General features: G+C 44.3%; 1 protein-coding gene across 2 annotated transcripts; it reads right to left on the reverse strand.

Annotated features, from left to right (window-relative positions):
- Positions 1–21,558: 21,558 nt before the first annotated feature.
- On the reverse strand, positions 21,559–120,116 carry TBX15 (T-box transcription factor 15). 2 transcript variants are annotated; one of them, XM_080648080.1, is made up of 8 exons: positions 119,825–120,116; positions 68,185–68,398; positions 63,542–63,643; positions 61,704–61,875; positions 60,461–60,628; positions 52,254–52,318; positions 34,465–34,562; positions 21,559–23,937 (listed from the first exon to the last, which is right to left on the reverse strand). In XM_080648080.1, the coding sequence occupies exons 1-8, from the start codon at positions 120,027–120,029 to the stop codon at positions 23,153–23,155; spliced, it is 1,809 nt and encodes a 602-aa protein (XP_080504206.1). In that variant the 5' UTR covers positions 120,030–120,116; the 3' UTR covers positions 21,559–23,152. The 2 variants fall into 2 exon arrangements, with proteins under 2 accessions (XP_080504206.1, XP_080504207.1); XM_080648081.1 differs by lacking the exon at positions 119,825–120,116 and adding an exon at positions 79,116–79,334.
- Positions 120,117–129,297: the final 9,181 nt, after the last annotated feature.

The following is a 129,297-nucleotide window of genomic DNA, read 5'->3' on the forward strand; positions in this document are numbered from 1 at the left end:
TAAGGATCAGCTGTGTCTATGCTGGGAGAAGTTCGGTGCTGGAGACAGCCCTATAGGATTAGACTTGCCAAATTGCAATAGCCTCTGTGCTCAGCTTGGATGGGGTGGAGCCTCAGTCTTGGCTTCCTGTCAGCCCCGCCCTTGCGCGCACGTGCGCTTTCAGTCCTCTGCCTTCCCCAGCTCGAGTCTCCGCCTGAGAGTCCAGACTCCCCCCACAAGAGCATGGGTCCCCAGGGGCTCGCCTGGAACCGGGGTTCACTGCAGTCAGAACTGGGGCACAGTGCCGTCAGGAGCCTCTGACTCCCCTCCACCAGGGAAAGCCCGCGGCAACCTCCGCAGCCCTTGTGCGCACAGGCGCGGGCGCACTTTCAGTCCTCCGCCTTCCCCGGCTCCCGAGTCTCCGCCCGAGAGTCCAGACTCCCCCCACAAGAGCGTGGGTCCCCAGGGGCTCGCCTGGAACTGGGGTTCACTGCAGTCAGAACTGGGGCTCAGTGCAGTCAGAATCCTCTGACTCCCCTCCACTAGGGAAAGCCTGTGGCAACCCCCGCAGCCTTTGTGCGTACAGGCGCGCGCGCGTGTGCACTTTCAGTCCTCCGCCTTCCCCGGCTCCCGAGTCTCCGCCCGAGAGTCCAGACTCCCCCCACAAGAGCGTGGGTCCCCAGGGGCTCGCCTGGAACCGGGGTTCACTGCAGTCAGAACTGGGGCTCAGTGAAGTCAGGATCCTCTGACTCCCTTCCACTAGGGAAAGCCTATGGCAACCTCCGCAGCTTTTGTGCGCACTGGCCCGCATGCGCCTTCAGACTTCTGCCTTTCCCAGCTCGAGTCTCCGCCCGAGAGTCCAGACTCCCCCCGTAAGAGCGTGGGTCCCCAGGGGTTCGCCCGGAACTGGGGTTCAGTGCAGTCAGAACTGGGGTTCAGTGCGGTCGGAGGCTTCCTTCCCCCTTCCGCCAGAGGAAGTCAGCCAGGCTCTCAGCCGCCCTTCCTCTCTGCACGCACAAAGCCCCTTTGCTGTACCTCCAATTCTCTGTGAGCTTTTCTCCTTCCTTCTAGTTGTAGAATTTTCACTCAGCCTGCTTTCCTGTGGTTCTGGATGGTGTCCGTTCTGTCTTTTAGTTGTAGTTTTGAAATTGTTGTGCGAGGCAGCAGTTTAGGTGTTTACCTATGCCGCCATCTTGGTTTTTTTTTTTTCCTTTTCTACAGTCTTAATTTAATTACCCCTATATTGACAATTCTCCTGTTAGCAGGGCTGGCTTCATTGGTCCCACACTTGGCTTAATTAGTTCTCTGCTGTGCATCTGAAATTCTCAATAAATTTTTCTGATCCTCAGCTTCCTCTTCTGCAATATAGTAGTACTGCCTGCCACAGTAGAGTTGATGTGATAATTACGTAAAGTAATATATGTGGCAATGTCTGGCACATGGTAGACACTGAATAGGTGTTTCTCCTCTTTTGGCTCTTCTCTCTTTCCCCTAACTTGCCTAATTTGCAAGATATAAGGATGAAAACTGAGAGTTTTAAATGATCTGCCATGTGTGTTATTCTGGGTCCTCTGAAAAGCAGAACTCAAACTCAGATTAAATGCGCAAAGATTTTATTAAGGGAAATGCCTGTGTGGGTGAAAGGGAGGGAGCCAGAAAAAAAAGATGGACGAGCCATCAGACCAAGTGGTCCTCGGATCAGGAGCAAGTCTGACTCTGAGTGAAAGGGAGAGTGAGAGAAAATGGGATGGGAGTGTCCTAGAGTCCTGTGCTCTCTAAGGAAGAAGCACAGGCGAGCCCTCCAGCCAGTTAGTCAGCTGTCAACTGAGTCCCACCTTTCCCAGGAATGGTCTTATAGTCATGCTCAGTTAGTAGCTAGAGCAGCCCATGGGAAGCACTGCCTAGAGGTGCAAACTAGGCTGTGGATCTCAGGGCAAAGCATGTAAGCCCTGGCCAATTATTCTCTTTGTATTTGGAAAGCTCTGAGATTCATTTTCATGAACACCACATCGAACTTCACTTTGCATTGGTTCCAAAGCCAGATCCTCTCTTGACTCGTACCTGCAAGGAATTCAGTTAGTCCAACATCTTCCTGGAATGTGAAGGAAGTTGTTCTTGAGCCATTGTTTTGTCAAAGAGCATTCAGCTTTCTGTTGGAATTGGCAGTTCTGCCTGGCCCTGGCCCTGGCCCTGAGGGTCTGTCTATTAAAGATGCCTTTATCCTGTTTCTCAAGGAAGTAAATCATTGCCATAGAATGCTTCTCTCACTGCTGAACTCAGGTCTGGGGTTTGGAGCCTCAGAGAGGAGACTCATTCAGTCATGAAGATATGACTCCATACATTACGGTCATTCTGGGGGAATTGTTCCAAGTTTAAGTATCTTTTGGCTGTAATGGTACATGAAATTTTTTTCTTTATTGATTAAGGTATTACATATGTGTCCTTACCCCCCTATTGCCCCCCCAACTTCCCCCACTCATGCCCTCACCCCACCCCCTCACCCCGGTGTCTGTGTCCATTGGTTAGGCTTATATGCATGCATACAAGTCATTTAGTTGATCTCTCCCCCTTACCCCCACCCTCCCCTATCTTCCCTCTGAGATTTGACAGTCTGATCAATGCTTCTCTGTCTCTGGATCGGTTTTTGTTCATCAGTTTATGTTGTTCATTATATTCCATAAATGAGTGAGATCATGTGATATTTATCTTTCTCTGCCTGGTTTATTTCGCTTAGCATAATGCTCTCCAGTTCTATCCATGCTGTTACAAATGGTAAGAATTCCTTCTTTTTTACCACAGTGTAGTATTCCATTGTGTAGATGTGCCATAGTTTTTTAATCCACTCATCTGCTAATGGACACTTAGGCTGTTTCCAAATCTTAGCTATGGTGAATTGTGCTGCTATGAACATAGGGGTGCATATATCCTTTCTGATTGGTGTTTCTAGTTTCTTGGGATATATTCATAGAAGTGGGATCACTGGGTCAAATGGGAGTTCCATTTTTAGTTTTTTGAGGAAACTCCATACTGTTCTCCACAGTGGCTGCACCAGTCTGCATTCCCACCAGCAGTGCTGCACAAGGGTTCCTTTTTCTCCCCATCTTCGCCAACACTTGTCATTTGTTGATTTGTCAATGATAGCCATTCTGACAGGTGTGAGTTGGTACCGCATTGTCATTTTGATTTGCATCTCTCAGCTGATTAGTGACTTTGAGCATGTTTTCATATGTCTCTTGGCCTTCCTTATGTCCTCTTTCGAAAAGTACCTGTTTAGATCCTTTGCCCATTTTTTGATTGGGTTGTTTATCTTCCTTTTGTTAAGTTGTATGAGTTCCCTGTAAATGTTGGAGATTAAACCCTTATCAGTGATAACATTGGCAAATACGTTCTCCCATGCAATGGGCTTTCTTGTTGTTTTGTACATGAAATATTTTTTGAAGAAATGGAGGGAAGGCCGAGGATCCAAGATGGCGGCATAGGTAAACACCTAAACTGCTGCCTCGCACAACAATTTCAAAACTACAACTAAAAGACAAAACATCTATCACCCAGAACCACGGGAAAGCTGGCTGAGTGGAAGTTCTACAACTAGAAGGAAAGAGCAAACAGCATTGAGGGGTGCACAAGTGCTGAAAAGCTGAGGTACGGAGACGCGCAAATCGGGCTGGTGACGGGTGACTGGGAGCGCTGCTGTTTTCAACCCGAAGGGAGATAAGCTCCCGATTACTCCGAACTCCAGTTCCTGGGGAGATGCGGGGGACCCAAGCTCCTACGGGGAGAAGCTGGACTGTCTGCCGTGGGGTCGGAAAGTGAGGGAGGCTTGCTTGCAGGGCTGCGCGCAGGAATAATTGTTTATTGTGCTGGGGCGCTGGGCGCAGGACACGGGGACACGGTCGGAGAGACTCAGAGCCGGCTTACTGGCAGCCATCGCTGTTTGCCACGACCTAGCCTAGTCACGCCCTGAGATCCCGCCCTGCACAATCTACGAACCCACCCAAGCTCCAAGCAGCGGCTTTAGCATATGAAGGACCTGCCTTATCGCAGCTTAACCTAGCAAACTTGCAGCCCAGGTCAGACAGTTCCAAAACCTCCAAACCCCAAGCAAAGAGGAGAAAACTGTAGTTCTCGCTGTAGCGCCTGCTGGGTAGCCTCAGACAGTAGCTGACCTGCACCCCATTGGAGATCCAGAAGCCAGTGTACCTAGTGGTCAGTGTGAGACACCAGATTTCAACTCCTCACATCCATAAGTGACACATTCAAGAGGCAGACTCAGTGAGCACCAAAGCCCCACTGAAACAAGTCCTGCACCATAAGCGTGTCCCAACGCAGCAGTTCTTCCATTATAGACACAGCGGGTCCTCACAGCCAATTGGCCTGGAGGTCAATTCCTCCCAGTGTACCAACAGCAATCAAGGCTTAACCACACCAAGACTTTGCACTCAGCCCACAAAGGGGTGTACCAGGAGCGTCCACCTCAGGTGATTGGGGAGGCTGAGCTACTGGCCCTATAGGTCACCTACCACACAAAGCCACTCCATCAGCACAAGGAAGCAGCAAAATGAGGAGACAAAGAAACATGTCACGAATGAAAGAAATGGAGGAAAGCAAACTACTGGACAACATAGAGTTCAGAACCACATTTATAAGGTTACTCAAGAATCTTCTAAAAACCGCTGAGGGACTTAGTGAGACCTTTAAGGATCTTAATGAGAATGCCAAAAAAATGGAAAAGGACCAGTCAGAAATTAAGCATACATTGTCTGAAATAAAGAATATACAGAAACTCAATTGTAGATCAACGTACCCCAAGAATCAAACCAAAGATCTGAAATATGAGGAAACAAAAAACGCCCAACCAGAAAAACAAAAAGAAAAAGGAATCCAAAAATATGAAGATAGTGTAAGGAGCCTCTGGGACAACTTTAAGCATACCAACATCCGAATTTTTGGGGTGCCAGAAGAAGAGAGAGAGCAAAATATTGAAAACCTATTAGAAGAAATAATGACAGAAAACTTTCCCTACCTGGTGAAAGAAATAGACTTACAAGTTCAGGAAGCACACAGAACCCCATACAAGAGGAATCCAAAGAGGACCACACCAAGACACATCATAATTAAAATGCCAAGGGCAAAAGACAAAGAGAGAATCTTGAAAGCAGCAAGAGAAAAACGGTTAGTTACCTACAAGGGAGCACCCATACGACTGTCAGCTGATTTCTCAGCAGAAACTATGCAGGCCAGAAGGGAGTGGCAAGAAATATTCAAAGTGATGAACAGCAAGAACCTACAACCAAGATTACTCTACCCAGCAAAGCTATCATTCAGAGTTGAAGGTCAGATAAAGAGCTTCACAGACAAGAAAAAGCTAAAGGAGTTCATCACCACCAAATCAGAATTACATGAAATGCTGAAGGGTATTCTTTAAGAAGAGGAAGAAGAAGAAAAGGTAAAGATAAAAATTATGAACAACAAAATGACATCAAATACATACCTACCAACAAGTGAATCTAAAAATCAAGTGAATAAAAAATCTGAAGAACAGAATGGACTGGTGAATATAATAGAATCAGGGACATAGAAAGGGAGTGGACTGACAATTCTCAGGGGGGAGGGGGTGTGAGAGGTGCAGGAAGAGACTGGACAAAAAGCTTACACCTATGGATGAAGACAGTGGCGGGGGGTAAGGGCATGGGGTGGGGTGGGGAATCAGGTGGAGGGGAGCTATGGGGGCAAAAAAGAGGAACACCTGTAATAATCTGAACAATAAAGATTTATTTAAAAAAAAAGAAATGGAGGGAAAATAGAAAGAAAGAAGGAGATGGGGGTGAGGGAGGAGGAAAGCAATTTCTTACTTACAAAGAAAGTTCACATATTCTCAATGTTGACCCATTACTCTGAGAAGTATGTGAAGATAGGTTGGGTGACCTTATTATTCCCATTCTAAATATGTGGGAACTGAGATTGAGAAAGGTTAACTCTTGCCCAGATCTCCATAGCTCAGGAAAGGCAGAGCTGGAACTCGAGCCCATGCCTCTGCCTACCTCCAGTAAGACTGGCTCTACATAACACCAATAAAATTATTCAAATGAATCATAGAAAATGTTAGTCATTTCAGCAAATTGTTATTCTGACAGTTCAGTACCCTCCCCCAGATTTCTTAGGGCTCTAGAGCCCAGTATATATGATCACTACCACTACCCATGGGAAGAAGGGAAGATCACAAAACCACACAGTCAGACTTAATCAAGAGTGAGCAGATGGTGGGCTAAGGAAAAAAGGAAGGAAGGAAAGAATTGAGGTCTAGTTCTAATGAGCATGAATCCAAATAAAGGATGTTTCCAAAGTAATTCAGTTTTACTTTACTGTTTTCACCTAAGTGGAGTGTAGTAGGAATCCTTCAAAGATTTGCCTAAGGGACAGAAATTATTTATATGTTTCTCATTCACTGAAATGGCCCTAACTCAGATGGTCCTAAAAGTTAGTTTTTAATGCTTAGACCAGGTCCTTAATCTTAGTTTGCATTTTTAGTACATACTAAGAAAGATGGTCTAAACGAATTAGCGGAGGGAAAATACAAGAATATGGGGAATTTGCTATTAACTCACGAATAAAAAATGAAAACCATTTACCCATTTATAAACATTGATTTATTTGCCTAAAAGGGAACATACATAATAAGTTAGGCTTATTCACTAAAAACATATAAAGTGAGGTAAGATTTAGTTGAGTTGAAAATTGTAGGATAAAACCAAATTTCTTTTAAAAATATTATCGTATTAATTCTTAATATGTAATTCAAAGCAGCTTTCTTATGTCCTACCTAGTTCCTCTTTACCACCACCCCCACAACTTCACACATGCACACCCTGCTCAGTTCATCTAAATTGAAGAAATTTTACTGTGTTTGCATGGTAAATTTGTAGAAGCATGTTTCCATCCAAGATGCCAAATGAGAAAGTGGAGGCCCATGGCAAAAATATTAAATAGGCAGAGTGCCTTTTTTTTTCCCACCTCATAAAATTATAGAACCAAAGCTTCTACCCAATTTGGGAGTTCTTTCAAAGATACTCCTTCTGTCTCCACGGGAACTCTCCAGGGACATAGAGCTCTTAGAAGCAATGCCAGGATCATGGCTTTATGGAATAACTTCAACTTTTAGAAAATAATTTCTTTTACTTCAAGTTCAAATCAGCGCTTCAACTATTTGAAGATATTTATCTGGGCATCCATTTGTCTTTTTCTTTCCAAGTTTTACATAAACAATTCTGCAAACTCACATCTATAAAGAGGTTGGTCCTGTCTCTTTGAAACATGTAACTTGTCATTATTCTTTAAGTATAATACATAGATCCAAACTGTGTCACCCTGAATCTATCTTTCCCATTTTGAAGATGGTGGTGGTGGTGGTTATGGGGGTAATAGTAGTATCTACCTCACAGGTGTGTGTTGAATATTAAAAGAAATAATCCAGGCTGTGAGTGCTCACCAGTATCTGTGTTCTGTTCATCCTCTCGGACACACAGCTGGAGTACATGTTCCTGTCTCCCTTGAAGTCAGCGGAGGCTGAGTTCTGGGCAATGAAAGGTGGGCAGAAGTGATACATGCCACTTTCAGATCCAGTCTCTTCCCCCAGTAGTATTCTTGTATGACATTTCTTCTCTTTTTACACCTGTCTACTGAAATGGGGATAATTCCAGAGACCTAGAGGAAGAGGGAATCAAAAGACAGACAGAAAGAACTGGAGTCTATATGACTGCATCTCCTTATCCCTCTCCCCTGACCCACACATAGCCAAGAATAAAATTTTATATATTAAGTCACTGAGACTTTAAAGTTATTTCAGCCATTAGCCTAGTACTGCTATGTATGTTAAACTAATTCATTTGTGTAAAAACACAGTGCCAGGTATAGAGAAAGTACTTGATAAATATTAGCACCTTTACCATTAACAGCACCTCTATCACTACAACTACTGTAATTACTCCTACTGCAGACATAGTCTGACTGCAGTCCAATTTATTATCTCACTTCAGCTTGAATTTAAATCCACCATTTTGGAAGTCACAATATACTTGACATATTAAAATTTTATTCAACAACTCCAAACAGAAAGAGAAAAATCTATCTTTTTTTACATGTGCTTCTTTCAATATAATTCTCCTTTTTGTACTTTCAAGAACTGAATGTTCTAAAATTAAAAAATAAATAAGTACCTCTGGTGAGTTTGCTGGTTTCCATCATTGGCCCATTTTTAAGATTAGCAATATATTTTTGGATCTTGATTCCTCCTTCAGTGTATTATTTACTCTCTCAGCTTTTATATGAATTTGTCTGATATGCAATCTATTTTCATCCTAATTGTTGATAAGGATAAGGCCACGTAGAGAATCCTGTGTCATAGCCCAGGGCCAGGGGGCTCTCTTGGGAATTGAGAGTGGTCTACTTATGGACAGTATTTGAGTTATATAAGCCTGGACTTTGTTGCATTCAACCCAAGTTTCACAATCTCATCAACAAAATACCTTGAAATCTTTGTCAAATGTACACCAATGGTGTGGTTAGCTAATCCAAAGTGTTCTCCTAATTAATTAGTTCAGTGATACAGACAAAAAGTTAAAATGGGATTTGATTAGAATAACTTTTTTCTTAACAATCCTTGGCTGACACCTTGTAATCACTGTTGGCTGTTCTAAACCATCTGTTGCTTTTTCAAACCATTTGCTGTCTTTCTCTCAAGCCATCTGCTTATTAATATATTCCAGAATGTTGCCGGGGTTTGACACCAAGTCTCATATTTAAACTCTCTTCCTTTCAGCTCCTCTTTCAAAATAATGACATCTTCCCCTCTTCACTTTTTCTAGGACCTTTCTCAATATTTGTGATTTCTTAATCATTACCAAGGATAGTGTCCTCAACTCATCTATAAATTCTTCTGGTACTCAGGGTCTGATTCATCTGGATCTAAAGAACTGAACTTACTGAAGTCTGAAGAAAGCACTTGCAGCTACCAAATACTGTAACCATGACTACAAATAATCCCAGAGATAGGTCAGGAAACCTAATCTTATTTATGGAGCACTTCCAGGCTGGGAAACCTGCGTGTCCACTCAGCTATGTGCTGAGGGTCTGCTATGTGCCAGGCGTTTAACACACATAACTCATTTAATCCTAACCATGAAAACTGAGGTTCAGGGAAGAAAGTTGACCAAGGTTACGCAACTAGAATCAGGCTGAGTCATGAGTCAAACCTTATTCTGTCCAAGTCCAAAATCCAGGTTCTGCCTGCCCATTGAGCCATACCTACCTTGTTATTAGGACTCTCATTCTGTCTTCTCACCTACCTTGACCTTCAATTCCTTTTTAATTATATCTGCTCTACACTTAACAGTAGTAAGGCACTTCTCCTTGGTGAAGAAAATGGGAACTGAAGTACTTTCCTTCCTCTCATGGCTGTTGATATTAACAAATCTTTTTAAAATTTTTCCCAAGAGATACCCAAAGCCCAGACTTTTATGTAAAATCTCCCAAATTTTAAATACTGGTAAATTATATTTTAAATCTTTAATACTTTACTAACAACATACCAGCAGTTTGCAACCCCCGGCCTAAAAGCTGAAGTCTGAATCCCCACTCCTCTTGTCACAGAAAGGACTTGTAGTTACCACATGCTGTAACCATGACTACAAATAATCCCAGAGATAGGTCAGGAAACTTTATCTTATTTATGGAGCACCTCCAGGCTGGGAAACCTGCGTGTCCACTCAGCTATGTGCTAGAGTCACCCTTTTTTTGTCACAGATATTAATTTACCACAAGACTGCTCTTGTCAGGTCCCCAGAATCTCCAGGTCAAATTCCTGGCCCATCCCAAGATTCCAGGCACTCACCGGTGATCTTATTTATGGTGTCACTTACTAATGGTGCTGAGATTAAGAACCTGGTGAAACAGATGCCAGGCAAGCTGTTGCTAAAATTGTGTGGTTAGAAGCGGAAAGCCCACCCCTGCCCTCTGCATCTGTGGAAGTGAGGCAGAGGTTATTGGAGCCAGCACCCACTGTGTCACGGTCAGGTCTGCTGAAGCCCACAAGATGATCCATTTGGGGATAGCAGGGCTGGTGGCAGCTGTTGAGTAAGCTTTGCTCATTTGAGCATTATAAGGGAGCTGAAGGAGCTTTGATAAGTTGCTAAGAGCCAAGTCTATCTTTGGAAACCAACATAATTTTCCAACAGATTTAACTCATAAAGGCTAGAGCTAGGGTAAGCTAAGATTTAATGCCTACAAGTGCTCAAAATGTATATGTAAAATTTTTATTTCAACATCATTTGGCTTGGCATAATAGATAGATAGATAGATAGATAGATAGATAGATAGGACCTAAATGTTTATTTGTAGAGAACTGGATAAAAAGTATAGCACATTTATGAAACAGATATAGCCAGCTACGGTATAAATGGAATTACTTTTTAAAAGCTGTCTATAGAATAAAATGTATTTATTATCACTTTTTGGTTAAAAACTTTTAAAGGAAATAAATAGAAGGAAATAAAACTCTATGTGAATGTATGTGTAAATGTAAGTAGATATTATCGGTATGTGGGCTGAAAAAGCTAGAAAAAGAATCTGGAAAGACACATACCAAACAACAATAGTATGCCAGGAAAAATTTTATTTTTATTGAATATGTTTTGTTACAACAAGCAAGAAGTCATTTTATAAATTTAAAAAGTGAATGTGTAAAATATTTAATCCCTATCAGATAAAGTTAACTTATAATTAATTTAGCATCTATTGTGAGTCCAATACTGTGCTATATCCCATCAAGAAAATAAAAAACTCGCCCTATCTTTGATTATTATAATCCACATATGTATATATATCCTATCTAATAAAAGAGTAATATGCAAATTAACCATCACTCCACTACACCCACAAGCCACGCCCACCAGCCAATCAGGAGCGAGTATGCAAATTAACCCAACCAAGATGGCTGCAGCCACGGAGCGAGCAGGAGGCTTGGGTTTCCCCAGCAATGGAGGAAGCCAAGCTTTCCATACACCCTGGCAGGCCCAGGCCTCCACTTATGGCAGTGGTTCTCAACCTTTTTAATGCCATGACCCTTTAATACAGTTCCTCCTGTTGTGGTGACCTCCAACCATAAAATTATTTTCGTTGCTACTTCATAACTAATTTTGCTACTGTTAATGAATCGTAATGTAAATATCTGTGTTTTCCAATGGTCTTAGGCTCTTCAGCAGCGGTTCTCAACCTGTGCAACCCACAGGTTGAGAACCGCTAGAAGGGTCGCCTAAGACCATTGGAAAACACAATCTGACCGGCAGGAGAAGGCAGTTGGGAGGGACCAGGCCGGCAGAGGAGGGAAGTTGGGGGTGACCGGGCCTGCAGGGAAGGGCAGTTGGGGGGGACCCAGGCCTGCAGGGGAGGGCAGTTAGGGGCAAACAGGCTGGCAGGGGAGCAGTTAGGCATCAATCAGCCTGGCAGGGGAGTGGTTAGGGGGTGATCAGGCTGGCAGACAGAAGCGGTTAGGGGCAATCAGGAAGGTAGGCAGGAGAGCAGTTGGGAGCCAGCAGTCCTGGATTGTGAGAGGGATGTCCGACTGCCTGTTTAGTAGGATCGGGCCTGAACGGGCAGTCTCAAGGGGTCCCAGATTGGAGAGGGTACAGGCTGGGCTGAGGGACACCCTCCTCCCGTGCATGAATTTTGTGCACCAGGCCTCTAGTATAGATATATGTATAGAGAGATATATACATACTAGAGGCCCAGTGCACAGATTTGTGCACCAGTAGGGTCCCTCGGCCTGGCCTGCAGGGATAGGGCCGAAATCGGCTCTCTGACATCCCCCAAGGAGTCCTGGATTGCGAGAGGGCGGTTCTCGGGTGACGCACCCCAGAATCGGGCTCCCTCCTTTCTAGTTCTGGGTGCATCACCCGAGAACCGCAGCTGCCAAGGCACCGCAGCTCAGAAGCTCCTGCATTGAGCATCTGCCCCTGGTGGTCAGTGTACATCATAGCTACCGGTAGGACAGTTAAACAGTTGGATGGTCACTTAGGCTTTTATATATAGAGAGATAGATATACAGGGTAGGGCAAAAGTAGGATTACAGTTGTGAGGACATAAAACAGATTTTTTGTATTTATTAATTATTGTATTATTTTCCATATGAACAACTGTAAACCTACTTTTGCCCCATCCCGTATTTATGCTCCCATAGTGGATATATATATACTTTTTCATATTGCTTAACTCAAGTAATCTACTCCTTCCCCTTTCATAAGTAAGAAAGCTATAATTATTCCTATTTTATAGATGAAGGAAACTGAGGTTCAAAGAAGATGAATGACATCAAAGGAAAGGACTGGGTTCTGGTTCTAACCTTGGGATCTTCACTATCAAATGCTTCAAGGGTAAATGTCTTCTTTGGGTTTCAGATTTGTTGGAGTGTCACGGCTGTGAAGAAGAAAGAATATTTCAACACAGACTAATTAAGAAGCATTCAGAAGTGCTTAGGCGTAGATGAGATACCCAACTATCCAGTTTGACTTTCTACACAAGTAATATTTGTCAGGTTATTGCTGATCTTGCTTTTCACTTATTTCTTTAAGCAGACTCTATTCCAAAGCTTGACCAAAGATCATGGACACAACCCAGCTATTTTTCATGGAGCATCAGAGGAGACAGAGACACTAGAAATCATCTCTTTGATATCTGTATTTTAAAGACAGGAAACTAGTCCAGAAAGGCCTAAAGACTGTATTGTAATACAGCCATCTGGAACTTGGCAGGGCTGAAACTTGAATCTACTATCATTTTGGCCCATGTGTGCTATGCTTATTCTCATGAAAGATCCAATGAGACATCTAACATTACTAGGTAACCCTGTTTACCAGGCAGGTGTTCCCACTAATTGCAATCTGACCTAGGCAAGATTCTACTGGTTCAGAGTTCCTCAGATCAGCTTTAATGGAACAGGCAGTCATGCCATTCATGTCTTCTTTGAAACAGCTTTTGTTAACTTGTTATTTTACATCAGGAAGACAGGTGGACAAACACCATCACAACTAGCATTTATCAAGTGCCTATTATACAGCCCTTACTGAGTGGGACTTTTGATGACATAATCTTTTAACAATCTAGGAGGTGGATTATGATCTCCATTTTACAGCTAATAAACGATAGAATCAAAGGCTCAAATCCAAGCCTTTTATAAACATATCTAGGGCTTCCTGTGTGGTGCCTTCCATAGTGAATGTAGCAGGAAAACCACTGGATATGGCCCAAAGACTGTAGCTTCTTTAGAAGAAAAACATACTAATAAAATATCTGCTTCCACAGGGGAGTCAATAGAAATCAAATAAGAGTGAATTTCACTCTGTCATCTCCTGACCTATAAAAGTGAGTTAGAAGACCAGATTCTTGGAGAGTCACTGCCTCCAGGCTCTACAAAAGTCTCTGCTCATTTCTCTTGTTCCAGATTTCTGGATCTTGTCTTCAGGCCAGCTTCCTGCTCTCTGCTGATCACAGCAGCACTCCATTCTGTGCTTGGGCACTCTGTGAAATCTGTGCTCCCTTGGAATAGACAATAGGTCTTAGGCTTAAATATCCTCCTCTGAGTTTCTGGAGGTGGGCATTCAGGAGAGCTGAAACCAAAATAGATGCTCCTTATTTGAGTCAAAGGGTTACTCTACCATCCTCTGATCTCCTCCTTAATGTCTCCTATTTCTGATCATGTCTACTGTTAGATGTGGTGAAAGAATAAGGATGGTTTTGTGTTCAACAGCAGGTCCCATTGGAGCTTGTGTTCCTGTGGTATAACTCTTTGCAAAGCAGCATTTTCCCTGAGAAAATGAGCTAGAATGAATACATCCCTACTACTGATTCTTTTTTCATTATTTCTCTAAACAGAAAGCACTATGTCATTGAAAGTATAAAATGCACCTAAAAAAATATTCTTCAGTAAAACCCAGTAGAAATCAAGGTGTGACATCCCCCAGAACAGCCAAGTCACAAAAGAGCTAGTCATGCTGGAGGCCAAGTTAAATAACTCATAATTTTTGATCTCTGTGTTTGCTAGCACTCTTGAGTGTGGGCTTATGAAATGCCTGAACAGGCAAGACGGCCCCTGTTGAATCTTGCTTGACTTGGCCCTTGCCTGGGTAACTCTTCTGCAATTTGGCTTTCCCTACACATCTCACACCTTCCCACAGTGACCTTTTCACTCTGTGCTTGGCTTTTCTGTGGTGGGTTAAGTGCCTGCACACATTCTCATCATCAGGTTCCTGGTGTGACGATGACGTGGTCATGCATGGTTTTGCTCTCCAGACATGCAAGAGGGTTGGAGTTCTGCTTGGGTTCCTGTGATTCTTTCTGGAATAATTATGGATAAAAATGATATGGCAAGATTACGCATGCCCTCCATGTCTCCATGACACTGCCTCTTGGATCTCCTTGAGCTAGCCAGTACATATTTTAAAAAAATAAAGCTGAGCTTACACATATCTAATGGCACCTAGTCCCTTGTACTCTAAATATTAGAGCATGTACTGCTATTTCCTAACATTCCAGAGCCATGTTCTCTTATAGGAAGTTTCCCAGAATTCCAGTCATACTGCATTGTGTGGCAGTGGAGTTTTGCATTTCCTTGGAGCACTACTACAGACCAGCCTGGTCTTCAGCTTATCCTGTGTCTGTGTTAAGCAGTGTTGCTTTTAACCATCGTTATCTCCAGGAAGTCTTCCTTAAATTCTGGATTCACCCAACTACTTCTTTTCTTTACTCCCATAGCATCCATGTTTATTTGTATCATAGAATTTCCTCACTACAATAATTGTTTTTGTTTCTGCTGTCTCCATAGTAGACTGTGGGGTCCTAAATGATATGGACCATCTTTTATTTATCTACATATTACCAACACCTAGTACTATGTCCTGCACAAAATAGATGTTCAGTACATGTCCATGAGTCATTGTTGAAGGTTTGGTTGAATGAGTTTGGGGTAATACTATTTCCAGGCCTGTGGATTAATTCTATTCCAGAAACTCTTTTTGTTGCCAGTATCACTTTGTCATGAGATACTAAGTATGGCTTGTGTTGACACTCAAATAGAAGAATACACTACTAGATGAAGTTGTCACCACAGAAAGACTAAGTAGTTTAACACTAAAAGGGTAATTACCAGCTCTGTGGAGGGCCACATGGAGTGGGATAACTGATATCCCCCTTGCTTTCACCTTGTAACAGACAAGAAATTTAGCAGCTACTTTGGATTGGCCTTTGGTTTGGTCTGTAGCTCAATATTATCTCATTGATCTTCCTTAAGTCCTCCCAAAAGGCTTTGCTGAACTTCATGGACATTATCAAACCATCTGATATGACATATGGACGCCTCACCCTCTGTATCAATTTTCCAGCCATACCCCCAATACACAAGCATGTTCTATCTTAGATACAGATTGGGTGTCCCTGAGATAATCTTGGCTAATTTCAACACTGTCAGTTTGCTTGAGGATATCTCTGCTCAGTTACATAATAAATGGTGTCCCTGGGTGATGTGGAGTCTTGCGTCATCGTGGTTTAAGCAGAAAATGAAGTCTTTCCCATTCTGGATCTTCTGGCTTTTTCACTGATTATTTTACGGAGGCCTCAGTCTTCTCTGAGGAAGGCTTTCCCTGGCCCAAGAAAATGAGCCTATGTTAGGGTGGTGCTTAGAGAGTTTTAATAAAAAGATGTATATAAGCCCACATTGCAAAGATGCAAAACCAGCACTTAGGAAAAAGGCTCTTATTAATGAAGCATGAAACTCTCCTCAGACTCTGGAAATGGGACCTGGAACCTGTGGTAGTTTGCCTAAGTATTTCTGGAAACCATTTCTAGATGAAAGGATTGATGAACTAGTTTCCATTCTTCCTCTGCTACCTGAATAGAGAGGTACCGTACGTACTACGTGTTGAAGATAGTGAATCTGGGAAGGAAACTGGTTCCCAGAGTCACTGCTTTGAGAAGAGCCACCTAACCAGGAAGCCATATTGGACTGTGAGATGGGTGAGAAATAAACATTAATGTGTTAATATTTGGGAGTTAATCTATTACATCATCTGAAGACAACTTAGGAAAGCTTTACCTTTGCATGAGTAGAGGAAGGTGTGCAGTGTGGAAATATGGGGAGAACTCCAAGAATCCTCTTCATGGAGTCAAGAAAATTCTCCTAGATTGGGGAATTGCTGGAGGGTTGACTTGGCAATCCTCTGGAAGTTCGATTTGTCTGTTTCAGCTTTACTGGGTGAAAACACTAAAAAGGACTCAAAACCTCTTTGCTTTTCTATGCCTCTGCAGAACCTGCAATAAAGTCTAATAGAGGCAGAAAGTGTGAGAAGGAAGTATCTGAAGTGGGAAAGGCCATTAGACGGGCCCATAAAAGATGAGTGCTCTGCGCAGTAAAATGAGCTAAGAAGGAAAGCATGATGAGTGTTTTCTCAGCCTTAAGTAGCAAGGTCCCCTTTCACCATTCCACATGGCACTGCATGCCTGCCTGGGGAAAGCAAGGGGCTGTATGCAGAGCTCTCATAGAGGGTTCCAGTTGACCTATCCCTGAGGCACTAGCTGGGGGAGGGGTATGTGTGGCAGTGTTGCAGAGGATGTAGCATGACTCCGCCATCACCTCCCAGCCCCCACTGGTCCTTACAGGGTAAATGTTCCCAGTGAGGTACAGTGGAATCCTGAATTGCTTAAATTACAAAGTTAGGACTCTCACATAAGAAAAACAGAATCCAGAGTCATGGTGTCAGGAACAGCAGGAAGAACATTTGACTGAAGAAATTTGAGATTTGACTTAAGAGAGTGAACATGCTCTCCCACAACCCCACCGCCATATTTTATTGTCCCGTATGGAGAATACTTTTCTTAACTATGCTGCTTCCAACCCTTGCACCCTCCTTTCTCCTCAGTTTATGCAGTTTTGATGAATTCTTAAAAGAAAAACTCAAGTTCAACCTTCTCTATGAAAACTTGTCTATTGTAGTCCCTATAAATCTCACTTTTTGAAGAACATAGTGGTGGAAAGGCCTGGGTTGGAGCCCTGTTTGTCACTTGAAAGCTCTATGATATTGTGCACATTACTAACTTCCATGAGTTTCAGTTTCCCCATTGTTAATGTAAAAAAACATTAAAACCTGTGAAGAATTTTTGTGAGTTTATTTGAGCCAAACTGTAGACATATGCCGGGAAGCAGAACCTCAATGAATTGAGATAATGCTCTGGAGAATGGCGGGTTACATCTGTATTTATACATTGCAATCAAAGGAAAGGGATGTAGGTGAGTTACATGAAATCCATTGGTGATAGACTAGAGAGGGGGAAAGCAAAGTAGGGAAACCCCTGGGATTGGATAAAAAGTAAAATGATAGACACATACTTAGGTGGGTACAGGAACAATTAACATGATAATGAATGAATTTGTGATATCTGTCCTGGCGCCCAGCACATTAGGTTGTGCCCCAAGGGGTCCAAATAAAGGGAAGTTAAAGTTACCTAGACATTTCAAAGGGTATGTTATTACAGATGCAAAAAGACAGATAGGCTCAGTTAAGGTAAAGGTTGACCTTGTCAATGAAGATACCGGCCTAGGATGTGACTACCCACCATAACTGCTTTTAGTTAAAGTTTAATTTCAGATCATCCTTTGTGATTACTTTAGGTCTCTGAGTTTGCAAGACCGCCATGCAGGCCTTCCCTGAGTTTGTCAGGTTAGCATGTGGCCCCTTTCGTCCATACCATCTATAAAATAGGGATTGAAATACAATTTCTACAAGGTAGTTGCAAGGATTATAGGATAACTTTGCATAATGTGTAACATGTAATAAACACTCAATAAAAATTTGTTCCTTTCTAAAACTGTGCCTCATATACAGACATGCTTCAGAGATATTGCAGGTTTGGTTCCAGACCACTACTATAAAGTCAATATCGCAATAAAGTGAGTCATATGAATTTTGAGGGGTTTCCCAGTGTGTATAAAAGTCATGTCTATACTATACTGTAGTCCATTCGCTGTGCAATAGCATTTTTGTCTAAAAAATAATATACATAACTTAATTAAAAATACTTTTTTGCTAAAAAATGCTAAACATCACCTGGGCCTCCAGCAAGTCATAATTTTTTGCTGGTGGAGGGTCTTGCCTCCATATTGATGAAAACTCAACATCTGCAAATGCAGTAGAGCAGAGTACTATAAGAGGAGATATGCCTGCATGGCCATTAGCAGCAATTTAATCCTTTTATTGTTCACTGTTTCATATGCTTACATCTTTACTCCTCTTAACCAGGCTGACATCTTCTTCAAGGTAGAAATTTTCTACATCCCCATACAACATAGAATAATCCTGAGAACATTGTAGAATACCAAGTTGTACTTAATATTTTTCTTGTTATTTATTGCTCATTAGTAATTTGATTGTTACTAATTGGTTTTCTGAGCATCACTTTTAACCTTTTAATGAAGTCAGAAGGAATGACTCTCATCCTTCTGCCAAGGGAGTCATGAAAATAGGTCTTTATTTGGGGCCATGAAGAAGATAGGTTGAGATCTGAGGCATCTCTAAATGGCCCCAGTCCCAGACGGTCAGCAGCAGGGCTTTTGTAAATAAGTGTCAATGCCCCAAAGCCCTTGGGAGGACAGAAATGCCCAGCCCCATCTGACGCAAAGCTAGCAGAATCCATCTTCCCATGAGGACATGCCACCCTCAGCATAAGTTGGAGTATGCAGATTTTAAGGTAATGTCTGCATTGGTAGAAAACCCTGTCTAAGTCTTTATCCTTACTCCCCAATCAGTCTCTCGCATCCTATTATTTTTAAATTCCTCAAAATTATTTTTGCAATCTAAAAGTATACTATTCATTTGTTTGCCAGAGACAGGAGTTCCCCCTTATCTAGGAGGATACCTTACAAGATCCCCAGTGGATGCCTGAAGCAGGGGATGGTACTAAACCCTGTGTATACTTTGACTTACAGTGAAGTTATGTCCAGATAAAATCAGATCTCCACCTGACAATCATAAGCAGATAAGCTTGGTGAACATGTATCTTTGTGGCTGGGTTTCCTTGGCAAGACCTCTCTCCTTTAGTTTATTAAATGCGAATTGGTACAGCAGAGCCTCTGAAATCCTCAGAGTGCTCAATAATGACTAAGACATTTGGCACCAACCAAACAGCTCTTCCCTTTAGTCTCAGCCCTCGGTTCTCTCACAAATGACAAAGTATTGCATAAAAGAGGATATTAGTCTATAGGCTGAAAGAAGTTTCTGAATATCTCATTTTCTTAAATTGCTAGGTTTGAATTGAGAAGCTGTCATTTATCCTCTAAAACTTATTTCACTGACTTTTAAAATATTATTTCATTCCTAGTCTGTCATTCCTTCTATAAAAATTCTGAGCATCCTTCAGAGCTGAATCAAGTTCTCCCCAGCCTCACCTTTTTACACTGAGCATCTTCTCTGAGTTTGCAGGGAGCATCTTCTGTCTTTTGTCTCACATGTGCCTGGCTGCGTGAAAAGTGAACCCTTTCAGGAAAGAAACCAAGAAATATTTTTTTATTCTACTTATGTGTAAGGATGCTGACAAGCTAGTATCTAAATTAAATTCACATTAATCTGTCCAAGAATACAGCATGAAGAACAATAAATCCTTGTAAATTTAGGTCCCGTTAATTTGGAGTGAATGCAACCATTTTGCACTATCCTTGACAAGTGGGATTGGTTGATAAATTCAGCAGTAAGAATAAATATGTATTGAGATTCTGTAAGAGGTCAGGAGCTATCCTGGGCATTGAGGATGCAAAGAGGAACAAGACAGCTTTCCTCCAGAAACAGGAGCGAGGGAGGAGCAGCTTAACTATAGAGGAATATCTTTCTATAGGCCTTTGTATATAATAACATTTAATAGCACTTTGTATGTAACCAATGTACCAATTGCAATGAATTTTCATGATTGCTTTGAAGAGAATTGGGTAGAGCATTTTCTTGAGTATTTATCCAGTTTTTGTTAAAAATAAATATTTTTATTACTTCTCAGTTACAGATAGAAACATTTGTCATGATTCAGATGTAACTGATTTGTATTGTTGTAATTCATCCAAATTACAGAAATTGTCTGTACCTAATACTCTTAAATAACTACTGAAATTTTTCTTATTATTAAATGAAAATCTGGAGATTTCTAGGTCAAGTTTGCTACTTGGCACATTACGATTATCTATTACCAAAATCCTCAAACACAGACCAGTGAATAGTATTTGGTGTGCTGCCGCTAAGTCAGAAATAACCATAAGCTTCATGGGCAGTTGTTTTAGATCTACCATTATGAAGCTGAGGGTTGACCCAAAGATTTCCAAATAGAAGAGTCTTTTTAAGTTTTGAGACATGTCATGCCCAGAGAGCCTACAAACCATGAGGCCCTCAGTCAGCCACTGTACCTGCTATTCTGGCAATGGTCTGGTGGCTAATGGAATTAACCAGCATGCCACTCTTTGGAGCTAGTTATAAAACCAAAGCAATGATTAATTAAGGTTCTTGCTGCCCCAACCCAAGCTTCATTTCTAGTTAATGAGTGTGATGGTCAGCAACCTGCCACTGCCCCCCAATCAAGCCCTGGTGAAATGGTCAGTGGGTTCCTAGTGTAACTGTCCACAGGGAACAGTTGGGGCAGGATATTTCAGGTCTTGGCTCTGCTGCTTCCCATCCCCATTTAAATACAGGACTGTCACAACCTTTATCATCCTGGTCTCCCATTTACAAAACAGTACTTCCTGCCTTTCCACATCTCCTGGCTCTTGTAGAGTTCAAATGAGATATGGGAAAGTGCTTACATGTGGAAGAGCCCTAGGCACATTTATTAGCATCTTAGAAGTCATCATTTGGTGCATGACAACTCAAAATCATCCCTCCCATGTTGTGGTGGTACATTCAAAGGAGAGCGTATATATTTACAATTAAACATTCCAAGTAAATGTTCAACCCCTTAGGCTATGTCTTCCTTCCTAATTGTTCCTCACAGGACTGCTGAAGCTCCAGGGGAATGACTTAGTGTTAATTGCACAGACCTTACACCAGCTCAACCACTTACCACTTAACACCTGAGGGCCTTGGTCAAGTACTTAAACTTTTTAAAGCTTATTTCCAGATATATAAAATGATGCTAAAAATAATAGCTACCTCGCAGAATTGTGGAAGGATTCCGTGAGATATTCATGTAATGTCTAGCACATGACTATGATGAGGGAGGCTCTTAGACTCATGAAGGCTTCTAGGGCTAATCTGAAAGTGCACGTCCCACTGAAATCAGACCTGGTTTCAGTTCTCCCTCCCTCTCTGACGGACTGATTTGGTCAGGATAATTTTCTCAGTTTCTCTGGAGCTCACCTACTAACATAAAATGAGGACAGTAATATTTTCCTCTTGGGATCTGAATAAAGGTCATGTAAAGTAGTGGAGATGAGAGCGCCGTGTTCATTGTAAAGCGCAGGGCATGTGCATAGGCTGCTGTTCACATTTTCCATAGAAACAAACACACAGAGAACAATGGCAAAGATTTTATTTAGCGGCTTTCTGTGCTTGGCACTTAGAAACAAGAGTTCCGTGCATAAGGGCAAATTTTTATACACCTTTTCTTCATACATATTTTACATACCTTTTTATTGCCCCCTTTTTTAATATTCTTAATATTGAATTCCCCACTAGGCACATAAATACACTTATCTACAACACCTCAAAACCAAAAATCTTAATATCTGTATTATTTTACTTGGTATTATTTGCATTTCCACACCATTTAAAAAGTTTAGCTTGCACCAAACTCCACTTGTTTTTCTTATCATTAAAGGATTTGAAGGGGAAGGGAAAGATGAAGGCAAAAACCCAAAACATCAAAATGCAATGAACTATTTGATAAACATGGAGATCTAAGGGCAGGTGGAAGGATGTAGAAGGCCCATCTGCAATTCCCTGGGACATGACAGGATCTCTCCTGCCAGGTGTCTGGATCTGACTTGCGAAGGCTAGGCCTCTTTTGTTGCCTCTGTGCTTGGTTTCATCTGCCAGGGTTATAACACTCTTCCATCTTCACACTCCCCCTACGTCCCTTCCCACGCCAGGCTACATGCTCCAGAATCCACACTTCCCACGTGGTGCACCCTCTTCTGGATCACAATGGTCAGAGCTGTGGGATCAAGACTCATTCCTTGCACGGTCCCTCTCACCACTGCCCTTGACCAGGCACAGAGTCCCAGAGACACTTACTCCTCAACACCAAGATTCCTTCTATAACCTGTAGGGGGGCTGGGAAAAACAAACCAAAACCAGTTCCTTGGTGAATTGAAACTCTCATCACTGCTCACACTTCCTCTGTCAGTCTTGCTCTCAGCCTCTTTCTTGCCCTCCATTCTTTCTCTTTCTCCATCTTTTCACGGCACCCCTGGGGACGTCACACTGAGTGAAGACAACCAAAGTTTAAAAACAATTTTCTTCAAGAAGCCAAGTCCAGCTGTAGTTCTGATGTCTTCCCACCTTCATCGATGGGAAGGGGTTCCAGAATACACGGTTCATTCCAGAAACAGGGACAGCTGCAGGGGAGAAAGGTGGGCAGTACTGCCAGCCGGGTCCATCTAGTGTTGTACACAGACAATTCTCGGCGAAAATACCCACTGCGGGCCTCCCTCCACAGAGTTCGCCCAGTTCTGAGTCTGTGTGCATGTATATGTATGTGTGTATAAGTCTGTGTGAACATATGTGTGTATGCATGTATGTATGTATGTATGGGTCATTCTGTATGTGTGTGTGGCTAACTTCATGGCTGCTAAACACTAGCATCTCCCTTAACATTATTATAAAATGATTATTCAGTTTCTTCAAAGAACACTCTGGAGTAGACAATGCTTTATAAAACTAAGCTTTGGGAAGGCAGGAGCATGGCCACTGGGTTGAAGATGATTCCATCACGAGTATACTTCAGTGGCTTCAATGTCTCTTGTCCTTGGGCATATGCTTTCCTCCTCCAGAAAAAAAAAAAAAAAAAAAAAATGCAGTTCCTGTGTTTCAAGGGCCTTGGGTTCCCAAAGAGGAGGAGGTGCCCATGGAGACTCTGGGGCCTTGGCTGGTGTTTGGACTGGCCTTTAAACCATGTGTACGGACATCTGGGAGGAGGAGCCTGGGACCGCCCCATACTGCCGGCCGTCACAGGTGTTAGCCCCCTGCTGGTTGTTGGGGGAAGGGCTGATCATGTGCATGCTGTGCTCCATCCCTGTGGGCAGGTACTGCCTCTCTCCGAAGGCCCCATTGGAAGGCGAAGAACAGAGTAAAGTGCTTTGCGAGGCGCTCAGTTTCTCTGGGCTGGCAGCCAGCCTAGGGGAAGCGGGGAAGTTGTATCCGTACAGATTGTAAGGGTTGTGGAGAGAGAAGGCATTGTAGGAGCTCTGCTGCATGTGGCCGCCCCCGAACATGTGTGGCGAGGAGGTGGTGGAGGCTGCATTGCCTGCCTGCATGACATACTGAAACTGGGAAGTGGGGAAGGACCCCAGCTGGCCACCATAGGCTTCCATCTTGCTGTTGCTAGGCAACGAGGGAGGAGTTGGTATTCCTGAGATCAGGGATGGAGTCCTCTGAGGCATGAAGGTTTCGGAGGGCTGAGTGGCTGCAGCAGCGCCACTCTGCAGCCTGTTGTAGCCACTGTCACTCAGCCCTGGGTAGCTCTGCAAGGCAGCCATGTTGCTTCGGGCACAGGGCGGGTAATCAGAGAGGTTCAGATTGCACAGCTGGCTCTCTCGGCAGCCCACGTTGAAAGTGTTGGGGGCCAGATGAAAAGTTGGAGGAGAACAGGATGGAGATAAAATATGAGAAGAAGCTGAAGGGGATGGTGTGCCAGTGCTGGAGGTGGTCGGGGAAGTGCCTGTGCTGCCCCCTGAAAAATAAAACATGAGTTCCATTAAGATAGAGGCCTTTTAAGTTGAGTCTGTCTAGGCCAGATGCAAGCCATGCAGAAGGTGCCCTCAAATGTCCAAGATGGGCTGGTTTTTACAGAACCACTGTTTTCTCTTAGCTCAGCAAACTTGTGGTAAGTGATTCCACCTGTGTGTGTGTATGTGTGTGTGTCCTCTCCAAAAGAGAGGACACACAGGGTGACAGAAAAGAATACCAAACTCTTGTTTCTCTGTGAAGTAAGTCTTGCTTTTTAGAAAAATAATAACTTCTAATATTCACTTTGCCATTTCTTACCATCAACCTCACTTTCCAGTAAGACCTCTGGTAATCAGCACTGAAATCAACTAGCTCAACTTTTCCCATTCTCAGTGGAAATGCATTATATATGTATTTTAATCGGGCACTGTTGCTTGCTTCACCATATTTAATCTTCCAGCTAAAAATATAGGATACCAAATCTCAGGATCTTAATCTCAGAGGAAATGGAGTACTTGGGGTAAGGTGGGCCAAGTCAAGGTTGAGGCCTGGGAGGGCTGAGCATAGTGGCCCAAGTAGTGGGAACTGAGATATGGGATTGCAGTTCTGTCATATGAAATACATTATGAGCACAATTGCAAGAGCTAGAATAAGCATAAAGCAAAGCTCACCAAAACGAAATCTCCTTTTATAAAAGCCTGCCCAGTTTCAGAGCCTGGAACAAATACTGCAAATGCCATCTTTGGGTTTGGGATATTTACCAGGACAAGAGCCAATCAGGTAATAAAGTCTAGAGATCTCTGTTCTACTCACAGCTTCACAGCTTGGTTACACTCTCCCACCACCACCACCCCCATCTGACCCTAGGCATATCACTTTCCCCTCTAGGTTTCAATTTCCTTATCTAGAAGATGATAACTTGAGTTAGATCAGTGGTTCTCAAGGTAGGAGGAGCTTTAAAAATTTCTTAAGTTCCAGAATCCCACCTCAAACCAACTAAATGAGAATTTCTGAGCATGGGACCTCCATATCCATATGGTCTTAAAGCTACCCAATTGATTCTGATAGGCAGCCCCAGCTGAGAACGAATGATACAAACCAAATTCCTTATTTCAAAGTACCCGAATAGTGATTGCTAAACTTGAGTATGCTTGAGAATCATGGAGGGCTTGAAACCCAGATCACTGACACGCACCCCCCCACCACCACCACCACCACCACCGCCCAGGGTTCCTGATTCTCTAGGTCTGAGGCAGGACCTGAGGATTTGCATTTCCAGTAAGTTCTCAGGTGATATTGATGCTGCTGGTCTAGGGAGCACATATTGGGTTAGAAGGCCTCTTGGTCCCTTTCAACTCATAAAGTCCCTGGATCTGGATCAGAAAGGGCTCTTACGACATGTGGATATTAGAACTGGACTGGTGGCAGGTGCACCAACAGGCGAAGGGCTAGTTCAACACAACCTACTTTGGCCTTCAGATAGTTTAAGAAAACCAAAAAGGACATTCTGGAGCCTCCTCTTTCCCAGGCCAGGAAGCAACAGTGCAGCAACCACTTCCTGTCTCCCATTGGAAATTCAAAACACTGGTTTAGTTCTGGGGCTGTTGGACCTTTCCTTTGAATTCTCTAGAATGAGTGGCTGCTTTGTCTTCCATAGGGAATCTCCCATGGTGGAGCTCCTCCTTCAGGGCAACGTTGGGAGTTTCCCAGAATGATAGAGAGCTATGATTCCCCAAGGTCACCCACAACTCATGTTAGGGACTCTTAGAACCTGGGCTGCTATGAAAGGGTCAAGGACATTTTAAGTGGAAAGAAGCAGGAATAAGGTTTTTATCAGTGAGGGAAATGTGAAGAAAACCAGCAAGATTCCAGATATTGAGATGCAAAGAAACCACCCATAGGGTGCCAGAGAGGATGGTCCAGATTTGCACATAGAGAGGCAGATACCTCAAAGAGAAGCCAAAAGTTCATTTTTAACAGGAAAAGAAAGGCCTCAGCCTACATATACAAAAATGGTAATAGTATTGGGTGTAAAAATACAAATTTAGCTCTTAATAGTTCTTTTCAGTTTCAGATTTTTACAGAGCCCACATAATATCTCTTCCTTGGTCCAAATACTAGTAATTTCCCCAGTGAGCTTCTGAGGTAGAATTGGATTTAGTTATAAGTAGCTGCTGATTTTAAAGTCATTTCAGGAAATTCACCTTCCTGGTTTCTTGTTTATGCCTTAAATTCCTTTAAGAGAGGTCACAAAGACTTTTATTCCATAAATTGAGATAAGGCCAATATTGTACTTCTACTTCTGGAAGACATCAGCCAGCAGCTGACCATGGTAGGAAGAGCACCAAGCCTGATTCCATCCACCCAGCTCATGACCACAGGCAAGGTGGCCTACCTATTCATTCCTCTCACCTGTGAAATGAGGGGCTTGAACTGATAGACTTCAGTTTGTTTTTCTCAAAATTATATTTGTGTCTGAGGATTCAATTGATGACAAAGTGCAAATAGCCAACAACAAATCCTTTCCAGGAATCCTTTTAATAGAATGAAGGCACTCTGGAAGGGAAGACTGGGCAGAGTGAGAAAAAACCTCTGGTGCATCTTGTGTTTGTACCTCTGAATGCCTAGCCTGCAGGGCCTTACAGGAAGCTTGGGAATTCATTTTCTGTAAGCCTATAGTTCCTCTTGGAGGCATTTTCCTTATCTTTCACCCTAAATGCTGTGAGCTTTCGTGAAATAATTGCTATGGCACAAATGGAGAAACTCGACTCCAGCTGTAAAGAGAGTTGTGTTTTATGGGCTCTGTATCTGGTCTCCTCTCTTTGAAAGCCTGTCCTTGCTCTCCTAGATCTGGTGTTTAGGCAGTCCCCCCGGAGAGCCCCTGTGCAGGGCACTGCACTGTCCTGTTACAGGTAGGCTTCATCAGGCGCTGGCCCTCACCCTGCAGCAGGAAGTGTAGGATGGAGCAGATGACTTTTTACAACTCTAATGGTTTTGGGGGGTGACCCGAGATGGAACGAATGGTACTGATTTAAGCCCTCAATTGGTTTCATTACAAAAAAAAATAAGACGGGAACTATTAACAAGTTACAGGGATTTCTGCTGAGCAGATGAGAGGCACATGTTAAAAAGTTTGTAGTCAGCTTGCTTTGGCTTTTAAATGACACTCACTGTAAATGAGACTTGGTGGCCTGCTGAGCTTCAGGGGTGGGAGCCCCCCATATGAACTAGTGTTTGAAGAGGGGAGAGCAAACCTGTCCAAGAGGTCACGATGCTTCCATTGGCTTTGAAGAAATGTTCTAATGCACTGAAAGTACTCAATGCAGATAGTAGCGAGTTTTCAAAGTCCAATAAAGAAGACTGTGGTAAGCACTTTGCAGAGAACCAAACCAAGATACTGAGAAGTCTTTACTGTTATGATCTAACAACTTGTCAGCTGTTAAACAAGATTGGGAGTGCCAGCCAAGTGCTAAGTAAGCATAAGGAGGCAGGCCACCCTCCCTGTGCATTTCAACACTTGGCTGCCTAAGGCCTCTCGTCGCAGAGAAGCTTGGGCAGAGTGGGATGCCAGGCCACGCTGATACAGAGGGATCAGAACTGCCTCTCAGAGAAAAGCGTGCCTCCCTTCCTGCACCCTCATGCCCTCTCTACCTGCCAGGTCCAACTGCTCTAGGGTCTTGATTTAAACTTCACTTAATGATGAACATGGTCTATGGAGTCAAACAAACTCAGTTCCAATTCCAGATGTTTTTCTGGCTTAGCAAGTTAGTCACTCCACATAAATGGAATTATGAATCTCTACCTGGTTAGGGATGTTTTAAGAAATAGATGGAATAATATATATTGCAAAGTACATATAGGCATTAAATATTTGTTTCCTTTCTCCTTCCCTTGTACGAGTGAAGGAATGAAGGAAAGAGAAGGGAATCTTGGTGCATTTGGGTTCTGTTGGGATGGCTCACAGATGTTGGCCTCTGTCCATGGAGCTGAGCATCTCGGCCTCTCCACTGGTGAGCACTGTGTCATAGGTAGATGCCCCAATGTAACAGGCTAGAAGACAGAGCACTGGGCACATGACAGCTATGGACTCACCAGGGCCATATTCCCAGCTCTGCTTCCTCTCTGAATATTGGCCCCTACCCACGCACCTCTGCCCCTATGGACACCAGATGCCCTATGTCTCCACCTCTTTTCAGATCAAGCAAAGCAGAATTGAACACAAATAGATACTTTCCCCAATGGATGACGACCACTGAGTTTACTCAAAGGACTTAATATACTTCTAGAGGTGATTCAAATATAATGGCCATGATATTTACCTTATAGCTGGAAGTCTGTACCTCTTAATCCCCTTCACCTTTTTAACCCATCCCTCCACCCCTCTGACAACTATCAGTTTGTTCTCTGTCTCTGTGAGTCTGTTTTGTTTTGTTAGTTCGGTTTCTTAGATTCCGCATATAAGTGAACAGGGCTTGTACAGCATAGGGAATATAGTCAGTAATATTGTAATAACTGTATACAGGACAGATATTGACTAGATTTGTCATGGTGATCACATTGTAAAGTATATAAATGTCGAATCACTATTTTGTACATCTGAAAGTAATACAGTGTTTTTAAAAACATAATGCCCTGAGTAACCAAAAACCCTCTGGCATTCCAAGACCAGTCCTCCACCCACTCCACCTCCCTGCCCCCTAGTTTGTTGACCAAAGTGAAGAGGTGTTCATTAACATTCAAACTCGACAAGGCTAACAGCCAAAATAACCAAAAATAATCCATGTGTAGCAGGGATTCCATATGAAGACAATAGCCCAGAATATACTTGTGCACTATATGAAGACAGTTAAATTTGACCGTGAAAATCCCAAATAGCAAACCTGCTGACTTTTGCATCTTTAAATTGATCTCTTCCAGACTGTAATATGGAGGCTTTCACATACAGCTTCCTTTTGGGTTCAATTTGTTGTGCTTCCCCATCCCCCCCTAAAAAAAAAAAACAGCTTAAAAATGGTAAAACAAAACCCCATCTGAGCTAGTAAAGAATAAATTTCCATGTAATTACTTGGTTCCATGAGCCAGGCACCCCTCTCGTAGAACTTGATGGCATCTGTCCCTGAGGAGTGCTGACTCACTATGTGTCCTTGAGTGGCTTTCTTTGAGGCTTTCAAACAGGTAAGAGGTAAAATGTCAGCACCCTGTGGACTGATTCCAGGGAATCAACCCAGTAGCCATAAAGTTTAATGATCACAGCCCTGTTCATCCCAACCAAGGTGAAACATTAGAGCACTAATGGGAATTGCGTGGTTTCAGTCTAGAAAGACTCCGAGTGCATCCTTCTCTATAAAGTATAAAGATATGCACAGATCCAAACCTCTTCCCCTAAAAACAGCATTTTATATAGTTGCCCAATTCTCATTCTTCACCTTGGTCCCTCTGTTTCTTAGATGGCCTATTTTATGCCTTCCACATTCCCTAGGTGGACTGCCCCTATTTTTTTCACCTTCCATAAACTTGTTTGTTTCTCTGCTGCTTGTTTTACTGCCTTCCTTGCTGCAGTGTACATCCGTTGTTATTGTAATTTAGAACTAATCTACTGCTCTCCTGGCGACAGTACCTGGTTTCCCACTGAGAAACACCCCTCCTTCCACTCTCACCTATTTGCCCGGCCTCCTGGAAAAGCCCAAGACTCAGAAAAGCACACGACTTTCATCTGGACAATCCAGGCATCACGTTCCCTACCCCCCATCCCCTGCCTCATCAATTGGTTCAGGTGACTCAATTAGAGTCCATGAGCTCAGTGGGATTTTGTCTAGAAACGTTAGGAGAGAGGCACATGACCTTTCCCAACAGATTTAAACCTTAAAAAATGTAGATCCAGGGATGCTGGCAGCTTAGTTACCACCCTGGGGGGCCTGAGAATAAAGTCAGGTGAGAAATGATGACACCTGGGAGTAGGGTGGTAGCAAGGGAAATTAGGATGTGGATAGATCTAAGAACTTGGTAATGTTTGGATATGGTGGGGGATTAATGGATGGTGGTGTCCTTCCTCCAGGAGAGGGCGCCAAATCTGTGAGGTAAATAATAGAATCAGTTTTGGACACACTGAGTATAAGGGACTTTTGAAACGAAATAGAAAATGTAACCAATAACTGTTTGTTTTAGTGATAATTAAAATGTTCTCCAGTCCCTGTCATGATGCTCCTCATGGGCATTATTCCTTATCTCCGTGCTAAATGAGATCTCCTCATTATTCCTTATCTCCGTAATAAGTAAAATCTGCTATTTTCGAATCATTACAGTGATCACACAGTAGTTCAAAGGCTGCTACCCATTCAACTGTTCCCCTTTCCCAATCTCTTACTAGTATAAATTTACTCAGTAACTGATTCCTCTCACTGACCAACCTCTAATTAAAACAAATCCCAAAAACCAACAGAGACCTTCATAATCCTAACCTCAACTACCTGACAAACATTAAAATACCCAATGGTGCTGAAATCTGTCTAGTGGTGTCTGCTACCAGTTGAGGAGAGGGAGGGCTTCTGTCAACGGCAGGTCTCCTCACTTCCACAGATGGAGACATATTGCAGCTCTGGTGTCACTGGTCCGGGAGGGTTCCTTTTAGCATAACAGTTGTCAGATATACCTGGAGACACTTCTCACAAAGGTATTCTCAGTTTGGGCCATACAAATAGCTCCATCATATATGTTATTATAACATCATTAACAGAACAACATCTGAACATCGGGAAAACAGGATTGGACTTGGCTATAACTGACCTGGGCTGTTATTTCTTTTCTTCTGTCTCTGTATTGTCTCAGTCAACTTCCCCAAGCATAACTTAGTTGGTTAATTCATTTTGGCCCTGTCACTAGCAGTGTTCAACAAGAAGCCATTCCTGAAATAAAATTTCTACCCCCAGACTCTCCAAAAATATAAACTCCCTTGTTAATTCTACATGAATATGTCTGAAGGTCAGACCAAGCACTTGACTTCTTTAAAATGAAATATGGACCTATTGAGAGGTATTGCATAAGCTGTTGAACAATAAGCCATCAACTGGAAGAGTAAACTACATTTTTTAATAGAAAATTAAAGCTGTACTAAGGTAGAATGAGGAAAGATAATGTGGTCTGGTGGAAACTGTCCTGTCAAGTAGGAGATCCACTTTGGAGGTCTCAACTCCCTTCTTCCACCATGTAACTGCAGATATGGCACTAGACTGCTCTATGCCTCAGTTTCTTTTTGTGTAAAGGGCAGAGGACACTGAATCCCATGCATTCTTATAAGAGAAAACAAAGAGGACACCCATTCACTATGTTTTTAAAAACAGAAGGATTAGGTTTACAAACCTGTGGCTAATTCACCTAGGTGCTTTCCTTGAAATTTGTCAAAAATGGATCTTAATAAAACATAATAAAAATGAAGCAAGCACAGGATGAATAAAGCATCCTTCACCTCATCCAGCACTTAGGTTGATGTAGCAGCAGCAGCTCAAAAATGCCTTGGGCCATGTGTGTGACATGCCAGAGAGTCATGTGTTTGAAGCAGTGAGGTAATATGGACACCTTGGTGAGTCAGTCATCATTTGGATGTTAGGTTCAGTGCCCACACTGTCAATATTCTCCTAAAAGGTAATTGCTACACAGTCGGCCTGCCACTGAAGTTCTTTCTAGAAGTTCACCACGCTCTACTTCTTCTAAGACACAAAAACAGTTTAACACAGATGGCTCTGACTCTTTTCTTCATTTTATGAGTGATACTGTCCAAGTTACTGAAATTCTTACTTCTTAAAGGAAGAAGAAATGGGGATTGTTACTTTTACACCCTTTGTTAACGTCAAGAAACTAACATTTTTTAATAATGAAAATCTTTAATAATTAAGTCAGTGTATGGTTAAAAAATGTATTTCAGTTAAATAGAGTCTTGGCTTTTCCTCCAGCCCATCCCACTGCCATATGTATCCAATAATTCAGGCTCATTCTCCCCCCTACTGATGAAAAAGGGAGTCACTGAATAAGTGTGACATTTTACTTCAAAAGTTCAATTTCTCTTAAACCATTGTTTACAAAGTATCAGAAATAAGTCTTTGTATCGATAAATTTTTAGTAGAAGCACCATGAAACCTGAGATGTATGCCTAAACAACTCATGCAGTTTCCCATTGCTGCACCTGCCCAAAAAACCTATGCCTCATTGTCCTATACTCTGAAAGGTCTCAGGTTCTATTCCCGGTTAGGGCACATACCCAGGTTGTGGGTTTGATCCCCAGTCAAAGTTTCTCTCCCCACCCCCTTCTCTCTCTAAAATCAATAAAAGCATGCCCTTGGGTGAGAAATTTTAAAGAAGTATAACACCTTGAATATTGACCTGCTTCTACCAAAACTTTATGGGGAGGAAGTCACTTCCATTTCTCTTCCACTTATAAAAATAGAAATAGGAATTCTGGATCATTTGCCTCACCAGATGCCGATAAAGATGAATGGGCTCATCATGTTCTGAATAATCATTAGAAAAGCAACATCTCTTGTCCCTGATTCATCTTCCTCTTTGGTATCCATATACAGAGACATAAGTTTGATGATGATGGTGGATGATGAGATGATGATGAGAGCTAGCATGTACTGAGTGCTTCCTGTCTTTTTAAATGCATTTCCTTAAGTCCTTACAAGAATCCTATCTAATAAAAGAGTAATATGTAAATTGACTGTCACTCCAACACACAAGATGGCTGCCCCCATGTGGACACAAGATGGCCGCCACAAGATGGCCAGCAGGGGAGGGCAGTTGGGAGGGACCAGGCCTGCAAGGGAGGGCAGTTGGGGGTGATCAAGCCAGCAGGGGAGGGCAGTTAGGGGTGACCAGGCCTTCAAGGGAAGGCAGTTGGGGGTAACCGGGCCTGTAGGGAAGGGCAGTTGGGGGGGACCCAGGCCTGCAGGGGAGGGCAGTTAGGGGCAATCAGGCTGGCAGGGGAGCAGTTATGCATCAATGAGGCTGGCAGGGGAGTGGTTAGGGGGTGATCAGGCTGGCAGGCAGAAATGGTTAGGGGCAATCAGGAAGGCAGGCAGGCGAGCAGTTGGGAGCCAGCAGTCCTGGATTGTGAGAGGGATGTCCCAGATTGGAGAGGGTGCAGGCTGGGCTGAGGGACACACCCCTCCCGTGCACGAATTTCGTGCACCGGGCCTCTAGTTCTATTATAGTCTCCCTTTTTCCAAATGAGAAAACTTAAGTGTCAGAAAGGATGAGACACTTGATTAAGTTTGTAGAGCTAGGAAGGAGCAGTGAGAAGAGCCTACCCCACACTGTCTGACTGCAGAGCCTATATTTTTAGTCTCTGTATTCATCATAAAACCTGAGACATTTCAGTGTTTTATGTCACAAACCTTTGTTAGTATATAAACTGCCAGGAGCTCCCCTGAGAGGGAATGTAATATAATAAACTGTCAAGTCCTAGAATGGCCTCCCATATCACAGAGCCACAAGTTCAAAGATAGGATTCTGTGAACAGTGGCCTGTTGATGGAACAGAATAGGCTTAATCTGTCATTTTGATCCGTCACTTTTGGGCAAGAAAAGACTGGAGAGGGAGACTCATAAGGCATCTGACACGGTGGAAAGCTTTCATTCCAGTACCCAGATGAATGGGTGTTGCTCCTGGGAGAGTCACTGACTAGATGGAGAAAAGGAGGTGAAATCAGCCCAACAGCCATCTGCACACATGGCCACAGGTTTATGAACCTGAGCTATGAGGGAAGGGATATTCGAAACAGGGTGAAAAGTACAAAGCAGTGGGGAAGGGAACTCTACCTACCACATCAACTTGAGGGGCATGTCCCACATAAGCCAAGGAGAGAGCACAAGCTACAAATTTAGGCAGCCCTCTCCTCACTTTCAGACCTGGAGTGATTTATTCCCATTGTCCAAAGCTAAGTTTGGGAGTTTTTTAAATATATTTTTATTGATTTTAGAGAAAGGGAGGAAGAGTGAGAAAGAGATAGAAACATCGATGAGAGAGAATCATTGATAGGCTGCCTCCTATTTGCCCCAACTGGGGACTGAGCCTACAACCCAGGCATGTGCTCTGACCAGGAATCAAACTGTGACCTGCTGATTCATAGTTCAATGCTAAACCACTGAGCTACACCAGCCAAAGCTAAGTGTTTTCTCATCCACAAAACTAGAACAAGAGAACTGATAAGGCTGCCATAAGGAATAAGTGAAGTAATTATGAAGATCTCTCCCAATGCCAAGGGCTTCGTGAATGCTTAGTGATAGAAATTATTTCACCACCATCATAATCATAAATGTATAACCTTGCTTTGGGAAGGAGAGAGAATTTGGGGTGCCAGTTGAAATGCTGGAACTGGCCTGTTTGTACAAGTGTTGATGCTCTAGTTTTTACAGAGCTACCAAATTATCTTCGTTCCAGGAAAATTGGGCTGGGCTTAGGGCCAGATGTGCTATATTAATTCAGCTCTCACCCCCTCCCTGGCCCTACCTCTGAGCAGAGGCCTTGCCCAGGGCTTTACCTTGCTGCTTTTGCATGGTGGTGAAATCCTCAAAGGTGAGTGTGCGTACAGGGGGCCTCCAGAACGCATAAGTCTCCATGATGGCTTCCAGTCCGGTTCTGCAGAGAGAAAAGCCAGCAAAGGAAGTCGTAAATAATCCCAAGAAACACACTGACTTTTTACAGGTCCTGGGTGATTTATCTGGCAGGTGGTATACACAGAAGCACTGAGAGACAGCAGCAGCACCAGTAAACTAATCAGGAAGAACACAAGGCACAAATGACACTGGGTGGCCAGAGGAAGAAGAAGATGATTTGCAAGCAAGTAATAACTATAATGGAATTTCACCCTGACCAACCTTCAAAGGAAGTTTGGTCTGCATGAGAAAAAGAACAAGTTAAGGTCAGGGTCACGAATATCATGAGTAGAGTTGAGCAGAAAGTAGCTGCTTTACCCTTCAGTAAATTCTATATCATTTATATGAGGTGTTGAAGGACATCATTTTAACATAACTATCCAGGTTTTCTCAGACATTTTTTTTTTTTTGCTGATATTATCATCAAAACAGAGTATTAGATGGGGTTTCATTTAAAGCTTTGAACACAGCTTCTGATTATTGACTTTTCTTTAGAATTAATTGCTTCTATCTAAGTGGAGGAAGGGAAGTTCAGGGACTATGGAGGAGGGTAGAGAAATGGCATAAGTCACTGGAATATAACATGGTGTCCCTTCCTAAAAAAGACAAATTTTCCCTCTTGAGATGAAACTTATCTCCCCAGATAATACACATTTCCAGAGTTCTCTTCTGTCTTGCATCCCAAGAGGAAAGTGAGAAGTTTTATTTTAAGTGAGAACAAATACCCTTTTCTTATAAATCACTATAAAATACCCTGAGGTTCTTCTCAGATGAGCTGCTGATAAACTGATTGGCTTTTTGTATTGGAACTTCCTCTCTGAACATGCCTTACTTGCACAGTTAACTTTCTCAAGTCTTCTCTGGAATCTTGGAGGCTTTAAATATACCAATGTTGGCAAATCAAACTCTGTATTTTTAGAAGAGGTAGGGAGGAGAGGGTGTTGTTGCATGGTGTTTATTAGCTGTTAATCTGCTAAAAGTAGGAATAGAAGACATCTCTGCATAGTCACCCTACATTAATGCTGAATACAGTACATGAAACTATTTGTGGAGAGAAAGAGTCCAAGCAATTAGGACGTTCAGAATACTAAGGGGATAAGCAGGTAAAGCCACATTGAGCCTTGATGAATTTAAGAAACAGGACAGGCTGGGTCTTCCTGCCTTGCTTTGCAATGTTGTGGCCCATCAGAACATCTTAGGGTTCCCTTTGGTGGCATGGGAGGCTTACTGTAAATGGCGAGCTGTTTATTGTTTGACCTCCTATTTCATTCTTTATAAGAACATGTATCAATGATGGTAACAAAATATTAGCTCAAGAATAATGAACAGTCCCTTTTCATTTCACAATAAGGTGATAGAAGACTGTGAAGTACAATACCACATGATGTATTTCCAATGTTATTAAAGAAATAGAAAATTAACTAGTATTTTCATAATAGGCAAAAAACCTGTGGCAAATTTATTAATATTGTTATTTAATGCAGTCAAATGTATATAGGATAGTGACCATTTAGCATTTATCCAAATCAAAATCCAACTGAAAGACTGAGTTCCAGAATCATAGATTTAAAAATGGGAGGGATGTTGGGTGTCACCCTATGATACCATTTGGGTGGTTATCCAGCCTCTGTTGGAGTATTTCCCCAGGAAAATATTCAGTTTTTTATCAGATCTATTAGAATCTATTTATGTACTCAAAGTATATCTCTTCTTAGAAAAATTAATCATATTTGTTTACTGTATGCCACATTTTATTTGTCCTCAAACCCCATTAAGCTTCATTGGCTAAATCTAATTGTTAGAAAATATAGCTCTATATATCAGGATTTGGTGAAGTGCCAGGGCAAGATAAGTATTAAATAATTCACCTCTCTCACTACTAGCGTGTTTACTTGGGGATCCCATGGGTTTTTTATGTCCTGGTGCTTAGCACAATGCCTGTTACTTGGCAAGATCTCAGTGGTATGAGTCATTATTTCATGAACTTTAACGCACATTCATTTTCAAAGCCTAAAACTGAGGAAAACAACTTGATGTAAAATCAAGACTGAAGACAGAAGGAATCCTCCTAGTACTGGAGACTTGGGAGTCATTTCTACAACTGATAGTGCCTTTCTTGACTCAGATTTCCTTTGGTTTCTTCCGTTCTCGTCATGGAATTTCTGACCTTCAACAGAGTCTGAGTCTCCTTAGCCAAGGCCAATAGTTCCCCCCTCATCTTCTCTTACAAGAATCCTTGCCAACCACTTATTTACATCTTCAGCCATTTGGATGTCTTTTCAAAGTTTATCCTGTGTAACTCATTGTTTACTTATTCATCATCAGTAAACCCTATTTTTTGCAAAATTTTATCTCAAGGTTCTTAAATGTGAATTCATTGTCTAACAAATAAAAAAACGTGGTCTTAGGTAACCACATATTATTAACATGTTCCACATGGTGAGCCACTCTGAGTTTGTTGCACACCAAAAACTGATGTCATCTCTGAGGTTTCCAATCAGAGATGATCAACTTGGCAAGTGTCGCCCTCTTGCTTGCTTTTCCCTGTTTGCTACAGTGACAACAGAGACCATACCCAAACCCTCTTTGCTTAGTCCTTGGGCTGTAATCACCTCGTTGATTTCCAGGCCTTGTCTCTTTAGACTTTTCAGTCTGCTCCTTGGCCAAACCAACAGAATGTGCAGAAGAGGAGGGAGAAGAGGAAAGAGAGGAAGCAAGCCAAAGAGCTCTTTTACAAATTGATTATGCCTTGAGATAACTGATTTGGAAAAATAGCCAGGCTGTAAAGAAATATTCTTCCAACCTTCTCATTCAAAAAAAATAAAATGCTGGGGCCATCCCTTTGGAGTTCAGCAAATAGTTGACAGTTACAACAATTACAACTACATTCATGAGCCTATTAGGTAGCACACCAGTGCATGGTTTCTGCTTCTTGTCTTGAGGTAGAGAGCTGCTTTTATGTTTTTTCTATTTATTTTCTCTGTAGTTCTGCCTTCTGACTCTTCCCCCATCCTATTTGCTGGTAACAAAGGGAACATATGCTAGGAGTTGATAAAACCATTGGTTATCTCTCAATAGAAGACAGTCAAGAGCTAAGGGAAATCTACTGATCAGGTTATTGAAGTCAAAAACAAGTTAGCCAACCAGGAAACAATTATTCTAAGTTCAGGATATATTAAGGTAAAAAAGACACAAGATCTTTTACCCTTTACATGTTTTCTTTTCAACAAAAAGAGCACATATAAATGACCATTTCTGAACTGTGATAAATGCTACATACACTGGAGTTATATAGTTGCCATGGAGCACTGAGCAAGAAGTACTTAATATGCCTGAAAACTCAAGGAAGAATCCATAAAAGGCCAGTTATTTAGGCTTCATGTTAAAGGGTACTCAACTGTTTTCTCCACAGAGAAGAGGCAGAAAGAGCTTTCCTAGTAGAGTTAACAGTATATGCAAAGACTTGTAAGTATGAAAGAGAAGGCATGTTCTGGGAACTGAAAATAGTTCAGGATGACTGGGTGCAAGATGGAGGTGGGGGATGTGGGAACCATAGATATTTATTCCATGTTAAGTGCTTGGATTTTATCTAATGGGTAATACTGTGTCTTTGAGCTCCTTTTTCTTCCTGTTCCAACATTTGAAAATACACAAAACAAGAATATACTGTTCTTTCAGATCTCATTACTGTATCTCAACTTTCTAATCCTCCCTTGGTCCACCGAGGTGAGGTCAAACCTTCCACGCATCCTTCTCCTTTGCTGGATCTGGAATCAGCTCCAACACCTAGATAGATTCCTCAGAGTATTTGTTGTGTGGGGATAGTCTTAAAAGACCTCCCAACTAGAGGTCTGCAAATTGACAAAACAAAACAAGCCAAAATTAAAAACTGGGCTTTATTTTTTTTCCCCAAGCCTTTTTTTTTCAATTTAATAAATCTTTATTGTTCAGATTATTACAGTTGTTCCTCTTTTTTCCCTCCATAGCTCCCCTCCACCCAGATCCCACCCCACCCTCTGTCCTTACCTCCCCACGACTGTCCTCATCCATAGGTACACGATTTTTGTCCAGTCTCTTCCGCTCCCCCCACACCCTTTTCCCCCCAAGAATTGTCAGTCCACTCCCTTTCTATGCCCCTGATTCTATTATATTCACAAGTTTATTCTGTTCCTCAGATTTTTTTATTCACTTGATTTTTAAGTTCACTTGTTGATAGACATGTATTTGTTGTTCATAATTTTTATCTTTACCTTTTTCTTCTTCTTCCTCTTCTTAAAGAATACCTTTCAGCATTTCATATAATACTGGTTTGGCAGTGATGAACTCCTTTAGCTTTTTCTTATCTGTGAAGCTCTTTATCTGACCTTCAGTTCTGAATGATAGCTTTGCTGGGTAGAGTAATCTTGGTTATAGGTTCTTGCTATTCATCACTTTGAATATTTCTTGCCACTCCCGTCTGGCCTGCATAGTTTCTGTTGAGAAATCAGCTGACAATCATATGGGTGCTCCCTTGTAGGTAATTAACTGTTTTTCTCTTGCTGCTTTTAATATTCTCTCTTTGTCTTTTGTTCTTGGCATTTTAATTATGATGTGTCTTGGTGTGGTCCTCTTTGGATTCCTTTTGTTTGGGGTTCTGTGGGCTTCCTGGACTTGTAAGTCTATTTCTTTCACCAGGTGGGGGAAGTTTTCGGTCATTATTTCTTCAAATAGGTTTTCAGTCTCTTGCTCTCTCTCTTCTTCTGGCACCCCCATAATTCGGATGTTGGTATGCTTGAGGTTGTCCCAAAGGCTCCTTACACTATCTTCCAAGTTTTTGGATTCTTTTTTCTTTTTGCTTTTCCAGTTGAGTGTTTTTTGCTTCTTTGTATTGCAAATCTTTGACTTGATTCTTGCGGTCCTCTAGTCTGCTGTTAGGTCTCTGTATAATATTTTTTATTTCAGTCAGTGTATGTTTAATTTCTAGTTGGTCCTTTTTCATATCCTCGAGGGTCTTGCTAAATTTATCGGCCTTTTCTAGGAAATTCTTGAAAAACCTTATAACCGTGGTTTTGAACTCTATATCCAGTTGTTTGCTTTCCTCCATTTCTTTCATTTGTGATCTGTTTCTTTGTCTCTGCATTTTGGTTGCATCCCTGAGTTGGTAGAGTAGCTTTGTGTGGTAGGTGTCCTATAGGGCCCAGTGGCTCAGCCTCCCCAGTTACCTGAGGTGGACACTTTGGTGCACCCCTTTGTGGACTGTGTGCACAGCCTTGTTGTAGTTAAGTCTTGATTGTTGTTGGTATCACTGGGAGGAATTGACCTCCAGGCCAATTGGCTGTGAGGATCAGCTGTGTCTATGCTGGGAGAACTTCTGTACTGGAGACACCCTTATGAGACAAGACTTGCAAAATTGCAAAAGCCTCTGTGCTCAGCTTGGATGGGGCGGAGTCTCAGGGTGGAGCAGACAGCCTTGGCTTCCCGTGAGCCCTGTCCTATGAGGCCCCTGGGTCTCAGTGTCCCTCGGTAATCGCTGCAAGCACCTCTGAGAGAAAGCCGCCCTCGAGTTTCGCCCGCGGCCAGACAGTCCAGTTTCTCCCCGAATGAGTCTGGATTCCCAGAAACTCGCCCAGAACGAGTTCAGCACAGTTGGGAGCTTCCGTCTCCCTCCCACTTTAGAATGCCAGCCGCCTGTGCACTCAGCAGTCAGTCCTCTCTGCGCGCGCCTCCGGACCTCTGACTTACGCAGCTCCCCTGAGTCTCAGTGTGCTTTCTCTTTTCCTGACAGTCCAGTTTCTCCCTGAATGAGTCTGGGTTCCCAGAGTCTCTCCCGGGACTGGAGTTCAGGGCAGTCAGGAGCTTCTGTCTCCCTCCTGCTTGGGAAAGCCAGCCACGCACTCAGTCACCCATGCACTCAGCCGCCCATCCTCTCCACACGTGCGCGTCTCCGTACCTCAGCCTTTTGCAGCTCCTCTGAGTCTCAATGTGCTTTCCTCTTCCCTTCTAGTTGTAGAATTTCCACTCAGCCAGCTTTCCTGTGGCTCTGGATGGTGTCCGTTTTGTCTTTTAGTTGTAGTTTTGATATTGTGCAAGGCAGCAGTTTAGGTGTTTACCTATGCCGCCATCTTGGTTTCTCCAAAACTGGGCTTTAGATGCCACAAAAAGTATATCTACATGATGAACTGGTTGTCACTGATGTGCCTTATAATGATTTGGAAAAGCAGGTAGATGTCCAATGGACAAATGCTTGGAGTTGAGTTAAAGTGTTTCTTACACAGTGATTCCAACTTGGGAACCCTGTCCCCTTTGAGTCTGAATAGGTAGCAATGGCATTCCATAGGGAGTTTTCACTGCCTCAAGAAGTATAATAAAAAGCAATGAAAACACAAAGCAAGCTAACTAAATTATTAAGTTTCTTTGTATTTGACTGGAATGGTCTAACTCTACTTTGGTAATACCGACCCTGGACTCCAAGATGGTGTCAATCATACAATTGAAGGAGAAGAAGCTAATGTATATCAAAATATAGGAACTGCCAAGCTGGTTATTGATGCGGGATTCCACCCCTGAAGGCATTGCTGGAGTGTTTCAAAGAGGTTACTACCAGTATTACAACAGCTATGTCAATATGAAGAAAGGGAACATTGCTGAGCTTTCTATGGTACTGGCAGCTTATGTATTTTTGAACTACTGCCATTCTTATAAGGAACTCAAATATGAGCACTAAGCAAGTGCCACTGCAGAGGGCCCAATGTGGACTCCACATTCCTGATCATGACCTTCGCCAAGCACCTCTGAATCCTTTTCATATTGTAATGAACACCTAATAAAAGATGACTGGTAAAAAAAAAAAAATGGTTATACTAAATCACACGAGGGGCCGATTAGCATCGTGATTAAGAGCATGCACTCTGGAGCCAGACTGCCTGGGTTCAGATTGCAGCCCTGCTACTTATTCATGCCAACTTGGCTACGTTACATAACCTCTTCATGCCTAAGTCTCCTATCTGTAAAATGGAGGTCATGATACTACTCTCTCCTAATTGCTAACTAATAAATGCAGATTGATTAGAGACAAAATATATCAAAAGGAGAGAAAACAATGAAAGCTTGCGCACCATTGGTCTAACTCAAGCAAAAGAAATCACTCCAACTGCTTAGGTTACAACCTGAAACAAGAGAAAACCTTCTTACTTCACTGGAATTCAAAACTGTGTCCGCCCTCTGGCTCTGGACTGAATGTGAAGGGATCTGTGTGTTACTTAATCCCATTTCTTATTCTCTCCTCCATGAACCGAAAACGTGTCCCTCAAGCCTCTGTAGGCTTCATTATCTTGCAGATATTTCAGACTCCAATATGTTAGCCATTAAAAAGACGTCACTCTGTTAGATGACACCATTGCTGGGCAAGAGCCATAGATAATAAAACAGCTGCCAACCTTCCTTGGCAAATCCACATGGCCAAGAGGACAATGGTGGAAAGGTTCATGATGGAGGAGGGGGAACAAATAACAAGGCAGAGAAAATTGTTAAATACCATAAGCCAGGGGACATGATGAACAGCTCTGGCCCGGGTGACTAGGAGGAGTCTGGCAGGAGGCAGCTGCCAGAGTCCAGTGCTGGGCCAGCTACCTGGAACTGTAGATGCATCCATGCTGGCCAGAGAGGGAGTCCAGTACTGATTACTCCCATAGCTCAGCTAAATGTTACCCATGCCAGGGATAACAAAAGAGTATGCAAAATCTACGGAGGCTAGAAAGATTGCCAGGAAAGAGCAGGAGGAGATTGGCTGGAAAAAATACAGCCAATGGCTCTAGGGAGGACAAATGAAAATACAGAAATTGAAAGTGAGACACTTGGAAAGTCATGCTGTCGAAAGTAGGCAAGTGGTTAGCTCATTGGCTCTATGCTGGCTACGTGAGCCTTCGGGAGCGACGGGACTGGAGGTAGACAAGGGCGAAGTTGTCTGTTGACTGGCAAGCAGTGCCTAGCGAGGAGGGTGACATAATTCTCTGGATGCTGCCCCTGCTGGATTTGCAAATTCTAAAAGCTGCTATCTTACTGTACTCAGTTTTACCATCAGTAAAATAGGTAACACTGTACCAATACTGATCAACTCAGAGATGAAAGTGGATTACTTGGACCACAGATACTACATGAAATGATTACTATTACTTGTATATTTACAATTTGAATGACAATTAATACAGTAGGTCCTCGGGTTACATCAGAGATCCGTTCCTACGGTGCGACGTAACATGATTTTCGCTGTAAGTCGGAACCCACCTACATAAGCACCTACATCACTCACATGGAGCACATACACAGCAGTAAGGAAGTGAAACAGTAAAAAAAAATTAAAAGAAAGATAACAATTCCTGACCTTTACTTGCGGTAAATAAATGATAAAAAAAACATAAAGCACATATGTACATATGTCAAAATGATGGAACTTTTTTTTTATAAATAAATGGGAGACGGTGACGTAACCATGAAACGACGTACGTCGAGTCCAACGTAACCCGAGGACTGCCTATAAATGCATGAGATTGAACTGTATAAAATTGTTGATATTTTACCATAGTAAGTTTATATGTTCAGTTTAATAGGTAAGAGTGTAGACAAGATTTGAGATGCTTGATTATAATAGAGAACTCTACTAATCAGTTGTAACTCTACTAATCACAAGATTCGCCCTGCACCCTTCCTCCCCTGACTCCCAAAGAAAAGCTCTTTCTTGTGCGATATAAGCAAAGATGAACTGGCCCAGGGCTCATTTCTAGCTGACTTTTTCTTTTCCTGTCTGTGAACTTCAGCCACTCTAATTCCTCATGTCACAGATCTCTTTCTAGTTGCACACTCGACCTTGAGTGGGTGTTATGAAGAGGGGCTAGGCCTTGACAGGGGTTCCTGTCTATGCTCAGGGAGATGGTTTCTCCCTCTATGAACATGGCCTTAGAGTAGCAGCTGCTTAAGAGGGGGGCACAAGAAAATTCTTTACTCCCAAATATTTCCCTCACCACCAGTAGAGAGTCCTTTCTTTGGCTTAAGTATGAGCCTCGTTAAGCATCCTTTTCCAGCAAACAAATACATCCACCCCTGTAATGCATTTAATGGCTCCATTTTTAGATCACCATCCCCTGAAACAATATGCGAAGGGATGTTAGGCACCCAGACGGACTGCCACCAGCCAGTCACATTCCCAGCAAACAACAGTGCCGGCCAACAATTAGCTCGGATTCAAATTGCTTCCTACACCTCATCCTGCAGACCCTGTCACTTTTCAGTGAGGGGCAACCTATTAAAACTATTTGCCCATATAAACCAACCTCCCCATCATTCAGGGCCTGCCACCAGCTCCTTTCTGATGTGGAACTTGAGGGTCCTGGTTCAAGCCTCCAAGAGTGGACCCCTTAGAAAAAAAGATACCCTCCTAAAGTATTCCAACTCCCTGAACTACAGAAGGGCCACTGCACCTGGGACCTCTCATGGTACCAACAGCAGAGCTGGGGCGCCAGGCCAGCTAGGAGCATGTGGAGGAAACCACGTCACATGAGAGAGCCCCCCTCTGCAGTTGTCGTAGACGCAATGAGTCTGGAAGTCAGGGTAAAGTACAAGGTCAAAGGCAGGATGGAAGCTGTTGACAGAGGAGGACCCAGAGTCGTGGACTTCATGGCACTTTTAAAGCAAGTTCATAGAACCTCTCAGTCCCCAGACAGATCAAAATTTCAATCTTCTCCTTTTTTATGTATGTGTTTGCTTTGGAGGAAGTCCCTGGGAATTACATGAAATTTCCCAAGCTGACTTGGGCTTTCTGGAAAATCTTGGCAGCCACCCTAAACAACAACGAGGCTCTCACATCAGATGTGTGCCGAGAGCCCCAGGAGCCCTCTCTCCTCTGCTCCTCCAGCTGCCCCTTCCCAGCACAAGGTCTGTGGTTGCAATGCTCCCTCTAGCTGAGCGTAGTGGACTGTCCAGGCATGTGAATGGACGCACCTCCTGCGGCTGCTTCTGGACCGTGACACTCACAACAAAGCCTCTTGCTTCTCTGCAGTTTCATGACCTTTGTCTTCTCTTTGGAACAGGCTTCCCACTGGGGTGGCAAACCCCCAAAGATGTAACTTCACCTCTCAGTTTGCTACTGACCTTTCTCAACCAAACCTTACTGTGCTTGGGCTCAGCCCCTTGGGACCCCTGCTTCGCTGAGGCTCACAGACTCTGAAACCTACTGGGTGTCCTTCTTTTCCAGGGAGCCAGGCAGCACAGACAGGTCCCCACTATCCAGAACCAGCTCAGCTGACCTAAAGGGCAGAGGGTGGGAGGGATGGCTAATCCACAATTAGGATAAATCAGTGTCTCACAGCAGCGGTCCATCACAGATTGGAACCAAAATTGCCTTTACTCTTTCAAAATATGCCTATTTATAAATTCATTCTCTCTTTCCTTCTTATTTGGTGTCCAAAGCTAGCTACCCATCAGCCTTGGTTGGGGTAAGGCTTTCTTGCTCAGAGTTCCTGGTTTTTCATTTCTCTGCCACTCCCTAGCTCTGTTTACTGTTTTGTACTAAACAAACAAGTATTATTTTACTCTCTATACCTGGCACTATAGGAAGAAAATCTAAAAATAGAAAGCTAGCCCTAACCGGTTTGGCTCAGTGGCTGGAGAGTTGGCCTGAGGACTGAAGGGTCTCACATTCAATTCCGGTCAGGGGCATGTACCTTGGTTGCAGGCACATACCCAGTGGGGAGTGTGCAGGAGGCAGCTGATCATGTTTCTCTCTCATAGATGTTTCTGACTCTCTATCCCTCTCCCTTCCTCTCTGTAAAATTAAATAAAATATATTTTAAAAAAAAAAAAAAAAGAAAAGAAAGAAAGCTGAAAAAGGTAGAGTCCTATTCCAAGGAGCTTACATTCCAGCAGGGGGCAGAGTCCTAAAACCCAGAGCACAAGACAATAGTCATCTCAGGCTGAAGGAATCTACCCCCACACCCCCAAACAGGAGGGTATTACTGTCTCCTCCCAGGAGGAGTTACCTCCCAGAGGTAATGCTGGAAATTGTGTCCAGGAGCTAGATCTGATTAAAGGTAAGCATGTATTGATCCACTCCCCATCCAAAGCCAGATCTAGACCACATAATTGCTGAGAAATCTAGAAGGAGGAACAATAGAAGTAAGTAAAATCTCCCACCCATTGCAAAGACCATGTCTGGAACTAAAATCAAGTAAAAACATGAACACACAAGCACTCACATACATGCACCCACACAAACACACACACATGTGTCTTTCTGGTGGAGACTTCTCATAAGGGACCTGGTTACATGCAAATGAAAAAAAGGTGAAGCTTCATAAGTAGAGTTTGAAGGGTGAGGACCTTCTCACACCAGAGTGTGAATGACGATTCCTAAAGAAGCAGGAGAACCACGACAGGCTCCAATGATGGTGACACCACAGGGCTGATACTGGACTCACTGAGGCTCTTGTTGGGGTTCTGGAAGGCCCCATGACTATCACCTCTTATCCTTATTTGAACTCAGAATAATTTCCAAGAAAGACCTAGGAGCCTGATGCAATGGAGACCAAAATACCAGTTTGACTGTTGGCAAAGGGGTCTGGAGACTATGGCATAGGCATAAAGGCTGAATGAGTGGGCTAGAACTCCACTGAAATAAGCTACTCCCCCAAACTGTGGGTCTCTTCTGCTGGGCTTACCATACAGTGGAAAGAGCCCAGAAGGCCAGCTCTCTGCAGGCAAGCAGGTCCTGAAGGGTTCCTCCTCCCAGACTCAGCAATCAGATCAGTTACCTTGGTTCCCCATTGAGGGGAAGGAGGAAGCAATGGGGTGAGAAGCCAGAAGTATTTCTCCATGGATATCTCTTTACATTGAAGAAGGAAGAATGGGAAATAAGTATCCTCACCCTGGCTACCTTCAGCAGGCACTGCTGTCAGCTCAGCTGCAGGACGCTGTGCTGCAATGAGAGGCTTACTGGCCTAGAGACTGGCACGAGGCATCTTAAGATACTATCAGGCAGCTGTGTCCTCCTCATCCTTCCTCTGACACTTCTCCCTTCCTGAGCCTCTTCGTTGCACTAGGAAGGATTGAGATCAACAAACCTGAACATGTTTTGGTTTGAGGTTTGGCAAATTCTGGGACTCCAAAGTATTCCACAAATGTTTTGTGTTCTGCAAAACCAAAAAACATTGGCTGAGCGCTTTTCCCCCTAATTTTTAAGCCCATGTGTTTTGAAAGGAAATGTAATCCGTATGTTTGGGGTACATTTATATGCAACTCGTCAAACCATGCTCGTCCGTATGAGCCATTCAATGTCTAAAAGGCCTGGGGAGGGTCACAGATTCATAAGAACTCTGTTAGCAAGAGAAAGGCAACAGATGAGGCACCGGCTGGAAGGTGACAAACTGGGCTCTGATACTGGCACAAACCAACAGAAGATTTACAGATAATCCTCTAGATCCTCGCCCGTCAATCCGTCCCATCTGCACAATGGCATTAATCATTCTCGCCCTCATCAGATCCTGCAGGCAGCTAGTGATCATTAAATTGTGATAATCAGATAATTTGGAGCTTTTCAAAGAGAAAATACAAGGGCCACAAGAGTGTATTTTAGTCCAGCTTCCCAGAGTGCCAGGAGACAAAAATGGTTTCTACCTTTAATGAGTATTTTTGCCCCATCATGACACAGGTTTTCAGTGTCATTGTATCACAGTTTCACCTGCCAGTGAAGTTCAGCCTGACTTCCTGCCTCTATTAGGGAACACCTTGTTTACAGGGGTGCAGAAAGCAGATGACAAAGTCTTGGGAAAGTAGACAAAGACGGGCAGAGTACTAGTATACACAGGTTGTTTTATTTAGAAAATAGGAGGTCCTTTATCTTTAAATAGGTGAAGGCTTTTGGGAAAAAAATTCTATTCTCCATACCTGTTGAACATAAGTTCAGTTTCAGTCATTGGCCTCATAGAGCAGAAAGTGCATGGGTTTGTAAGTCAGGCAGACTTGGGTTTTAGTCCCTCCAGTTTTACTGTGTGACATTAGGAAAGCTGCTTAAACTCCCTGAGCCTCCGTTTCCCTATTTTTAAAATACTGGTTGCTTTGAAGATTAGAAGGAATATAAGTAAAAGGTCTGGAGCACAGTAAGCGTTTGATCACAGATAACTTCTATAATTACTAATATTACTTAAAACAGCGTGCAGGTTTTATTTTTTTGTTTTTGTTTTTTAAATATATTTTTATTGATTTCAGAGAGGAAGGGAAAGGGAGAGAAAGAGAGAAACATCAATGATGAGAGAGAATCATTGATCAGCTGCCTCCTACATGCCCCCTACTGGGGATCAAGCCCACAACCCGGGCATATGCCCTTGACTGGAATCGAACCTGGGACCCTTCAGTCCACAGGCTGACGCTCTAGCCACTGAACGAAACCAGCTAGGGCTTAATGGGACTTAATGAGGTATTTCCAGGCTATGAGAAAAATCCTATATAATAAAAGCCTAATATGCAAAGTGACTTGTCATCCATTCAACCAATCAAAGTGTAATATGCTAATGATGTGCTAAGGCCATTCAACTGCTCTCTATGACATGAACTAACCACCAGGGGACAGACGCTGCTGGGGTCCAGCCGATCAGGACTGAGCGAGACAGGCCAGACACACTCTGGAGCCCTCCCGCAGTCCCTCCCCGACTGGCCAACCTCCTGCGTCCCTCCCCAGCCCCCATCATGCACTGATGGGGTCCCTCAGCCTGGCCTGTGCCCTCACACAATCTGGGTTGAGGGTCCCCCTCCGAGTGCACGAATTTCATGCACTGAGCCACTAGTCAATAAATAAAGCATGGAAATGGGCAAGTGAAGACTATAGTTCTGCTTTCCTGGAGTCCTTACAAAGAAGACCAGTTCCCCAGGCAGAACAGGCAGTTACTGAACAGTAGACATTCACCAGCCATAAGAGCAGACACAGGCCAGGGCCCCATGATGAGTCAAGGTCCCTTCCAGCCCACTGAGGAGGCAGAGGGACCTTAGGACTTGAACTGAGATGTCATCACAACTTCGTAACCAGAGGCACATGCTTCAAGGTGTATGGCCTTATTCTTAAATCCATTAAAATGTGGCTCCAACCCCACAGCCCAGCTCTAACACTGGTCAGTACAGCCTAACTATTCAGATTCTCCATCCAGGTCATGCCTCTGACAAACAAGGATTCCACTAGGAAAGAATAGCAAAGAAAAAAAGAAGAAGAAGAAGAAAAGCTCTGGAGCTCCAAGAAGAAAATAAACACACAATAAATGCCACTGGTGAGACAAGAGTTTAAAAAAAAAAAAAAAAAAAGGAAAGTACTTGAATAACTAAAGACAGTAGGGTTGGTTGGGCCTTGGGAAAATACAGTTGTGTCTAGAGCAGAAATTCTTAACTGCTGTTCCCAGACCTTTTCAAGAATCTGAAAGAAGCTGTAGACCTCTCCCTGGAAAAATGCACACCTGCTCATCCGCACACGATATTACTTAAAATATCTGGAAATGCACAGAACCCATGACGTCTATCCCTGGACTCCAAGTTAAAGATCTCCAATACCCTAGGCTTATTTCTGAAGGGCCAACTTGTATTTTGAGCTCCAGTCACTAACAAGGTCCTCCATATGCCCAGAGAGCCAGCCCAGGAAGGGAGGCAACAGGAAACAGCTCCCAGGCACTTTCTGTGACCTGAACATGGACTAGAAACTCATTGTGAGGAAGAGGACCATCTCTCTGAACTGAAAGGAATAGGGATCCGTTCTTCATTGGCTACGTTTTGAAAACAAAGGCTTTTGTCTTATTTTAAACAAAGAGTCGTTGAGCAGGAAGGCATCTGGCCTGGAGTCCATATGCCTGAGTTCTCACATAGTTGTATCACTAACTAGTTGCCTGACCTAAAACATATTACTCAATTTTGCCATCTGCAAACTGGAAGCTTAAGTGGCTTTTACTTTATTCAATAGATGGGACCTTAAAAAATTCTGAGGTAAACAAAATTATATAGAAATCTAAAAGCTTTTACATATATGATAAGTGTCTCATAAAAAAGAACTTTCATAAATCATTTTGTAAAGGAAATAATCACTGACTGATTTTTAGCATAAATCTGGATTCTAATATGTGCTAGCTATGTAGTTCATGGAGTGATTAAATATAAAACTAGTTCATCTGAAAACTCTTGTAGAGAAAATAGCAAAGGTAACTCCTGACAATTTATGGCATTCCGATGTAAAGAAATGCCCCCAATTTGGAAAATGTCCTAACACTAAAGTGAATAGTGATCACAAAGCCTACACACTTCATGAGACATGCATGTCACATTTGCTGTTTCAGTGTGGTTTGTGTAAAGTGAAATTTTCTGATTGAATAACCTTAGATCAATCTGGTTTCCCTGGCATTTTCAGTTCTCTCTTAACTCTGTGGATAACAGATTTTCATTTTAGAAAGGATGTATTTAGAGAGAAGAAAGAACTAACTAGAAAAACACCATAGTCTCCAAGGCCATTTACAACAGGAGCAAATCCTATCTAATGAAAGAGTAATATGCAAATTGACTGTACCTCTGCTACACCCACAAGCCATGCCCACAAGCCACGCCCAACAGCCAATCAGGAGCAAATATGCAAATAAACCTAACCAAGATGGCTACGGCCACAGAGAGCAGGAGCAAGGCTTGGGTTTCCCCGGTAATGGAGGAAGCCAAGCTTTCCGCCTACCCTTGCCGGCCTAGGCCTCCACCCAAGGCTACAAAGTTTCAATGACAGAAGATACATAAATCCGAACAGAAATGGCGGCAGCCACGGAGCTGGAAAGAGCAGGAGGCTAGGGTTGCCCGCGGCGATGGAGGAAGCCAAGCTTCTGCAGCCCTGGCCAGCCCAGGCCTCTGCTTAAGGCTACAAAGTTTCAATTATAGAAGATACATAAATCCCAACAGAAATGGCTGCTGCCTTGGAGCAAGCAGAAGGCTTGACTCCACTCAGGGCTACAAAGTTTCAATTGTAGAAGATAAATAAACCCCAGATCCCAGGGCCTCCACTTGGGTCGCCAGGGGGCGTGGCCGGCCTGCAAACCACCACAGGCCCCTCGCCCAGGCCACCCCACGCCCCAAGGGAACCCCTACCCTGATCCGGGACACCCTTCAGGGCAAACCAGCTGGCCCCCACCCATGCACCAGGCCTCTATCCTATCTAATAAAAGAGTAATATGCAGATTGACCATCACTCCAACACACAAGATGGCTGCCCCCATGTGGTCAAAGATCCTGCCCCCATGTGGACACAAGATGGCCAGCAAGGGAGGGCAGTTGGGAGGGACCAGGCCTGCAAGGGAGGGCAGTTGGGGGCAATCAGGCCTGCAGGGAAAGGCAGTTGGGAGGGACCCAGGCTTGCAGGGGAGAGCAGTTGGGGGGGACCAGGCCTGCAGGGGAGGGCAGTTAGGGGTGACCAGGCCTGTAGGGGAGGGCAGTTAGGGGCAAACAGGCTGGCAAGGGAGCAGTTAGGCATCAATCAGGCTGGCAGGGGAGTGGTTAGGGGGTGATCAGGCTGGCAGGCAGAAGCGGTTAGGGGCGATCAGAAAGGCAGGCAGGCGAGCAGTTGGGAGCCAGCAGTCCTGGATTGTGAGAGGGATGTCTGACTGCCCGTTTAGGCCCGATCCCAGTGGGATCGCGATCCCCCAAGGGGTCCCAGATTGGAGAGGGTGCAGGCTGGGCTGAGGGACACCCCCTCGTGCATGAATTTCATGCACCAGGCCTCTAGTATTTCTATAAACATCAACAATTCCTGAGAGTTTCACTATATGACAACCTAATCAATGGTGATGTTAGGGCACCAGAGAGGTGATACTCTATAAACTCTCTTTATTAAAGCAGAAACATCTCATGTTTTCATATTAATCATTTCAGAAAAATGGTTAATTTTTAACAACATTCTACCTCTTAAAAGAAATCCTATCTAATAAAGAGGGAATATGCAAATTGACCATCACACCATGACAAAGATGGCGCCACCCAGTCCCCTCAGCCCCACCAGAGTCCCCCAGTCCTTTCAGCCCCATGGGGTCAGGGGGAGGAGCGGCAGGCGCACGGTGTGGCTGGACCCGCCCTCAGCCCCCAGCTGCCCAGAGCTAGCCCAAGACGCAGGCAAGCCTCGGATGGCGGCTGCCCAGCCACCCAGGGCCACTCAAGGCTTGCGCTCCAGCGGTGGCAGCAGCAGAGGTGTGATAGGGACATTACCTTCCCCTGATTGCTGGGTTGCCTCCTGCCCCTGAGGGCTCCTGGACTGTGAGAGGGGGTAGGCCAGGCTGAGGGACTGCCCCCTCCAGTGCATGAATTTTCATGCACAGGGCCTCTAGTAATTGTGTAAAAAATTTTATTTGTCCACAATTCCTTATTTCCTGATAATGAAAAATAGATGAGATATCACTGTAGGTTCTCTAGCCACATATAAATGCTTAACAGAAAAAGTAATCTTTTGATGATAATAAATCACCATAAAATTTGTTTTAAGTGCCTGAATTATCAAGTATGATGTAGAGGAGGAAACACCATGAGGGACTTGATCTGGTAATTTGAGTGTTTGACATGCAAGTGTTTTCCAAAAAGCAGGAGCCAATGGGGTGTGGTTGGAATAACGTCACATATAAAAGAAGTGTCAATGAGTCTCTTTCCCAATTCTTACCTGTTTCTTCCAGAATCTCTGAATCCTTTAGCAAAAGGGTTTCGGTCAATTTTTAATCTGGTGATCTGGAAACAAACAAAGAAGCATGAATTGTATTTTCATTAATGGACTTCCTTTTTGGTTGCTCCTAGAAAAATAACAAAAGTCATTCTGTTAATAACAGCTAGTGTTTTTATTTCATTTCCTTTTATTTGGAACTTTAAATGAAGTTGATATAGACTAGGGCCTGGCACACAGATGTCTGACCCACCTGACCCTCTTCTCCCTAAAAAACAAGGTTTTCCCAGTATGACTCCATAAACTCTTTTCCATTCACCTTTGTTGCCCCAAAATGGTGATAAATGTATTGAAATGGAAAACTGGGTCTATGGTACATGATACACAGGAGGCCCCTAAAAAGTGGTTATTGAATGAGTGAGTAAATGAATAAGTGAGCAAGTGAATGAATAATGAATGAATGCATTCAGCCAAGCCAATCAGGAGGAATCACCAAGATTCATATGAAGGATCCAAATAATTTGCTGCATTACCCATTTTACTTAAGTTGTGTCTTCCAGCCGCTAGGGATTGTTCCTTTGATGACCTGAATGGTCTCATAAAAGACACAAGAAGTAGCTATTCTTTTGTCAGGCTGCACCCAAAGGAAAATCTAAAGACATGTGACTTGAGGGGGCAGAATACAACATATCTTATTCAGTCTCCAAGGCTTACAAGAGAATCAGAGGAAATAGGCAGTTTCATAAGGCTGAGCACACCCAGCAAAACAACCATGTGACCCAGCTTGAACAAGTCCTTAGGAGCTATCTGGTCAACCTCCATTCAGTGCATAAGCTCCTCTCTATTGTATCCTATCCTAGTTCTGTCAGTTTCTGTGGTGGTTGTATGTGTTGTCCTCGTGCCTCTAGACTAGAACAAGCCTGACCAAAAAATCCCATATGTGCTCTAGTGTTTCTGCTTTCAGCCTTGGTCATGGGACATATTTCGATACCTTCATGTCTGAACCAGATGTGAATGACTCTCTACATTCAAGCAATAGAGACTTAGGGATGGGGGCTGGGGAGCTCAGGAAAGGAGAGAAGGCATGCTCAATGGAAAGTCATTCTAGAAATAAGAGAATCGCATTATTTGATATCATCTTTTTCTGATAATTGCAGAACTTCTCACTGGGATGGTTCAAATTCTTTCCAATGTTGCAAATCTACTCAAAACCCTCTTCCATCAGAGCAGAATTTCTCAAAGCCACAGTCTTTAAAGGTCTTTAAAATGCAATGTGAGATTCTGATGAAAAAACTTGAAAGTACCTGTTATTCCCCCACCCCCCCAACGTTCCTTGCCTCTAGAATGACATACTAATAATGTAGCACTAACAATATAGCAAAGGCAATTTTACATGTATTTTAAAGACCAGAGCAGGAGCCTGGTGCTTCGGCTTTCCAACGTCCACTGTCTGCCCTGTGAATACTGAATTGAGTTTAAAGACTGTCACTGCATTCTGTTCTTGACTTAAAATCAGTTCTTTCTTCCTCCATAATCCACAGCAATAAACCACACACCATATTTTCTTTTCAAGTCAGGGTTATAATACTTTATTTTCTCTTTCAAGTTGGCTTATTCCTGTCCGACCCATTTATGATAGGGGTTTATGATATATGATTGTGCTGCTGTGTTTCGGGGACCTCCACAGACCTTTGTAAATATAACGACATTCTATTTCATGGGCCTGGTAGAAATGGTTGAAAACCTGTTTCTCACATTTCAGTGGATCTCAGGCCAAGGGGCCTGTACAGAAGTTTAATAGACAAATGCCACCAAATGTTAGGGAAAACAACATCTCTGTACTTGTTTCAAAGTTTTTAATGTGAGATTCAGAGAACTTCATGGAGAGTGTGGTTGTGGTACTCATTACTGATTTATTATCAAGTGCCTTTTGTGTGCAAAGCACTGTGACAGGTAGTGCAGGTGGCAGAATGGTGGACAGTCAGTACATGGCTGTTACTGTCTTTCCTTCCAACCCAAGGAGCTTATAATCTAGAAAGCAGACATGTGCACCAATAATTACAATGTAAAACAGAAAGTGATGGGGTTTGCCATAAAGCCAGAGTGCTGTGAGTGCTTAGAGAATGTAGGGATTATTCCAAGTTGAAATGCTCTGTGGTCTTACTTAGGAGATAGCATGTGGGATGCATTTGAGTAGTTCATGTTCAACCCTACTCCATCATTATATTTATCAATTAGACCCTAATATGGTTGTCTGTCTGTATCACCCCACCTTAGACCAGATCACCATCATCTATTGACTAAACTACTCTAACCTTCAGATTGATCTTCCTTCTTCCACTCTTGACCCTGTCCAATCTCTTCTCTACACAGCAAACAAAGTGATCTTTGTTAGCATGTAACTGGATCATGTCATTCTCTTCAGTGACTCTCACTGTACTCCATGCCTGACCCCACCCACACTCCTCTACCCCTGGTTCACAGGCTCGAGCCCACTGAGCTACTCTCAGTGTTGGAATGTGCCAAACTTTTCCTGCTCAGACCTCTCACACTCACTCTATCTCCCGACAAAAATGCTCCTTTCTGTATTCTTCACATAAGCTGCTTCCTCCTCCTCCTCCTCCTCCTCCTCCTCCTCCTCCTAAGTCTCACTTAAATGTCATCTCATGAGAGAGGTCTTCCTTGATCCCTCCTCCAAAATAGCATGCTTCTTCTCTCTTTTTTAAAATATACTTTTATTGATTTCGGAGAGGAAGGAAGAGGGAGAAACATCAACGATGAGAGAGAATCATTGATTGGCTGCCTCCTCCATGCCCGCCACTGGGGATTGAGCCCGCAACCTGGGCATGTGCCCTTGACCAGAATCGAACCTGGGGATCCACAAGCAGATGCTCTTTCCACTGAGCCAAACTGGCTAGGGCCTGCTTTTCACTTTAACTGCACCCTCTTTAATTCAGTCTTTACTCTTAACCTAGTTGGCAATTACTAGTATACATTTATTTTTTCCCCCACATATTTCTCCCCCTGCTCTACGGGTAGGAACCCTATCTATTTTATATACCATTTTATTAAGCAGGATCTAATATGACATGCTATTCATGCTCAGTAAGATATTTGTTCAATGAGTGAATATGAGAGGGAGGGAAGGAGGCTGGGAGGGAGGGAGGCTGGGAGGGAGGCTGGGAGGGAGGCTGGAAGGGAGGTAGGGAGGGAGGGAGGTGATGGTGTGGGAAACAGGGATCACCAGTCCCAAAGCCATAACAAGCCTTAAAAACTACGGAGCAAACAGTTCCCTCAATCCTATTTGCTTTCACTGCAGGCATTACAGACAAAAATCTTAAATGTTCTTCCAGTGAGAACAAGATCTATTAGTAGCTTCCTGTGCAGCCAAAGCTACTCTACAGGAGTTATATGCAAACTCGGTCCAATGATAATGAGGAGACATGGAAAATACAGAGGTTATGGAAGCATTTTTGCTCACTGATTTTATTTCCATAACCTTACACTGAGTGGTGCAGTCTGAGTTATTGAAGGCTGTGGCACATGAGGGAGTGGTTGCTGGCCTGCCACCATTCATTTTAATCATTTTCACTGACTTTTTTTGCCTAGTAACATAGAGGCTGTTAATAAATGAGATATACCTCACAATGCACAGTGCAGACATAAATAACACAACCTACAAAGTAAATTAAATCTTAAGTATGGTTTTTACAGGATAGGGCCTGCCCTTATTAACACTCTCTTGGTTATGCTTATTTTTTATCATACTGCTTGAAGGGTATTCCATTGGGATTTTTTTTAAACCTTAGCCTGTATGAAATAGAAAATTCTACACTGATTTGATTGGAAAGTTACGGTAAAACTGGCTCACTAGTTTAATATATAATGAGTGACTCAGAAATCCTATTGGATTTGCTTACACAAACCTGGCTGTGGTTGCAGACTTCCTAGCTGGTTCCTGTAGCCAATTCTCATCAAGAAATAAGACTGTGTTACCTGAGGAGAATGGGGCTGTATCTTTTTTGGAAATCTAGTTTCCTGTTTGGGAAAAATAAAAAACCCTCAAGATTCAGCAGGCTTTTCCCCCTAGAGAAGACAGATTCTGTAATGGAAATTTTCTGCTAATTCCATGAGGACATGTTGGCATCAGCCTCTTCCAAGAAAACACATAAAGTGTGGAGTCACCTTTATTTCAGCCTCTACCACCTTATTCTCCACGATGAGATTCTGGGCATGGGGTACCTTCATCTCTGCCACAGGCTGGCCAAGTTGGCACGCTGAGAGCAAATAGCAGTAATAATAACTTCAGTATGCTAGCAGCCCCAGGAGTCTATGGGTCAGTCCGAGAGGGGGGAAGGAAGAAATGGGAAAAGGGGAAAGAAAAGCATAAGATATTTCATGAAATAGAAACTCTTTCTTCACACTTCACTACTATTTATATCCAAAAAAGCAGAACCACAGATATATAAAGAAACTGGTAGTAGAATGGTGTTAACTAATCATTCAGCCATTTTCCAAGGAAATATTCAGAGCTCTGCACTATGGGACAGACACAGATGTCTTAGAATTTGGAGATGGAATTGTCCATCATCTTAATTAGTGGTTTCTGGGCTTAAAAATTCCATAGGCCAATTCTAATTCCCCCTTCCAATATTTGAGAGATCAGCATTGATATTCCAATTTTTTATTCTACCCAGTGAATGGGTTTAACATTTACTATCTGTTGCCATCATTATTTCAAAAAAAATCAATGACATTCTAGCATCAAAAAAGTTAAAAGGACAAAATAAAAATTGTAGAGTCTATTAAAATGGATGTCTACATGTATGAAAAATCTCTGTACTGTCTCTATTTTTCTCACCTTTCAATGGACCATAAAAACCTTCTCCATTGGCTGAGTACATAGAAGCACTGATTCAGAACAAACCACCAATTTGCAAATGAGAATACTGAGGTGGAGGGATTCGTCAAAGGCAGTGCAATCCACCCGCTGCACAGCTGGGTCTAGTACTCAAGTCTCTTAACTACCAACCTGCTGTCTTCTAGGTAGAACGTTCAACCTTTGTTTTTAAAATGCTTAAAATATTGAGAGGAAGACTGAACAAACACACACAGGTCAGCAAGTGAGGTACACTCACTAACACTTTCATGAGGGAAAGCTCATTTGCAGCTGAAAAAGTAAGGAAGGTGGCGGGGATAGTATTTGCACCAAACTTGAAGAATAGAAGGACTCTAGACAGATAAAGATGAAGGGGGGTGCACATTTCTGCAAAGACAAGAAGATAGGCAAAAGTAAGGCAGCTACAAAGTACAAATAGTAAAATTCTAACTACATTGCTGAACTCTTGTGGATGCTTAATGAGGATTAATTAAAAATAAGCTTTGAAATGTAGTTGGTAATTGGCCACTGAGGACCTTCATTGAAAGACTTGGAATCCTGAACTTTGTTCACAAGGCACTGAGGAGTCATTGACAATTTCTGACACAGAAATGATGCAGTGAGAACTGTGCTTTTGGAAGATCCATCCGGCAATGAGACATTGAGCTTGCAGTCCAGGTGACTTTGCCGGGTGCTGTAACAACACCCCAAGGTTGGGAGAAAAGGGGCAGGACCAGAATAAGGGCAGAAGCAATGAGATTAAAAAGAAGAAAATATTGCATCAATAGAAGCATCAGAGTTTAATGGTAGATTGGATGTGGGAGAGTCAGGTGTGCAGCCTGGGTGACAAGATGTAAGTCAATAGAAAGCATTGTTAACAAATGAATAGTGCAGGTTACAGTGTTTTGTTTACTAGCAACAAAACAACATGTTCCCACCTCTCAAGGATAGACTTGCTAAAACTACACTGGTCTAGAATATTGTGAGGGTTTACGCAAGTTTACAAACGTGAACATTCATAATTTTTAATACTTGAAAATCACATCTATTGCTTCTGTTTGATAATGATAAATTATTCCTAATCCTCATTAAAAAGCATGCAGGGGGAAAGGAGGGAGAAATTATAAACTCAGAGCTAACAGAAATCTTAGAAAGCATAGGCCAACTGCTCATTTTCTTGAAGAAGAAAATGAAGCCCAGAATGACACAGAGTCCAGTGACACAGGTAACCAGTGGGAAATTTAGGACTAAAGCCCAGGTCTCCAAATGTCCAGCCCATTGTTTTCTGTGGACAGACTCCTTCCTTGGGAAACTGGGTAACATTTCATTTGAATTCTGCTCTCTCTTCTACTTTCCTCATTGTGTTACTGCAAACAAGCTCCTGAGAACAATGAACCTACCACTGTTTTTCTTCTTCTTTACTCTGATAGGCTTCCTAACCATTCCCTTAAAAAGAAATATAAGGACTAAACAATTTGGCCATAAAATATTAATTGTTCTCATTCTGGAAGGTTGAGGGCAATAAAAACATAGTAATAGGTGCATATAGCTCACAAAAGAGAGCAGGTTATGCTACCCAGCATCTTCAAGACAGGTCTGAAAATTATTGTTCGCTCACAGCTCTGACTTACAGGGTGCAGACCTCACGATTCCTGGGGGAAAGAGCTGAGGTTAGTTTACTTTATTGTAAGTCACTGCATTATATTAAATCATATCTATGCAGCCAATGGGAATGTTAAACAATTGTGCTTGTTGATTTATCCCGGGACTGGAGGCTTGTTAAACAGACAAAAGCTGTTATCTTGACTTCAAAATAGGCAGAATTGAGTATGACTCATCTGTTTTGAATGTCAGCACATCATGAATTCACCAACATGACACGAGAACAGAGAGATCAAAGTAGTTACCTATTGATTATAATACCTTCAAGAGCCAAGGCAGCTCTTCCAATTCCCAACAATCCCCTTTCTTCTTAATGAGCAATTTATTCCTTTTAAATTCTCATTTGAGAATATGTTTTTTATTGGAGAGAGAGAGGAAGGGTGGAAGGGAGAGAGGGGGGGAGAGAGACAGACAGAGAGAGAGAGAGAGAGAGAGAGAGAGAGAAACATTGATCGGTTGCCTCCAGAACACGCCCCGACTGGAGATCAAACCTGAAACCTGAGCATGTGTCTTGACCAGGAATTGAGCTGCTGTCTTTCAGTGCATGAGATGATGCTCCAAACTACTGAGCCACACTGGTCAGGGCTGAGCAATTTATTCTTTAAAATGGCCTCTACTTCCCATGTTCCTTCATGTCTATGGACCCAGTCATTTAGCAATGTCTGACTGCCATTAATTGGATGCCAGATTTGTGTCAGTGACTTTAGACATGTTACCTCTTCTAAACCTTGTAGCTCTGTGACGCTAGAACATCTTCAGATCAGGAAACAAAGGTTAAAAGGGGGTAAGAAAGGTGTTCAAGGTCATACAGTTCATCCGTAGAAAAGTCATAAATCAAACCAGATATGTCTGCTGTCAAATCTCATTATCTTAATCATGGTTTCCCACCCCTTCCAAACCACTACAGCCCCTACCCCAGTCCAGATATAGACAAAATATGTATACAGTGAGAATGTACTCAGACACAGGACAATGCCGATGAGAGAAATTTGAGGAAGAGAAAGGGATTTCACGTACCCATGTTCAGTTTCCTTTCATTGTCACAGTGATCTATGGCTTTCTAAGTTCAGCCTGAGTTACAATAGTTACCCTCCTGGTCTCCAGAACTGATCTCAATGAGTTCATTCATCAGTGTCCACTAAATATGAAATGAATGGACATATTACTGACATTAAAACATACAGATCTTAGGGTGTAGCTTGTGATCACAGGTAAGTAAATTTCATCTGAAAGTGTAAGTGAAGCCGTGGGTCTTAAATGGAATTTTAGATGCCTGTTGCCTCTAGTGTAGCCAGGTGCTGGGATACATGGAAAAGTGCAGATAAGAGGAAAGGAATGGATCAAACCTCAGAACTTGCAAATGAGAAACACTTGCCAAGATGTGGTAGAGATTAGGAACATGGGTTACACGTACAGAGAGACATGAAGATGACTTAGGTTTGCTCCTCCTGGGCAAAGATCTGGTCTCTGATCTAAATCGAGACCATGCCAGCTGCTCCTAGGCATTCCTGCCTTGTCATCACGGGTGCCTTGTGTGCCCTGCAAGCCTGCTGTCTCTCATTCCATGCTCCTCAGTGCCATGTGGAAGGACGAAGCCTTTCTTACCAAAAGCCTGAATAAGCTCCTTTAAAAGGAGATACCGCCAGAAACTCTCAAGGCAGCCTCTTACCTGCTGGTTCTGATAGGCTGTGACCGTGGTGAACACGGTCTCAGGAAAGTTGAACGTTTTCACTCCATCCCCAACAGGAACAGGTTTGGTGGGTGAAAGGTCGCTGCTGAAATCCTTGCGAATCACATGAACTCGAGGCTGGTATTTGTGCATGGAGTGCAGAATGATCTGGAATGAGAAGGAGAAACATTAAGACAGGGTTGGCTCTAAGGTCCCTACATCTTTTCAAGCTCTCATGCAAATAAAATCACAGAGTAGAAACATTTTAGAAGGAGTACATATTGGGAGTGGGATGTACAGGAAACCAGAATTCGGTATACTTGCCCACCACAGGCAGGACTAAGTGATGAGAGAGCGTCATTTGGAACCATATAGCAAATTATCCCGATCACGGGCGGTGGATGCAATACGTTTGCTTTAACTGGGTAAATGCTGAATGATGCTCTGGTACCAGTAGACGTCACTCCACTAAAAGGTCCCAGACCTCTGCCTCATGACGGTGGTTCCCTCCTGCTTCAAATTTGCAACATGGGCTCATGCTGTCTTTATATTCTACAAGCTATTATTTGCACTGTGTTACTGAATTTATAGACATTCTCTTATGTCACGTGAGAGTGAGTAGTGTGTAAGTACATTCTCCCTTCCTCAGAAAATTGTCATTTCCTTCAAGACGTGAGCCATGGTTTTAGCTTCTTCAGTCTTCCCATAGCACCCAATATGGATCATGGCATTCAGTGAAAATTCAGTATATGTTTTACTGCAGAAGGTAAATTGATAGCATCAGGTGATCTAATTATATTTGGAAAGCCTTAGGGCCTATTCTTCTCTTAGAAATTCAGCCAGAATTTATAAATTCTTCCCTTGACAATCAGCCAAAACTGTCACTTCAGTTGTTTCCCTGTGCATTGTGATGAATGTTGTGATTTCTTTCACCATTTTTTTATTTGTCCTGTGTTTCTGTCTCTGAATTCTCCCCTGACTAGACTGTGAGTACCTGGAGCACAAGACTTCTGTCTGATAAACACAACCTGATGCATAGCAGACGTTTGCTAAATGTTAGATTTGTAATAAATGAAATGTCACAGGAATAAAAAAAAACTTTATGCTTATTTTCTTAAGATGACTTAGAGTGGCATGGAGATTCTTATTTTACCAGTTTGTAAAAGCCTGGTGCTAGTCGGCTCTAAAGCAAATAGGGGAAGAGCAGGGAGGAGGAAGAGGGAGATGGGGTTCTTTGACTCACATGTCCTTGATCATCCAGTTCATTGTTGGTCAGCTTGAGTTTGTCGAAACTGACCACCTGTCTCATCCAAGTGTCTCCAGAAGCTAGAGAATCAGGGTGTATATAAACTCTTGGTGGCACAGGGGAATCAGCGTTGCCAGCCACCATCCACTTGGAGCTATGATACACGTATCTGAGAGAGGGAGAGAGGAAAATTCAGAGACGTATGCAGAGAGGGAATAGAAGGTTCAGAAAGCAAGTAGGGACAGGAGAGAGGAGCAGAGATGACAAGAATGGAGAAGTAGTACACAAAGGAGAAAAAGAGAAGGAAAGATAAGGGGAAATGGAGAATGAGATGGGGTGGGGTGGGGAGAGCAAAAAGGTGTTGTGGTTAATGATCAAAGCTGCAGCTCTCACAAGAAAAACATTCTCACAGTCCTTTTTCTTTCTTCTCCCTCTCCTTGCCTTGCACCCCTGTGTGCACACAGGCATCCTGAACCCACGTGCCTAGCAATGGAAAAGGTATTTTACTGCAACCTTTCACCTTCCAAATGCAAACCATATAATCTGTTGGCCACTTGTTCAGGCTTTGGTTCCTTATTAAAAACATCTTCCATATCATCCTATAAAACACAGCCATGTGCAGAGACCCTCCAAGCAGCTCACTTGTTAACCATTTCCTTGCCAGAGATCTCGATTTTGAGGCATTTCTAGGAAAATGGAGGGCCTCTGCCTTCGTGCAACCATCCCCAGAAACAACACCAAGTCTTCCCAGTGTTTTCTTTGATGAACTCCATCTTGAACGTCATCATCTCCCACATTATTTTCCCACAAAGCCACTGGAAATGAGATGCTGTTGGTAGCAAAGGAGGTCAGTTTTCCAGACTTCGCCAATTGCCCTGTAGTTCTGAAGGCTGCTCTCCATGGATCTGACACTTCCTGTTTCTTAGTAAAGGAGCTTGTGGGCCCTGGGTCCTGGCAAACAGAGGCACTGAGTCCAAATATCAACTCCCAGGATCCTCTAAAAAGATTAGAAGCCTTTCCCTTCTTAAGCCCTGCACTCAAGACCACTTCTCTCTGGGCCAGCTCTCTCACCCACCACACTAGTCCTGGTCTGCGCCACTCATCTCTCTCCTCCAAATTCATGGATTTAGGGCCAAGTTCTCAGGCATTTCAAAAATCAGCCATGATTCACTGATTGGATTGAGATCTCAAGAGATCAATTAAGCCCCAACTTGTTTCAGACAAGAATTCCATGTGAACTATCCAAGAGCCATGGAGACTATGTTGGCTTTTCATGATTTTGAAGGAAAAATATTTAGCAAACTCACAACCCATATTAATGAATTATAACTCTAACTAGATGTTCTTCTTAAGGTCTCACCCAATTCTCCTATTCTTTTCCTTCACCATCCACAGGGTGATCCATCAAATATATGATTGAATGTACTGTACAAGTCTACTTCTCTTTCCCCCTTCAAAAATCAATCATTTTACCTCAGCATTTCATAAGCCAAATCATTCAATATGTTAATTACTTTCAGTGTTAACAGAAGTAATTTTAGACTTAATTTCATTGGATTTTTGCTACCCTGGCAGACTATATACAATCCCACTCTCTCCAGAGATGCAGTGGGGATGAATTCCAGACCCAGCGATTACTGAGTCCTGATTTCCTGCCTCTAGCGACTCCTTCCTGCCTGGTGCTCTGCCACAGGCCATTGGCATATTCTCCATCCTTATTCCCTATACAGAGCATTATACAGTGCACTATTAAAATGCTTCATCAAATGAGTTTAAAGAATAGTTCTGGAATTTTAGTGATACCCACAATTCCACATTTCAGAGTCATTCATTACCTGTATCTTTTATTGTCCACAGGCACAATGTCCATTGCTATATAGTACTGCTGGTGTGGATCCAGACCAGTGATTTTCACTCTCATGGCAGGAAACATCCTCCTGTGAAGGGGAATAAAGTAGGAAGCCGAGCAATCAGAGGGGAAGAAGCAGCAAAAGTAAAAGCTCAGAAAGTCTCTTCTCATTAGCATACTTTAGGCATGCCAAAGTTCAGTGTCCTCTAATTCTCAAAGTTAGCTTATTTTTTTTTCACTTTGAGAATTATCACTATAAAATATGCTGAGGACTTACATTGCTGAAATAGCGCCTCTTCTTAACTTACATTGACCTATTTGATGATTCATATACACAAAGGGCATATACATAATTGTAATTAGATAAATGGATGATGTGTATGAATCCACACATACATTTCTTATTAGGCTATAACATTCTTGAATATACTTATACTCATATGCTTACCATACTTGAATAATTTATAATCATCTTACTCTCCAAGTAGCTTATCACAGCTGTTTGTTGCTGATCATAAAATATTTCTGATTGGCTGAGTCTATTTGAAAGTGACCACTCTAAAAATAATGTCTTAAGAAAAAAAAAGGAGGGTGCTACCATTCCCAAACAAAGGGCCACCGAAGTGTTTTTTTAATGGGTAAAATGTAGAAAAATTTCTGCAAGTTCTCAGGCTGTCAACATGTGTGTCATGAGAAAGACCCTGTGGAATAGGGAGCAAATACCAAATGAATTCTAGTGGCCTCTGGGCAATACCTTGTTTCTACCACAATGGCTTGTTAAACTTGCCAAAGCAAGCGAGGTCAGGATATGGCACTTTACAACTACTCTCATAATTGAAGAGGGAGCAACCCAAAGAGGTATTGTGTTTCAAGGAGTCTAGAATAAAATTCACCATTCTTCTTTAACCATAAGAAAAGAAAAACATCAAGCTCTTTTTGTATGTCATTCATTTAGGAGCCAGACATAAAAAGTGTTCTGTTCAAAAAGTTGGATTGCCTGAATGTTCTGTAGGGTACTTGTACACAAAATGCTACATTAAGTTTAACCATCTGGGGCCATTTAGTCGAGCTGGGCAGAGCACAGTGCTAATGAGGTCAAGGTCACAGGTTTGATCCACATACAGCCTAATTGGCTTTGCTTCATTTCACGGCCATAGACCATACTTTGGCCCCAGACAGCCATCTTGCAAATGTGCACTGGTTGTTTATATGAGGGGCTTTCTAGTCACACATTCCAACAAAAGCAACTCAAAAAGCAAATGTCTTCCGTATGAGGTCAGTGACATCATAATCATATTTGGGGAAAGCTATAACAGGGATGATGGCTAATTCTTAAGTATTTTCAAAGAATATATATATATATATATAACTATTCCTTCTTTCCCACTTTATAATTTTTCAGAAGCTTCTATTGGTATATTTAGATTTTCTCCCTCTGCTCTCACAAGTTTAATTAAGAGCCCTATGTTTTAGTATTATAGCTCACTAATGAAATTTGATGGTGGGCTACTCATAATGACTAAATCTAACATTTGTTAGGCACCTTGATCCACACTAATTCCAAAAATTTGAGAACCTTGGTTATAGATTTAAATATAGATTAGTAATTCCCTTTTCAATAACAATGTCTTAGAATTGTCCTATATGTATAAGTGGCTGGAGAGCATCTTGCCAGAGATAGAGAGGAAGTCCTCTCACTTGCTATCTGTGATAAGAAAATGTGGCTCCTTTCAGCCACCTATAGAGATTTGTTACATTGAAAAAGATTAACTTATTTTCTGGTGATTTCAAGAAAAGGGATTAGGTGTTTTTAAACTGATTAACTGTTTTATCAGGAACATTTTATATTACCTAAAGTAGAAAAGCTACCTGTCACCCTATCAGCCATGGGCAAACTACGGCTGTTCTATCCGGCCCGCGGAGCCGAAAGAGTAGAGGGTTCTCTTGCTCTCCCCTCCGCTCCTTTACTTTGAATTTATATTAGTTCACACAAACACTCCATCCATGCTTTTGTTCCGTCCCTCCGGTCCAGTTTAAGAACCCATTGTGGCCCTCGAGTCAAAAAGTTTGCCCACCCCTGCGCCTAGCTTGTTTGGCTCCGTGGATAGAGCATCCGCCTGCAGACTGAAGGGTCCTGGGTTCAATTCCAGTCAAGGGCACGTGCCCGGGTTGCAGGTTCAATCCCCAGTAAGGGGCTTGCAGAAGGCAGCCAATCAATGATGAATGAGCTGGGTGTCTTTGGATAAGTCCTTTAACCCCATCCCTTCTAACACAAATGAAAGGAACTAGATCATCTCCAAAGTGCCCTCTTGCTTCAAAACTCTATGACTATATTTTAATTCTCTTCTTTAAAATGTATCAAAAGTTGCTTTTTTCTTTTTGTCAGCATTTTAGCACAGAATACCAAGTGAAGTCATAAAATCCTAGAGGAAAAATAATCTTTCAGGTTTACAAACTGAGATGTGTTTGGTTTTATTTTTATGACTAAATTTAGGCCAATTCTTTTGTCTTCTATAGCCATTAATCCCTACACACACCTCTGTCCATGGTGCTGATTACACAGATTATGTTGCTATATTCAAAGACTGGGAGCTTTGTAGACAACAGTGGTTCTAAATAACAGGATTACAGTTTGGGTGTGAGGAGTAGTAACTAAGCCCTCCTGAGCTGGAAAAATAAGAGAGAGTCATACATAACTAACATTAACTAAGAAAATAGAAATTGAAATGAAAATTGAAAAGGATACTACATAGGAAGAAAAAGGAAGTGAAAAGGAAGGAAACAACTGTGGGAATGGGGAGGGAGGGAACAAAGTTCACAGAAGAGAAAGCCTTCTTTGCAACACCTGAGGCAATGTGATACAGAAGCAATGAATGTAATTTCTAAACCTAAATAAAGGGGTGCGACTAAAGAACAAACTGTATGTCTGTCCTGTGGTTATCCACATAGATTCAGGAATCAAAGTCAATCTGTGAAGGTAGAGATACGGAAAAGAAAATACTGCACAAGAAATCACAAAAGGAGGTCACAGAATAGTTGTCAACGAGCTTCACAGATGAACTGAATTCAATGAAGTGCAGGAAACAAGGGTATGATATTGAGAACAAAAATGGCCAAAATACACAGACCCAATAGTAGAAAGTGAAAATCCAAGACAAAAACTGGAAAATCTTATAGACCAAAAAAAAGTAATTTTCTCTCTCTCTCCAAACCAAGCCTCTTGCTCAAAACTAAGAAAAAGAATAAACACTTTTTCCTTGAATTGTTCTATTTCCTTCCACGCCATAACATCTCAAAATGTAGAACTGAAACCCAAGCAACAAAAAGGAGATGGTATGGAAAGTAATTCTCCTTCAAATTTGTGCCTTCTAAGAAGCGTTTTAATAGTTTTATTCACTGCTAAAACTTAGAGAAGGAAAACTTAGTTCTAGAAGAGAAAGAAAATGAACAATATTTCAGGTTCGTTTTAACCATGTTTTTGTGGTTTTTTATTATACTTGGAGGTTTCTCTATATTCATTCAAGTTAACTGAACCCAATCAAAATGTTCTTTTACTTTAAATGTCCACGTTCATGAAGACAGCTTTTGATCAATGAGGTAGGTCTTTTTGGTCTCCAGGATGTGAGACTGCATAGAATGGCTTGGGAAATATGAAAGCAGCATTGTTGTTTTTATTTCAGTGAAGTATCCCTATGTACTCAAGAAGTGTAGCCCCAGTTTATCTTTATTTAAATCATTTTCATTTTGAACCCAAGGGGCAAGAACCACCACCATTTCTTAACAGTGCAGAGTTATAAATAGTTGAGACCATTGTTTTAGAGCCAGACAGAGATTCTGGAGCTGCCCATTATTGCCCATGTGGCTATAGTCAAGTTACTTAATCTCTTTCAGCCTTCACATCCTCCTCCATATTTGGAATGATCATATCTGACCTCATAGAATTCCTGTGAATTTTAAATATTGTAGTGTACATTGAGTATCTAGCACAAATAGATAACTAACCAAACAGTGTCCTTCAAGAAAATTGAAAGATACCAATGAAGGAGTAGCTTAGTGTATTTTCAAGAGAAATTGTGCTTTAAAAACTTTTATTATCCTACATAAATATTTGCAAGAGTTTCCACCAGGATGCATGAAAAGTTTTGTAATACTTTCAATAAATACAATGGATCGACAGCAGGGCTCAGAAGATAAACCAAACCCAATTCGTACCAAAACCAAAATTCTTACAAAAACATCTGGCTGCTTTAAATGCCTTAGAAGATGCAAGCTGTTGCTTGGGAAGCAGACTTGTTCTGTTGAGAACAATGGGTGGTGAAGAAACACTTGCTTTGGCAGTCGGTTTGGCTGTTATGTACCATGGATCTCCAATATTAACTGAAACGTGTAGGCAGACATGTTTGTGAGGATAGAGGTGATTTAGGTTTCTGTGGCCCTTGGAGAAAAATGGCGAAGTCACAGAAAACACAAGATCGCTTCGCCAAGATGTCCAGATACAAAAACATGAGTGCACATGACTTTGGCTTCACCAGTGCTACCTACCACCAATAAGTGAAAAAAAGAAATGGAACAGCTCCTACTTTGACCTCCATTCTTCAAATGTGGCCATTCAAAGGAACATGTCCTTACCTGCCCGCTTTGGTGATGATCATCTCAGTCCCAATGTCATGGAACCGCTTCCAGAGGTCAGCGCACTGCAGCTCCACCTGGATCTCCTCCATGGAAGCCATGGCAGCAGGCACAGGGCCTGCAGCACCCGGGCCCAGGTCAGCGTGCGTGTCAAAGGAGCAGGAAGTCCGCTCAGCCAGCACCTCCGAGTCTGAACCAGTGCTCTGCTCAGAATCTGCAAAACACACCATCAAGCCTTGGGTGAGAAACTGCTGGACATCCTCAACACCCCGACCCTGAAAGATGGAGGCGGGGAGAGCGGCAGAGTGGAGAGGGGGAGAGGTGAACAAAGGGAGACTTGAAGCTGGGAAGCTCCAGAGCACAGCACTCAGGGTATTTTATTATTTTTTTTACGGTTTGTTTTTGTGATTTACGACCTTCTTTCAGGTTTCATGTTTCCAACATGACATCTGGCATTTTAGTAAGTTTTAGCAACAGCTGAAGAAAATTGGTCCACAACAGGCAATATAAAGAATACTAATGTCACCATGTTGAAGGGCTTGAAGCCAAGCTGGGGCAACAGAGTACATAAAGGCCACATTTTAATAATAGTAATAATAACAACAACAAGAGACTCTAGCTCCAAACCTAGATTGGTCTTGTGCACTTCAGGGGGTCGGGGGGAGTGGGGAGTTTCAATGCTAACAACAACATGTTCTTGAATTCCATCCTACTTAGCATCACTGCCCATCAGTCAATAACTTTTAAACACAGCAATTCCCCTTCCCCTCTCCCCCCCCCCCCGCCACCCCCCCGCTCCTGTATATATCCTGGTCATCAAAAGTAATGAAATGTTGTTGGGGATCTTTAGAAGCACTTTGTCCTATATCCAAGTATATGGCCTTTTCTAAGAGTTCAATCAGGCCATTTTGGATGAGAAAGAAAAAAAAATCAGTTGTGAGGCAAGGATGTAAGCATATGGAAAAAGTTACCCAAGAAGGCGGCTGAAACAAAGGGAATAAATGAGCTCAGGAGACACCTTGATTGGTTTCTGAAGTATGGGCAGAGGAGAGGGGTGATCCAAACAGGAAGGTAGGATTGAGAGCAACCAAATAAAAAGCTGGCATGCTGGGCCAGATGGTCCTTGCCTTGTGTGTCTTCCATACCCATGGGGGGGAGGGGTGGCAAGGAGACTGATGGAGAAGGCCAGTGTCAGATTTACCAGAGAATTTCCTGTAATTTTTTAACTCTTTTACTTTCAGGGGCCCAGTGCCAAGAACTGTATCTCTTAAGAATTTTTAAGCTCATATTATCTAGGACAATTTTCTTAGGCCAAATGATACTTCAAGCCAAACCTAAGAAGCTGTTTCTCTAAGCCAACCTTAACATCTGATTGCTTCCCCCGGAAATAGGTACACACATAAAGGTTGGGAACAGCAGTGTGTTACCCTGGCACCTGACTTTGCAATGCTGTCAGAGGTTATGATCTTTTGAGCATCAGTCCTTGACACCAGCAGGGTGGAGGAAGGATGGCACAGAATGCCAGGCCACCTTGCTGCCATGTTCACTTACCTGTAGCAGGTTCTAGGCTTGGGAACAACCCAGCCCATGATACTTTTAATTTCCATTTCCTGTAGCCCTGGTGTGTTCCTCTCTGAAACCCAGGCAACGTTTCTGGCAGGAATATCCCACAGCTTTGCCAAAGGCCACAGGGAACAAAGTGCCACCTCTCTGCGTCCTCCCCAGTTCCTCACCCTTTACTGCTGAAGGCATTTGCGGGGCTGCAGAACTGAACCAAGCTCCTAAATCACACAAAAGTCTCTGCCCATGATCTTTAGTGTATCCACAGTCACAAGTCCAGTCACCATCTTTACCAAAAAAAAATTTTATGACTTAGTTTTACATGGCTAAGCATATAATTTTATACCCTGGACTTAACAGGAGCTACTAATTTTGGTCTCCTTCAAGCACAGGAAAGTGAAGCTACTTATCTAAGACGAGAGCTGCTGTGGAGTGACAAATCTCTTTCCTAGCCGGTCCTATATGCCTTTCAATAGCAGAGCCCTGTGTCATCACATACTCGGCCAAACACAGTCATTCTGATCCTCTGAGACGTGGATTCCCAAATCCCATTTTGTTTCTGTAATTTGCCAAGAGTTCCTCACTTACCATGAACGTTGTAAATTTTTCAAAAACTTCTTGGCAAGATTAAAAAAGAAATGGTCTTGTCTTACCTTTGTTATGAAATCTCCTTGCCATAAGGGCTATAATTATGAAAAAGTTGGAAATAGACATCTTAAGTAGGGCCCAGCAGAAATCTTGGACATTTGATTTCTCTAATGTGTGTTTCGGAAAGGGGAGAGTGATAAATATTTAATGGTAGCCAAATTGAGGTTGGGATTGAAACAGGGACTATGGCTGGAGAGTTAGGAAATAAGAGGCTCTACTCTTAACTCACCGTGTCATCTGGAATAAAATGGGTACTCAAATGTGACATTAAATGGATGAATGGATAATCTTGGACAAGTTACTTAGCCACAATGGACCTATTTCCTCATCATGCCGTTAGAAGGATTGAAGTGAAAACTTTTCTAATCTCTTTTACCTCTGATGACTTGAAGAATTAAGAATCTTCTCTAATGTAACTTTTAGAGGCAATCTCAGATAGAAGCATCAAATTTAAAACTGTTTGGACCAGATAAGTTAAATGAGGAAAAAGACTGGGGGCCCAAGTTTGCATCATCACAGGAGTTAAAGACTTGAATAGGTATTCTGTTTATAGTTTCAATCAAATCAATCAATAAGCACCTATCAGCATGTGGCCTTATATGAGGTACCATGCAGATAATTTGAAACAGAATTCCAGACCTTGAGAAGTTTCCCAGTTAATGTTGATTAACTATGTGTTTATTGAGTGCTTACTATGTGCCCAGTACTATGCTAGATTCTGGGAAATATCGAAGTACATAATGGGGCTCCTCTTAAAGGTACTTACAGTACAAGTGGAAACTGGGCACATCCACAAATAATTAGAGACAAAGCCAAATGCTATCACACAGTTTTCCACACCATTATATACAGTCGTGTGTTATAGGAATCTAGAAAAGAGAGGGGTCCAAGAACAGTCCTAGGGAACCCATGGTTACTGGAAAAGAAATGGACAAGCCTACGTAGGCTTGGTCATATTTGCCCATGAAGAGGATTTCCAGAGACATTCATTTGTTTCCCTGGAAATATTTGGTGCTCCTAGATTCTCCATCCCCCACAAAATAGAACCCAGGTGACTATTATATACAGAATACATGAAGGCGCCATGTAATTTTTCATTTTCAATTGTTTCTTACATGTCATAATTTGGAAATAAAATTAATGTCATATTTTATATATATACACAGGGTATCCCAAAAAATGTATACACACTTTAACAGCTGATAGCTCAATTTTAAAAATGAAATGTATTTTAATACACACTTCCTTTATAATTATTCAATGTGTGTATATACATTTTGGGGACACTATATATATAAATTTCTAGAGTAGTTAGGGCTACCTGTGATATAAGCTATCTATAATAACCTTAAAATAGTAATCTCAGAGTCAAGATCTACAGCTTAGGTAAAAATAAAGTTTACTTCTTTTTAAAATACATTTCTAAATCATAGTTATGTAAAACAGGCTAATCAGATCAATTATTTCAGCTATTAATCAGAATGTATACTCGAGTTACCTAAGTCATGAACGTAAGAAATGCATAACAGGTTATTTCAATCAAATCAGGCCTTCCATTCAGAAATATAATCAGTCCCTTGAAGATCAGAAAACACTTCTGTGTTTTCAAGTTCTTTTATTCTTGGCAATTTGTGACTTCCTGCCTTCAAAAAATAACCATTAGAAACTCATTTGAATGACCTGGAAAGACTTCTTGGCTATGAGATGTCTCCTGTGCATAGTACTTTAACAAGGGGAATTTCAGTAAATCAGGAGCATAAATGATAACATCGCACATAACTAAGGAAGTTAGAGGAGAAAACTTAGGGGACCTGCACTGAGTCAGTTAAAAGTCACTGAAGAACACTGTGTGACTCATAGGGTCAAATCAACATATCTATTCCATCAAAAAAAATCCTTAAAGAGATTCTAACCATCAGTTCATAGTGTTTCTCACTTTCTATCTCTACCTATCTCGTGTGGATAAAATGGTTACTCAATTCCCACAGAAAGTGGGGGTTAGCTTAGAGCAGTGGTCGGCAAACTGCGGCTCGCGAGCCATATGCGGCTCGCAAGCCGCGGTTTGCCGCTCTGTTGACTAATGAGTTTGCCGACCACTGCTGTAAGGCATTACCCTTACTCAGAAGTTTTGACTTCAGGTTAAAGACATTAGTACATTATTAAAATGTTTTTTAAGTGTGGCTCGCGAGCCGCAGTTTGCCGACCACTGGCTTAGAACAAGATCAATTCCCAATTTATGCAAAATACTAGCAATTATGAAATAGTTTCTTAATTTATATGTTGTACATTATCTAATATGCCTTTCCATGTGATGAGGTAGCCATGGCATATATTTTTATGTCTATTTTGTGAATGAGAAAATTGAGACTAAGAAAAGTAGAAAACAATATGACTTAGAAGGTAGGTCTTCTCCTGAATGAATGATGTATGATATGATAGCCTCGTGTCATTGTTGGAGATGGGTGTTGGAAGACTACTATAGTCAGATAAGAGAAGTAAGAGTCCTGGCTGGTTTGGCTCAGTGGATAGAACATCGGCCTTGGGACTGAAGGGTCCCAGGTTTGATTCTGGTTGGGGGCACATGCCTGGGTTGTGGGCTCGATCCCCAGTATGGGGCGTGCAAGAGGCAGCCAATCAATGATTCTCTCTCATCATTGATGTTTCTATCTCTCCTTTTCCCTCTCTGAAATCAATAAAAATATATTTAGAAAAAAAGAGATGTAGATAAGAGATGCACATCTGAGATTAGATGCACAGTGCCACTTCCATAACACCGCACCTCCGCTGTCATATTTTACCCCAAGGAAGAAAATTGTTTGAAACAAAGGAGAAAGACCCCACCCATATGATAAACAATCGTGGTGGTTTTGTTTGGGGTGTTTTCCTGCCAATAACTGGGACACAACTGTATTGAGTGGTAATTCCTATCTGATGCTGGTAGGGCAGCCATTCCTTGGTCTACTTCCTAAGCCCCGAAGTTTCTAAAACCAACACTCTCACAGCCATCTCTGGGATCCCCTTCACACCAGGGCAGACATCAGAAGCTTATAACCCAGGCAGTACTCTCTGTACCAGGCTCACGGAAACTATTTCCAGAGGACCTCTGCAGTGGAAATTGGTTCTGGAATGTCAGATTTTATCAGGGAGCTTAGAGAAATCTGGTGATGAAAATTTTCATAGAGTAATTCTAAATAGGGCAGAAGCAGAGCATTTGGCATTGACCTGAGTACGGACTGAGCCCAAATTTGATACCCAGTCCAGAGTTTCAAGCAAATGAACTATAACCCAGGTTGGATTAAAATAAAATTATGATGATAGCAAACACTCAAATGAGCCCATTAGATGATCAGTAATGGAATGAAGTCTCTAAGCAATCCATGTCCTCGGAGTTCTATTTGGGAGAAAGGGGGAGGTAACCTGAAGCCTGCAGTTGTCATGCCAATAAGCCAATTAAGGAGAGTAAGAGCACATATCTCTCCACCCCACCCGACAACCAGCACCTCTCTTGGTGGTACACAGCACCAGAGGTGAGGACCCAAAGTCATCCCTGAGATCTAAGCCTCTTAAAGAGGCTTTGCAAAGAAGTGGCAGCAGTAATTTTTATATCTATTTCTTGTTGATCAAAGGCCCAATGTCCATCAAAGGTTCAGCCTTAATGGGCTCCAGCATGCTTTGAAGGTGGAAGCAAAAAAAGGGCTAGAAGTAGCAGGCAATACACTAGATAGTTATCTCTATCATCTTACACAATTTTTCACAGAAAACCCTAGAAAGTAGGCATCACTGCTGCTATGGAGACACTGAGGCTTGGCAAGATGAAGGGGCTTTTCTCATATTACATAACTGGGAGGAGTCAGAGTGGGACCTAAGTTAATCTGACATTAGAGGTGATGCTCTGGCCACCAGACACTGTTGCCCATTTTCAGAATCAGGCCTGCAAAGCTGTGTGCTTCCCAATCTGAACTTGGCAATGCAGACCTCATATTCAGGCTCAGTCAGAAGATAGCTCTGTGGAAACTAAAACATTGTCAGTTCTTTTGGGAGAGGAGAATAAAACCAAGGTCATATGGGACTTTGTCTTTCTCAGTAGCATGGTAGTTATGTTCATGAATCTTTTAGGTATCGTCTCAAACTTAACATTATTTAATAAGTAAGTACATTGGTAAAGGTCCTCTTTGTTGTATTTTATTTCCTGTCCCCGTACCCTCTGGGTAAAACATCCAAATGTGACAGACCACTGAAGGTCACAGTCAACGTCAATCACTCTTTTGCTTTATCCTAGACCATAAGCAACAGAACATTAGAAGGTACAAAATAACATTGGAAGATGTCTGGACTTGAAGAAATGTGTAATGACAGCATTGAAAGACATAAAAGGCAGCTGAAATAGTTCTTGTGCAAAATTTGGTTTATTTAGACTTGGGTCAGAGTTCAGGCCCCAAAGTTGTTGATTTTAAATGGATATGTATTCTTGAAGAGAATTCATCTGATAATAATGTATCTGTAAGCACTTTATAAATAGTAATATATCAAATTAACATATAAGGTTATATGCCAATAACCAAGTTAATCGGGAAGACCAAGAAAAGATAAGGATACCTACATGTACTGGATTTTCTAGAATGGTCCTAATTCAAATATTTTATGTCATTCTCCCCATGAAATTAAATTTTTGTTGTTGTTGTTAATCCTCACCCGAGGATATTTTTCCATTGATTTTTAGGGAGAGTGGAAGTGATAGGGAAAGACAGAGAGAAACATCAATGTGAGAGAAATACATCGATTAGTTGCCTCCTGCACGAGCCTTGACCAGGGCCCAGGCCGGGGAGGACCCTGCAACCAAGGTACATGCCCTTGACCAGAATAAAACACAGGACCCTTTGGTCCTCAGGCCGCCACGACACTCTATCCACTGAGCCAAATCGGCTAGAGCAGTGGTCAGCAAACTCATTAGTCAACAGAGTCAAATATCAACAGTACAACGATTGAAATTTCTTTTGAGAGCCAAATTTTTTAAACTTAAACTTCTTCTAATGCCACTTCTTCAAAAATAGACTCGCCCAGGCTGTGGTATTTTGTGGAAGAGCCACACTCAAGGGGCCAAAGAGCCGCATATGGCTCGCAAGCCGCGGTTTGCCGACCACTGGGCTAGAGCTAAAATTCTTGAGACCAACTTTTGGTTCAGAAAATGTCCCTGATGAAAGCACAGACAATGCATAGATAGAAAAATCAATAATTGGTCACAAGCCATATGGCAATATTCAATCTAAATACCTCTTGCATCAGAGGTCCTCCAAAAGTTGATCCTGATTGGGTGGTCTTCAAGATTTACCAGTCAATGTTAGGCCAGCAGCTGTCAACATAGGCCCCTCCTGAGGCTCTTGGCATTTTTTTTCTGGGAGAAATGACACATTCACTCATCCCCAAGCCAGCGCTTGTTTGCTTTGTGTAACCACAACTACTTGCAACCTCCCAACACCACCACCGATAGACGTGTGCCATGTTGGTTGCTCTTTAAATGTCCATGAAGTGAAAGGAAGCCTTCCCCCAAAGGCCCTAGAAGAACTTGCCTTATACCTTGTTAGGATAGTCTCACTATGCACCAATAAACAAACAAGTTCATGCTAATAACCAACAAGGGAAGAACTAAGCCGCCAATTTCTAAGCAACAAGTGTAATTTAACAATGACTTCTGGAGACAGTCCCCTTTGGAGGTGGCAATTACAAAAATGTAAGTAGGACATTTGAGTATAGCCAGGAATATGCAATGCCTTTCAAATTATGCTTGGGAGACAACCAGCTACTCGAGGTTTAAAATCCACTCAACCTGACTGAAAAAAAAAAAGAAAGAACTCATGGACACAGAAAACTGTGGTGAGTGCAGAGGGGAAAGGGGGAGATAGAAGAGGATAGATGGAGGATAAATGGTGAGGGGAAAGTAATAATAATAAAAAAATTAAATCCACCCAACATATCAAGCCAAACCCAGAGAAATCACTCAGGAGACAGGACAGGCCAATAAATAAGCTAATAAAATTAAAAGTCAAAATCCAGCATGTCACATAGCATGTTGAGAACTGAGCTCTAAAGCTCACCTCCTCTTTTTTCAACTGTCTAATCTTGAACAAGTCAGCTAACCTTTTTAAGCCTTAGTTTTATCATTTGTAAAAAAAAAAAAAGAAATTATTTCCACTTTGTGAAATTTTTATGAATCGCTAACATAGTGTGTGCATGTAAACATTTATCAATAGTAAAAGGAATATATAAATGCTAATTTCCATGTATTCTATTATCTAAGAGTAGTATCAACAAAATGCTATGGGAAAAACACCTCTTCCAGCCCAGGGGTCTTTTCTGGGCCTAATGAAGAGATGTCTGCAAGATGAAGAGGCAGAGCTGGCGAAAGGAGAAGGATCTTCGGGAAAAGGGAATTTTATGGAAAAGGCATGGCAGTAAAGTCTAGCAGATTAGAGAACAGCAAGTAATTCAGACACACCTGTGTTATTCCTCTTGTATCCTCAGCACCAGTGACAAGGTCTGGTACCTATTATGCACTCAATAAAATGTTGTTTTAGTTGAATGAATGAGTGAGTGAATGAATGAATGAATTGCTGTATATGTAACCAAGTAAGAGAAGAGGTGTGTCCAGAGGAGGGCTGGGAGGAAGAGTAAGCTGAGCCAGACGTAGAACCTGGGATGCTAGTCTTCTGATCTTTAGATCAGTATATCCCTAATAATGAGGTGTCTTCATTGAATGCCATGTTCCCATTGAAATCTCAGAAATGTCATCTCCACACACAATCTGAACTATTGGAAACTAGCTTTTCTTTCCACAACTTTCAGGGGCATCAAATGAGTTCAGTGGCATCAAATCTTTCAGGGGCATCAAATGAATTCCATGAATTTAGTCACTTCTATGAGTAGGAGTCAAGGTCAATCATCTAGAAAATTCTCAGTAACTCAGATAGGTGCCTGTGGTCCTGAGGATAAAATAGGGGAAGAAACAATCGCTTTCCCCAAGTGCTGGAGCTGGTGAAGCTATTGGGGGTGGCAGGAAGGACGGCGGAGATGACCTTCCCTTCAAGAACAGAATGACTCTTGCACTGACAGCTGCTACACCCTCTATACCCCTGGTGTTCCTACTGCCTGCAAGTGAAGTGGGGTTTCCAGAGAAGCCACCTGGAAGGGGAAAGAGCACAGTCCTCTAGAATCGTACACACTCAGCCATGACCTTGGGCAAGCAATTTAACCTATCTGAGCCAATTTCCTCATCAAAACAGTAGAGATGCTTATGGCTCACACATAGTAGAAGTATTTTAAATGTTAGTTCCTTCCATCATTTGGAAAAGGAGGTGACCACAAGGGTTAGATCTTTCCTGGTCATTTCTCTGACCATATCTGAGAGGGGGGAAAAAGGTTTGTGTTCTTTCAAACGGAGAAAAGCAAAAAGCAAATCCTAATAAAGAAAAATTTTAATGTAGAACAGGAAGTGATCAATCGCTTGGTGAAGGAAAGATTCCAGGGCCTCAAGCAAAAACTATCAAAATTAAATGGTGTTAGAAGGAGAAGTTTCAGAAAGGCAGGAGGTAAAGCAAAGAAACAGCAAACATGCAGCTGAGAGAGCCTGTTTGTGTGTGGGTCTACTTCACTGGGTCTACTTCTCCTGGCCCAAGTTGACTGCCATACTGTTTGAGAAGGAACGTGACTAGAATCTGAAAGAAGAGAGAACAGGGTGGTCCATTGAAAAATTGTATATGTTGGACCTTCAGTAAGGAAATGGGGTCTTGAACAGAGAAGCAGAGAGATCAACCTTAGCAGAAGAAGCAGCCCTAGACTTCATGAGAGGCGGGAATACGGAAAGACAGCTGGGAGACAGCAGGGTCCCCTGACTCCAAATTGGCAACCTTGTCAAGAGCACTCACCCTGTGGCTCGGGGTGAGAAAAGTACACACTGAGGAGGCAGAAAAGGTCTAGTGCCTAAGGGGGTCTTCAGAGTAATGAGGGTGAGGCTGACCGAGACCTGGGCATTATGACCCTATTTGACAAGTGAGATCATTGAGACTTAGCCAAGGTAACAAACTGCCCAGCAACACCCACCCAGAAGCATCAGAGAGAAGAGAAGAACCATGCATGGTCTTACTCCAAGGCTTGAACTCACTCACCACCCCACACTACCTATAGAAACCCTAAATGAAATGCTTTGACAACAGAAAAGGATCCACTTTAGAGGCACGGGGCAAGGATTGAGAGTGAAACAAATACCCTGGATTAACTGTATTTGTAGTAGTGTCTTTATATTTACATCTCACCAACTCCAGCTTGGGACGCCTGCAAAACTTAGAACCCCACCCTCACATCCCATGTCATTGATGCACGCGCGCGCACACACACACACACACCAGCAAAATCCTGTCTCTCGAGTCTCTCCTGTCTTCTCTTTTTCCTCTAAAGCCCTCCCCAGAAGAGAATGAGTTGTTAAAGGAAGCTAGCCCCAGGGTAGATTTTTGGTGATGGCCAAAAAGAAGAGGGTGGAGCGAGGTAAGGAAGTGCCTAATCCTATCTTCTGTGTACTAAAGACCGATTTGGGAATCCCAAAGTCAACAGACTATTCCTACCTCCATTCCTGACTCCTTGAGTCATCTTGATAAGCTCACTTCATTGCACTCATTTCTCATCCATCGCCTTGGCCATACAAAGCACGCCTCTTTTTTCCCAGGCCTACCTACCTTGAAGGGTCAGAATGACCATTGAAGAGACAGTGTCCTCCAAGTGTGCCAGCAATTCAGAAACTGACCACTTCTAAAATAGCTGAAGTGTGGCTAGGTGTCCGTTGCCTTCTGAAGGAGCAGTGGTGTTGCCGAAGCAGCAGGATCTCCTTGCCAAAGCGGCTCCTGCCTGCCTCCCCATAAGGCTCTGCACTGCCTGTCCCTGTCCCTGCCCAGGAAGACTTCGAGCCCAGGGGCTGTGGCATTTAAGTGCTGTCAGAGTTCCCACTCCGGTCCCTGTAGTGGTGCCAGTTCAGCATCTGTCATGATGACCCAGCCTGAACTGTATTTAGAAGCTTCGGGCATGGCACCATGTCCCAGCCCATCTCAGAGTGACAGGAGATTTCCTGAGCACCTGGGCTTGTGATTCAAATGCTCCTCCTCCCTCCAGGGAATGGGGGTCACAATGACTTTCCTAATGGTCTGTTTTCTTCTCGGAAAGGTACCTATCTGTCGGAGACCTCAGAGTGTCAGTCTCCATCAATGCCATTCTATGATATTTGAAAAATTCTTGCTTTCTGTAAAGCTTGCAAGACATGGTGGAATCAGTAGGAAATAATGGGGAAAGTCAACCAGAAAATGGGTTTAGTGTTCTCTGTTCATGGACTATTCTTACAAAGATCAGTTTCCCTGAAATTACGTCCTGGGAGTTCAGAATTTGCCAGTAAACAGAGCCTGCCTATGACTCTTGGCTTCTAGTGGGACAGTGAAAAATAATTGGCTTCATTTTGGCAACCCCTGTGCCAGCCTTGGAAGTAGCCAACTGGAGTCCAAAAAAAAAAATTGTGATTCCTGGTTAGTGGTAAAATAAAATAAAATCTCACTCATTTACATTTTCATATAACGTCCACCCGGCAAGCAGACTGATAACTGCATGACACTCAATGAGGGGGCTCCCAGTTTTGAGGGTCACAGCACACACAGTGGTCTAGGTCCCCCACTCTCATCCCCAGTGCTCCTGATCAGAATTCCATGGAGATACCCCATCATATAAAAGACATCAGTGTTTGGCCTCACCCCATTTCTGGGCAAGGACCCAACATTCAGAGAATGTGGTTTTAGGATCATGGCATCTAATCCATTCAAGGATTATTTTCTCCCCTAGTGCTCAGATGCGTGTGTTAATCATCGCCTCCCTTTGTTCTGTAATAAATTCAGCCCTGCTAATTCCAAACCTCTATGCATCACTGAAGTTTAAAGATGGCGTTTTGACAGGTCACATATTTAGAATCAATAGACCACCAACCAGTCAAAAATCTTAAGTAGTTTTAAGAACATGTGGAAGTAATTTTTTCCAAGAATTCACAAGTCTGGAGGATGAGATCTTATTGATGGCGTGTGGGCTGTGGTATATATTAAAGTATTACTTTATATGCCATACTCTACCTGTAATCAAAATGGACTTAACAGTAAAGGCAGATTTTCCTTATTATATAAAATATTGCTCATGTTATCAGATACAAATTACAGTGGAGTACACATTATATAGCATCTTTAAAAGAACCAGTAAAAGACAAAGAAAAATTATAAGTGAATGTACGATGACTACATATGTAAAAGTAAATGTTATAAGGCTAGGGAATTTCATAGACATCAGAATCTTTTATAATAGAACATTTTCCATTGTAATCATCTCACCTGCATGCAATGAACCTTTTTGTAAAGAAAAAAATTCTGTAAAATTTTCATTTCCCATTTTTTAAATGAAGAGCTTATTCACCTAAAGTCAATGGATGGGCTTGGGGAGTTTGTAAGTGACCTAATATCTTAAGTCACGTTTGTAGGAGCTTGCATTTTTCTGGGAAGGGGATGGTATTTATGGGATTCACAAAGGAATCTAAGACCTGAAAAAGATGACTGCTGGCAGCCTTGGTTTTCCTCACATGGGACAAACATCCACTTGCCAAGCTCTCTTCTGTCATATAAAGCCTTTCCCCTCAGCCAGATATTTCCAATGGGAGAGATATCCCAAAGAATATGACATAGAATATAGAGTTGCAGCTTAATAAAAATCTATCCTTTGTCTCTTTTATGAAGACAGAGTGTTTGTGTTTCTCCGTGAGTGTGAAATGGCCTTGTGGGACCACTCCAACTTTCTCTGTGTGCTTCCAAGTCCCTTTTACCCTTATTTTAACCACATATACATGCATGTATATATGGGTTTGTTTTTTACTATATGCCATATCAAATCATTTTGGGAAGTAGGGAGTTATTAGTAATATTAATGGTTATTAATAAATTTATTATTAATATATACAAATTAATAGAAGTTATCTTTATGTGAATGAAAATGAGACTGCATTAACTCTCGCAGACTCTCCCACTCCATCCCCCTGCCTCTCAGAAAAACTTCTGTGGCACAGGAACCCGGGGCTCCCAGGCTGTTTCTCCCCACATGTGCCACAGCCACGGCCTGTTTGCTATTGGGGGACATACAGTTCAGGCCCTTCACCTGGGATGTAGTCTCGTCCCTGGTCCCCACACCTCAAAAGAAGTCCTTCTCCCCCCACCCCTGCCCCAGGGCCTCCAGGACAGCTCCTCAGGGAAAGCTAGGTACAGTGAGAAGGTGACGCTGCCCCTGCCTGCTGCCCAATGCCTGCAGCGGGACTGCCAAGACTTTCCTAAAGGCCACAGCCACCAAGCTGCCGGGTGAGAACACCTTGGTGAGCTCAGTTTGTTTGCTCCCAAGATCCTCCCTGTCCTCACAATCTATTTTTACCACACTGTGACGCCGAAGACTACTGTCAAAATCATTAGAGTAAACTCTCCATTCTCTATCATTCTATGGGGGAAAGAACCCTGGGTTCAGAATCAGAAGGCAGGAGGAGTTTGAGTCTTGGTGCTGACTTTGATCTGACCTTGAGGACGCCTTTTCATCCAGCTGAGTCCTGGTAAATGCGTCTGTGGGAAGCGGTTAAGGAATCCAACTGCTTACCCAACTCAGTGAGTCTTCAGCAGGGTGAAATTACGGAGATGAAAGCACTTGGAAAACTGTGAGAGCCTTAGAAATGTACGTTATCGGCACTACATTTAATCATCTGCCCACAGAGAGTTCTCCCCGGGGCTGTAAACATCACGCTAAACCCGCCCTCACTTCACAGCACCCGTTAAAGACCGGAAACTGAGACTCAGGAGCGAAGCTGTGAAGTGAGAAGACCTGCTTTCTGGGCCTGACGTCTCTTCTCTCGCTCATCCACACCTCCCCGTGCTGCTCACTTCATCTACTCAGAGTCCCGAAGATGAAGGTTATAATCCCTGGCTCCCATGAGGCAAAGATCCAGACAAAATAGTCAACCAGCATCTTGTTCCATGACCTATGACTCCGCTTGGATGTGACCAAGGTCACGGGTGCAGTGGGAACTAGCACCTGGGTCTGCTGACCAATTAGATGCCATCCTATCATTGCTGCCATGGCCTCAGAACCACAGCACCTGCCCTGCCCCCAGTGACAACCTGTGGTACAAAGATCCTGAATTATCAATGAGAAATCACAGGATAGTGAGGGTCTCGCACATGCTAAGCGCATTTTACTGCATTCTGATTCTCTGTTAATCAAATTATGTAGCATCTTTTCATTGATCAAGCTAAACAGCCCATTCCCTAATGGGGCAGGCGAGTTCATTCTTCAAATGGCCAGATTTCAGTCCACTCCAGGAGATCTGCCCCATCACACACCCCTCAACATGGAGGTTACTAAGCTGTAGGATAGTGACTGTAGTCAAATCACTTTAATCAGAACCAGTGACAGGAGGCTCTGCTCAATTCGATGGCAAAGCGCTGTGTGCATAGCCCCTGGGAGTCCCTGGCCTCTGCTCCCTACATGTGAAAAAAAGGCCAGTCCCAGTGAAACCTCCAGTTTTCCAAGTTATTCAGCTTCCCCAGGATCCAACGTTCCTGTCTCTTCTCTCTCGGCCTCCATGTAGCTTTTCTCTCAAAACCTAGCTCACACCTTAGCCCCACAGAGCCACTGCTGTGGCAGGATTCAACCATGCTTACAACTTTCTTTAAACTCTACAAGGACAAGCTAATGAAAGATGGTGCCGCTGATTCTCGTTTGTTAAAAGGACCTTCTGAAGCAGACTGCTTCTTGCCTCAGAGGAAGTGACTTCCCCTGCTTTCCCAGAGACCCTCCCCTGGTTTGGGGCGGGGATTACACATCTGGATTCAGTTCTCACAAAACTGCTGTCCCTGGAGATAGATGTTCTGCTAACTCGGCCTTTAGAAGAAAGAACGTGGCGTGTTTCTTGTCATGCTCCTAAACCAAACTACCTGTGAAAGGCTTCCTTTGTGCCATTATTTACAATTTAATGAGAAGCAAATACGGTCCATGATAAAATACATCCTCTTAGGCAAGAATGGTGAGTGAGTTTTAACATACGTGTCAACTCTGGTCATTGGATGGTGGCAGTTGAGAGCGCAAAATTAAAGAGTATGAAGACCGATCCAAGCTTAGGAGGAGAGTACGGGATTGATTAGTGATGTCTGCCATGGGCACAGGATGAGAAGATAGCACCCCACATGTTATATACTCACTATCTCACTCTTTCCAAGGTTTGTACTAAAATGCTGCCATGCATGAATAGCCACCTGTCCCTCTTACCTGTTTTAAGGTGACAAAAGCTATTGTGTCGTTGTTTATATTTTGTGTCATTCTTTTCAGATGGGGCAGGTTTTCCAGAGGCAGCAGGCAGGCCACTGATCTCTGTCCTGTAGCAATAGGTCACCATGTTAGCAAACTTCCTCTGCTCTGACACGTCTGTGGATCTAATGGAGAACTAATGTCTTCATCAGTATCTGTGCTATTTCACACTTCATTTCCTTCCTCCACTCTTGGATGAAAACCATCCGGTCCTGGTGATTTACTTCATGGGAGTTTCTTTCAAGTTAGTTCCTTTCTCTAGCATGCCACGCAAGCATTTCCAGGGCTCCAGCTGGGGAGCACCCAGCCTTGAAACATCAGTGTGCTATCAAGTCATTCAAGAAAGCAAAAGGCCTTGGCAGGGACCTGGTGGGGAGGCCCTCAGCTGAGGCCTTTGAGTCTGAGCACAACAGAAGCAGGTGCTACCTTTTCTGCCTCTCCTTCCTCAAAGTCTAGAAATGTCCAAGTTCCAGCTATCAGAAGGGTAACAAAATAATGGGGAAGAAGTTTAATCTCCCATCAGTAGGAGGCACTGTCCCCAGTTGGTGTGGCATTCTAAATTCTTAGCCGAGTCCTCCATTGAGTTCTGTGCTGTGCCACACACAGGTCGTTGCCAAAGAGCAGGTGCGCAGAATGAGAAGCCGGGACGTGTCTCTGCTGAGGAACAGCGGTGAGCTGTGCTGACCTGCTGGAGAAAGGCCCTGGAGGGGTTTTCACTCACAATAACATCAGTCATTGGCTCCTAGCCCAGGGCAGGAGATGTGTGGAATCCCAGGCCCTGGTCCTCCCTCTGCCTGGCAGGGTCTCCAAATGGCTCCTGAACTCTCCTTGGCTGTCATTAAAGTTCACCTGCTGCAGCCACAGGGGCCATTTCTGCTTCACCTCTTGGCCTTGGCTGGGGAGTGGGGGTCGGGGCGCGAGCGGAGGGGAGCTGAAGGGCACTATTGACCTGCTCCCATCCCTGCCAGTTTGCAGCAGTCACTCCGAAGGTCATCAGTCTGATGTCCCCTTCCCTACACCCACCTTGCTGCTTCTCCAGACTGATGGCCCCTACAAAGTTCCCTCTCTCGCGCGTGCCATCCCTACCACAGGTGTGAGAGGACCCTGTCCCACCCTGTAACTCTAGCAGTGCCTTCAGCTTACAGCGCTGGAGTGGAAGATGATGTGCGTATACATCACGCAGTGTAATTTTTAAAATAATTTCTGTGCTCAAAGCCAACCATATCTTCAGATTGAGACCAAGACTCTGCATTCTCAATTATTTTCAGTGAGTTCTCTCCCTACCCAGGGACCTCAATGAGAGGCCCACTCTCTCTATAAGACTTTTTACAATCCTGGAGCCACCATCAGTTCCAGGTGTTTAATCCCTCCGTCTCCTGGGCAACGTGCCCTAACATAGCCTTAAACACCCACCAATGTCCAGACTGGGCATTCTCATGAAGTACTGCTGAACTTCCCCAGTGGACTAGCCAAAGGAAGCTCAGCAAAAGAATTAGAGCTACTCTTTGCTCTGGGAAACCTGACAAAGACTTTTTTCTGGGCTAAGAACCTGCACTAGAGCCCATAAAAGACAGAAGTCAAGTACTTCTTTTACTTGAAATTCTGCTGTCTCAGAAACCAAGTGCAGGAAACCACCAAGAAAAAAGCCCTCGGCACTTGAAGGAATGGAGCATCCTATATTTAGATCTAAGCTCAGCTCGGGCCTCTTAAAGCAGTGTAGAAATTGAGAAAGCAGCCACGAAAGGAGGCAGGAGAAAGGGGGGTATTTTTAAAATATTACCCAAATTCTGACATTTTTTTCTATATTACCATGGACTTGTTTCTGGGCTGGAGACGGCTGAGAATATTCTCTGTAAGACTTTACTTTGTGATAAAATTCATTAAGGCCACTGATTCTAATTATAAAATACATTTTTAAATGCACTTTCATTATTTCACAGTTCACATAAGATTTCAGATGGAAATGGAAAATACACAAGAAAGGCTGAGTGCCTATAATATGTATAATGTTACATATATGGGAACTATATCTGAAACCCATGTCCTCCTAACCCAGCACTAATATTTGACACACAGGGTGTTTCAAGTTTCTTTTCTTTCTTTTTTTTTCTTCCTTTCCTTCTTTCAAGTTTATTGGTCTTGATGCTCAAGAAAGTCAACAATTTTCCTCTTTACTGCATGAAAATATTTAGTGAATATTTTCTTGCTCTCCCCACACACAAAGGTAGATAATATTTCAGTAGAGTTGATTTCATTCCAAATAAACATTCTAAAATAAACAGGGCCAAAGAGTCGTCCTTATTTAGAACAGGAGCAGACTTCACAGAAATACTGTAAGCTGTCTATAGTGGCCCTTGCCCACCCTTCTAAGCTCTCATAACCAGGAAGCCCAAATAAAGCCCAGTGTCCTATCCCTCAAGAACTGTCACATGACAGCCAGCCGATGACAAGAGAAATACTGATCTTCATGGAGACACATGGAAAAGCCTCAGTCTGATCAGCTACTTTCCAATATAGGGTCAAAGCCTTCTTTTTCTGCAGCCTGCAATCAAATCAAACTCTTAATCTGAAGACTAAATGTCACAAATCAACAGAGTCAGATGAATCTTTGGGGACTAGAGAAAGCTAAGGAGTTCCCCTACTTGGCTTGCCAAGGCAAGGATCAAAGGAATCAAAGGGAGCTTGGAGTGGGTGCAATATCATAGCCCTGGAACAGAGGTCAGGTATGTGGCCTTTTCCCGGCTTCCAATGATATTGAATACAACAGATAAATTAAGATCAAGGCACACGGCAGTTCTAAAAGCACCAGTCTGTCCCCAGCAGATCCCAGGGGAGAGCCGTCATCCACCACGGGACGGATCTTGTCGTCACTTGGAGGAACGCCTGTTAACATGGGGATGGATTACACACAACAATGTCTAATCCAAAGCCCTACAACTTGCTCACGGAAGGGAACAAACTCATCGAGAGCATTCACTTGGCCAAAGAAGAGACCCTAATGCAGCACAGGACAAAGTCAACAAAACTCACTGTGCCCCGGCTCCTGATGAAGCATACGTGTGCAGAGAGGTGATTACCCAAAATAGCAAGAGAGCTCAAGTGCTTACGGGAAAATCCAACCCCTTAACTTAAGGCAAGCTTGGCCTACCAGCAAATCTGAAAGACAGGAAATATTTCTGGGCTTAATAACTCAAGCCAATATTCATTTCAGGTTGGGAAATTTCCCTAATCCAACTGTTGGTTTTTAAAAGTGATGCTCACGAACATCCCAGTTGGGAGCACCACATGATCCAACGGGTCCAGTACAGCCTTCAAGCTCCACCAGCACCTTCTCCTGCCCCTCCCATTAAGAGGTCAGAATTCCAGCACCACCTTGGCTGGAAGAATTACTCAAAACCAAGCTGCAGGTATCATCAGTCCCAAGAGGAAGGCCCAATATAACATCAAGTCTGAAGAATGGAAGCCATCTTTCCAGAAGACGTCTTCATGGGCAGCACAGAAGTCGCCAACACAGTGTCATTTTAGTTTTGCCAGGAAGACCGCTCTTGCCCTAAGTTTTCCTACAACTCAACCTTGGAAGTCATCTAAACCAGTGGTCAGCAACCAGTGGTCCGTGAGGTCCGAAAGGTTAGCAACCACTGATCTAGACTATGGTTTTATTTTTATTTAAAAGAGACTTTGCAATATATAGGAGCCCCCTTCTTTTAAAAAGGCCATCTGCGCCGGAACCGGTTTGGCTCAGTGGATAGAGCGTCGGCCTGCGGACTGAAGGGTCCCGGGTTCGATTCCGGTCAAGGGCATGTACCTTGGTTGCGGGCACATCCCCAGTGGGGGGTGTGCAGGAGGCAGCTGATCGATGTTTCTCTCTCATCGATGTTTCTGGCTCTCTATCCCTCTCCCTTCCTCTCTGTAACATATCAATAAAATATATTTAAAAAAAAAAAAAAAAGGCCATCTGCTTTTTAAATAAGGAATAATGTGGTTTAAAAAAAATGTTTAGGAAAAGTTAGGTCTGGATCTGCTATAGTGATTTTTCTTCTACGAGTGAAAGTCTAGAGCCAACCCAGGGCCATAAGGTTAAGCAAACACCGCAGACGCTTTGTATTTATACGAATTAACAAATCTCATCATCTATCTCCCATCTCACACATCCCAAAGCAGACAGGGTTGTTACAGGGAGCCAATCAATCACTGAGTACATACAGTGGAGGGGTGGGTGCTAATTCGTACAATGCAGGGCCCTGCTTCCAAGGCATTTACAACTTAGTCTGTAGACACCATGGAAATATAAAATTGCTGGGCCAGAAAAAAACCCTGGCATGCTTTTCTGCTAGGTGATACTCTTTCTGTGAGGCCCAGGAAACACAGCTCACACAGCAATTTTACAAAAAGTAAGAGCTCCCTGCTCTAGGACCCATCAGGGAGTGAAAAAAGACAGAGAATCTCTTAATGTTATGCTCTCCTATTTCTCCACGGCCCTGTTCTAGGCTGCAAGGAATGCTCAGGTATGGAAATTTAGTGAGACCCAAGGCTTGGTTACAGCAGCCCATTCTTCCTGATGTGCGTCCCATTAGCTATAGAGCTCAGGTGTGAAAAGGTGGCCTAGAAAAGAGTTTGTCTTCCCAGGCAAGGTAAATGTGCACAGAGTTCATCCCAGGTCTGCAAAGACCTCCTGTCCTGACAGTTATGAGCTGTGGGGTCTTGCTTGTCTTCTCTGTCCCATCCATAACCTCATCCTCAGAATTGGTAGACTTACTGTTGGCACCGTAAAACATGGTGATGATTTACATACTTTCACGTGGTATTTGCCATGGCTTAGTGGATGCTCTTTTTGTCTTCCCTACTAGTATATAAAACTTCATGAGAGCAGGGACCATGTTTGTTTGTTTGTTTTTTAATATTTTTATTAATTTCGAGAAAAAGGAAGATGGGGAGAGAGAGAAACATCAATGATGAGAAAGAACCATTGATCAGCTGCTTCCTGCACACCCCACACTGGGGATCAGGCCAGCAACCTGGGCATGTGCCCTAACCTGGAATCAAACTGTGACCTCCTGGTTCATAGGTCAAAGCTCAACCACTTAGCCATGGCGTCCAAGTGCAGGGACCATGTTTTATGCTCTACAGAATTAACAAAGTCTAAGCTCAGAGCAATAGAAAGAAGCATATTGAGTTAACTAGGGTGCTTATTGCAGTTCTCAACAAATGTATCCAAATAAATCAATCACCTAAATCAAAACGATAAGGCATTGCACCTGTATGAATCACACCCAGGCTTGAAATGTCAAACCAAAGGAGAACAGGGGATTCAAAAAAGGCTAACAGATGACCCCTTTGCACTGGAAATGCTGATGACATCACACAGAGAACATGCTGCAAAGTACAGTGAACACAACAAATAACAACCAGTTTGGACTCCACATCCAAACTCCATCCTCTGCTACAATAACCTCCCCCAGAAGGAAAATAATTAATTAAAATGTAATCATATTGTTTTAGCCCTGGGGCAGAAGAAAAATGCAAGACCAGCCTGGAACATCTTATTGCATCAGAAAGTAAGAAAATGCTCAAGTATTGGGAACATGTCAGAAGTTAATCAGAATGATATGAGTATCAAAATAACTAATGATAAGAATATAATCCATTAAATAAACTAGATCTGAGTCCATGAGTCCCTGGGTTCACTTAAATAGATACATAGATAAATAAAGAGATACATAAATACTTTAGTTAATTAACTAATAAAAGCTCTTCCTTAAAGTAGAGGGTCAACTAATAAATATAGAAGGGATGATGAAGATGAAAATATTATCGTCAATGGACTTCCAGTCTCTGGTCCAGCATGTAAGGAGCAGACGTCATCACTCCATCTTAGCAACAAGTAAAAACCCAAACAAACTGGAACATCAACAACTCTTCTCAGATGTGTCAGAGAAATGAGATCACAGAGCAAATAACTTCCTCAAAAATTGAAGAGACAGGGTCCTGAGAATCATGACTTACTGGAGAACAAACCCATGAGCACAGACCTCCACAGGCACCAGAGCCAGGTAGGAAAACCTGACCTGAAACTGACGAATTGCTGAGGCTCCACATGGACAAATCTGAGAGTTAAAAACTCTAGGGGACACAGTCATAGTGGGGCTCCAGACTTCTATGAGGTTTTTTTTTAATCCTCACCAGAGGATATGTTTTTATAGATTTTGAGAAAGAGAGGAAGGAAGGAAGGGAGGGAGAGAGAGAGAGAGAAACATCAATGTGAGAGAGAAACATCAATTGGTTGCCTCCTGTAAGCAAGCATACCCACACGCATAAGCATTTATGTGTATATGCTTATTTATGTATGCTTATGTGTATATATACATGCATAAGTATATATATCAGCAACATATAAGCATACACACATAAAGCAAATAAAACAAAATGTAAACAATAAGTGAAACTAGTACAGGGTATACAGACAGAAGTTCCTTGTACAGTTCCTATAACTTTTTTATAAACACTATATTATATCAAAACCAAAAGTTAAAAAAATGTTTAATTTGGAGAAAATATAAAAAAGACTGAAAATGTCACTACAATATCAGAGAGCTGAAGAGACACCCGTACTCTAGATTGGATGAAATCTGCTGGCACACCCAAACTACAGAAGTCCTAACAAAAGTCTGCCTAACAAAGCTGAAGTTTCCAACGGATTCTCTGCTTCCTGCCTATCTCCATTCAAATGAGAAATTTAGGAAATTAGACTTGATTATGGAATACTATATTTGACTAATTACTGCAGTGTTGGATGAAATGCAAAACACTGTGAAACAGTAAAAATAATTAAGTGTTGAAAATGCAACCAAATACTTGACAAAAATCAAGCCAGGAATAGGAAATAAAGGATTTGGTCAGCATTGGACCAATCCAGTGAGAGGTCAGACATTGATCCTTTAGCTCATGGTGATGCCTTGGCCCAGGTGCTCCAACCCCAGACCCCAGGAGTTGGGGTTTCCCTAGGGCAGGTCCAGGATTAATGTGAAGTGAGTGAGGCACTGGCCTGGAGTGCAGAATTTAAGGAGGCACCAAAAATTTCAAGATAAAATATTAAAGACAGTGTTATGTACTGAATGTCTGTGTCTCCGCCCCCCCCCATGTGATATTATTTGGAAACTAGAGGCCCGATGCATGAAATTTGTGCAAAGGGCTCTGCCCTCACAGCCCCAGCTTCATCCTAAAGGTCATCCGAAGGACGTTTGGAAGATCTAATTAGCACATTACGCTTTTATTATTATAGATGGGGCCTCTGGGATAGATAATTAGGGATAAATGAGGATGGGGCCCTCCTGATGGGATTAGTGTCCTTATAAGAAGAGACACTGGAGAATTAATTCTCTCACCTCCACCCCCACTATATGAGGACACAGTGAGAAGGCAGTCTTCTACAAGCTGAAAAAAGAGATCTCACCAGAAACCAACTCTGTTGGACCTTGATCTTGGACTTCCCAGCCTCCACACTGTGCTAAATAAGTTTCTGCTGTTGAAGCCACCCAGTCTATCATATTTTTCTATGGCAGCCCAAGCCCACTCATACAGACAATATCAGTATTGCTAACTTTTCCTTTGGCCTCAGGTGCCAGTATCACTCTACATTTCTTATATTTAGTTAACCATAGGTTTTTTTTACATTAACTTGTTTTTAAAATACTGCCCTAAAACCAATGTGTCTCTCTCACATCAATATTTCTCTCTCCCCTCCCTTCCACTCTCAAATAAATACTAAAAAATAAAAACAATGCCCTAAAATATTACCTATCTTGATTAGTAAGGAAGTTTTGCCTCACCCTAGTCCTGGCCCTGCCCAAGGAAACACAGTCTAAGGCTTACTCTCTGCTCCCACCACAATATCTTCACACATCACCACCAACCCACACTCCCACAGCGAAGTAGCCACATCCCATGGTTTCTGGTCTGCATTTTAGCAATGTCTTGCCTCATTAGGCAACTCCACCTGGCCAGCCCTGCCTCTTCTGCTTTCAATGGCCTGGTTCCAAAGAAGGAAAATATTAAACAGATGTCTTTACCCTGGGAGGGGCAAAGAGAGAGATCAGAATAGTGAGATGGCAAATTGATAAAGGATGATAGATCATGGTTAGTGTCCCGGTATTATCAATACCATTTCAAGGGAAGTCTGACTCTGAGAGATGATGCCTTACCAGACAGCAAAGAGTGTAACATCTTCCATTATATATGTAGTGGGAAATTAAACGCAGGTTCTGGTAACTTTCCTTGAGGGAGAAGGTCGGAATAAGGAAGAAAAGGGAGGTGGAACAGAGAAAGAAAGGTCAGTGATTATGTGCCTGCTCTGCACCTCAACCCGTGCTAGGTGCTCCTTCCCACATGGCCGCACTGAACCCTCCCACCTCAGCGCCGGGCTAAGGAGGGTACACTCTGCTCCATACCCGAAAGCTTTCAGGCGAATAAGAGTATGTATTTACAGACATCTGCAAGAGAGACCACCCGCTCTCCCTGTTGGAAGGCAGAAAGCTATGGTCTGCCAGGTGTGCAAGGCCTTTTGCATCGGAACATGTCTCGGGCTGGTGTCTCGGGCTGGTGTCTGAGAGATGATGATCCTGGATATTGCCGGTGCCTGACCGCTGTCAGCACTGCAGGGGCTCCACTCTCTGTAGCTGCAAAAACCACACCATCCCTGCCAAGCTGAGCTGAGGCCTCCCTGGAGCTGCCTGCGTACAGCACCTATTTCATTTCTATTGCATTTTACCCGTTTCCCGAAATCTGAGCACTAGCAAAATATTGAGCTTTGTTCTCCAGAACGGTGTCCGTCCTGTTCCAGTCTCCCGGTTCATCATTAGTGAAGAATAGAGAATGAACTCAGTTCAGTGTGCAAGGAGAGCTACCTGTAGACCAAATGAGAAAGAGATGAAATCTGACTTCAAACCCAGAATAAGCACAACTATCTGCAGCAAATTCAACACATCCAAAAACACTCTGATTATAATTTGAGTTGGGCGCCAATGCCGCCTCCTGTCCAGACACCTGGACTACATTGCCTTGGGGTGGAGCAGAGAACGCATGCTTCCTGTGGCTTCCCAGTGAGGAGAAGCCCATGGGGAAAACAGCTTCCCTGTGTCTTCCTGCACCCGAGAAAAACTCTAGCAACTCAGAGATTGGTAAGACAACTGCAGAGAGAGAGAGAGAGAAACGGGATGAGAAAGAGAGAAGGTGGTATAAGGGAGATGGATGTCTGGCAGGAGCTGATGGGTAAGGGAGAGGCAGACAGGATCCGTGGGGGGGACCCCTCGGCTATTTCTGCTTCTGCTTTGGGCAGTCTGTCCATCTTGCTGTGTTTACAGGTCCAACGTGACTTTCCACCCAAGTACACTCACTGGGCTTGCCCTGGAAAACATGCCACCTTCCACAGTTCAGGTTTCATGGACTCACACCGGGAAGCTCTGCTCTCAAGAGCCCAATGCATTGTTGCCATCGGATGGAAACAACAGTGCAAATCAGACCTAGAGAACATCTGTAGCTCATCACTGCACTTGCCACCAGCCCCCCTGTCTAACCTTGGAAGTGACCAGCTTGGTGACCAGATTCAGTGACTGGACATCTCTGGGCTTTGGTGTCCATAGCTGCCAGGTTCCTGGGACCCCAGAAGAGGGAGCCGGTCCCAGGAAGCACCCAAGTCTGGGCTTTGGTGAGCAGGAGCCATATTGGAGAATGAAGGGAAGGGCTGAGGGAATGCACGTCAGGGCAGGAAGCACAGGGTTGTCATTTATAGGACATGACACAGCCTCGCAAGCAGGCTAGCGTGTGAGCCGGCAGACTTCCCCTCAGCATCATGCCTTCGTGTTCTGAAGCTAAGCGGGTGTGAGGAAATAGAGACAAGTGGCCACTCTGACTCAGACAGAATTTTTGCTACTCATTGCTTTGAAGTCAGGAGGAAAGGAAGGAGGGCAAGAACCAGGGTCTGGTCAACCCAGCAGTGACTCGTGGTGCAATTTAATCATCCTGGGCTTGGCCCAACCCATCCTCTTGGTGTGAGGGAGGGACAATTTATTACTGCTGTGGTCATGGACACTGGGCAGCCATAGCCAGAGACCCACAGACAGGAGTAGCAGGAGAGGCTGGGAGCAGAAGGGGAGTGGCAGAGGTCCTGGGCTGTGGGACAGCAGTGAAGGGGTGACCACACAGGGACTGGACATTCATACCAGGTCTTCCTTCATCCAGGCCCTGCTTCCGGGAAACCTGGTGGGAATCAGGAGACTGAAAATGACTTCCTGGCTCCTTCCTCACCCAGGCTGGGCCAGGTGTCCTTGCCCTGTGCTCCCCCAGGCTGTGCATACCTTGTCGGGACACTTATCACCCTGTATTTCCTTTTCCAGATATGTCTGCATATCTGTCTTATTGAGAGCAGGGATTGTTATTCACCTCTCTGTCTGCCTAGGTTAATGCTTGTGGAATGAGTGAGTGAACTACTGCCATGATAAAGTGTGAGTCATTCCCTCCACTGAAATGGAGGGGGTACTGCCTTGTTGGAGAGCAGTCCTTGTTTTCACAACACTGGTTGGGATGAGGTGGCCATCTTTGCTGGAGCACAGGAGCATCACTCAGGGCATGTTTGTCACAGCTGCACAACCTATCCTGACTAAACTGTGATCTCCCGCCCTGGCCAGTGTGGCTCAGTTGGTTGGAGTGTCATCATATGCACCAAAAAGGTGGTGGTTTCAATTCCTGGTCAGGGCACATATTCAGATTATTCAGATTGCAGGTTTGATCCCTGGTCTGGTACATGCTGGAGACAGCAAATTGATGTTTCTCTCTCTCTCTCTCTCTCTCTCTCTCTCTCTCTCTCTCTCTCTCTCTCATCAATTTAAAAAAAAATAAATGATCTCTGATCTCCCCCTTATCTTTCCCATTCCACACTCTGTCATCTCAGTTACTACTGTCACATGAATCTTCCGGAGGCATAGCCCTAATGACAAAACACCTACTAATATTAATTAATCACAAGCCATGGATGACTTTTATGCCATTCCTATAAGAGATTAGGAAACTGAAGTCAAGGAAGTTAAACAACCTGCCCCAATTTTCAGAGCCAGTAAGGGGCAAAGTCACAATTCAAACCCAGTCTAAGCCCATGACCACTATTCTCCTCGAAATCTTACAGGGGCTCAAACACCTATCTACTCATTTATTTTTGTGCCTAGATTTTAAAAACCTTCGGGAAGAGCTCTTTCCTTACTCATGTACATACTCTAAGTGTTCAATGAGGAGTAACTGGGTTTCATCGAATGAACTATTTGCCTTAGGTTTGTTGTAAAAACAAGCAGAAGAGCTGGTGCTTGGCTCCAAAAAAGCATGAGCACTGCAATCAGATCAGCAACATGATCATCACTGCTCTCAGCCGTTCTTTGGAGAAAGGTGGGAACAAACCTCCTCTAGGTCCCCCTCCAGGCCTTTCCAGCGGTTCCAATTCTTTCCTACTACAGGAAGGGATAAACACCCTTCATATATTTCCTCTCACCCCCAACTGCAAGGAAAACAGTACACTAATTAGTTGTAACAGGGTGTTCATTTCACACAGTTCTCAGCAGGTTGCCCTGCTGTTCTTTGAAATGGTCTGGAAACAGCCTTGATTTTAAACATCTGAAGATAATTGAACCAAAGTTGCGCCCAGAAACCCTGAGTGACATGCCTTTTATTCTCTCCCTCACTAACAAGAAATGTTTGCTGCCATATCTTATTTACTCAATACCTTGAAAGCCTCGGGCACTGATGACTTGCACCCCGGGATCCTAAAAGAATTAAGTTAAAGTAGATTGGTAATAAATGGAGAAGCATGGAAGCCTGAGAGATTAAATAAAACCCTATGCCTGTTTAAAGGGAAGAATTGCCCTGCAGACCTATAAACTTGAGCTCTGTACCTGCAAAGCATAGGGAAGTGGAGGCAGAGCTGAAGAGGACTTATGACAAGACCATTTTTGCAAACGTTTTTCAAAGACAAAGATATTAGTTAGCAAAGGTGGAAACATTTTCTAATATATTGATGGCAAGTGGGTAGGAAAATAGGTTGTCATACCCTGTGGGTGGAAGTGTAAAATGAACAACCTTTTTTGGGGGGAAAACTTGGAACATCCATCATAATTTTAAGTGATCTAACTTCCACTACAACTCTACTTCCAGAATTTATTCTATAAATGCTATCACAAACGTGTCTAAAAGTAATTAATCATGGAGCTTTATTTATAGAAGAAAATGATTAAAAACAACCTACAGGTCTGTTAAAATAGGTTCAATAAAAATTATGACAAGTCCACACAATGGAATATTTGGTTCTTTTAAAACAGCAGGAAGGAGGAACCTATAAGTATGTTTATTTAACAGTCTCCAGTATAACAGGTTGAAATTGAAGTCATAAAGTCCGAAGTACTGTTTACTGGTATTATGCCACAATTTGTGTTTTTAATTTTAATGTTTGTATACATACATAGTGATTCACATACATCATTCATACAATGACTCAGGGATGATAACTAGGAGACTATGAGTGGGAGATTACTTTTTAATTGATGCTTTTCAGCGATTTCTTGGTGCTGTTTGAACTGTTTAGATGTGTACAAATTATCTGAGTTTTAAAAAAATTGTAAGTAAAAGAGGAGGCTAACAACTGTCAGAGCCTATTAGAGGGCAGAATCTTGCACATCAATATGATCATCTGAGACTTAGAGGTGGGCCTGGTACTTTAAGGAAAAACAAAGCATAGAACCCATCTTGTGATTCAGGGGAAATCTGTAAACGAACTTGCCAAGCAGCGGTTTAACAGGTGTAGAGGTAAGCAGAGGCCCATGCCCGGAAGGAGGTACCTAAGGAGCACTATCACTCAGCAAGGATTTAGCTAACAGTGCAGGGCAGTGCTCCTGGGCCTGCTGGGCAGAGCTGGGGGGATACAGCAGACATTCTGGGCCCAGAACCACTGTCTCCTCAAAAAGAGTAAAGGAAACCTTCCACATTCCTACCACCTGCCTGTGGCCGAGCCCTCAGCTAGATCCTTCAAGAACTAAAGGAAAACCACTGCACAGCCAGAGACCCTCAGAATCTAAAACAGTATTCTGGCCTGGCTGGTGTAGCTCAGTGGTTGAGCGTCGACCTATGAACTAGGAGGTCATGGTTCAATTCCCAGTCAGGGCACATGTCCAGGTTGTGGGCTTGATCCCCAGTGGGGGGTATACAGGAGGCACCAATCAGTTATTCACTCTCATCATTGATGTTCCTATCTCTCCCTTCCTCTCTGAAATCAATAAAAATATATTTAAAAAATAAATAAAGAATACAGTATTCTGCCTTCCTCCAGCACATCCTCCAACCTCCCACCACATTATTTGCCCAGGGAAAGGGAAGTGGGGTGTACTGAGACATGGGAAGTCCACAAGTGCTCATACCTGGCTGTGATCTTGGGCCATTTGTCTTCATTTGTTTTTCCACTTCTAAAATAAGATGACTGTTGGCTCCATTTTGTGTGGTTTTGAGAGAATGAGATTGTCAACATGATATTCCATCCTAAGGCACACAGTGCTTTGAAAAAATAAACGGCTATACAAATGTAAAATATTAACAGTATATACAGGTGAACTTTTCAGCAATTTGACTAAATTGTCCAGTCAGTTGGTTCAGTCAAAACAGTAATACTGAGAGTCCAGCACAAACCCAAACATCAATTAAGTCATTAATTACCACACACATTTATTGAGCACTTATTAAAAGCAAGGGGTAGTGTGAGGATTGAAAATACAAAAAGAAGACAGACTCTTGCCCTATAGAGAATGCCAGGTCCAGTCTAGACAAAGGGACACATGAACATCATTACTATAGTACTCTATTAGGGGTACAAGCAAAATGCCAAGGAGAAAAACAATAGGGTTGACCCTGTGATACCTATAGTATCAGTACCAACCTTCAAATACAGTCTCCCCAAATACCAATGTATACAAACTAATAACAAGTGCTTACTAAACTGTACATTTCTTTGTAAGGAAATCTTCAAGTGATTAGTAGTAATCTTTTGTAATAGCATATTAGTCAATATATTTGTTTAGTATTGTTTTGATTTAGTCAACCCTTTCATTGAACAATTTCAAATCTAAAGGACCAAAAATGACCTCATTATTGGTGGTCATTTCAAATTTCACAGCGGTATGAACACTGGTAGTTAAATAAATGGCCTGTACGTGGCAGCATTATTAGGCAATATTTCAATTAAGATAACTTCAAATATTATGTTCACCAGCATGGAGCTCGGGTTTTATTCCTCCATGTGCCAGACAAACATAAGCTGTATTCCACCCAAACAGCAGCTCTCCACCAATTTGGTGGATCACAACCATCCATGAAGTGAAAGAAAGGGACAAGTACAGATAAAATAGACAAAACAGTGGTTTAAAGCCATGTAGGCAAAAGAAAAGGTTAACCAAATGTTTCACTTTTAAACTTGTGTTTTGTTCAACTTGGTGTTTCATTCAGGTCTAAATATCATTCTGAGTTGCAAATGTTAGGCAGAGCTCCCTGAGTTAACCTGCATAAAATTAAATTTCATTCTAATTTAATTCACTTCCAGAATGGTATTCTGTTGCGAATGGGAAAACCCTGGAGGAGTTTCATTTTCCGTGACCTCTATAAAATAACAAGTTGTATGTGCTACAACCAGAGAAACATCCTGAGCCTCACTTGCCTGGAGAGCCAGGAATCAGATATTACTTACTGCCCCCACGCTATTTCAGTTGCCACAAGTCATTCCTATTAAAGCAAAAAAGTAATTTTCTGGCCTTGCTACAGTAAGGAATGTTCTCAGTTGTGGCATTTATTTAGGTGCTGGTAGAACTATTATAATAAATTTTTAAAATACAGGCTCCAGAGCACTCTTATCATACGCTAATCATGGACTAACTCGTCCCTTGTCTCCTAGATCTTTCTAAGGAAAAGACAGCAATGTAGAATAGTGGTTTCCAAACCTGATTGCCCCTCAAAATAAACTGAGTACTTTTCTAAAGCACAGACTTCACCTCCTCCTCCCTGTCCAGGCCTCCAGGTTGGGACCCCAGAATCCATCCTGGTAAAGTACTGTTCAGGTACATTGGGCAGTCAACCTAGTATATAGACTCTTGTTTGGTGTGAGGCATCCTTTAAAAAAACTGCCCTGGCCAGTGCAGCTTAGTTAATTGGGCATCATCCCATGCACCAAAAAGTTTCCGGTTCGATTCCTGGTTAGGGCACATGCCCAGGTTGCAGGCTTGATCCCCGGTAGAGGGGTGCAGGAGTCAGCCAATTGATGTTTCACGCTCACATAGATGTCCCCCCCCTCTCTCCCCCTTTCTCCCCTCCCTCCCTCTCCCTCTCCCTCTCCCTTCCTCTAAAAATCAATTAAAAAAAAAAACAACAAATAAGCAAATCAGAGGAGAAAGGTTGGTGGCATAACAGCTTCTGAACAAATCAGGAAATTTGTGTGATTGACTAAAGATGATATCAAGGAATTAGTATTAATCATGTTATATATAACTAGAGGCCCGCTGCATGAAATTCGTGCACGGGGGCGGGGGTGTCCCTCAGCGCAGCCTGCACCTTCTCCAATCTGGTACCCCTTGAGGGATGCCCGATCCCGGACTGCTGGCTCCCAACCACTCACCTGCCTGCCTGCCTGATTGCCTCTAACTGTTTCTGCCTGCCAGCCTGATCACCCCCTAACCACTCCCCTGTCAGCCTGATTGATGCCTAACTGCTCCCCTGCTAGCCCGATTGCCCCTAACTGCCCTCCCCTGCAGGCCTGGTCATCCCTAACTGTCCTCCCCTGCAGGCCTGGCCACCCCCAACTGCCCTCCCCTGCAGGCCTGGTACCCCCAACTGCCCTCCCCTGCAGGCCTGGTCACCCCTAACTGTGCTCCCCTGCTGGCCTGGTTACCCCTAACTGCCCTCCCCTGCTGGCCTGGTTGCCCCTAACTGCCCTCCCCTGCCAGCCTGGTTGCCCCTAACTGCCCTCCCCTGCAGGCCTGGTCCCCCCCCCCAACTGCCCTCCCTTGCAGGCCTGATCGCCCCCAACTGCCCTCGCTTGCCAGCCTGGTCCCTCCCAAATGCCCTCCCCTGCTGGCCATCTTGTGGCGGCCATCTTGTGTCCACAGGGGGGCAGCCATCTTTGACCACATGGGAGCGGCCATCTTTTGTGTTGGAATGACAGTCAATTTAAATATTACTCTTTTATTAGATAGGATGATGGCATTGTATGTAGGTCAGAAAATGACCCTAAGTACTCAGTGGTGAAATGACATAAAGTTTGAGGTTTGCTTTAAAGTGCTCCAGAGAGAGACAGACAGAGAGATGCCACTTGCAGCAAAAATATAGATGGTATTGAAGGTGGATGATGAGGCTCATCAGGGTTCATGGTGTTTTCATGTTGAAAAATTTTCATAATGAAATGTTTTTTAATTGAAAGAGAACAGCAGTAATAACCGGAGCCTGTCTCTGCCATTCAAGGCTATTTTGCACTGCCTCTGAAAGATAGCTGGTTGGAAGGCTGTGTTCTCGTCCATTTACATGAGAAACAAGGATGCAGAGAGGGTAGATGATTGCACTGTATTGTCCGTTACCTGATACTTGCAGCCCCTGACATTTTCCCTTGTAGGACTTTCTATTCAGTATTCTACTCTGCAAATGGAATCAGGGCTCTTTCCCGAGCCATAACTTAAGCAGTGTCTTAGAAGTTGACCTCTGTAAAGTATTTTGAATTTTTCTTTAAGAAGTTCCCTGAAACTAGGCACTTTAGTTTTCAATTAGAATTACATTGAATTGGTGAGCTTGGCAATGCAGAAGGTGAAATTCAAGTCATCAAGTATACAAAACAAGTCTGCTTTCAAGTCCCAACACAAATACAGAATCTGGAACAGGAAACTGTAACTTCATCTTAGTAAATTTGGTATGTGAAACTCTGGCATTGACAAAGTGATAGGAATTAGTCTTCATTTTATCAACGGTTTTGTTTTTTCTCTCTCATAGCATTTCATGCTGGAACACCCCAAAACAGCAAATACTCTTTGTACTATGAAAATTAAGTTTAGTGCCCAAAGAGTCAATGTACATATTTGGGGAAAATCTGTATACTCCAAAAAGTGAAATATAGTCTGGCTGGCATGGCTCGGTGGTTGAGCATCGACCTGTGAACCAGGAGGTCACAGTTCACATGCCTGGGTTGCGGGCTCGATCCCCAATAGGGAGCATGCAGGAGGCAGCCAATCAATGATTCTCTCTCATCATTGGTGTTTCCATCTCTTTCTTCCTCTCCCTCCTTTTCTGAAATCAATAAAAATATTTTTTAATTAAGGTATAGCAGCACCTACCTAAATGTCAACAGTCCCACCACTGGTTAAAAGTAAGTATAAATTTATTGACATAGGCTACTCAGATATCAGAAGTGGTGGTAAGAATATTTTGCACTTGTAGGTAAACAGGATGGTTTGTTTACCTACTGCCCATTAGGAATGATAGACCTGAATGTTCTGATCATGGAAATTTGTTTGGGGGCTGGTGGTTCATACTTCCCATCTATAGAGAAGCATGTGATGTGGGTGTTGGATTGCAGTCTGCAATGAACACAGGCCCTGAGCCAGGCACAGGGAGCTTCCCTGTTTGATCAGATTAAAACACCAGGCTTCAAATTCAATCTTAGGTGCTTCCAGATTTTTTGAAAAGTATAAATGTGGGTAGTATTAGGAAGTCAGTTCTTTTTATTTCCCTAAGACAAAATGGCCCAAATGTCATACTCACTACAGCAGGGACTGTTAGCAAGATCTGGGTTAAGCTGTCTTGCAAGTAATGAACAGCCACGGGCATGGTGGTCAGAACATCTCTTTTCCCAGAGCATCTGCACTGCGTTCCTTAGCATCCTGGGCAAATATACATTCTCCCTGTACCTAGTGCAGCTCAATGGAGAGGTCTCTCCCAGAATCCTGCAGCTCAAGTTCATCCCATGCTCTCCTTCCCTCAATAGTGCTCACATCTTTGTGAAACAGAAAAGAAGGGAGCTCAATCTGTGTGATTATTACAGGGAGCACGAGATTATTAATTCTGACCTTCTGGAACCTGTGATTGGGTATGTGGCCTTGCTGGGCCTATGGCAACCAGAGTTTTCCAGATTTGCTCTAAAGTCAAGGCAGTAGCCCAACAGGACTGGAGGAGGAGTGAGTCAGGTTGTTGAAGTTCTTTCTCCTGCTTGAGAGAAATGCATGTCCAGAGCTGCTCCACTATCCCTGATATCTGAATTTTTATATTGAATATGGATCAGAACAATTAAATCAGATGACATTCAGCTGCAAAATATTTACAAGCAAATAGCTTAGCCTTCAGCATTTTGATATAAAGCTGTGAACTTCATAACTTTGTAAAGCTAGATATAAAGCAAATACAATAGGAAGCTACTTGTACTAATTGTTTAAAAAGAGGTAGGGGTCCAAAAACTCATCTTGAAGAAGTATCCTCATGATTCAGGATCAAAGATCATCACCAGAGAAAGAGACTCAGAGTCACCTGGTCATTTAGTCACAAAGTACCTACAACTTGAAGCTCAAGACATCAACTCGCCCCAGTCTGTCAGCCTCCATGTAAGTCTGTCTCCACTTTACTGTGTTTGCAATTTAACAATGGGTTGGAGGCCACCATCCCTGCAGAATCCATAATGGCACTGGGTGGGTCCCAGCCATCAGCCACCACTATGGACATGGTAGCTGAGAGCCCACACAAAGACGAGTTTAGAGAGCCTTTTCCTCCAAAGCAAGGTCCAGCCACACAGAGCAGCAGGCAGGCAGGTCAGAAGACAAAGGACGCAAGGAAATAGCAAAGTAAGGCTCTTCTCCTTGACCATCTGAGCCAGACCCAGGACAGTACGAGGGATCTCATAAGTAATTTGATGGATACCAAAAAGTACCTGGCACTTTGTATATCTGTCCCTTACTGGTCGCCGTGACTGTGCTGACTGTGAATGCATTCCCATAGAGGAGCTGTCTCACCTCCCTGAGCCCTCCATGTTGCTCAAAGATTACCTGTGTTTCAGAGGGCTTTCTCCTGACATGTTTTCTCCCCCACCATGGGGCTGAGCCCAGAGCTGGGAACCCCCACCCACATCAGTTCACGCACATTTTTCCCACTGCTCATGGGAAGGCAAGAAGAATTTCTATCATACTGCTTCAGCTTAACCCAACTCTATGTTCTTAGGCAACCTCGGGCAATTTGTCTTTCATTTAGAGATATTTTTACACTTCTGTTTAACTCTGGGGATTTTCAAACTGCCTTTACTCTATTTCTTTTTCTTCCTGGCTGGGCAGAAAACAGAGGCTGCCATGAACATAAGACCTGTGCCAAAACCGGTTTGGCTCAGTGGATAGAGCGTCGGCCTGCGGACTAAAAGGTCCCGGGTTCGATTCCGGTCAAGGGCATGTACCTTGGTTGCGGGCACATCCTCAGTGGGAGGTGTGCAGGAGGCAGCTGATCGATGTTTCTCTCTCATCGATGTTTCTAGCTCTCTATCCCTCTCCCTTCTTCTCTGTGAAATATCAATAAAATATATTAAAAAAAAAAAAAGCATAAGACCTGAAACAAATAGGGAAAGATGCGGTACAGTTATTCTCACAGACTCATTGTATTTCTAAATGCTAATACCTTGACATAAGAGAGCTCTGAAATAGACTTCAAGCAGAGAACATTCAGCAATTTCTAGCTACAAAAATGCCTTGTCAGTAGTATAATTTGATATCCTTTCCTTCTTACTAAAACCCACTGGTCTTATCTCCACTAGAGATAGAGACTTGAGAGCATGAAGATATCAATTGACACATCCAAGATCACACCTAGAAGCAACTGGCAGACACCTCCTACTGGGCCTCCAGGACCATCTTGAAGCCAAATCATCTGTAAAGTGGCTGTAGTGGCTACAAAACCCATCGCTAACTTCTGACAACTACCAATTGAGTTCAACAAATGTTCACGGAGCGCTAACAGGGATTCTGAGATGAGTAAGACACAGTGCTCTCCAGGGCTCCCTATCTCATCAACTTACAAAACAAATCCACCCTCCAAAAAGCTTTCATTGTTAAATGTAAGAAAGGTACAATGTACTATACTTGCATAGGCTTCTACTTTACCCATTTTTCTGTGACCAATTTTAAAAATGTAGAAAAGGTCAATCAAAAGCATTGTGTGAGCACGTCTGGGTATGTTCATGTGCACAAGGAGAGCCACAGAACAGAGTCAGCCAAAGCCACTTTCTCCTTGGCTACAGGCATCCATTGTCCAAGAGCCTAAAGGTTAATGCCAATCCAGTAGGACAACTAGAAGAGAACAGGTGTATATCCTTCCACAGAAAGAAAGGACTAACGTGGAATTACTGGACTGCTGGTAATATGAAGCCTGTGGGGATTCTATGAAGCTAAGGGCAGGACAGGAGCCTTGCTCAGAAATAGTCTAATCAGGCTACGTAGGGAAGACTTCATCTCAAGAGGAGCTTTCTGACGGTGGTCGCCATTGGAAGACCCCTGTATTTTTACCATCTTGGCTACACCTTTGAGCGTTACAGATTACCCAGCTGAGACTCCCTTGTGACTATAAAATCACAGAAGAACACTAGCACCATTTTGAAAGGAAACCATAGGTAGACCCCAAAAGATCTCCCTCCAGCAGGCTCCAAGTGAAAATAAAGTTGGTGACAACTGAGGACTTTCTTCCATCGTGGCAATGCCCAAACTATATGTGAGCTCTGCATAGACATATGCAGTTTTCTTCTGAAGTCATCACATGTTTGAATCTGTACATCCTGTCAGTTAATATTTATACCAAATCGCCCTTTTTCATCTTGGAATATTTCTGTCACATTTCAGTACTTAAATTGGGTCTTGAAAATAGGCTAAACTTTCTTCAGAAGGAACTTAAGGGAGGAAAAGGAGAAAGTGCTCCAGACAGAAGAAGAGCAGGAGCAACTGCATGGAGGGTGATAAAAAGTCAGCCTGTGTCCAAAGGAAATGAAAACAGGATCTTGAAAAGGTATCCACACTCCTGTGTTTATTACATATTATTCAAAATAGCCAAGTCATGAAAACTACCTAAGTGTTCATCAGTGAATAAATGGATAAAGAAGATGTGAGATAGACACACACACACACACACACACACACACACACATACACACACACACACACTGGAATATTATTCAGCCATGAGAAAGAAGGAAATCCTATCATTTGTGAGAACATGGATGGACCTCAAAGGTATTGTGCTAAGTGAAATAAGTCAGACAGAAAAAGACAGATACTGTGTGCTATCACTTACATATGGAATCTCAAAGAGCTGAAATAGAAATTGAGTAGAATTGTGATTGCCATGGGTTGGGAGTGGGAAAATGGAAGATGTTGTTCCAAAGGTATTAACTTGCAGTTAGAAGCTAAATAAGTTCTGGTGGTCTAACCCATAGCATTGTGATTACAATCAACAATACTTTAAAGTTGCCAAGAGACTATATTTTAAATGTCTCACCATAAGATATGGTAGTCATATGGCAAAATATAAGTGTACCAAATCAACACGTTGTACACCTTAAACTTATACAATGTACATGTCAATTATAAACAGAGAATGTGTGCTATAAATAGGGCATCAGTGGCTAAGCTAAGAAGGGTAGTTTGGGACCATCCTATCTCTGACACTGATCAGATGGTTTCTCATAAGAACACTGAAGAGTTTCTGAGTTTTCTCACTTTACCAAAAGTCTAATTATGAGCAAGGTAGACAGGTGCTAATACTGAGCACTTTCTATGTGCCTGGCACCATGCCATGCATTTTGCACTTAATTCTCACCATAGCCCGGAAGCAGGTATCGTTACTCTTGTTTCACATGTACACGACTGAGGCATAGAATTAAGTCACTTGCCCAAGGTCACAGCCAGAACTATGTGCTTGGGTCAGGCCTCCGTGACCCAGACCCCAAGCTCTCTGTTGTCTTAGTTTCCCACACCAGCCATTTCTTCTGCTTCTAGGATATGAAGGACCATCTGCTTTCTATAACATGTCATACTCATTCCTTAGCACAGGCCATCCAGTGTGGTAGAGAGTTGGTACTCAGCCGACAAGATGGACAGAAAAGGCCTCAAAGTTCGGGAAAGTGGGTGGGTGAAAACGTCTCAAAAGTCTACCTAAACACATGCCCCCAAACTGGCCCAGCACAAAAGCCAGATCTGTCATTCTCAACATTCGCCAGCAATGAGCCACACAGCTGTGGAGGCCTAACAGTTTGGGCAGGAAAACAGGCAAAGAAAAAGGAGAATGTATTCAAGCCCCAAGCAAAAAAATGTTAACATCCGGAACCAATTCGCCCACGCAGGCTGGGGAACCGTTACACCCAGCCCTTCATAACATGCCTGAGGCCTCTGCCCCAGCCCCCGTGTGTGTGTGTGTGTGTGTCTCTCTCTCTCTCTCTCTCTCTCTCTCTCTCTCTCTCTCTCTCCCCTCCCTCCCTCCTTCTCCCTCCCTCCCTTTCTCCCTCCCTCCCTCCCTCCCTCCCTCCCTCTCTTTCTCGGGCTTGGTTTACCATTTGCTCATCCCTACACCAGTTAAGTGGTCCTATGTTCCTGCAGTCCCTACCAGGCCATCAGAATATCACAGATATATGTCAAATCTCTGGGTAACTCGCTCTTGCAACAGTTGAGATCCAACACTCACAGGATTATTGCTGGTCATGCAACCAGTGCTCTGAACACTGGAGGGAAAATGAATGGCCCAAGCCTGGCAGGTTTCCTATCTTGCAGAATCTACACTTTTTATAGGACGGACCTCCTGGGTAAGATCCAGTAAATCACCAAAATTGCAGCATTCACCTTATCCTCTGCCACACTCTATATTTCAAGAGTTTGGCTCCACCTGGGTTCTTTGGGAAAGGAAATGGGCCCGGAGATTCATATGCTTCTGTTGCTACAAGAGCTTATCAAATCCCATCAATCGTTGCCTGCACAGAGTGGGGTGGGCAATAGGAGAAAGCAAAGATTTAAAACAGACATGGATTTTACATCTTTCTCTCTTTAGTTATAAAAGCCACTTTCTATCACTGGGCACAACAGACAGGAATATGATAGACCTTACAGTCCAACAGCCAAGAAATGCATTAATGATGAAGTCCGCCCACCAAAAGCGGAGGGTGTAGTTTTTCTCCAAATCCCTGTTGGAGACACCAGACTTCCTAAGAGGATGCTTAGTGCGAGTGGGAGGAAAAGTGATGGAGAAACAGTGAACAGGTGGACCAAGAAGCCCTGAAAACCAATGTTAAGTTCCCTGAAACTCACTGCCTGGCTCACATTCACTTTTACCATGTCAGAAGAGCAAAGGGGTGTCAGTGTTTGACGGCATGAGAGATTTCTGCAAATAACTGATCCCATACCAAACAAGGCCACTCTAAATAGAGCTGTTACAAAATAAATGACTCAGAGCAGTCACTCAGAGGTTAAAGTTAAAGCCACAACTCTGAGAGCGGGTGTACTTGCTGTGGGTCCTCGAGGCGGTTTCTTAATCCTTGGGCATTAAAAAGAAGCCACTGTGGAAATCAGAATCTCTTCCTTTGTAAATTCAATCCATGGCAAAGGGATTTCAGCTGTGATTGCTGAGTTTGGAAAAAAATCAACCATACTTAGAAATGCACGAATTGCTCGTCACTGCAACTGATACATTTCTAAGCTGTTCCATTTTGAATCAATTACCAATCAGATTCTTTCCATCCCGTTGTGAATGGAGAAGGCGATGGGTAAAACAGAGCTCACTGTATTTCACTGCACAGGGAGATTTAGGATGAGGGGGTTTTAGATCAAATTCAATATGTAGCCACCACATTTCAGACACTGAGATTTCTGTGTATTACAGTCAGAGAAAAAGCAAGTCATGTTGGGAAGGCTGTGCATGTGCCAATCCAATGCCATGGCTTAGAAACTCAACCCTACATCACTGTCACAGAAGCTTCTGCTAGCTGGTAGAGAAGAAGGCACCTGAGGACTGGACAGACTAATAACAATAGGAGCCTGGCCCACGTAGTGGAGCGTCAACCTATGAACCAGGAGGCCACGGTTCCATTCCATCAGGGCACATGCCCAGGTTGCTGGCTCAGTCCCCAGTGTGGGGCACACAGGAGGCAGCCGATCAATGATTCTCTCATCAGTGACGTTTCTTTCTCTCTCTCCCTCTCCTTTCTTCTCTGAAATCAATAAAAAATATATTTTTAAAATAACAATAGGAAATGAAGATAGAGACCAGAAACTATAACCAGCTCTCTCACATTTATGACTTAACAATTTCTGTTTGGAAGGGCAGAATGAACAGCAAGCATGAAGTTCCACCTACAAAAGTTCAAAGTTCTCCATAGAGCACTGAAGAGCCATCTGCAGGGGGCGGCAGTGTAGTCTAGTGGTTAAGGACATTGACTCTGGAGCCGCAGGGACCTGGGTTTAAATTCTGGCCAGTCCACTTCAACTGGATTGGAGCTGTGTGTCTGTGGGCAAGTTATTTAGTCTGTTTGAGCCTCTATTTCCTACTCTGTGAAATGGGGGAACAGTGACCTTGCTTTGAGGATTATTGGGGGGATGCAATGAGAGAATGTGAATAAAAACATCAGTGCAGTGCCTGGTACAGCATGCACCCTCAATCCATGAAAAGTTCCTTTGGATGGCATTGTGGGCACTCTGAGAGAAGATGATGCTGGGGAGGTATAGAAACATCTGTCCTGAAAGTAAAGTGGGCGGCAGAGAGGCTGTTTTGAACACTGAGGCCTGGATTCCAGCTAACGCCGAGCAGCTCCCTGCTCCTCTGGATGGTCAGGCAGGGGCTGAGCTCTGCTGATGATGTGCCCTGGGCTCCCTGAATGGGGGAGGCCTCGATAGGACCCCTCCTCTGTTCCTCTCCCCCTGGGAATGCACCTTTGCCCTCCACTGCCAGAAATCAATTTAAACAAAATCTAGGGTGTAACTGGTTTTTTTGTGTGTGTTTTTTTTTTTAATAGTAAATGATCAAATCCAGGCTTCTGTTTTCTCGAAGAAAACTGCAAAACTGTGTGGCCAGATGTGAATTCTAACACAATGGCTGGGGCTTCTGCTGTTTCCCTAAAAAGACTTCCCAACCTCTTCTTCCCAGATAGTCGGCTTAATTAGAGGTTTTCCTTACACTTAGGGGAGAAAAACAAAAAACTGAACCAAGCAACACCTACATATCCTTTACTGTAGCCCCAACTAATTGATACAACTGTCTCATCTTGCCCAGAATCCTAGCATCCATAAGGCCTTATACAAATGAACCTTCCTTATTTCCTAAACCTAACCTTTTGGGGATTTCTGGGCTTCAGATAGAAATATCATGTTTCATAAAGAAACATGGGTGTGTTATTTTACTTCCCTGCATTCAGAAAGGCTCTTCTGCCTTCTGCCAGAGCCAAGTTGGGGAGCTGATAAAGCTGGGGCTCCCCAGCCCCGCCTTCTGCCCACCCCCTATATCAGAGGCTGATCCCAACCCTTGGGAGCCCTCTTTTCCTCCTTCAGGTGCTCCCTCAGGTACTTTTTGCCTCAGTGAAACCCTGAATAGCAGCAGCTCTCAACTCAGTATTTCACCTGATTAGCACGTGTACTCAGATTCTGTGTTCTATACACCAGGTGTGATCCCACTCCCAGTCCAACATCTCCTTGAAAGCAAATGACTAGAGGAATGGGTGGTGCCACTAGACATGAAATCTTGCAACAACTTCTTATCCAGGTTAGTCACTGAGGTGAGTAATCACTGTCAATTCGACTGTATCGGAATAATAGGCACGGTGCGCAATCCTTTGTTCCTTCATGTACATCATCTCATTTAATCCTCCCGATCATAGTTTGATGACTACGTTTACTAGTACAGTTTCACAGATGCAGAAATTGGGCTTGGGGGAGATTTAGAAACTTGCTCAAGGTCATACAACTAGCACGTGTTGGAACCCAGACTCAGACACAGGCAGTCTAACCCCAAGAACCTGAGCCTGAACCACTATCCTATATCACTCATTCATGCATTGTGCCAAATAGAAATGAGTGTTTTGGAATTTTATGTGTTATATGTAAGTAATGATATTTGGTATATGTGTGTGTGTGTGTATATATATATATATGGAATTATATATTATTATTTGAAATATATAATTGTTGCATATTAGTATTTAGGATATATGTTATATATATAGATACATATTTTGAATATGTATACATATATAACAGCACTATATATAATTAGCACTGTATATATATATGTGTGTGTGTGTGTGTGTGTATATATATATATATATAAAACAGTACACTGGCTGGCACATAGTGTTCAATATATGTTACTAGTTATCATTATTTTTGTTGTATTATCCTTATATTTTTACTAATTATTAAGTGTTTGCTCTGTAGCAGCCACTGTGCTAGGCTCTGGAGAGAAAAAAAGCCATAAGACAAGGTCCCTGCCCCACAGCAGTTCATAGGGCAGTAGAGAGGTTGGACGACCAGTCACTCCACAAGCTCCGTGCTGACAGGGTCCTGCACAGGGGTGGGGGCTGCCGAGAATGGGGGGCATCCACTGAGGGTGGGGAGCTGTCACCGGAATGTGAAGCCCAGCTGTAGAAGTCGGTGAGGAAATAAAGTCCCACAAGATAAAAACATGAGAAACCCTCCTAAGTGAGTGCTGGGCCCAGTTTTTTGTCTGACCCTGCCTTCAAGTTCAGCAGCTATGAATAGAGGTCTTGAATGCTAAGCTGTCTTCTGATCTATCTTGTTGACAAGCGTTTTGCCTGTTACTAAGTCATCCTTTTAGCATTCTTACTCTCTGCCAGATCAAGATCTCGGCTTAGCAGACTAGACATGGAAAATAGTTATAAGGGCTTTCCATTAGGCTCAAATAGTAATGAGGGGAAACTGATTTTTTTTGGGGGGTGGGATTCCACCAATTCAATTTACCAGTGATGAAATTGCTTTTCTCAGTCTTCACTTTTCAAATCCACAGAACGTTTCCAGCCTTTTTTGAGAATGGCACAAAAAATGGTGAGAGCGTAAAATAACGCACATTTCCTTTAAATTCACAAATGCCATGGAATTCTTTTGGCAAGAAGGTCCTGGGCGTTCACACAAGCAACAACAGGTTACATTAAACACAAAGGACTCAGAATCACTGATCCAGGACTTCTGAACATGTGATATTAATCTAAAAACTTTTCAAGAGCTTTATGAAAGCTCTTAATTCTAGCTGTAAAAATCTTTTTTTTTCCCCTTTGGCTTTGTATTGCTGCACTGTTACTTTCTACAACCGCAGCAAAGCTTTCCTCATTGCAACAAAGTGAAGATGAGCCACGTGATGGCCAAGGTGCATTAGAAGAAAATGGTAATTTTTTTAAAAATTAACAGAATCACAGATTCTTATAGCTGAAGGGGCCTCAGGTGTCATTTGAGCCTCTCACCCTCATTTCACAAACCAGGCATTGAGGCCCCACCGGTGGCTATGCAGCAACTTTAAAACATTTTTTTTCAACATTTACACGTCTGCCTTTAAAACAAACATCCCTGGTTCCAATATCAGTGGCTAAGCTAGCACTACAATCTAAGTCTAATTTAAGCAGGGCTAGCCGTCTTCCTACCAGGATACATGGATATAATCTAAAATATGAAAGCTTTGTAGTATAGTGAAGTCTCATAGACACACGCACGTGAGCAATTACGGTTTCTGAAATGTTTTAGAATTCAGTATTCCTTTGCTAGCTTGCTTATACTATTTGTTTTCTAACTAAACCTTCTTTTTCTAAATTGTGCATAGATGTATAGCCCTTCCCCAGCTCACTGCAAAAAATAAAATGAAATAAAGAAATCAAGTTATTAGGCTTCTGAGTTAAGGACGTTTTGTCAAACCCAGAGAAAACTCTGCAGTGTTCACAGTCACTTATTGGCACAAATGCCTGACCGTCCCCACTGTGAAAATCACGTAGTACTTTTTAGAAGCCCTGAGCCACCCAAGTCACCTAACCCCTAGGTTACAATTCTGATGTGACTGACTTTCTGAAGCGAGGATGGCTCCAGGCTGGACTTCCCTCTCTGCTAATATTCAGCCAGTCCCGCCTGCTTCTTCCAGAACTAGCCATCTCTCAGTCTGCTTTGCAAGGTTGAGTGGTTTCTTTACTTTTTTTTAAGAAGTGAATTACTTCATTGTTTTTCATCTCCTTAAGAACATGGAGGGCAACTGTTTGCTATCCCTTTGTGTCGGCAGCGGGCAATGCGTGTCTCTGGGCGGGGGCACCTCTGCCTCTCCGGATCCTAAGAACCGGGGAACCTCTGCCACTTTCCTGTCTAACGCCGGCTAGGATCCTTACTGACCCTAGAATTACCCATTTGGAAATGGTTAGGGATTAAAAGTTCTTCGGGCCCAGGGATTCTTGGTTCCTAATTGCTAATGTTTGAAGTCCGTCTGATTCCTCGAAAATTCGTTCAGCCTGATGAAAGCAAAAATTCAAACTCCCCTCCGGCGCGAGGTGTAGGGCCCGTGGGCTCCGCTTGGTGTTTGGTTGGTCTGAGGGTTTCTTCCCCTGATCTTTTTTGGGGGGAGCGGGGAGGGGGGTCAAGGCCTTCCCAATTACCACTGAGTCCCCGCATGTCTCCAGGGCTGAGAAAGGTACCCACCATTCCCTTGTGCGGGGCAGGAGCGCGGGGCCAGGGCGCACCAAGGCCAGCCACAACTCCGCCCGCCAGACCCGGGCGCGGGCAGCCCGTCGCCCTGACTCGTGACGGTCCCTGAGCTACCCGCTGTCCCCAGCACGGTTTCGCGGGACACGACGTAATCCGCATTCCTTCTCCTTGGTGAAATGTCGCTGACGCTTTTTTGAGAGTGGGGGGAAATATGGGCGTTTTCAATGTGTGCATAGGAGGTTGGGGGAAGGGAACAGGATGTCGAGGTGAGGGGAAGTAGGTGGGGGACGAAGAAAAGGGGGGCTGACTGCTTTCCGAGCCCCGTTCTGGCAATGCACTCTAGGCTGTGGGACTGTAAAAAGAAGGCAGCAGGAGTTCCGAATAAGAATTTCGATTCACCCGGTGAACTAGGCGCTAAAACTCCAAGGCAGGCTGGGCGTATGGTAATGACCTCTAGTCATCCCTTCCGAGGGAGCTCTAATGTTATTTCTAGTATGTTGGTTTTTAAAAGGAGACTATATTAGGCTATTACGTGTGCAATCCAGAATTAGGGGATTGTTTTTTTAATCCGCTAAAGTGTGTGACAATTTGGAAACAGCCCATTAGAGCCTCAGCAACTATATTTTTGCATATGTCACCTACGTTCTAAAATTATTTTCCCTGAATCACAGTGTTTTACTGGTTACTTCTATTAACCATTATTATTATTATCCGAGTTTCTCTCAGTGAGTTAATCGCTCGGCAGAATGCATCCGAAATGAAGATGGCATTTTACACAAAATTAAATGCCAATGAAGGGAGGAAAACTCCCACTCACCCTTTTCTTTTAAATTGCATCTGTATGAGTCTTGTTTTCTCCCAATAACTAGAATTTTCAAATTTGGGATTCTCTCTAGAAATGACAAAAATTTTTGGCCTCCAAAATTTGTGTTCCTAATTTTTTAAACTGGCTCCAACACACACACACACACACACACACACACACACACACACACACACACACACGGCAGTTTCTTTTCTCTGAAATATTGTCTACGTCCCATTCAGAACTTGGTGTTCCCACATAAATCTGTTCATAAACGGCTACATTTGTGTGCAGATGCTTTAATACACTTTATACTCCTATGTATGATTTCAAGACCTATTTTCACTCTGGTATCAAAAGCTCGTCATCCGTTTGTAGTCAGCAAAATGCCCTGTCTCAAAGTGAGGCCATTAATGGCAATGAATAAATGTTGATTTGTCGTCACCAGTCACTTGAATTCCCCACCTCTTTTCATTTCACCTCCGGTCCTCCCTACTGAGTCTCATTTTCCACCCTGACACTTAGAGCCAGGGCCTCACTTAAATTAACTAATGATTATCCTTGCCCAAAGCAGTGTAAACAGACCCTAATTTATAAATTTGCTAATTGCCCTTCCCAGTGCAGACCCCTGAGTATCCCAGTCAGGCACATATAAAATTCAAAGCTCACTAGAAACCAGGAAAAGCAAAACAAAAATAAACCACATGGAGGAGAGAAAGAAGGGGGGAAGCATCCACATTCCACCAGTTCCCTACTTTTCTCTATGGAAAGTATCCCCAAAAGGTCAAAACTCGAAAACCACTTAAAATATTCTCTCCTGCTGAACGTCTTGTCTTTGGGGGGCTAAGAAAGCAATAACCAGCTACACCCCGGAATAATCATGGATGGACGTCTATATTTCCAGAAAGTGAAATGCCAGTCTGCTCTTTATCCCTGTGGAATATGCGCGTTCAGCCTTGCGTTTAAACACACACACTCACACAACCCTGCCGTCACCTAGAGAAGGAAATTACAGACTTAAGAAGTGCTGCAACCATTTCCCTCCCTAGTACGAGAAATAAATTTTTATCAGAGTCCATAATTAGGATCTCAAAAAGGGTTCTCATCTTCTTAATATTTTTGGCAATAGAGAGAACGATTGTGACAGACCTGGAATATTTCACTCAATAATGCTAGCAATGCCCTTGGAGAGGCTTGGATGAACAAAATGTTTCAGTCTTTGGAGCCAAAACGTACTTGTCCTTCTCTCCTTGTGGCCTAATATGAAGGATTAATAATGAGGGACTTGCTTCCATTAAACTCTAGTCCACACACGCAAAGGAAATTATACAAATCAGTAGGGGAATACAAACCACCAGTCCCCATCATTTAATTTTGGCTCCCAGGTTAGGCATCTCAAACCATTCTTCACTCACTCCTCACATTCGGGGTGTGCTAACTAAAGAGGCTTTAAACCAATTTTAATAATTAAAAACGTTTATGATACCATTTGAAGTAATTGGGATGGGGGGGGGCAGGAAAACAGTGGGTACGCGTCAATATAATTTCAGTCCGAACTCCACTATAAGAAATGGAATTCCCCCTTCCATCTGCATGTGCATCACCTCATGAACTTTTCTTTCTGGGAGTTTTACCTATAAAATCAGGAAACCCAAAGTGGCCAACTCTGAACCCAAAAAAAAAAATGTTTAATGAGAAATAGTGTTGGGTGGGCGGTGGAGTCACGAATTCAGAATTGCTGTGTTCCTAGCCTGTGGGCTGATCTGTCTAGGACAGCATTTGTCGCCTATTAGGCCTCTGCTCTTGGACGGGTCTCCCAGGAGCCAGGTGGGTGTCAGTGGGGGGCCAGGGGCTGCCCTCGCCAAGAATCCAGAAGACTTCCCCCCACACTCCCTTGTTAACCTCAGACCTTTCACACCCATCACAAGAATTTCTGAACACCGCTGGGGAAAGAGGGGGGACGTAAGGAGGTGCAAACCACAGCACACTCCACCTTCTTTCCATTGCAGTCCAAATTCTGGGCACCAGGGTTCTCCCCATTCCCTGTCCTCCCACAGTTTGCTCCGTCTGGGGGATGGAAGAAGTTAGAATTATCTCCTTATTCCTAGTGATTTCTATTGTGCCACTGCGCCAAGACCGCACTGTTACACAAGACCGGCTTCATAACCCTCCCCACGCCTGCAAGCCATTGGGGGTGCCCTCCAGGGCCCGCACAGCCAGAGGGCGTCTGATTTAGCCACCATCCCACGGGTGCACGAAAAAATTATTTGGCCGTCATCTCAAGCAAATCACCATCCTCACCGGCCTAGGAAGAATTCAGATCTTGCCTACTCCCCCCGCCCCCCCAGTCCCCTTCACGCAAGGTTACTTACCAAAGGGACAACCATCGAGAAAGGCCTCTTGGAACAAGCAGGAGGAGCCTTGGGCACGTTGGGGGCGCAGACGGGGCACCCCTGAGGCCTTCATGGGTGCCGGGGCGCGCGCACCACCCGGGAACTGTACCCCAGGCAGACCCTTGCGCGGCTCACCTCGCGCGCTGCGCACCCTTGCACTTTGGTCCCAGCCAGACCTGGCTGGTGCTTGCCCCGCCTGAGCACATTCTCCCCACTGGCTTCAGACTTTTCGCTGGTCACTTTCTCTCCCTTATTTAAACGTCAGTAACGGGTCTGTGTTTCCCTGTTGGGGGTTAGGGCTGGGTAGAGGGGTGGTGTCAGAATTAAAATATTGGAGCTCTACTCTGAGCGAACAGGCCATGAACTGGCATATAATTCACGGGGGCAGTTGATAATTCCAGCGAATAAAATGCTCTGAGGCACTGCGAGGGCTTTTCTTGTCTCGGTTCACTAGGGTTGTGCAGACGGTGCGCAGGAGAAAGCGAGCGCGGGCGCCTGTCGTGTGTGCAAGTGCACGAAGTGCCGACCTACCCGCGTGTTCCTGGGTGTGCGGTTCTGTGCGCCCACCCGCATGTTTCGCCACCTCCTAAGACCGCAGGACGCTGCGGCTTCAAGACTCAAGTCTGCGGGCTCTGTAGCGGGAAATGCCGAAATGCCCCCGCAGAAGGTTTAAATTATTTCGCTCCGCGGGAGACCAGGCCTCAGTGCACAGGGCTATGGATTTGGGCGGGAAAGGCCCAAACTCAAGTAGGGAAGCCGGGGTTGCGGTAAGAGCGCCGTTGGCGCCGCCACGTGCCTGGAATATACTTCCAAGGCCACCGAGCCCGAGCAGCTGTTCCCGGAGAAAATTTCCTCCGTTGCCCGCTGGGGGACGGACGGACGGAAGGCGGGGGGGGGGGGGGGGGGGGGAGCGAGCGGGCTCAAGAGTCACCCTCCTCCAAGATGGGTTTTAAGACCCTCCCCAGTCCGCGGTGGCCAAGGCCTGGCGGCTTCTCCAAAAGACGCTGAGTGCTGGCCCGGGTGTGATATTGAAAGCACCTCGCAGGCCCTTCTCCAAAGCCCTGAGGCCTCATGGAGTTTTCGGGACCACCAGGCGCGGTGGAAAATTTTGAAATACATACTGTGTGCCCTCTGATGTGTGAGTGCCTACAGTGCGCAGGCCCGGCTGGTCCCCGCTGCCGCAGGTGGGCGCCTCAGGCTGCAGGAGCCAGCTCTGTCCGGACTGACGCGGAAAGAAAAACGGGCTGCGAAAAGGCGAAGGCCAAGGCCACGTCTTTGAATAAAAGCGAAACGTTAAATCTGCTCCGTGAGTTTCCTGAGGTTCCTGGGTTTTTGAGGCTCGGACAGGGAGGGCAGGAGAGAAAGATATCAGTCAAAGAGCGGGGATGGAGAGATTGACATACAATTGCGCTAAGCCGTTGTCCTGTGTGTGTGTGTGTGTGTGTGTGTGTGTGTGTGTATGTGCGCGCGCGCGATCCAGCGTTTATCCTTCCCCAGCCCCTTGGCAATTTTGTTTTTCTTGTAGTTTTTTGTTTTTGTTTTTGTTTTCTGTTCCAGACTTTTATCAAGGCAGACAGGCGAGCCACGCAGCAGGTCCAAACCCCCTCCCCTCGGTCCTAATTAGGAAAAGAGGTAAAACAGAATTGTGAGGCCCAGCTGGGCAGAGGCATGGCCCTGGGCACAATGGAATCACAAGGGCCGCATCTCTCACCTCCACCACCATACACACACTTTTAAGTGAGGCCCTGTGTGCGACTGTTAGGGCGCTGAATGAGAGACAAAAAAGGGGAAAAAAAGACCGGCAGGGGACCCCAAACCCTGGCCCTGCCTTCTGCTACCATCCCAACGCTCTGGAGCCCACACAGTTCAGCCTCCTCAGCTCCCCTGACTGCTGAGTCTCCAAGCCACCGCGCCCTTTTTCTGTGAGATCTTTTCCATCCTATGTCCGGTTGCTACGAAAACCTTGGCCATTGCGGGACTCCATGTTGGAGATTTCTACGGGTTTTGAGATCTCCAATTTGGAGTCCCCTCAGCCCACGATGTGCCCAGGACCCGCCGGTAGGCCCGCTCACTAGGCAGAAAGCCCGCGAGTGCTCTCGGTTTCCGGCTTCTTCCTCCTCCTGGACCTTTGCCCCACAGACATATTTCGGTTTTTTCTAACCCAAAGGCCATATTTTTTTCTTTTTAAAAAAAGTGATAAAGGTAATGAGAACGGATCCACTGAACTCTGTTATGTAAAATTAAGTGTGAGGTCCTCACCACCTACTTGCTTCCAGCTCCAGCGAGGGAACAGCATTCTGGGTACCAGGTCCTCGCGTGTTCATGGCCCTGGACTGGCATCTCCTTGCCCAAGCCCTCACTATTTTCTGGCTTATGGCTGAGAAGACCAGACAAAGAAAACTTCCTGCTGAGTCTCTGATTATGACCCTGCATGTTGGTCCTTTTTAACATGCGAACTGAGGCCGGCTCCTGGGGCCTGCTACCTAGAGAAATGGGGGGCACGGGGGTGGGGGACAGGGCGTCTGCCACGCGCAATTAAATAATGTGTGCCTTTGCTACAGTTGGTTGGGAAAGTAAAGTAAATCCACCCTCCAAATCGTCCGTTGTCATAAGGCCTGAAAGAACTTCCACTAAACTATGTGAAGGCCCAAGCAAGATTTTAACAACAAATAAATGCGGTGAGGAAACAGTCTGGCCAGAGACGGGAAACACATAAACCGAGAATTTCTTTCTGGATTGCCCACTCAGTTATCCGCGTGGGCAGGCACCCGCATCCAGATGCAGGGGAAAACTGGAGCGGATGAAATAAATCTCCTTTTAATTTTCTTTTCATCGACTAATAAAAATAATTCCCCAACACTAAACCCAAATACCATAACGGGCCGCAAGAACACGGAGAATTCATAAAACTCTGTCTCTGCAGGTCACCCGCTAATCGCGTTATTATTAGCCCCGGGAGCATGGAAATTGAACTGTCACTGCCGAAAGAGAAAATGGTAAGCGACAGCTGTCCCTCCTTGGGTCGGCCAGTTTTCCAGCCCCCAAGTTCCTGGGCCCGAGGCCTCCCCCATCCCTATGCAGGCCACCGCCTCCTCCTCCCCCCGCGCTGGCCTGTGCGCTGACCCAGGTTCACTTCCCAGCCTTAGCTGGTCAGAAGGAGCACCTCCAGAATAGTTTTAGAAGTCCTGGCTGGAAAGTTTCTGAAGTCGCTAACCCCAGCTGCGAGCCGGGTGTGTGTGTGTGTGTGTGTGTGTGTGTGTGTGTGTGTGTACAAGATTCCTCTGATAACAGCTGTTCCCCCGACTGTTTTGCACAGTTGAAATCTTGGCACTTAATATAAAACGTTAAGTCGTCTCCCCTCCCCATCCCACCCCCCATTCTGTTAAAATACTGACATCGACCTCCTCCTTGTGTTCTACGCGATGTGTGCATATGGATCCGAGATACAAATCAGTTGCACCGATGCCCTCCCATACACGGAGATACGGACCCAGGGCGCAGGGTAAGGGGCCTAACATGCCTCTTTCGGTAAAAGTCAACGAAGCAGAAATATGACTATGCTCCCTTGTCACTGGAGGAGGGGAAATTCGACAACTGAAGCCCTAGAAAAATTGGTGGGGGAAGGGGGAGGACTAGGGCCGAGGTTGAACGCTAACGGGGTAAACGGGGCATTTCCCTAAGAGGGGATGTCGGGCCAAGACCTCCGCGCTCGTCCTCCGGAGCTCTCAGAAGTTAGTCTTAGCCCCTCTCCTTTCCCGTCCTTGCCGGCCATCGGCGCCCCTCCTCACCCCAGGGCCCTGCAAGCCCCTTAGCTGCTTCGCTGCGGGCACCAGGAACGCTGCGCTCCGCTCCCCGAGGAGAAGGGGATGCGAGCAAGGAGGCCTCCTTGCTTGAATTTGGCGACGAAATGCAAAGCTTGGGCCAGTTCTCCCAAATTGGTTCCGGCGAATTTGGGGCAGACTCAAGGCATTTGTGCTAAGGAACAGCCGCGTAGGAGCAGAGCAAGGCAGGGTAGGGCGTCCGCGGCCAGGGCCTCCCTCCTCACCACTCGGCCCGCCGGCTGGCCGCCCGCCTCCCGCGGTCTGGCCCTACGCACTCACCCGGGTGAGGCTCCAGGCCGTGTGCGGCCGCGTCCTCCGCGTCTCCGAGTGGGCCCGCGGGGCTCAGCGCCTCCATGGACAGGTCCAGCCCCTTCTCCTCCCAGTCTCGCAGTTTCCGTTTTTTATTTGAGCCGATCAAGGCTTCAACGGAGAAGGCATGTGCTCGCGAGCTCAGGGCGACTGCAGATCTTCTCCTTTCACTCATCTTAGCCGCCCGCACCCTGGCCCCCGCTCGCCCCCGCTACTGAGGGAGCAGCCCGCGCCCTCACGCTCCGAGCGCCCGCCGGGCCGGGCCCGGGAGAGGCGGCAGCTCCGCGGGTACTTGGCACCCTCCCCCAGCGCCCTCCCCCTCCTTCCGCCGCTGGCTGGGACCGGCGCCCCTAGCTGCCCCAGCGGCTAAGCACGAGCGCCCGGAGCGCCGCCCGCTCGCAGCATGAGCGCCCGCGTCCTGCTTCCCACCCACCCGGGCAGGCGCTCACAGGCTGTGTAGACTGGACTTCATCTTTTTTTTTATTCTCTCTCTCTCCTCCCTCTCCCTTCCTCTCCTCCCTCTCCCTCTTCCTCTCTTGGTCTTCCCGTCCTTCCTCTGATCCAAACTTCTGGGAAACTTTTTTTCTAAATTCCTCACTTCCCGAGGAGCTGGGGGCAGGCTGTGCGCTCCTGTCCTTGGGGCGAGGGAGAGGGAGGGGGGAGGAAGAGAAAGACTGTGGGGGGGGGGAAAAGCAAGCCCCCGACCAATGGCGAGGAGGGAACAGGAGAAACCCTGAGAGCACGGGCCAATGAGCAGAGGGGAGAGACTGAGGCTCGGGCCAGGGCTCAGCGCCCGTTGTCCCCGAGATGCTCCAGGGCTGACTTTAACTCCTGGCTTCCCAGTGTCCCGTGGGTTCCTGGTGGGGGGGAGAAGGGGAGCTGAAGGTCGAGGTCAGATTTATGCTGTTACAAACTCCTGCCAGCCTCCAATCCGTACCTTTTCCTCCCAAATCTGCTAGGTTTCAAAGATGCTGCAAGCCCAGAGTCATTTTCATTACAGATCTGTAATTTGGGGGCTCAGACAAAATGTCAACCTGACCAAAATGCCAGAAAACGACTCTAGTAATCTCGTGCTTGCCCCCCAGATGCCTTTAGATTCGCTGGTTCCTAAGGATTTCGACACAAGGTTCTTATTTCCTGATTGAACTACTTCTAAACAACTCTGGTGAACGCAAAACGAAAGAAACTATAACCCGCCGTTGCTAGCCAGAATCTTTTTGAAAATCTAAGGACCGCTTCCTCCTTCCATCTCTACCTGTTGGAGAAAGAGAGGTAGGCCCCTCAAAGCTGGAGGCCGGGTGGGGCGCCCGGCTTACCGCACGCTCTGCAGACGGATCCCCGACTGGGCCCGCACGCAACAAAGGCGCGCCTTGCCTTCGGCGTGGACGCTGAGCCGAGCTGCGCCCGCTCAGGGCGCTTGTTCTGGAGAACCCACGGAGAGGGGCTGGACAAGTGCAGCCCGGGAACTTGGACAGAGGAGAAGGAACTTTTTCAAAATTCCCTTCAAATCCGATCATTTGGGAGCACGGCTCTCCCCGCCCCGCTGATCCTCCCACCACCCTTACCAAAAAAAAAAAAAAAAGAAAATTTCAGGGCATTGCGGTCGCTAGGGATTTCTAAGGAACTTAAAGTCCAATTCTTCTGGCTATTCTGATTTCCCACACCCCTTCCTAGGTTGCGCTACTGGTCCCGGGCCACAGGGAAAGCCCGAGCCCAGGCCAACGCAGAGCAAGTTCAGAGGGGCCAGAAGTTGTTGATCTTACCAAGCTGGAAAAGGGTCTCGGGTTTCCCAGAGGACGACCTCGCCACAGCCTGATGTCCCCGTGCCAAAACCCTGGTGGAGACACTTCTGTGCCCCTGAGAAGGGGCAGGAAAGAGTCAGCTCCCTGGTGTGAGAATAACGGATCTCCAGGCCCAGCAGACTATTCATGCCGACAGCCAGGCCTTGAGCAGGGTCTGAACCCGCAGGCCTAGGGCAGAGGGGCCCAGGCGTGTCATAGGCCCCCCCCTGGAAGGAGCGCCCATTGATCCTTCCACCCTGGGGTGAGAAGGGAGGGCTTGTAAGTCCTCTGAAAAGCCACATTCCCCTCCTGACCACGGAGGGGCCGGGGAAATCTAGTCCTTGCTATTGTATTTGGAAGTGCTCTGGAGCTGGAGGCAACAACCTACTGTCCTGAATGTACTTGGCCTTTTCACAGGAGAGCAAAACAGGCCACTTTTGGAGCCCCCTCATCCCAGATGAGAATCAGCCAACAGGGCAGCAAATGCAGAAAGAATAATGGAAAAACCACTGGATGAGTGTGATTCAGCCAGGCTTGGCCTCCTGGGCCTTCCAGGAGCCTGCGTCTCTGACGTGCTCTTAAAAACCCTGGAATGTAGAAGCTGGGTGCTGAGCCCCTCAGTGTGTCTCCCGCCACACTGCTTAGCAAACTCCCCAGGAGCTGGGGTGGCTAGGCACAGTGTCTCCCGCTTCCAGGAGCCGCTGCCTAAAGTGACAGCATTCACCACCCCTAGGCTTCAGTGAGAGAACAGTCCCAGAGCTCTCAGCTATGTTCCCTGAGGCTCTGACCACTCTTTGGGTTCCAGATTCTGGTGTCACCACTGGTGGCTGGAGTTGCCCCAGTGGGACCAGGCCCAGTGGGGTAGCCATAGGGCTAGCCTGTGTTCTCCCCATCATCTGTGCCTCACATCTCCCTCTGGCAGCCTCTTGCCTTGGCCTTCTCACACAGACCTGATTTGGATTAAGAAGTAGGTGCACCATAGGCCACACACTCTCCCTGAGGCTGTAAACGCTTCTCAAAAAGAGGAATTTTGGGTTATCCACGCACCTCCATACAGGTCCAGAAGGCCTGCTCTACGTAGGTGTCCATAGACACATGTCCCAGAGACATACCTAGAGAAGTGAGCAAAGCTTTCAAGGGCAGGCATTAACCTCCCTCCCCCACCCCCTGCCCGCCCCGCCAAAGCATTCACTCAGCAGAGTGTTCAGAAAGAGCCCCTGAATCCTTCAGGTTACATAGGTTGTCCCACCCCATTCTATATACACTCATCTCCTTAAAAGTAGGTTAGGCCATGAAAACAAATCAGATGGTAATGAAGCCAGGCTGGTTCGGAACAATCAGGAAAATAGGAGTTTTCCTCTAGGTAAATATGGAAGGGGCAGGGACATTTTCTTTTTGTGACTATAGGGGTCAATCTAAGTTTTTTCCCAGGGGCATATACTCCTTGACGTGTGACCTGTGCTGATGGGGAAGAGTCTGGAGAAAGATTAAGCAGGATGGTTTAATGTCTGTGACTTGGGTGTTTACATTTATGTGATTGGGGAGAAGAAAAAGAGGGTTAGGGAATTACATGTAAAAATCTGGGAGTAATGGATGCATTTTCCTTCCACGAATTGCATCAAAGGGCTTTCAGATTCTCCTCTGGTTACCCAAGTTTCTCGCTCTTTTAACTCTTAGGAATAAGAGTGGGGGGCCCCCATGTATGAGGCTATGTTCCAAGGCAATCCTCGAGTTTCCCAACCACAGGCTCCAACTTAGGGCCCTGGGTAGAGTCTGTTGGTGGTGAATCCAGTTCAGGTCTATTTCCGCTCTGAAGCTCATTGACAAGGACCAAGCAGGAGGCCCCACCCTACCCCCTGCAGGAGCCCCAAGAGGATAATTATTCTGAAAAGTCTAGGGGGATCTGGGAGGGGGGAGGGGAAGATGAACTCACTGACCACCTGTGGGGTGGCGGGGAGATGGGGGGCGGGGCGAGAGAGATAGCCAGAACTAGCCTTATAGGCGGAAAACCAAGAAAGGAAGGACAGCACAGTGCTCACCTAAAACGGGCACAGTCCTATACTTTGGAATGTTTTCAAAGAAACCCGACAGAATTCTACGACTTGGGGACAAGAGTCCGGAGCCCGACCCCCTCCACATGCCTGTCCTTGCTTTCTATTTCTCTCCACACTAAACATCCCCCGAAATACCACCACTGCTAATGCCTCAAGGTGAGCCACCAGACGCCGTGCTTTTGCAGTTTTGAGTGAGTAATTGAAAACAAAGTTTAAAAATAGTTGGCCAGCAGGCCATGTTAGGCTGCCCTTAAACACGTGGGCAGGGAGCTTGGGAATTACAATGAATTCAGCCTGACTGGGCAGGTATAAAACATTAAGAGACTATGTGTGGGCGGAAACCATACGACTCCAAGACAAGCGGAGCCTAGCAGCCAGGTCCCATTCAGCTCTACACTGTGACCTTAGGTAAGTCATTTAATGGCCTGTGCCTCAGTTTCCCGGTCGGCAGGGTGAAGGGGCCCTAAATACTTTACAGGCAAGCAAAGCAGGCAAGATAATGGGTGGGAGGCTGGACAGACCCAGGATCTTATTACTGTGATCGAATCTTCCGGGAATGTGAGGCCAAGTACCCACTTTTCACTTCTTTTCCCAAATTGGCGCCCAGTTATGGGGTGGCTTAACTGTCCTGGAGCCTTCAGGTGGGCCCGAGAGGGAGCTGATTTCTGGAAACATCTGCCCAGTGCCAGTTCCGCAGAGATGGCACGGGCCCACTTCTGTAGATGGCAGCTCCAGACGCGGGGAGCTGCCGGGCCGTGAGCCGTTGACTATTCAACTGCCCCCCACACTTTTCAGAAATAAAAGTCTGTGGGGGCAAAAGGGTCATTAATGATGTTTTTTTGTTTTCGCGAAATAAAATCTTTTGTTTTTATTTTAAACCAGCAGCGTGCCCTCCTCTCGGTCCTTCCAGATGTTTGCAATAAAATCGCAGGTTTTGCCTTTGGGACTGGAAATAAAATTTAACGGCCTTCACTCTGTAATTATTCTCTTAGCTCGCCCTTCATAAATTTATCTGCTTTCTATCGGTGTTGGGGCAGGGGGCAGTGAAAGGGGAGAAAGCCCCAATTTTATATTTGCGACTATAAAAAAGCGCCACCCGGTTTCCTCGCCTTCGGCGGGCGCAGTGTAACCGGGAGAGCCTGGCCAGCGGGCAGCAACATTGCGCTATTGTTCGCTGACTTGGGTCTGCACTGGAGCTGGGCCCTCCACAAAGGGGGCCTGTGTGGCCGGGAGGCGAGGAAATCCTGTTCCCCCTGGCCCCGCTGCTCTCTCCCCTGGGCAAATCTTGCCACCGGGCTGCCTGACCTTGGCCTTCAGTGTCCGCCTGCCCCGCTGGGAGCCAGCTCCAGCCCTGCCAGCTTTCGCCAGAAGCGAAACCTCCAGCCTGCGCTGAGCCCACTGAGTGCAAGGGAGGAGCCTGGCTCTGGGCACCCAGATGCTATGCAAAGGTCGCCCTGGGCTCCAGGCGAGGGGCCTTCCAGGAAGGCCCTCGGCCCCGCCCCTCTCCTTCGACAGCTCGGCTGGGCTGGAAGGTGACATCCACACCCTCAGGAACTCAGGTTGCTTGGCAGCCCTAGGCAACTCAACCCAAAGTCAGCGTATTTTCGATTTTCGAAGCCACCAAAGTGCCCACCTCCCGAAATAAATGTGCGTACATCAGTAACTACTATGTACTTGGATAGTAAGCTTATAAGCACAGGGTTCAACATGTATTTTCCCTGACTGCACAAAGCATGGTTATATCCATCCAGCTGCACCCCTGTGCCTGTACACACCATGTACAGCTACACTTGTGTACACACACATACCTTTCTAGAATCAAACATGCACAGAGAAACAACACATGCCTGGGTGCACACAGGCATATGGGGAAGCATCCTGGCCACTCACTCAACCTGCCCAAAGTCTGCAGAAATGTGCACGAATGAATTCCGCAGCCTGCTTCATCTCTCCCTGACTCCACAGCTCCCTCGGGGTTAACCCTGGCCCCTGAAGCTTAATCCCTGAGGCTGTCCCCCAACCTCCTCTCCTTCATCTGCACAGAGCTACCTGTGAGGTGACAAAAGTCTCTTAGGTGACTAAAGAAGGGAAACATGCTAAACCCCCAGCTTTGAGACCTCACCCCCTGGGAGAGCCATCCAGTGCCTGAGGGAGACCCAGCAGGGACTGGCAGACTGGACAGCCAGAAATACTGGCACCAGGCAGGCGCAGCGAGCAGGGCTTGGTCTCCTTTTGTTTTTAAGCACATGTAGCCCCTTCCACCCTCCAGCCAGCAGGCTGCCAGCCAGAAAGCCAGACTCTTGGAGCCGGACATCTCCTAGGCAGAGCATTCTTTTCCGTTCCTTTGACACCTGGAGTACCAGGTCCTCCAAGCTTGTCCCCTAAACGTGACTCCGTCTCCCCCTTCCTGCTGGGTTTGCAGGTGCTTGATTAAGCAAGGTTAAGAGTTCCCTTTGGTTTTGAGAGAAAGGATTATCTAAAGTTTCTGGGGGTCAAGGGAAGGAAGAGCCAGGCCTCAAAGTCTAACACAGCCAGCTGGCACCTAAACAGGGTACCTGAAGTTCGGGGGAGGGGGCTGGTAGGAGTTATGCAGGGGAGAGGGCACTGCTGGCGGGAGGGGGGGAGCCACGAGGACCAGCAGCTAAAGTCAAATGATTTGAGGCATAGGGCCTTGATGTGATGACTTTTTTTTTTGCCAGAAATGTTTAGATTTCACTTGTCACTAATAAAAATCGGCCACCCAGGAGCAAAATACCCTTGGTAGAACTATGCCAGCTGGCCCAGCCCGGAGCCATTCCCTGCAAACGAGAATAAGTAGATTTTTACAGCCTCCTTATGGATCAATCGCTCCCTCTCCACGAGTGGAAACGAATTGTCCATTATACAAGGAGAGTGGAAACCACGGACCAGCCCCAAGGAGGGCCTTCGGAATAAACCCTTGGTGTGTGGAGGTCAGGGTAGCTGGCCACTTGCCCTTGGACTGGGGAGGGAGGAACGGGCCAGGGGCAGGTGAGCTAGTTCGTGGGAGGCTTTGGGTTAGTTTCAGCCCGTAATTCACAGGCCACCTTTCTGACCCTTAGGCAAAACCAAATCAAAGAAAGGGGGTGAAAAAGAATCCAGAACTCTTGGGTGAAGTGTGTGGCACCAAAACTAATGGGGTAGGAAGATTACTAATGTGGGGAGCCCCAGATGGCTGGACAAATGAAACCTTGAAATTGGCTTTTATATATTAAAAAGCCATTATATAATATATTTTATATATATATATATATATATATATATATATATATATATATATATATATATATATGTCAGCTTTATATCTTGACCGGGGTTTTTCAGAGCAAAGACATATGTTGGGTTTCTGTGGAGAGGCCCACATCTCCCGAGTTCCAGGGCCCGCTGCTGCGGAAGAGGTGGGGGGAGGGAGCAGCCCCACACTGGTCTCACTCAAACAGCTGCAGGAGGCATTGTGCTCTGGCCCCCAGCCAGGCACCCCAGAAAGCTAGGGGCGAGGAAAGCTCTCTCTCCCTAATCAGGAAAAATACTCACTTAACTTCACATACTTTCCAAGGACTTCACAGGACAGTCAACAACTCCAGGCAAATGAAGGCGTTCCCTTAGCAGAACAATGCGTGAATCCCCGTTCTCCTAATTCTCAGCAGTGTCTGCGGCACCGGGGCCTGGAAGGTTTGGGGCAGGCGCACCACGGTGGGCTGGAACTGTACCACGGACATATGCCCCCAATATCGCTTTCCTTGGCTGCCTTCACTGGAAATGAGAACTTTTGACCCATCTCAAAAGACAGCAGAAGGCGGTTCTATCCAGAGGCCCTGCTTCCAGGAGGATCAGAGAGAGAAAAGATAAGTGTTTCTTTTCACAACCTTCCTCTCCTGCCACCAAGAACTATTCTGTATCTCCTCTCTTTTTGGTTGGCACCACTCATGAGGAGCTAATATTGTTAAGCCTATACTCTGTGCCAGGCCCCGTGCCAAGTGCTTTATGTACCCTAACTCATCCCCCCCCCCACTTCAAGTTCCATGAACCAAGAACCAGTGTTAACCAGCCCCATTTTACACAGGGGAACACGGAGGTCAAGAGGGGTTGTGTAACTTGGTATGGCTCTCACAGCTCTGAATGCAGGTCATCTAGCTCTAGAGCCAGAATTCTTCATCCCTATGCCTCCAGTCGCTCTAGGCGCAAACCCACTCTCTCTGCCTACAAGTGACTGGCAGAGGGCTGGCGCTGGGGAGAGGGCCCTGATGGAATTGGCTAACACGGGCGGGCGGGCAAAAACAGTTTGCCCCCATCTAAAACGCGCACACGCAGGAGGCCTTCCCAGCTTGAGTGCAGCATCTTTGCAGCGGTTCCGTGGTCTATCCTCAGGGCAAGGTGTGGCCTGGCGCTCAGCGGGAAAGGCGGGCGGAAAGCTGCCAGCCACTCTGTGCTTCTGGGGAGGGAACTGTCGTCCCTGGCGCGGGCTCCGTCAACTAAGACCAAGGCGCAAAACCCCGTTGGGCTCCAGGGGCTCCCCGCACCCGCCTCTAGCCGGCCGCTCCCCTCGGACTCGCCAGCCCCGGGCCCTCCCTTACGGCTTGGGCTGCTTCGTTGTAAAGCGCGGTTTTTCCGGGGCTCCGAACCACTATTGATTCAACCCCCAAACAATCTATTCCCGAATATTTCCTGGTTTCTCTCCACCCCCACCCTCCCCAAGCTGCCAGTCCTCCACACAACACGTGCGGGTTGGCAACTGAGCGATTCCATCCAGGTCGGTTGGCAGCACCTGTCCTTCTCCAGCGGTTTTTGTTCTCGAGGTCCCGGAAGGTAGTGCCGCGCAGGCCATTTCTGCCCTCAGACCGGAGCTTCCTGAGGGCAGGGTGTGTCCATCAGGCCTGGGGGCCCTCTCCCTGCCTCCCCTGATGCCTGCCCCGCCCCCCTAGGGCCCTCCAATGTCTTTACACTGAGTTCCCTCTTGCCTCCTTCACCTCCACACACATTCATTCACAGGGCTGGGTTCCCAGGTCCTTCCTCACGTAATCCCTAGTTCTACAGCTCGGATCCATTTGACATGCCACTAAAAACACTGACTTCTATCCGTGGGTCATTTACTTTTATTCCTCAGAATAGCTGAGGATTCCAAACTCAGATTTGTTGCAAAAGAAGGGAAAGAGAGGGAAAATACCCAGGTCCTGGAAAGGGAGAACTCCGAGCATCTCAGAAAACCTCGGCTTGGTGTGTATGTGAGGGGGCGGGGGCTTTTGGGCTTAATTTGGTGGGAAGAGGGTGTAAAGCAGAGGTCCCGGCATCCAAGAAGAGCTTCTGTCAAAGCCACAGACCAGCCTGGGAAGTGGGGCTGCACAGGAGACACAGACTTGTCATCGGTGTCCCCATTTCTTAAAGGGTGCACCTAGGCAGTGATGCCCCAAAGTCCCTCGCCACCTTCAGGCTCTGAGAGGCTCAAGTTGAGTTTGGTCCTGTCTCCTGTAGGGGTGGCTGCAGCCTCCTCCCTTCGCCCAGGTCGCAGGCCTAGCTCAGCCCTCCCACCCCTGGAAGGCTGGCCTGGGAGTTGGGGCTGCAGGGCTAAGGGAGCTGAGAGACCCTGAAAGAA

This window comes from Plecotus auritus (genome assembly GCF_963455305.1).
Source record: "Plecotus auritus genome assembly, chromosome: 12".
NCBI classification, from domain to species: domain Eukaryota; kingdom Metazoa; phylum Chordata; class Mammalia; order Chiroptera; family Vespertilionidae; genus Plecotus; species Plecotus auritus.

Coding starts and splice junctions, on each gene's coding strand:
- TBX15 (XM_080648080.1), bottom strand. CDS start 120,029: ATGAGTGAAAGGAGAAGATCTGCAGTCGCCCTGAGCTCGCGAGCACAT. Junction 63,644..68,184: donor ATCATCACCAAAGCGGGCAG/GTAAGGACATGT, acceptor TCCCCTTCACAG/GAGGATGTTTCCTGCCATGA. Junction 52,319..60,460: donor CAGCCTATCAGAACCAGCAG/GTAAGAGGCTGC, acceptor GTTTGTTTCCAG/ATCACCAGATTAAAAATTGA.